This window comes from Rhinatrema bivittatum, chromosome 5 (genome assembly GCF_901001135.1).
Source record: "Rhinatrema bivittatum chromosome 5, aRhiBiv1.1, whole genome shotgun sequence".
Taxonomy (NCBI): Eukaryota; Metazoa; Chordata; class Amphibia; order Gymnophiona; family Rhinatrematidae; genus Rhinatrema; species Rhinatrema bivittatum.
This window is the reverse complement of record NC_042619.1, coordinates 246279354-246423532: the sequence shown is the minus strand read 5'-3', so window position 1 is coordinate 246423532 and position 144179 is coordinate 246279354. Positions and strand designations below refer to the sequence as shown.

General features: G+C 44.4%; 1 protein-coding gene across 1 annotated transcript; it reads left to right on the top strand.

The window, feature by feature from the left end:
* The first annotated feature begins 42460 nt into the window (after positions 1–42460).
* On the top strand, positions 42461–125395 carry MXRA5 (matrix remodeling associated 5). The gene is given in 14 exon segments (XM_029603694.1): positions 42461–42729; positions 42813–43011; positions 57915–58130; positions 66922–67051; positions 75556–75609; positions 75611–75947; positions 77327–77778; positions 77780–78079; positions 78081–78410; positions 78412–78463; positions 78466–78719; positions 78721–82486; positions 92094–92994; positions 122538–125395. Coding segments are annotated over 12 exon segments (8691 nt in total). The 5' UTR covers positions 42461–42729; positions 42813–43011; positions 57915–57924; the 3' UTR covers positions 124447–125395.
* The last annotated feature ends 18784 nt before the right edge of the window (positions 125396–144179 follow it).

Genomic DNA, 144179 nt, shown 5'->3' with positions numbered 1-144179 from the left:
TGCTTATTTGTTTCCCCAGATCATAAAAGTTGAGGTCCTTGATGGTTGCTGACTGAATCCAATTCCCCTTTTCCTCAACTGTTGAAGCAGAGAGCGATGGTGCAATTGTATCAACAGTATGAAGGCTTGATGGTTAAGGGTAGGAACCATCACACCAGCAAGTTATCCCCATGCACTCATTTCTTCGTTTCTGTTCTTTAATCTTTAAGAATCCACAGTGTTTATCCCATGACCCTTTGAATTCTTTCACTGTTTTCTTCTTCACCACCTCCTCTGGAAGGGCATTCCAGGCATCCACCACCTGCTCCATGAAGAAATATTTCCTGACATTGGTTCTGAGTCATCCTCCCTGGAGTTTCATTTCGAGACCTCTTATTCTACTGATTTCTTGCCATCGGAAAAGGTTTGTTTATTTTGCATCATTAAAACCTTTCAAGTATCTGAAGGTCTGTAGCTTATATTCCCTGTACCTCTTCTTTTCAAGTGTATACATATTCATATCCTTCAGCCTCTCCTCATAGGTCTTCTCATACAGACTCCACACCATTTTGGTCACTCTTCCCTGGACCATCTGTCTTTGTCCCTTTTGAGATATGGACTCCAGAACTGAATAGAGTACTCCAAGTGAGGCCTCATCAAGGTCCTCTACAAGGGCATTATCACCTTTCTCTTACTGGTTATTCCTCTCTCTATGCAGCCCAGTATTCTTCTGGCTTTAGCTATCACCTTGTCACATTGCTTTGCTATCTTTAGATTTCCAGACACTATTACCCCAAGATCCCTCTCTTGGTCCGTGCACAGCAGTCTTTCACCCCCCATCACATACAGCTCTTTTGGATTACTTCACCCCAGATGCATGACTCTGCACTTCTTGACATTGAATCCCAGCTGCCAAATCTTCAACCACTCTTCAAGCTTTCTTAAATCACTTTTCATTCTCTCTACTCCTTCAGGTGTGTCCACTCTATTGCAGATCTTAGTATCATCTGGAAATAGATACATTTTACCTTCTATCCCTTCCGCAATGTCGCTCACAAAGATATTGAACAAAACCGGTCCCAACACTGATTCTTGTGGCACTCCGCTTAACACAGTTTTCTTTTTGGAATAATTTTCATTTCCCATTACACTCTGTCTCCTTTCAGTCAATCAGTTTGTAATCCACACCACTACCTTGGCACTCACTCCCAAGCTTCTCATTTTTTTTCACAAGACTCCTATGTGAGAGAATATTAAAAGCTTTGCTGAAATCCAAGTAGATCACATCAAGCACTCTTCCTTGTTCCAATTCTCTAGTCACCCAATCAAAAAAATTAATCAGATTTGTCTGATAGGACCTTCCCCTGGTGAATCCAGGCTGTCTCAGGTTCAGCAACCCATTGGATTGTAGATAGTTCACTATTCTTCCCTTCAGCAGAGTCTCCATTAATTTTCCAACCACCGAGGTGAGGCTAATCGGCCTGTAATTTCCAACCTCCTTTCTGCTACAACTCTTGTGAAGTGGGACCACTACCACTCTTCTCCAATTCCATAGCACCACTCCCATTTCCAGGGATCTATTGAACTGGTTCTGAGGTGTACCATATCCGGCCCCATTGCCTTGTCTGCTATCAGTTTGCCTAGCTTCTCCCATACATTATCTTCTGTAAACACAGTTTCGTCTACTCCATCCCCATCTACATTCTAGTTAACCAGCAACGGTCCTTCTCCAGGGTCTTCTTTGGTGAATGCAATTTGTTTAATATTTCCACCATTTCTTTTTTACTCTCTACACATTGCTCCTTCTCACCTTTCAATTTCACTATACCACTTCTGACCTCCTTCTGTCACTGATACATCTGAAAAATGTTTTGTCTCCTTGCTTTACCTTTTTGGCCATCCTTTTTTCCACTTGACCTTTTGCTTCCCTTATTTCTTTCTTTGTTTCCCTCAATTTTAACAGATATTTTCCCCTGTGTTCCTTTTTTTGGGATCCTTTAAACTTCTTAAGAACATAAGAACATGCCATACTGGGTCAGACCAAGGGTCCATCAAGCCCAGCATCCTGTTTCCAACAGTGGCCAATCCAGGCCATAAGAACCTGGCAAGTACCCAAAAATTAAGTCTTGAATGCTATTCTTTTTATCTTTATTTTTTCAGCCTCTGCCTTAGAGAACCAAATAAGTTTCTCTTTCCTCTTACTCTTGTATATTTTTCTAACATATAGATTTGTTGCTTTTGTAATAGCTCCTTTTAACTTGGTCCACTGTTGTTACTCACCCATTTTCTCCCAGTTTTCCAGTTCTTCCTCCAGGTACGTCCCCATTTTGACAAAGTCAGTATTTTTGAAATTCATAACTCGGGTCTTCATGTGACTTCTTTGTATCCTATTCCCAAAATTGAACCACAGTCTGATGATGAGTGGTGCTCAGGTGCCCTTCCCAAACATTACAGACATTATCACCATTAGTGAGCACCAGATCGAGGATCACATCCTCCCTCGTGGGTTTCATTACCATTTGTTTGAGCAAAGCCCTTTAAAAGCATCCAATATCTCTCTACTTCTTGTAGATTCCACAAAAGGGATGCTCCAATCCACATCCGGCAGATTAAAATCTCCAACAAGCATCACTTCACCCTTCTTTCCCACTTTTTGGATGTCTTCAATGAGTTCTCTGTCCAGTTCTTCCGTATGAATCAGTGGCTTGTAGATCACACCAGTAAAAATGGAAGCACCATCTTCTTGTTTTTTTAGGATGGTCCACAATGCTTCTCTCCTCTACCCCAGTTGCTTGGATATTGTTTTTAAAATAAAGAGCTACTTCTCCCCTATTTCTATCATCTCTGTCCTTTCTTAGCAAGTGTTTATTTCAATTTGGTTTGTTTAGTTGAACCAAACTGAAAAAAAAAACATAGCAAGGAGAATAAAACAGAAAGAAAAACTAAAAAAAGGAAGGGGCCGGGATCCAGCTTCTCCCACTCCCAAAACCCCAAGTACCATAGAAATAAAATGATTAAAATCCCCCTCCCCAGTCCTGATCTTACCCTATTCTAAGGCCACACCATTTTATTGTACAACTGCACATTGTACAGCTATGCAACAAAATGGTGGCAATCTCAGTACCAGCAGGGGCCATTTTGAAAATGGGATCCAGTGGGGCAGAAGTAACTGGAGATCGCTCTTTCCCTATTTTGACTGCTTCTTGTGCTTGTGACCCATGGATGGGGCAAAATTGGGTCAGAGGAGGGTGAGGGGATGCAGGATGGCCCAGGTACTGGGGAGGGAGGTTAATTTTTAAATTTCAACAGCATTTAGGGGTTTCCCCCCCTATTTCCAAACCAAAACAGGAGGAAAACACATTTCGGTGGCATTTAGTTTGGTTTGTTTTCTAATGTTGCATTCTTCATTTTGTTAGAAAATTAATGCATATCTCTAATTTGTTAACAGCTAGACCAAGCTGAACTGAACTTTGTGTGGAGTTAGGCCCTTGGAGAGACATCTGACATTTCCCCATTTTAAAGTTGGTGACTAATCTGAATGGGGGCAAGAGGAGGGCAAAATCACCAACTTCCCTTGGGAAATGCATGGAAAGTGGCAAATTCAACTCAACATATCTCGAGAACAACTGGTCCTATTCTAACAAAACTTGATAAATGAACATAGGAGATAAAGAGCTTTAGTTGACAGCATTATATTTTGGGAGCAGGGACAGGAGCAATTAAATGGAAATGAGGCTATTTAGAACATGCCACTTTCTCTAGTTTAATATTAAAGTATTAGAGTTAATTTTCCCCTGCTGTCCATAAGGGAACAAGCTAAAAGAGAATTCACTGTATCTGGTAACACTCTCATGCGGAGGTGGGATGAGACGGAGGTGAACAAGCAAGGTTTATGCCAGTTATTCAAGTAATTGCATTGGATAGCTACTGCCCTGGTGCTCTGTAATAGCATTGAAATGTATGTGTTCAGATTACCACCAATGGAGAAAATGCTCATTATTGTGTGATATAATTTAAACCACAGAAATATTAATAGTTATTGTTGGATATCTCCTCCTCATCCCCCCTTCTCCCCCCACATATATATAGGGTATGGGTTTCACCTGGGTTTGTCTGAAAATATGGAAAGATAAGGAAAAGTATATATTGGAGATGAGATTGGATTTTTCCTTGGGTTTTTTTTTTAAACAATTTTAACATACCATCAAGCCTTCCACTATCCTCAGCAATTACATCCAATAAAACATAAATGTGCTTTTTCAGTCATACTGTCAGATTTCAAATGCCTTTCTCTTATTTTCTTTTCCCCACTGAATCCTATGAAGAAGGGCCATATAAGTTCTTCTGAGCATAGTGCATTAAGACAGTATACCGGGCAAGACAAGGTTGGCTACTTGACCTCTGTGTGAGCTAACATCACAGTAGAAATTGGCTTACTGGGCTTCCTCTAGAGGTTAGTGACATCATGACAATAACTGCACATGTCCAAAAAGATAATGAGTTTTGTCTACACTGAGGCCAATATTCAGCCAGCCTAGAGAGAAAAAACGTTAACGTATTCAGCCTGAATAAGATTCTTTTCATTTATTCAAGTTTCTTAACCCTATTCCAAACTAATGTTCAAAACGGTTTACAATAATAAAAACATAACATATTAACATCTACAATTTAAATAAATAACACCATAAAACAGAAATATCATCATAAAACAACAAGCAGACACACAGCAATTAAAATAGCATTTACAAACAAAACAAACATAAAATAAATCAAAGCAGCCCAGACCAATTAACTTTAGCCCTGCACTGACTGGTGAAAGGCACGCTGTGCCCAGGAACGCTTCCAGCACTGCCTCTTTTTAGCTGGCTAAATATTGTCTGGGCGATGATTTGCCCAGGCACAATGGTTCTCTTCCAACCTAGCAGATAGGACATTCCAAGTCAAAATGGGCAATCACATATCTGGTACCTTCCTAATCAATATAGGTGTCCCCTAGGGTTCAGCACTATCGGCAACACTATTCAACATTTATATGTTGCCTCTGTGTACATTACTAGAGGAACTAGGAATCAACTTCTTCTTATACGCAGATGACATTCCATTCAGCAAATCATTTGAAAAAACTGCATGGACATTGTTATCATACATGAAGGCAATAGAACAAGAACTATCTGAGCTGAAACTAACACTAAATACAAAAAAACCCCCAGAAATTATGTGGTTAAGGAGAAACTCCTCTATATAGTCAAACCGCCACCTCTAGACCTCGGTAATTTTAACATTACACCCTCAGATCATGTATGGGACCTAGGAATACAGATTGATGAGAACTTCACAATGAAAAAGCACATAAGCAAATTAATTAAAACAGGATACTCCAAGCTGAGAATTTTACACCGGCTGAAACCATTACTAACATTACAGGGCTTCCGCAAACCTAGATTTCTGCAACTCATTATTACTAGGTCTACCTTCAAGGCTACTAAAACCACTACACAAAATGCCTCAGCAAGACTTTTATTAGGGACAAGGACATTTGACCACATCACCCCCTTGCTGATAGCACTGCACTGGCTACCAGTACAATCCAGAATTCATTATAAAGTATTAACACTAATTTTTAATATCATCAACGACATAAACCCCTGCATAATAGGAGTGACACATAACCATACACACCGCAGCGAGCACTAAGATCGCAAAAGAAAGGTCTATTGACTGTGCCAACAATGCAGAGTACTAATAAAACACTAATAAAAGACTGAATGTTTTCCATAGCAGGTCCCAAGCTGTGGAATTCTCTACCAGAGACGTTACGTATAATAACAGAAAGAAAGAGTTTCAGACTTGAACTGAAGACATGGCTCTTCAAAAAGGCATATGATTTAACTTAAAATACCAATATACAGATAACCTCACTATCAAAAATCATAGATAATGTTGGTAGAATGAGCAATAAGTAAAGAGCAATGTAAAGTGTATTATGACAACTTACTAATAAGTAAAGGTTATTGAAATGGAACTCATGTACTACAAATTACCGTCCTAGCCCCTACTTAACATGTATTGAATGTTATGTTGAATGATGACCCAGAATATGAATGTTGCTTTTGTAAACCACTGTGATCTTCTTTTGGAATGCCGGCATATATGAAAAGCCTAAATAAATAAATAGGCAGGGGTTCTGACCCACATTTTCTTAACATAGAATATAATTCGTTTTAGTCATCAAACTTACTTTGTTGACTGTAAATTGTTCTGAAGTTGGTTCAGTGGAGCTCCTAAAGCTCTGCTGAATATCATCATATATATACTGGTTGCTGAAGGCTGACTACTGTGCACAAATGATATCCTAGGGAATTTCCCGGCAGTTGGTGTGGGAACATACATTTTAGTACTGAGGCCACACTATTGAAAGCAAGTTTTAGCCAGCTCTCGCAGAAAGGTAGATTTTCAAAGACACAACAATTTTATAACATGCATGCGTCGCCGCACGCATGTTATAAAATACGATTCCTATAAGCACGTGCGCACCTGATTTTATATCGGCGTGCGCATGTGCGGGCTGCTCATCACTCGCACGCACAAGGGGGGTGATTTCAAAACAATACGCATGGCAAAACGATCAGACTGTTCCCAGTTCCCTCCCAGTCTGCTCAAATTAAGGCGTGGACTGGGAGAAACTTCCATATTGCTCTACCTACTCTGCCTCCCTTTTCCCTTCTCCTCCCCAACTCCCAACATCCCTCTTACCTTTATTTTTTTTTTTGTTTTCAAACTTACTTCATCTGAAGAGATGACGTAAGTTCCGCGTGCCAGCAGCCGGCCGCCGCGCACTTCCCCGGGACACCCCCTGGCCCACTCCTTAAAGGGCCAGGGGCGGATCCCAGCTCCTCGGTGCACCCTGATTAGTCAGCATATAAGGAAGTTCCCACCATCACTTCCTTGCCTTGGCAATTGGGTCGATCACTTAGTGATTTCTAGTTTGCCTATGCATTCCAGTCTCATTCCAGCCTTGTTCCAGTCTCGTTCCCAGTCCTGTTCCAGCGCCCTTCTGTTCCAGCGTCCTTCTGTCTCCTCGTCTCCTCAGGTAGTACATCTCAGACTGTCTTCTCGGTACTGATCTCGGCCTGTTCTTGACTACGTTGACCGCTGCCTGCCTCTGACCTTCTGCTTGTTTACCAACCACATCTGCACGCTGCCTGGAACTGACCTCTGCCTGTTTACTGACCACATCTGCATGCTGCCTGGAACTGACCTCTGCCTGAACTCGACCTCATTTGACTGTCTCCTGGAACCTGACCTCTGCTTTGGCTGACTACTCACGGACTGACTCTTGGTTTTTGACCCCTGCTTTGCCTGATTATCCATGGACTGATTACTGGCTCTGAACCTTGCATTGGCTGACCAAGCTTCCTTGACTCTAGCCTTGATCCTTGCAATACATCCAGAGACTCTATTTTGGCCTTCTCCGGTATCCCAGACTTCTGGCCTGAATATCGACCACGCACCCTTGACCGTGGTGGGCACACCTCTGAACTTTCTATCTAGGAGATCTTACGAGGCCCACCTAAGACCAGGTGGCCCGGGTAACCAAGGGCTCAACCCGAGGGAACCCCGGGTTGCTAGTGGCAAAGCTCCAGCTAGCATCTGTCTCCTCCTGTGCTCCGCCTCCTGGTGGCAGGCGCTCTCTGGGTCCGACCAGGGAGCCTTCCAATCCTGCACTAGGCCAAGGGTCCACATCCTGGTGCAACATGGCCGGGCCGTTTAGAAAATGCGCTTAGCAAGCGCTCGGCCCGGCTACGCGCATATCTGCCGGGATTTGTGTGCACCAGTGTTTGAAAATTCAGCCATAAATGTATTGTATAGCATATTCATTGACATTTTAACATGCATGTAAACATTTTACCAACTCATAGGCTAAAACGTTGTAGCTCAAACATTTACTGCAAAGGCCACAAACTGATTATTTTCAAAAGTGCATTTACTGTAATATCCTCTATGCTTCTTTTACAAATTAGGTTTTAACAATTCACAACCACAAATTCCCAGCAGGCAAATGACTGGAATAGAAAGAGGAGAAACTTGCAAAGCAAGAAAAATAAAGTCTGATGTGTTGGAATGAAACTGTATATGCATTGGCTTGCACTGCTACTCTTCCATGCCACCAGTCTGAATGCTGGTTCCTGGCCATCTATTTTAATCAATTTAGACTGGTTCATGTCTCATCAGTTCAATGCAGTTTAACTCCCTCAGTTCCAATGGAGCTGAGTTCCTACCTTTTCAGAGAAGTAAACATGCTTTTTGCAAGCGGCTATCTTTGCCAATAATTTAAAAATAACATATATACTCTCTGGAGTGAATTTTCAAAGAGATTTTATTTATTTATTTATTTAACAATTTTTATATACCGACAACCGTTTGCACATCGTATCGGTGTACATTTAACTCAAAAATAGTAGGCGGAGCCTTTACATGGAACAGTAACTATAAAAATTAATGTTAAGAGGTATTACAAGAGACAAAGTAAAACAAAACTTTATAATAGTTGTGAACTAATGTACAATATATTTACAAGAGAGTCAAACAGTCATATGGACAAATGGTTTTCATACATCATGTGGAGGGAGTAGAGGGAGGGTAGGCTTGTTGAAAGAGCAATGTTTTTAGTTTCTTTTTGAATTTTGGTGTGGATGTTTCTGTGCAGAGATCTGGAGGGAGAGAGTTCCAAAGAGTGGGGGCGGCGAGGGAGAAGGCTCTGTTCATTGTATAGATGAGCTTGTAGGGTTTGATAGATGGGGAACGGAGTGTTCCTTGGAGGGCAGGACGTGTGGATCTAGTGGAGGTGCGAGGAAGGAGTGGGGGGCAGAGCCAATTGAAGTTTTCATTAGTGATACTTTTGTGAATGAGGGATAGAGTTTTGAACAGGATACGTGATTGGATTGGTAGCCAGTGGAGTTCAATGAGGGTAGGAGTGATGTGATCTCTTTTTCTAGTGTTGGTGAGGATACGTGCAGCAGCGTTCTGTAGGAGTTGTAAAGGTTTGGTGTGGCTGGAGGGGAGGCCGAGGAGGAGAGCATTTTACATGTAAAAATAGCATATACATGCGGGAGTAGCATGTATCCACATACTTGGATATTTTATAAACCTTGAGAGTATGCATGTATTTCAAATTTGGGGTGCACATTTTACCAGGAGAAAAAAAGAGGTGGTCTGGGGGCAGGATTCAGAAGTATGCATGCAAGCTGCTATTTTATAAGAGTTGTCCAAACATTTCTCCACCTGCTAATGGACTTACCTATAACTGAAGCTGGACTTGTCTTTTGTCTGCAGTTTTGGGGCTGGTGCAAGGGTATTAGGCACTCTAGGTGAACCTTCTGCCTTGAACCTGATTCCCCTCTCCCCACCAGTCCAGGCCCTGGCCCCAACCTCATTCATTCAGACTGGCCCCCTGTCTAACACACACATAGGTTCCTTGTCTCATTCACACACTCACCCTTACACAGTCTCCCTCCCTCTCTCTCACTAACACCATTGCTCTCTCATACACACAATCCCTCTCACTCATACACACACACACACACACACAGAGGTGCCATTTATGGCCCACCGAGACTCTACTCCTCTCAGCTGTGAGTGGGATGGGCTCCACTCGTGGCCCCATATAGCTGCTTTTTGCCAGCCCCTAATAGCTGGTGCCCTAGGCAACCACCTAGTTCGCCTATTGGGATGTGCCAGCCCTGGGTAGGAGGGTCTGACTGAGGTGGTGGGGGTTCAAGGTGAACTGCTAGAGGGTCAAGGTGAACTAGAGAAGGACAGTATGAACTGGTGGACGTATCAGCAAACTAGTAAGTCCAAGTATGTGCACAAGTATTTTAAGAACAATATAAGCAAATAGTTTATTAAATACCTGTCTCCACAGGTGTAATTCAGAGTTATTAGGTGGATATGTTATATATTTTTATATGCTTACAATATACGTGAATAGGTTTATATCATGGGTAGAGAAAGAGGGAGGATAATTTTAAAAGAATTGTGCACATATGGGCTTGCATGTACAAGTGTGAAAATGTAATATTGTGCATGTGCAATTATGCACATGATATAAAATACATGGAACTTTTATGTGCACATTGCACGTGAAAGTTGCACAAACATTTGCACGTGATTTTCTCATTTGTGTGTAATATTGAGCATGTGTCATGCATGTATATTGTATACGCACAACGTGCAACTTCTGGTTCTTCCAGGTTTATTCAGCTATGCCACTACCAGCTCAGCAGCCCAGTTTCACTGTCAGGAGCATCACCTGCCTGGCATCTCTAGTAATGGAGCGCGAGAGGGAGTTCAGAAGAACTTAAGGGAAAACACAATACATTCAAAGATACAAAACAGTTGTACCTAGAACAGGGAATATTAGTATCCAGTGGCACAGACTGCTAACATAGAAACATTTTCCAATATTTATAAAACCAATCCCAACCTAACAACATCTTCCTAAAAAAAAACACTCTCCACATACATAACCCATTCACTCTGTCATCCTCATCCAGTACTAAGATCATTTATTTGGGAATTTTCTTTTAATCTGGAGAAAATTATCTGGTTCACACAGATCACGGATCTCACAAGCATCAGCTACTGCTTCATTAGCCATCTTGACTGCAGAGATGTTTATCTAAATGATTAAACCATCACATGAACTTAAACTGGAACTTATGTTAATATTCTGGCTAGAATTTCGAAGGGAGTTTTGAAAACCAATTTTTTAATTTTTCTGAAGTGAAATGAACTGAGATATAGCATGGGAGAATGATTTTCTGTTATCATTTACAAAAAGCTAATTTTATTAATTTTCAAATACAAATATATTTTTTTCACTATGATGCCATGTGCTTCTGTTTCCTAAAGACTAAGAATCCAATTGAGATGTGCATTCATTTGAAACAAATGGGTAAAATGCAACAAATATGTCCATTTTCATTTCATTTGTGGAGCCCTGAAACAAATGGTGGGGTCCTACAAATTTGAAATCGGAGTGGCCTCGGAGGGAATTTTTCTTCCACCCCCCCCCCCCCCCCCCCCCCCCCCCCGCACCTTCCCCTCCCTTCCCCTACCTAACCCACCCCCCCAGCCCTACCTAAACCCCCCTACCTTTGTTGCACAAGTTACGTCTGCCGGGCTGGCCGCCGGCGTGCGATTCCCATGCCTGGGAGCTGTTTCGGAGGCCCTGGGGGGACCGTACCCCACCAGTGGTGAAGACCATCCATCTGCTCACCTCCTCGTCCGACTCCACAGTAGCTTCTGTCTTCAGTACCAAGAGTCAGCTGCTCTCCTCCTCTGTCCTGCCTCGCCACCCGACGAGAGAACCTACGGATCCTCCGCAAGGTGTAACATCCCCTCGTCGGCCCAAGGGTCCACAAGCCTGAGCATAACAGAGCTCCATTCCCATTGTGATCATTGCTGCCTAAAATTGGAAAGCTCATGGGAAAATGATCTATCAATCTCTCCTGGAACGCTAAATTGGAACGAATTGTGGAAAAGCACTTTCAAAATATCTCAGTTTGCTGATCTTACTCACACCTTAATATTTTGCTCTACATAAGATGAGATGGAGGCCAATGAAGTTGCATAGTGCTGATCTATATACATCTAATTTAAGTTGGCATTGTGAGCAATCTGATGGCACTTTGCAACACATGATATTTAGTTGTGTTAAAAAAGGGCTTTTTGGGAACAGATTTGAGAATTTATCACTAAAGTATTATCTCTGAATCAACCCATAATTTTTAGAATAGTTATTCTAAGGATCAGAGCTTTCTCTGCTGAACTTAATATTCATCAAGGTAAGTTGCTTGATATATTATTAGCTCATGCTCTACTAATCATCCTTGGGAATTGTAAAGACAGTAGATTGCTTTATATATTTATTTAGACATTTTATATACCGTCTTTCCATGTATAGATCACAGCGGTTTACAAAGTGAAATTAAAAATTATAACTCAACAAACAAACACTTTTTGGTGGAACTCAATTTGTATGGTACATAAATATGAATTAGTTGTAGCTAATAAATTACAACACAACTTATATTACTATATTTGTAAAAAGTACAAAAAGGGGTCACTAAACCAATAAAGCAGTTACAAGTGTCCAGGTGATTTTCTTTAGAAAGAGACAGTTGCAGGGAGATTTAATTAGATTGGTCCAAAATATATCAGTGATTGCTACAGAAATCTTTCAGGCAATTATTGTTGCGCATCCTGGCCGTGTGGGTGCCGCGACCGGGCCTGCTCACCTCGCGCTGCCCTCGACCAGTGTTGGCCTTGCTGCTAGCTCCCGGTGTTCCCAACGCTCACCGCGGCCTGCCTCGTCTTCCTCCTCACTCCAGGTCTCGCAGCAGAGCTCCTGCCGGGGCTCCGTGTCTTTGGCTGTCTCACCCTGCCCCTAGGTGCGCGTGTGGCCGTCTCTGTATTTCAAAGTGCTCCGTTGGGCTCACAACACTAATCTGGCCGGTCACCCCGGTCGAGCCCAGACTCTCGAGATGCTTTGAAGGCACTATTGGTGGCCTAGAATGATAAAGGACTCCCGTGAATACGTGGACTCCTGTTCAGTTTGCGCACCGCCCATGGGGGCCCACCGAGTCCTGGTTAAGTCTTTCCATTGATTTTATCGTGGATCTGCCTCCTTCAAAAGGAAATACCGTAATCTGGATCATCATTGACCGCTTCTCAAAAATGGCCCACTTTGTCCCATTACCTGGTCTCGCCTTGGCTCCAGAACTAGCTAGACTCTTCTTAACCAATGTATTTCGTTTACATGGACTACCACAAGAAACAGTCTCCAATTGTGGCCTCAATTTGCTGCTAAATATTGGAGGTCTCTTTGTAAAAGTTCAATATTATGTTAAACTTAACATCAGCCTATCATCCGCAACCAAACGGCCAAGCTGAAAGGACTAATCGTTCCTTGTAAAAGTTCCTGCGATCATATGTCAACGACCAGCAAGATAACTGGGCCGACTTTCTGCCATGGGCAGAACTATCCCATAATACCCATATCGCCTCTGCCACAGATGTTTCACGCTTTGCGGTAGTCTTTGGCCACCAATCACGCCTACCCCTACCAGTTCCACTCAGAGTACCCTCACCTGCAGCCCAGCCTACAGCACAAACCATACGAAGGCTCTGGAACCAAGTAAAGGAGTGACTCTGCCAAGCAGCTGATTGGGCCAAACACTTTACAGACATCCATCGTCGGGCCGCAGCGCTGTTCTGGCCTGGCCAGAAAGTCTGGCTCAGTAGGAAGCACATCCAACTACGATTGCCATCTCAACGGCTAGCCCCCAGATTCATCGGTCCATTTCCCATCCTTCGACGCATAGGAGCAGTCACGTACCAGCTACAACTCCAGGCCTCCATGGGAATTCACAACATGTTCCACATGTCGCTACTTAAGCCTTTGGTCCTGTCCAAAGGCCTCCCCCAGCATACAGTGGAACCTGAAAACACCCTGCAGGTCAAGGAAGTCCTGGACGTCCGACGCCGTCGTGGTCATTGGGAGTACCTCCTATCATGGGAGGACTTTGGCCCAGAAGAAAACTCTTGGGAGCCCTCTCACAACATCTTTGACAAAAACCTGTTCCAGGAGTTCCACCAGGACCACTCTGAAAAGCCCAGACTGGTAAGGGGGAGGCCTAGGAGAGGGGGTACTGTTGCACATCCCGGCTGTGTGGGTGCTGCAACCGGGCCTGCTCACCTCATGCTGCCCTCGACCAGTGCCGGCTGCGCCACTGCTGCTAGCTCCCTGCATCCCCAACACTCACTGCGACCTGCCTCGTCTTCCTCCTTGCTCCAGGTCTCGCAGTGGAGCTCCTGCTGGGGCTTCGTTTTTTCGCCCCTAGGTCGCAGCCGACATCTCTGTATTTCAAGGGCCGAGCGCGGGAAACCCGAACAAGATGCAAAGTGATGACATCACCGCTTAACCCTATTTAAAGCGAGGCCCTGTCCCCAGGACCTCGCCTTGATAATCGGGACAACACTGTTGGTGTACTAGTTTGCCTTCTTGTGTTCCAGTGTTCTCTTGTTCCATTGTCGTCTTCTTCCAGCGTCTTCTCATTCTAGCGTCTCCTCGTTCCCAGTGTCTCCATGTGTTCCTGTGTCCTTCTCAGGTAGTACCTCTTCGGACTGACCTCTGCCTGCCTGACCATTCTCCTTTCTGCTGCCTGGAACTGACCACTGCCTGCCTGACCATTCTCTTGTCTGCCACCTGGAACCGACCCTCACTTGCCTTGACTACGCTTGGACTGACTCTGGTATTGACCCCTGCTTTGGCTGACTATTCCTGGACTGATACTCTGGCTCTGATCCTTGAGCTTCACTCAGTCACTCTCTTCTGGCCTACTGTGACTACCAGATCAACTTGCTTGGAAACTAACCGCGGCTTCCACCTGACTAGATCCACAGGCGCTGCCTGCCTCGCCTGGAGAACCTTTCTGAACTGTTAACTACCTGAGGTCTCCGGAGCTTCCAGTTCGGGTCTAGTCCATCCACTCCGCATCAGCCGCGCAGCCTTGCTCGTAGTTGGGCACACCTCTCCACTACCTCTCTGGGGGACCACCTGAGGCCCACCTAAGTCCAGGCAGTCCAGGTACCCAAGGGCCCAACCTGCAGAAACCCAGGAAAAAGATCTAGGCATCATAGTAGATAATACTTTAAAATTGTCAGCTCAGTGTGCTGCAGCAGTCAAAAAAGCAAATAGAATGTTAGGAATTATTAGGAATGGAATGGTTAATAGAACGGAAAATGTCATAATGCCTCTATATCGCTCCATGGTGAGACCACACCTTGAATACTGTGTACAATTCTGGTTGCCGCATCTCAAAAAAGATATAGTTGCGATGGAGAAGGTACAGAGCAGGGCAACCAAAATGATAAAAGGATGGAACAGCTTCCCTATGAGGAAAGGCTGAAGAGATTAGGGTTGTTCAGCTTGGAGAAGAGACGGCTGAGGGGGGATATGATAGAGGTCTTTAAGATCATGAGAGGACTTGAATGAGTAGATGTGACTCGGTTATTTTCACTTTCAAATAATAGAAGGACTAGGGGGCATTCCATGAAGTTAGCAAGTAGCACATTTAAGACTAATCAGAGAAAATTCTTTTTCACTCAACGCACAATAAAGCTCTGGAATTTGTTGCCAGAGGATGTGTTTAGTGCAGTTAGTGTAGCTGGGTTCAAAAAAGGTTTGGATAAGTTCTTGGAGGAGAAGTCCATTAATGGCTATTAATTTTACTTAGGGCTATTAATTGCATCAGTAGCATGGGATCCTCTTAGTGTTTGGGTATTTGCCAGGTTCTTGTGGCCTAGTTTGGCCTCTGTTGGAAACAGGATGCTGGGCTTGATGGACCCTTGGTCTGACCCAGCATGGCAATTTCTTATGTTCATGTTCTTATGTTATTGGTGAAGCTCCAGTTAGCCTTTGTCTCCTTGTGTGCTCTGCCTCTTGGTGGCAGGTGCTTTCTGGGTCCAACCAGAGGGCCGTACCAATCCTGCACCAGGCCAAGGGTCCACCTCCAGCACAACAATTGTTTTACACTTGAAGCAATAAATAAGGTAAGGGCGTTCACTTAGGCCAAAGAGCAATACAATTTATGGCCTCCAGGGGAAGCAATTTCTTACTCAGTGTTACAATTCTACCTGTGGCCAGAGCCGTGGGTAGCCTCTCACCTCTTTCTCCAGCCCTCTCCATGGCCTGGAGGCCACCGACACTCTCGCATTGCGGCATGGAGCCGCCATCGTCACTGCCGTGGGCTGCAGCGTAGAACCGCCACTGCAGCTGCTTCTGTTGTGGCGGGAATCGCTGGAGTCCTCCCTCTGCTCCGCAGCCAGGAGGCTGCAGACACCACCTCTAGTGTCCTCTTTGCGGGCGAAGACTGCCGCTGGTGTTTCTCTGTAGCTGAAGCCGCCTCTGGCTATCCTTCTGGCAGCGGGGAGCTGCCTTCGGCGTCAGAGCCTGTTCTGCGGTCTGCTCCAGCTCCAGCTTCTCTCCATGATGTGGGCGTCGCTCTCCAGGGTCCTGCCCTAGGCGCGAGGCCGTGCCTCTCTTCTCTTTTTAAAGGGCCCACGGTGGAACTCCTACCGGCCCTCCTCCTTGATGCCACCCCTTCTGGGTCCTATTTCAGACATCCACAGAATGTAGGACCTGTCTTGACAACTTTCCAGCTTCCTCGCTGTTCCAGTTGCCAGATCTGCCTGCCAGATGACGCTGATTTCTCCAAGCCAGACCTCTGCCTGCCTGACGATGCTGACTTCTCCAAGCCTGACCTCTGCCTGCCTGATGACTCTGACTTCTCCTAGCCTGTCCTCTGCTTGCCCCTGACCACGCTCGGAGTGATACTTGGTACTGACCTCTACTCTTTGTGGGCACACCTCTCCACCATCTCTCTGGGAGAAACCCAGAGGCCCACCTAAGCCCAGGCAGCCCAGGAATCCAAGGGCCCAACCCATGGAGCCCCCAGGCCGTTTTTGGTGAAGGTCCAGCTTACCTCTGTCTCCTTGTGTGCTCCGCCTCCTGGCGGCGGGCGCCCTCTGGGATCCCTCAGAGGGCCGTACCAATCCTTTACCAGGCCAAGGGTCCACCTCCAGCGCAACACTCAGAGAGTGGTAAAATTCTGAAGTATTCACCAGTGGGAGACAGTATTAAAAACAGAGCATATTTTTGGAGTGAAAATATATTAAAGGCTATGATGGAGCTATTACATAGATTAATTAGATCAGATATAATCAGAAAAAGTGCTGATCCAGCTAATTAAATTACTTGCCATATTTAGGATCAAAAGTAATTTATATTTGTTTAGTGGCAGAATTGGCCACAGATGTACAGAGCTTCCCCCCTCTCTGCCCTACCCCGGAGATTACCACAGAAATGGTTGTTAAGCAATAGAAAGGCTGAACTCCTTAGGCCTCTCCTTTTAGCTTAACTGACTTCATAACCACATATTATCTTTAGCTAAAGAAGTACTGAGAAATAATGTACATCATTTAGTTATTTTGCATATATTTTGCATACCTTTGCTAATAGGAAAAATAATTGTGTTTGTAATTTGAGCAAATTTCAATCAGATGTTGATTTCTAAAATCTTGAATACATCCATCCTATTAAATAAGACCATCTGGCCATGAGTAAATGATTAAGTTGTGATTGCAGAAGATAAAAAATGGGAAAATGCAACAAATGTGTTCATTTTCAGTTCAGTTCATTGCAACCAAAATAACAAAGCACTTAAAAAAAGAAACCAGATCTTTTCAGGTCATCCAGTTCAGTGCCATTAAAGTCTATGGGAGAAGCAATGCAATGCAGTTTAATTTTTGCTTCAAGCCAGGCAAAATGGAACAAGTTTGCGAAAGAAGAAGGAAATAGCAGGACCAATCATGTTGAGAGGAGAAAGCAAGGAATATTTTTGCAATCACTATTATTGTGTCCTAACTGTGATTTAGAGTGGTAGTAGCAGGTGAAACTGTAATATCTCTTTCAGAGGGTTACAGTGTGTATATCATCAGGGTAAGACTAGTGTGTGTGTGTGTGTGTGTCAGTGTCTGCAGGAAAGATATAGAGAGATTGACTCTGTCTTCAGTATGTACAGTGACTGTGACAGGGGGAAACTTTCTTTCTCTGTGTTAAAGAGTCATTAACAGTGCATTAATTCTTGAGTATGTGACTCTTGCGCTAAGTTTGACTTAGTGTACACAGTCAGCAAGTATCAGCAGTTTACTTCCTGTGCTCTGTTTGTAACAAAATTGACTGGTCTGCTTGCTGTCTGTGTGTGTCCACAGGAGCGTGTATAATGTTACACTAAAAGCTCCTATCCACTAATGAAGTGTATTAATAAATTCTAGCATGTCAATGGCATCAAGAGGCAGATGTGGCAATGGGAGAGGAAGAAAGAAGGCTATTCTACCAGTGAAACCTGGGACCAGCACATGCAGCAGTGGTAATGATGAATGACCTAGAAAGGGGAGCAGACACACGCCTACCAAACTCAGAAGAGATGTTTGTAAGAGGGAGATGCCAACTAGAGAGGCCAGGTTGGCTGAGAAGGTGGAACAGCAGCTTCCTGCACCCATTCCCACTGTTGTTATGATGCAGAGGCAGAAGAAGGCAAACTCAGTGAAGAGTTGCAGCAGTTTTTAGTTTTACAATTTTTGTACACCCTAGTGTGGATACACACAGACAGAAGACTAGTTACTTTTGTCACAGAACACAGTGGGTGAACTGATTATGACTATGTACATAAAGAGGTGCATTTTTAAATGAGTTGTGTATATAAATGTAACATACTATCGCAGCAATTTTCAAAAGCCATTTACCCATGTTAAGTGCACTTAATATGCAGAAAATGTCACCTGCTGTAATAAAAAGACACTTTTTCTGTATCTTTTCTGCAGCCACTGACATAGTATCAGCTGCATTGGTAGTCTTACCCTGATGATACATACTCAAACCCTCTCATAGAAATTAAAGACTTTCTACTGCTACAAAGTAGCAAATCCAAATCACAGGGAGGCATAGAGTTAGTGAGAGACTCTAATTTTCTATTGTAAACTACCTTTTTAAATCCTTTTTTCACTTTAAGTTTTGAAGCAAGAAGCTTCAGCCTTCTCTTTCTGAGGAATGACTGAACAATACAATTTCTGTTCACTTTGACTTGCAAAAATGATGGAGTCATGACCTGCAGCTGCCATCTGAGATAGTCTGGTTGAAAAAGTGCTGAAATGTGATTGGTCCTGCTCCTTCCATGTCCCACCCCCAACTGGCTCTGCTCTGTCTAGCTTCAAACCCAGAAATGCATTGCTTTGCTTTTCTCCCTTGATTTTAATGGGACTGACATGAATGAGTTGAAAAGGATTTGAATATCAGGGAGCTGTGCCTATTCAGTTTAACTGACCAAAACCAAACAGCAGCCCAGTTGTTTTATATTTCATATTTTAATCATCTGAATATACATTCCTAAATGTTTATACCACTTTGCCCTTCTCATGGTGCCTTGGAGTATTTTCACCAAAGTTTGTAATGCTTTGCCTCTTTCATGGTGCCATGGGGTGTACATGCCACTATTAGTTCTGCTTTGCCTTTCTCACTGTGCCTTGGAGTGTTCTCATCACTGTTTCTGTCTGATGTTTTGTCCCTTTCGTGGTGCCTTAGACTTCATAACACTATTTATCTGTTTTGCCCTTCTCACAGTGCCCTGTGCTGTGCATGCTACTGTTGATACCACTTTTCCCCATTCTTGATGTCTTGGAGTGGTGTTCCTTCTGCTGCTGATGCCTGTTTGCAAGTTTCATTGAACTTGGATAGAAACCCTAGTGTTAGAGTCCAAATTAGGATGCAGTGTTTCCTCCATTTAATTCAATGGGAAAAATAATTAAACAATATATTTAAATAAATCAATTAACTTTGGAACCTCGATAAACAAATTAATTTAAACTACCAAACAAACCAAAATAATGAACTGAACCAAAATTTTGTTTCTGTGCACATCCAGTAAATAAAATTGATAGTTGTAAAAGCTCATGCGTACCATACTTCTCATTATATTTCTTTGTAGTTTTTAAGATTCAAGTTAAATTTACCTCTTGTCAATAATATAGAACACTATGATATTGATATTTTTAATTGTTCTGCTCCAGAGAAATATATTATTTTCTTTAAATATGGGCAAACTTGCTGGCTTTAGGCACTAATGACAGAGAAGGGCTTCAAAACATCAGTAAGAATATAATCTTGGACAGAAGGTCCTTATCCTAAACCACATCCTGGCTGATTCTAGGCAGTGCAAAGGTATAATGAATGCACATGAGAGAGGCATTTTTAGTGGAAAGAACTAAAAGAGGAGTCATGATATGAGGATGAGAAAAGTAGACTCAGGAGTGAAATACAGAAAGGGAGGTGGATGCATGGCACATCTTCCCCTGGAAGGTAGTGCAGGTAAAAAAGGATCAGAATTTAAGGAAGAATGGAATAAGTAATTACAAAGAATCCTCATTTGTGGGGAACCGAAGGCTTATGATACTGTAGTAGGAAAGGAAAATGACCAGGAAAATGACAGAGAGATGAGGCCTTGCTATCTTTGGCCTGGATTTATCAAAATGTGATAAGTATCACATGCGGTAGTAAAAGGGGTGTGTTTTATGCTAATATACAGTTTATTGCAATTTGCACTAATTACCTATGCAAAGAGCTAAGTTAGTGCAAATTGCGATAACATTTTCAGACTTTGTGATTAGTGCCATACCTTTTGTATTTCCTGCATTCAACCACTGGGGGACCATGATATTTGTGCAAGGTTCTCTCAACCTAGCTTGATGGATTCTCTAGCTCGGTAACATCAAGCTAGGTGGAGAGAACATTGCACAAATCTCATCTTTGGGTGAGTTTCCTCTCTCTGTAGGTCATCAAATCTTCACAAGAGACCACTGTTCTGTTTGTAAGTCTCACGTTGAATGTCAAAGTGGCCCCTAACCCCCTACACTAATACCTAAACCTCACCTCGAGTTACTAGCTGGGCCTCCAATAGGGATACAAATACCTATCTACAGAGAGGACATTATGGCTAGGTGCACACTTGCATGCTCTCTCTCTCTCTCCCAGATGGCTCAGCTGGTGCTCCAGGAGCTTCAACCTACTAAAACAGGCCTTTCAGGAGACATTGTGAAATGCACTAACACCTTACCACCCCATAATGCACAGCTTAACACTACTGAAAAAGGTGTAGTTAAAATCAGCATTAAGTCTGTGCAATAGCATTTCACAGACTGGCAAGCCCACTAACTCCTCCTCTTTTTCAGATTTGCATCACATCATACGATATGGTGCTATCGCATGCGTTAACGGGGCTTTTCGCATGCGATAAGCCCTTAACGCATGCGAAAACGCCTTACCGCATTTTGATAAATGACCCCCTTTGTCTGTTGTCCTACTCTGTTTCTGTGTGCCTATCCTATTGATAACTGTTGACCGGGCTAGAGTCTGTGTATTTTAATGAAAAGCTTTTTATTGACATACAATAAAACAAACAATAAACCAGCATCCATTGGTTTCTTATGCACACCGGGTCGACTGCAGATGTGCAATTTACCAACTTGATTCTGTGTATTTTTAATATGGACAAGATACATTACAATTTTCATTAATTCTCCCTCAGACAATCTTTATTTGCACCCCCTTTGAGTTTCAAACACATAAATTGAAATGTGTTTAAAATTTAAATGGAATGCATTTCAAATTCATTTTGCAGAACATTAAATGAGGAAATTACTGTACTAGACTAAGAATGCTGACCTCATTTCACTTGTCATCCATACCAAATCTGCCATAGTTTCTAGATGTGAAATATCAATACACTTAAATCCAGGAAAGCAGCAGGGGGGGCTGCTATGCTGGTACTAAACTCCCACTGAATTATAATAATGAATTAATATACTTAATACTTTTATATAATGCATTTATAACCTAGTAGTTGATGGCTTTTTTGCACAGTCCTAGTGTGTTTATTAACCAGCCAAATCCTTCACTCCCAATATGATACTATATACTGTTCATTGAATTTATGGATATTAATATTGTGTTTTTAAGTATTGCAATGATAAATCCCATGAGGGGTACTTTACACACAGAGACCATCCTGTTTGAAAATTTTCATTTGCAACTTATAGCCTGGGTTCAGTTTACTTGTGGAAAAACTGGGCCTTCCTAAATGAAATACATGGTCAGGTCTGGCGAGGAGGGGAGATGAGGCCTTCCTCCCTCCTGAAAAATTGTTCTGGGCTGGTATTGACCGAAGCTACTGTGCAAGTCCCCAGGAGATGCAAAAAGAAGTTCAGTTCTCCCAGGGTGCAACTCCGGCAGCCCCGGTAGTTGTAAGCACTTTCCTCAGCTTCTCCCCAGGAAAGCTTCCTGGCGCGAGCACTACGCCATGCCGCATATCATTCTCTCTCTGTCTCCCATCTGGCACAATCATCTCTCTCCCTCCTAGGTCTGAGTCACTTCTCCCCTCCCTCTGCATGCTCTCCATTCACCAGCAGAAGAGCCAGAACCACAGCCAGGCAATTCGGCACCTTTGGCCGAGTGAAAAGATGCACCCTTACTCTGTACACAACGCACGACATCACGAGTTGGGAGATTCTATGGTTTTGTTTTGCTTTTTATTTGGGGACGGGGGGGGGGGGGGGGGAAGTTAAAATTTACAACATAAAGATGTTATTATTTGTAACTTATAAATGGATATATGTGTGATCCTGGACCCAAAAATGTGACCTTTAGCTCTGTATGGATGTGATCTTTAACCTCTGTCTACCTTGTTTAGCAATAGGAGTTGAAAAGAAGTTTGTGCCTTTAAGCCATGAAAATGTCATTCCTTTTCTGCCTCTATTGAATAATAGGAGGGTAACATTTCTACCTTTTGTTCTCTTTCTTTCCTTTGCTCTCAGGTTGTCTGCATCATGAATCATTCTATTGGTTCTTCTTTCCTTTTCTTCTCTGTGTCTCTTCCTACCTTCCATCTGTCTCTCCTCTATGTCCTGACTCTACACCTTTCTCCAGTGACTCTGGCTCTTTCCTGCATCACAACCTCCCTGGCAGCTGATTTCCTTCCTTTCCACTTCTCTTAACATCTCCCCTGTCATCACTCAACCACTCTCCATCTCCTTCTGTCTCTTCTCCCCAGCCCTACTCTGTCTCCCTCCAGGTTCCTTTATCTTTATCCCGCTCCATCCCATCCTTTCTCTCAAGTCCCTACCACCCCCCAGGAATCCCTCTCTTCCCCGCTCAAGGATTCCCCTGGTCCTTTCATTTTAGTGATGAGCAGTCATTGGAAACCAAATAGTAAATTGTAATGAAATGTCCCATGTGGTTTCATTTCATGTTTAAAGAAAAGCAAAAGTGGTAGCTTTTTTTTTTCTTTTTTTAATAAGGCGACCACTGCCAGAAAAAAAAAACAAACTATTAAAAATCACTCTCAACCCCTGAAAGTGGCAGAAAGAATCCTGAACCACTCCTACTCTGCTTGGTCATCTTTAAAAATGGCGTCAATTGGTGCTATATTGTTTTTCAGCCATAGGGGGAGGGGCTCTGTTTGGGTTCTGTTTTATTACATACGCGCGTAACATGAGAAAATCTGCCCCTGTGCGCGCTGAGCCTATTTTGCATAGGTTCGGTGGCGCGCGCAAGCCCCGGGACAAGCGTATGTCCCAGGGCTTCAGAAAAAGGGGCGGGTCCGGGGCGTGGCAGCGATCCCAGGGCGGGTCTGGGGGGTCAGCGGGTGGTCCAGGGGCGAGTCTGGGGGCATGGCAGCAGTTTAGGAGCGTTCCGGAGGTGGGGCCGAATCCCCCGGCACAGCGCACAAGTTACGCCTGCCTTGGGCAGGCGTAACTTTTGAAATAAAGGTAGGGGGGACAATTTAGTTAGGGCTGGGGGGTGGGTTAGATAGGGGAAGGGAGGGGAAGGTGGGGGAGTGGCCGAAAAACGTTCCCTCCGAGGCCGCTCCGATTTCGGAGCAGCTTTGGAGCCTTGGAGGGAATGGGAAAGCCATCGGGGCTCCCCTCGGGCTTGGCACTGTGGACAGAGACAGCTGTGGAGGCGGACGAAGAGTTGTGATGTCGAGGAGTGGATGTGTATCTTTGCCACTGGAAGTACGTGGTCCCCCCAGGAGGAGCCCGTAGGGACTTGGACCACTGGGACTTAGGTGGACCTTGGAGAGGTCAAGAAGCCGGTGCAAGGGCTGACTGGAACTTCACCCCTGGAAGCCCGCGGACCCCCGGGAGGAGCCCGTAGGGACCCAGGCCACTGGGACTTAGGCAGGCCCTTGGAGACGATGGTCAAGAAGGAGTCCGAAGTCAAGTGCCAGAGGGTCGTTGCTTACCAGTCCGAGATCACACACAGAGGGATCACCACTTGCCAGTCCGAAGTCACACACCAGAGAATCACTGCTTGCCAATCCAAAGTCAATACCAGAAATCACCACTAGCCAATCCGAAGTCAGGAACCAGGAACTCAAAGACAAGATAGGAACAAGGAATCAAGACACTGGAACTCACCGAAGCAAGCAGACCTGACGAACAACGAAGTTGCCAAGTCAAGGAATGGTCAGAGGAAGTCTCCTTTTATACTTCCTCTGGCCCTGCAGATAGGAATCAGCTGACAGCAATTAAAGGGAAAAGGTCCCTTTAATTCTAGTGAAGAGGCACGGCCTCGCGCCTAAGATGGCGGCGGCCATCTTGGATCCGGACCACGGAGGAAAGCAGCAGCTGCCGCGAGGGAGGAGCAGGGACGACTCCAAACCCGGTGGCTAACCCAGAGGCCCGCGCCAATGCGCGGGTGCGCCGGGCCCAGACGCAGGGCAATTGGCCGCGACGCTGCCGCCGGCGGCCCGGTCATGAAGAAGAGGTAGGGGGCCGCGCCCGTGGACGGCCGCAGGCGCGGAACACAACAGGGCCTGGGTCTGTATCCCTACATAGGTGAAGATTTTGGTTGAGGGAGAACACTGCCAGGCTGGAAGGTGGCCAATGTAACTCCGATATTTAAAAATGGCTCCAGGGGTGATCCAGGAAACTACAGACCAGTGAGCCTGACTTCAGTGCCAGGAAAAATCATGGAAACTGTTATAAAGAATAAAATCACAAAACATTTAGATAGACATAGTTTAATGGGACACAGCCAGCATGGATTTACCCAAGGGAAGTTTTGCATCACAGATCGCCTACATTTTTTTGAAGGGGTGAATAAATATGTGGACAATGGTGAACCAGTAGTTGTGGTGTATTTGGATTTTCAGAAGGCGTTTGACAAATTCCTAGAGATGTGAATCGTGTGATCGATCGTCTTAACGATCGATTTCGGCTGGGGGGGGGGGGGAGGGAATCGGATCGTCGCGGTTTTGTTTCTTTAAATATCGTGTAAATCGTAAATCGGGGGAGGGCGGGAAAACCGGCACACTAAAACATCCCTAAAACCCACCCCGACCCTTTAAAATAAATCCCCCACCCTCCCGAACCCCCCCAAAATGCCTTAAATTACCTGGGGTCCAGAGGGGGGGTCCCGGTGTGATCTTTTACTCTCGGGCCTCCGGTGCATTGTAGAAATGGCGCCGTATGGCCGGCGCCATTTTGTACGGCAAAACGATTCGAGTGCAGGAGGTCGTTCCCGGACCCCCGCTGGACCTTTGGCAAGTCTTTTGGGGGTCAGGAGGCCCCCCAAGCTGGCCAAAAGTCCCTGGGGGTCCAGCGGGGGTCCGGGAGCGATCTCCTACGCTCTTGACGTCGTTTTGCCGTACAAAATGATTCGATGCAGGAGGTCGTTCCCGGACCCCCGCTGGACTTTTGGCAAGTCTTGTGGGGGTCAGGAGGCCCCCCCAAGCTGGCCAAAAGTCCCTGGGGGTCCAGCGGGGGTCCAGGAGCGATCTCCTACGCTCCTGACGTCGGGGGACAAAAAACAAAATGGCGCCGGCGCCATTTCTACAACGCACCAGAGGCCCGAGAGTAAAAGATCACACCGGGACCCCCCCACTGGACCCCAGGTAATTTAAGGCATTTTGGGGGGGTTCGTGAGGGTGGGGGATTTATTTTAAAGGGTCGGGGTGGGTTTTAGGGTTGTTTTAGTGTGCCGGTTTTCCCGCCCTCCCCCTCCCCCTCCCCCTTCCCCCGATTTACGATTTTTGACGATAAATCGGGGGAATTCCTATTAAATATCGCCTCTAACGATTTTTGACGATTTAAAATATATCAGACGATATTTTAAATCATCAAAAAATGATTCACATCCCTACAAATTCCCTCATGAGAGGCTTCTAAGAAAACTAAAATGTCATGGGATAGGAGGCGATGTCCTTTTGTGGATTGCAAACTGGTTAAAAGATAGGAAACAGAAAATAGGATAATGGTCTGTTTTCACAATGGAAAAAGGTAATCAGTGGAGTGCCTCAGGAATCTGTACTTGGACCAGTGCTTTTTAATATATTTATAAATGATCTGGAAAGGGGTATGATGAGTGAGGTGATCGAATTTGCTGATGACACAAAATTATGCTGAGTAGTTAAATCTCAAGTATATTGTGATAAAATGCAGCAGGACCTCGTGAAACGCTAACATAGGGCTTTCAAATGGCAGATGAAATTTAATGTGGACAAGTGCAAGGTGATGCATAGAGGGCAAAATGACCCTTGGTGCAGTTACACAATGTTAGGTTCTGTCTTAGGAGTTACCACCCAGGAAAGAGATCTAGGCATCAGGGTGGATAATACCTTGAAATTGGTTCAGTGCACTGCAGCAGTCAAAAAAGCAAACAGAATGTTAGGAATTATTAGGAAGGGAATGGCGAATAAAACGTAAAAGTCATAATGCCTCTATATCGCTCCATGGTGAGACTGCACCTTGAATACTGTGTGCAGTTCTGGCCACCGCATCTCAAAAAAGATATAGTTGCACTGGAGAAAGTGCAGAGAAGGGCGACCAAAATGATAAGGGACATGGAACATCTTCCCTATGAGGAAAGGCTAAAGAAGTTAGGACTGTTCAGTTTGGAGAAGAGACGACTGAGGGGGGACATGATAGAAGTCTACAAAATCATGGAAGGACTTGAACAGGTCATTGTAAATTGGTTATTTACTCTCTCAGATAATAGAAGGACTGGGGGCACTCCATGAAGTTACCAAGTAGCTCATTTAAAACAAATCGAAGAAATTCTTTTTCACTCAGCGCATAGTTAAGCTCTGGAATTCATTGCCAGAGGATGTGGTTACAGCAGTTAGTGTAAATGGGTTTAAAAAAGATTTGGATAAGTTCCTACAGGAAAAATCCATAATCTGTTTTTAATTAATAAGCAATAGTAGCCTGAGATCTATTTAATGTTTGCGTAATTGCCAAGTACTTATAACCTGGATTGGCCACTGTTGGAACAGGATGCCGGGTCTGATGGACCCTTGGTCTGACCCAGTCTGGCGATTCTTATGTTCTTATGCTTTCTCTGCTGGAGTGGGGCTACCCTGAAAGTATGGAGAGATTTTTGTCAGGTTTTGTTTAGGAGGAAGTCCTTTTTGCCACCCTCTCCTCAACTAGGAGTGGGGGCTGCATCGGCTCAGTCCTCAGACCTTCCCCACTGAGAGGTCGCAGGGGCAGGAAAAATAAAAGGAACGAGACTGGAGAGCGAGGAGCAGACTTGAAGATCCTCCACAGGATCTTCTCCTCGGTTGGGACAGGCGCAGGCTGAGTAACTGCATGAAGTCTGCTGGAGCTCAGGAAGGACTGTTTCACCCTCTTAAGGGGGTCTTCCCCTCATAGCGTAGGGCAGGGGTCAGGAACCTATGGCTCATGAGCCAGATATGGCTCTTTTGATGGCTGCATCTGGCTCGCAGACAAATCTTTAATAAAAAAGTAAAAATCTAACAAAATCCTCCACCCTCCTGACGCCCCCCCAAGACCTGCCAAAAGTCCCTGGTTGTCCAGCGGGGCTCCAGGAGCGGTCCGGGAGCGATCTCCTGGACTTGGGCTGTCGGCTGCCAGTAATCAAAATGGCGTCGACGGCCCTTTGCCCTTACTATGTCACAGGGGCTACCGCCGCCATTGGTCGACCCCAGTGACATAGTGAGGGCAAAGGGCCATCGGTGCCATTTTGACTACTGGCAGCCGACAGCCCAAGTCCAGGAGATCGCTCCTGGACCCCCGCTGGACCACCAGGGACTTTTGGCAGGTCTTGGGGGGGGGGGGGCATCAGGAGGGTGGGGGTTGTAGTAAATTAATTTTGGAAGTCTTGGGGGGCATCAGGAGGGTGGGGGGTTTTGTTAGATTTTTACTTTTTTATTAAAGATTTGTCTGCGAGCCCTGGACCCCCGCTGGATCACCAGGGACTTTTGGCAGGTCTTGCGGGGGGGGGGGGTTGTAGTAAATTAATTTGGTAGGTCTTTGGGGAGTCAGGAGGGTGGGGGGTTGTAGTTAGTATGGCTCTCACGGAATTACATTTTAAAATATGTGGCGTTCATGGCTCTCTCAGCCAAAAAGGTTCCCGACCCCTGGCGTAGGGTCTCCTAGAGTACAGGACACTGAACCTCTCAGGAATCAGGAGAGTCAGGAATCACCCAGGAACCTGAGTCACTGCCACACTCATTTGTAAGCTCTTCATTTCACATAGACAATGATTCACTTTTGAATAAATCAGTAAACTCTTTATTTGAACACCCAAGAGCCGGGCCCGGTTTCATCTGAACCAGTCAAGCACCATCACAGCAGCATTTCAGCCAGTCAGCTGCGCACTACAGAGGAACGCGCTTCACCGCCTGGGCCAGAAATACCAGTTTTCTTCCCACAGAAAGGATTCACCCCGAGGCCACAAGAAGCAGGGAAGAGGCGGCAAAGGAAGATCATTTTCAGAAGCCCTCTTATACATGTCAAGTATATTTAGACATGTAAAACCGAGTTTTAGGCATGTGAATTACCCCTTTTGGGAGCCAGATTTAGCCAGTGAGTGCTAAATAATATTGCACTCCACCCTGGGCACTCCCTGACCCCGGCCCCTTTATGTGTTTGGCTAAACCTGGGCACACAGCGATTTTGTCTGGGCAGATTTTAACCTGCTGGGGGGTGGGGGTGAAGGGGAATTTTTTTTAACCGGTTGCATTTATGTGGTAAACGTATCGACCCCATAGAGAATAATGTGTAATCGGCCAGAGAACTGTTCTCATTTTACAAATTAGAAAGGCGTAGTTGCTCGAGCCTATTTAACATCAAGGCCTTAGAGTGCAGCATGTGTACGGTAGCCAGTTTCGAGCTGACAGAAAGTCCCAGCAGTCCTTTGCGGATGCAATAACTTGGCAGCGCAGTCCTTCTCCTTTGCAAGTTGCCTAGGTGACTAATGAGAGGCCGCCGGTTGCCAGGGATTGCCAGTAGCTTCAAACCTCCGACACTGTAAGATTACTGCAAGGCCTTATTCTGTACTCGTTAAGAGCTTTCTGAGGTTACAGCAGTTGGATCCAAGAGTTATGAACCTGCATATTTATTCAGGAAGGAAGTGCAATATATCAGTAACATAACTACCATTTCTGTAACTCATAATTATTTTCTCTGTTTAGAGGTTGAAAAGACACACAGGGCTCTAATTACAAAATCGAGCGAAACAGATGGTTGAATGGCTTCCTGATTTCAGTTGTGCACCCATCTGTTTGTACACTTTCTGCTACGTGCAATATTATTACTGTGTTTGTTTAAATAAAAATCAGCATGCATAAAAAAAAAAAAAAAAAAAATTAAGTCGGTACATGGCCAAGATCAGTGTATAGCTTGACTAATTGCTCGGTCGTTTGGTGTATTCCCTTTTACAAACAGAACTCACCCAGTTCCGTGAGGTAGATTCATGTACATGTCAAATTCAGGTTTTTGTAAGCTCATCACATTAAATAGTTGCAGATGTCTGTGAAAATCTGTAGACAATCTCAATGGATGACTTTATATCAGTGGTTCTCAACCCCGTCCTAGAGGTCTTTCCCCCCCTATAGACCTGCTTTCCTGGGTAACCAAAAGTAATCTTAAAAAAAATGTCTTCACAGCAGTGGTAATTCCCCCACCCCCCAAAAACAAAACAAATAAGAGCAGCAGGTCAGGGTCTGTGTTGGCCTCCAGCTGCAATGGAGAGAAGCACGTTGAAGATGGCTGTAGGTTGGCGACCTGGCATGACCTGGCAGAAAATCATGACTGCTTCACGGAAAGGGCGGTGGGGGTGCATGAACAGCCTTGCAGGGGAGGTAGTGTAGAAAAAATAACGAACAATACCAGAATTCAGGGAGGGATGGGATCAGCACAGAGGATGCAGGAATGGTAACTTTCAAATCAGCGCGAAGGCGCACAATGTGCACTCGTGCTGGCGTGCGCCGAGGTTCGCGGTCATTTTATAACCTATGTTCACATGTTAGAAAACAGCCTGGCCGCGCGCACATGTGCACCATAGTTTACCTGGGCGAGCAAATCCCGCTTCTGTACGTGTAAGTCAGGGGAATTTAAAAGGGGCTCGCCCCCCCACGCCATTGCCAGTTTACCAGTTTGTCAACCAGTTCGCCTTGTTAACTGCTGGGTCCTCCAAACCCCCCCCCCCCCCAGTTTGATAGCCTCCACTCCCCCCAGTTACCCCAACTCCTTTAAACCCCTCAGAAATGGCTCGATCCTTTTACTTTCTGACTCACATGTCATCAATAGCAGAAGTAGAGTAACACGGCAGGGGACCTCAGCGTGCGCCAGGGCGCGTACGTATTTACACGTATGTCTCTCTCTTGGCCAGGCCTTGAAACTCGCATGCCCTGCCCCCGACTCCACCCACACCCCACCCCATTTTGGAAACTTTGCACACTTGCGCTCAGTGGGTTTTACGCGTGTATCTGAGTGCTTTTTTAAAACTGGGTCAGCACGCATAAGCCCGACTTATTCATGCATCTCCTGATTGACGCACACTGCGGGCTTTTAAAATTCATCTTTTCGTTGTAAAGACGTGAGGAGAAAGCCAGAGATCAACAGAGGTTTATGCCACTGCAGCAGGAATGAAACTGGGCAGGCTAGATGGGCCTTATCTGCCACCGTTTTCTATATGCCAGTGGTTTTTTTTATACACCCATTTTATGCACATATCTCATGCATTAGTCATCGTAGAAATGCTGAAAACCAAACCTGTATGGGGCTTCTAGGCCTGGCATGAGGCCCACCACTTCCCTTCTGTGCAAAGCAATGGTGTCTCCAAATGGGTGTTTCCGGCAATAGGAACCTGCAACTTTTGTGTTCTACATTTTGGGTAAATGCAAATATGCTTCCTCCAATGCTATAGCTTATTTCCTGGAACCGCTTTTGATTTAACCAACCATATTTACACTCTCTGAGGGAAGAAGGAGAGGCATGAAAATATTTCAGCGTGACACTTCTTTCTAAATTATACTTGTATCATACATTGGGGCCGATGCAAAAAAAAGTGCGCACCTCTCCTGGGGGCACGGTGCAATATTTAAATTAGGGCTCGCGCTGTCAAGGAGGCACTAGGAGCGATTGCGTGCACCTAGCTCCTCCTTGACAGTGTGCGCCCGAGAGAGGTCTGCTGTCGGCGGCTGTCCGCCGGTTAAGAAAAAGGACGCTGAATTTATCAGCGTCTGTTTCCCTAACCAGCACACATCCACGGGTTAGGAAAACGGACGCTGATGAATTCAGCGTCCATTTTCTGAATCTGACTGCCGGCACTCGAGTCTGAGCTGCCCTAAGCTCACTCCCTCTGAGGGAGCTTAGGGCAGGTCAGAAGGAGTGAATAAATCAATATTAAAATGTCGGGCACTTAATATTAATTTATTCACTCCTTTACTTATTGCTGTCATATATCAGTGAAAGGACCAATCCCCTTTCAGGCTGTCCTGACAAATGTCAGTGAAAAGGACCAGGGGGAGGGAGCTTAGGGCAGGCCAGACACGGCTTATGCTGTCAAGGAGAGAGAAAATTTTTTTTCCGAACTATCTTTTGTTCCTCCGATTTAATATCGCCACAATATTAAGTCGGAGGAAGTACAGAAATGCAATATTTTCTGCTTTTCTGTACAACTTTTTGGGGCATTCAGAAATTAACGCTTGCTCCGGGCAGGCATTCATTTCTGAGCACGCAAATATGCGTACAGGCTGCACATTTTTTTTTTTTTTGCATCGGGAGTGAATAACTAATAGCTGCATTCACATGCATTTGTATTAGGGATGTGCAGAGGGCCCGCATATGTTACATTCCGTATTCGTATTCGTCGGAGGGCAGATACGTTGCATTCGGCAAGGGGGGCCCCTGATCCGTTCCATTCTTATTCATTTCCCAGCTAAAATTTAACTACAACACCCCCACCCTCCTGACCCCCCCAAGACTTGCCAAAACTCCCTGGTGGTCCAGCGGGGGTCCGGGAGCCATCTACTGCATTCACACCATCGGCTGCCGGTATTCAAAATGGCGCTGATAGCCTTTGCCTTACTATGTCACAGGGGCTACCGGTGCCATTGGTCGGCCCCTGTGACATGGTAGGAGCACATTACTGGCAGCCGATGGCTTGAGTGCAGGAGATAGCTCCAGGACCCCCGCTGGACCACCAGGGACTTTTGGCATGTCTTGGAGGTGACTCCTGACCCCCACAAGACTTGCCAAAAGTCCCAGGTGGTCCAGCGGGGGTCCAGGAGTGATCTCCTGCACTCGGGCCGTCAGCTGCCAGTAACCAAAATGGCGCTGATAGCCTTTTCCCTTTCTAAGTCACAGGGGCTACCAGTGCCATTGGTCGGCCCCTGTCACATGGTAGGAGCACAAGATGGCACCGGCTGTCCATTGCTCCTACCATGTGACAGGGGCCGACCAATGGCATCGGTAGCCCCTGTGACATAGTAAGGGCAAAGGCTATTGGCACCATTTTGATTACTGCAACCAACGTCCCAAGCGCAGGAGATCACTCCTGGACCCCTGCTGGACCACCAGGGAATTTTGGCAAGTCTTGGGGGGTCAGGAGGGTGGGGGTTTTGTTTAAATTCGCTCCTTCAGATGGCCGAATAATTCGGTGAAGATTCGTTGTATTCGTGGGAATCGCGATATGTTTCGCAAAGCAACGAATACAACGAATATGGCCCTATACGTTGCGGAATGCCAATACATTGCAAACGAATGCACACCCCTAATTTGTATGTGATGAGCGCTATTAATTTCCCGATCCATTGGACGCGCGTTGTGGAGATGCTAATCCCCTTATTGCATTTGGTTGCCCCTACACAACCTGCGTCCAACTGTGGGTTAAACAGTGCATCGGCCCCATTGGATATTCTCCTCTCAATTTACAGACAATTTTACTACAAAAATAAAATCTAATCCTCTAGCAAGAAAATTAATAAATCTGGTTTTAACCAACTGGTTATAAGTGCATCTTTTTTCCTGTTAACTATTGTGCAAATCTCTTGCTTCAGAGCTCTTTGGCTGTATTTATTTTGACTTTTGCAGCTGTGAAGATGGCCTGTCTTTGGCTGCAGTTAAAAAAAAAAAAGTACAAACCAATAGGGATTCATGGCAGGGTTCTCATACTTAGTCTCTGCAAGGGGGAAAATTTGTACAGAACATTTTCAAAGGCAAGCAGGTCTCAATGGCTAGATTAATTTCTCTTCAAGAATGTTTCTTAGTTTTAACAAAAAGTTATAATTAAATAATCCGGAACATGAAAGAAGAGTGACTTTTCTGAGAAATCTGAAATGCAGAAGAATGAATGTGAATGTCATTCCTTTCCAGGGGTGGATAAATCTGCCTTTCAGCTGTACACCTACCTCTCAGCTAAACTGGAGTCTCTTATCTGTCAAGTGAGAGCTATCAAGGAGGCTCGGGAGCTGGTAGGCACAATATCAAAGAAAGATTAACCCTGCAGTAATCAGAAACAAGACTGTAGAGAGATCTCATGAACAATCCCACACATGCCCACATTTACCATATGGTAACATTATTAATGCTCACAGCTAGCCTTATTAATAGCCATGGCACAGAGGCTAAACTTTCTTAACCCCCCCCCCCCCCATGCTGTTAACAGTCTTGTTCATGTACTAGGCAACATATTTGTTTTGAAACAGATATCAGAAAATGTGTCTGTCTTGCTTGTATCCCTTCAATGGCAGAGGTTAAATTAGCTGGAACCCATGAGAAGGCATTCTCTATAGTGGCTGCCATGTGCTTTCCAGAGATTGTGACTAAGGATGGAATACCAGGAGCATGAGATCACTTTGTATGTGGGCAGTGGTGCTTTTTGTTGGAGCTGTTTATATGAAGATCAGTTTTGTACCTGATTTTTATGTTAGGGAATTGGTTGATGTATTGTAATATTATCATAGTGCTTTAACTTTTCGATGTATCAATAATCTATTGATGTTTTTTTAGTTGATATGCTATTTTTGCTGCATTTGGTTTGATATTGGATTTATATATAGTATTAATTTTATTTATTTATGAAGCTTATCTGTGTAATATTTCATTGGATGATATGTATTTGTATGTTGTGTTTATTTATATTCTGTATATTGCTTTGGGTTTGCTGTGGAGGAGCAATCCATAGATTTGAGTAAATAAATACATAAAAGCCAACAAATTGGTAGCAGGTAGCCTGACTGGCCCAGCAGTTTCCAATTGCTCTTTTGGGTTTCCAGCTTAATTGGAACTGGCTCAGAGCTAACAAAATTAGTTCTTTATAAAAAGGTATTCTTAGAACAATGTTTCATTGATAAATGGAGTCCTATACATGATTTATATTATGGGTTGGAAGCAAGAATTACATTTTCCATAACTAATTTTTTGTTTTTATTTTTAAGCAGGGGGACTCCTAGGAGTCTTCTCAGATATAATTCCCTGGGTTTAGTTTATATTTTGACCTCTTTTATTCCCATCTCCAATTTGCCATTCTGTTTTTTTTAATCCAAAGACACTCGCTTTATTTATATTTTGGCATTTCAAAGCATGGCAAGTTTTGCATTCTTTAAGAACATAAGAAGTTGCCATACTGGGTCAGACTGAGAGCCCATCAGTCCCAGCATCCTGTTTCCAACAGTGGCCAATCCAGGTTACAAGTACCTGCCAAGTACGCAAACATTAAATGGACCCCGTGCTACCAATGCCGGTAATAGCAGTGGCTATTCCCTAAAAGGTGAATTTTAAGTCCAAGACGTGACAAAATTAGGGGATGCATAAATATGTTGGACTGGTGTGCGCCGAGCGGATTTTAAAAGCTGGCTGGATATGCGCACAAAAATGAAAAGTTTCCAAAAAGGGGCAGGGCATGGGCATGGTATGGGCGGGGCATGGGCATTCCAGGATTTTAACCTGAAATTGATGCGTAAATACTTAGGTGATCCGACGTGCGCCAGGATACCCTGCCAAGTAACTTTACTTCTGCCATGGATGACATGTACGCAATAAAACAAAAAAAATGTAGACAGATCAGTAGGGTTTTAAGGGTCGTGTCTAACGGGGGGAAGGCTATTAAACTAGAGGGCTTTGGAAGTCCTGTCCCTTCACTGGGTGAACTGGGAAAGAACTGGAAAAAAGGGCAATGGCGTTGGTATGCGTGACTTTTAAAATCCCCTCACTTATGTGGTAGAAGTGGCATTTGCGCACACAGGCACGCGCCCACTTAAAATGTAGCGCACACTCGCATGCGGTCAGGCTGTTTTATAACATGAGCGCATATTCACGTGCATGCTAGAAAATAGCTGCATCCCTGGCACAGGTCGACGAACGCACATACATGTGTGCCCACGCATCACTTTCAAAGTTACCGTTCCTGTCAACTTGAGTAATAACAGTTTATGGACTTCTCCAGGAACTTATCCAAACCTTTTTTAAATCCAACTACTCTAACTGCCACATCCTCCAGCAACTAATTCCAAAACTTAATTGTACGTTGAGTGAAAAAGAATTTTCTCCCAATTCTTTTAAATGTGCTACTTACTTGCTAACTTCCTGGAATGTCCTCTAGTCCTTCAATTATTTGAAAGAGTAAATAACCAATTCACATTTACCCATTCAAGCCCTCTCATGATCATAAAGACCTCTATCATATCCCCCCTCAGCCGTCTCTTCTCCAAGCTGAACAGCCCTAACCTCTTCAGCCTTTCCTCATAGGGAAGCCTTTCCATCCCCTTTATCATTCTGGTTGCCCTTCTCTGTACCTTCTCTAGTACAATTATATCTTTTTTGAGATGCAGTGAGCAGAATTGCACACAGTACTCAAGGTACGGTCTCACCATGGAGCATTACAGAGGCTTTATTTAATATTTAAAAGCTTGTAGTCCATAGCTTACAAAGAATTCTGTTCAGTGCATATATGACATTCTCCATTTTATTCCCCATTCCCTTCATAATAATTCTTAACATTGCTTTTTTGATCACAGTGGCATAGTGAGCCAATGATCTCACTATGATGCCTAGATCTTTTTCCTGGGTGGTAGCTCCTAATATGGAACCTAACATCGTGTAACTGTAGCATGGGTTATTTTTCCCTATATGCATCACCTAGCATTTGTCCAGATTAAATTTCATCAGCCATTTGGATGCCCAATCTTCCAGTCTCACAAGGTCTTCCTGCAATTTATCACAATCCACATGTGATTTAACTTTTCTGAATAATTTTGTATCATCTGCAAATTTGATCACCTCACTCATCATATCCCTTTCCAGATCATTTATAAATATAATGAAAAGCACCGGTCCTGAGGCACTCCACTGTTTATTTTTTTACACTGAGAAAACTGACCATTTAATCCTACACTCTGTTTCCTGAATTTTAACCATAAAAGGACATCGCCTCCTATCCTATAAGTTTTTAGTTTTTTTTAGAAGCCGTTCATGCATTCTGAAAATCCAAATACCGGTTCACCTTTATTCACGTTTATTAACCCCATCAAAAAAATGTAACAGATTTGTGAGGCAAGATTTCCCTTGGGTAAATCCATGTTGGCTGTGTTCCATTAAACTATGCCTTTCTATATGATTTGTGATTCTGTTCTTTAAACTATTTTCCACTATTTTTCTCATCATTGTAGACAGTCCCTGATTTTACAATAAGACTAAACTAAAAAGATCAATTACCATCACTTATTTTCTTTGATAGCCAATTTGAATGCACCCCTTCCGCAGTCCCTGATCCTACACAGTTCATCCAAAACCAGAGGTAACTAGAATCACCAGTAATTATAGATCTTGCTCTTCTCCATGTATCTTACCTTCCCACACATACACTTAATATTAATCCTTTCACAACAACAATATTACTATTACAGTCGATGTACTGAAGTGCATTTACGCTAATGCAAGCATTTAGTGCACATATAGGTGTAGCTAATCAAACTATCCGCAGTCTAGGCAAACCCTGTGGGTAGATTTTATCCATGGGTTTGTCAAAATAATCAAAGCTATAAGGGTAGTTTAGCTCTGATTATTGCTGCATGAAAAGTACCTACCGAAATCTGCATCTGCTTTTTGAGTGGGTACCTTTTTTAGGCACAACTAAGTTGCCATTTTGATTATTCAAAATAACTCACATTTGTGCCTTCATTGACAAATTCCCATCTCAAGAACATCTCCAAAAATAGGTGGATAAAACCACACACATTGCTGGCGTACACAGGTGTACAGGGTGGGTAATAATCATAAATCTGAGGGTAAAACAGCATTTTACCCATAGAAAGGGTTTTCATTATTGCTCTCTAGGGAAGTGCAAGGGAAAAAAATTGTTTTTGTTATTCAGTTCGCTTTTGGGAGAACTGTGGAAATGTGAAAAAAAACGAATCAAGCAATAAAAATAACCAACCCAAAACGACCAAAAAAATGAAATCGAAGCCTCCCACCTACTCTCCCAGAAAAATGTCAGGGCCAGGATCCCTCCCGGCCCCCACTTACCCAGTCTGGTGGGGATCTGTAGGCAAGGACTAGGCCAAAGCCTTGGACTTGAGTGGCCAAGGCTGCAATAGGTTGCCACAGCCTCAGCTTCCTCAAGGCCAAGGTTTCGGCCAGGGCCGAAGCATGAGCCTTGGCCTGATACTGCAGCCCGACCTGAAGGCCAGGTCCCAGCACCAGGGCCTCAGCCCAGACCCAGACCTGATGCCACGACTGGACCCAGAAGCTGGATCCCAATGCCTAGGCCGAAGCCCGAGCCAAGGCCCGATGCCACAACCAGACACGGAGGGCCAGGACCCGACACCAGGGCCTCAGCCTGGACCCAGGCACGACACTGTGAGCAGACCCAAAGGCAAAAACGCCTTAACGTGAGTTAATAAATGACCCTGTATGACTGTGTGAACTCCTTTGGTTGAGGTCCATTAGCATATTCTTTTTAAAGTATGGAGTACTGTTATGATATATAGGAGTTTTTGCTTTTTTTTTTTTTTTTTTAGTACTTTTTGTCAATTTTTGTCCTTTTTATAGGTATTTGAGAGTATGCCATTAAAAAGGCCCCCTTTTTAATGGCATTTTTTTGGGAGTTTTTATTTTGTCTTGGTTGGAGTTTGTGCATTTTTATGTTATTTGGTTTTGTGTTTGTTTAGTTGGGTTGTTGGGCCCTTGCTGTGTTATTCATTTTGATATGTATATTATAATGTTATACTGTTTTGAATCTTGAATTTAGATTAAAAGCTTTTTGGTATATGAGGTATATTTTTGATTGAAGTTTTGTTTAATTTAGTTATTGATTATTTGTAACATTTATTAAATGATTTAAGTACATCCACATTTGTATGTATGTATAGTATTTACAAATGTATTTGTTTAAATCATAGTGTTTGCAATTATGCAGGGTCGTTTTCCAAATCGCGTTAGGGTCTTATTGTGGGCATTAGGGCCCTAACACCCGCGATAACACCATAAAGCTCCCGTGATAAATAATGTATCGCGAGATGTGTATGCAAATTTTGTTTGGGCAGAGTAAATTAAATTGAGGGGTCCTTAGTGTTGCGTGCGATAGAGTAACGCACATTATCATATGTTTTAACGCCGGAAATAACTACACCTTTTTTCATGGTGTTATGCTGTGCGATATGCTCGAAATGGGATTTGTGCTAAAAATAGCAAATCCCATTTCAGGCGGAAGCGGGAGAGAGAGAGGGGGGAGAGGGGAGAGGGGAGGGGAAGAGAGAGAGAGAGAGAGCCTCTGGGGAGGCACACATATTAGTCAACTGTTTATACCACTGTAGGAGGGGTGTTGCAGTATCTTGAAAATTACCCTAACCACACCCCTTTTTTTTTTTTTTAAATCGCAAGCACTATTCTTGCAAAATTTATAGCAAAATTTTAAATCTAGGTCATAGTGATTTATATACCAAATACACTTTTCCTCTACTTTTCAGAGGTGGAAGGCATTAATTAACCCAATTGTTTTGTAAAACCCAAGAGACACTTTGTTAGGGCACTTGCCCTATTAAATACTGATGCCCCAGAACTCAAGGATTAATATATATATACATAGACTTATGGACACAGAGTTTATTCTAACTGAAGTGGTTCATAGTCAGCTATGGGAAATTCTAATTAGACAGGCAGAGCATTTAAAGCACACAAGTGACAACAATTGACTCTCCGAGGAGCAAGAACCGTGTTCTACTTTGGTTAGCCTCTCTACAATATTTACATGAACCAAAAGGAGTCTAAACATTCATTTGCAGCACATATAATATATGCATGTTTACATAGATATCAGACATTGACAGTCATACAGAAATGAAGTTAGCATTAGAGGAAAGTCTTGTAAGACCTGGAATTTCTATATTTCCATATTTAAACTCCTTGGGGAAATTCATTATTTTACAAAAATTACATAGACACAATGCACAATGCAGAGTTTAAAATTTAGGGCAATGATGCTACAAACAGGTTTAGTTTTCAGGATTTCTGCAATTAATATTCGTGATCTTTATGTTGCATTAGCATACTTAGGCCAGGATTCATCATTCAAAGCCCGAAGCTTTCGCACCACTGCGGTGCGCCGGCTGCCGGCTTTCGCACCGAATAGCGCCACCGTGAAAGGTGGTGCTATTTGGTGCGCTACTGCTGACGATAATATTAGAAACATTATCGCCGGCAGCGAAAACACCGCCGACTCCTCCCCTCCCCACCCCTCCTCGCCCCCTAATTTGCATCATATCACATGCGAAAAGGGTTTAGAAAATACTCCCCTTAGGTTTGTATTTAGATGTGTTTGTGATAGCTCATATACTCTAGGAGTATCTATTCCACTACTACATAGTTCTATGTTTAATTGGGTTTCCCTTTTAGATTTATGTTGCACACTCTTATTCTCACTGTTAAATACCTAGTCTTACGAATGTCGGCAAAGAAAAGCCTATAAATAAATAAATAGTCTTTTTGTTTGTGGTTGTCGTCATCTGTAACCCCAGCATTTTGAATCTGCATGGCCAGATGCTAATATCCCTGTAAACCCTGAGCAGACAGATGGTTATTGGTACATACTCATGTACAGGTGAATTTTCAAAGGAGTTGTGCATGTAAACGTAACATCCTATCATTGCTATTTTCAAAAGCCATTTACATGTGTAAAGTGCACTTACGCAGTTAATTATTCTGGACAATTCAATGGCATATATTGTAGCAATTTTCAAAAACCCATTTACATGGATAAAGTGCATTTACATGTGTAAAACCGAGTTTGGGGACGGTAACTTTTAAACAGTCACACGCAAGCACATGTACGTGCATATGCCGGCTCGCGCCAAAGGACGCAGCCATTTTATAACATCTGTGTGTGTATGTGCACATGTTATAAAATAGGCTGAACGCGCACACATGTGCACACAATTTTCAATGGACAGGCACAAATCCCACATCTAGTGCATAAGTCGTGGAAATTTTACATAGGACGCACGCCGACACCATAGGTAGTTTTCCCAGTTCATTCCCAGTTTGCCCAGGTTAGAATTAGGACTTGCAAACCCCCCCAAATTTTATAGCCACCCTTCCCCTCTGTTAGCTCCAACCCTTAAAACCCCGCTGCCTGGCCTGAATGTTTTCATTTTACTACTTAGACGCCCTCCATAGCAGAATTAAATTTGCTTGGCATTTTTTGGCCAGCCCCAACCCGCCCATGCCCCGCACAGACCACATCTACACTCTTCCCCTTTTTAGAAGCTTTTCACTTGTGCGCACAGCAGGAGATACCAAAAGCCGCTGGAGAACAGAACTGGGGCTACCCTCACTGGAAGTCACTGGAGAAGGTGGGCTATACTTGAGTAGAGAAGCCAAGCTGTGCTACAATGTCCTTGGGGAGAGGAGCCAGTAACTCAGGCATTCTTATGGTCCTATGGGGGAGCAATGAGAACTTGAACTGAAGATGGAAGATGGAAGGAAAGAGGTAGGAGCAGTTTAGTAGTGTAGTAGCTTCTTTACTGTCTGTTTTCATATACATTCTGACCCTATCGATCACCACCAGGCTCTAAAAAGCACCTGAAGCAGAGCAGTGCAGCTCACAGATTAACCTTAAACTTCATAACTCACAGTCTGTCACAGCAGGCCCTGGATTTCAGACTCCAGTAGACCAGTCAAGGCAGATGCTTCCATTAGGCAGTTGCCTAGAGTGACAATTTTTTTTTTTTGGGGGGGCCGGCAAAATCCTGCCAGCATGAGGCATAGAGGGGTGCTGTGCCAGGCCTAATACCACTAAAGTAGGGAGCACTGTGCTGGAGCCACTGCCACTGGTAGGAGGGAGCACTGTGCTGGAGCCACTGCCACTGGAAGGAGAGAGCACTGTGCTGGAGCCACTGCCACTGGTAGGAGGGAGCGCTGTGCTAGGTCTAATACCACTAAAATAGGGAGCACTGTGCTGGAGGCACTGCCACTGGTAGGAGGGAGTGCTGTGCCAGGTCTAATACCACTAAAGTAGGGAGCACTGTGCTGGAGGCACTGCCACTGGTAGGAGGGAGTGCTGTGCCAGGTCTAATACCACTAAAGTAGGGAGCACTGTGCTGGAGCCACTGCCACTGGAAGGAGAGAGCACTGTGCTGGATCCACTGCCACTGGTAGGAGGGAGCACTGTGCTGGAGCCACTGCCACTGGTAGGAGAGAGCACTGTGCTGGAGCCACTGCCACTGGTAGGAAGGAGTGCTGTGCCAGGTCTAATACCACTAAAGTAGGGAGCACTGTGCTGGAGCCACTGCCACTGGAAGGAGAGAGCACTATGCTGGAGCTACTGCCACTGGTAGGAGTGAGCACTGTGCTGGAGCCACTGCCACTGGTAGGATTGAGTGCTGTGCTGAAGCCACTGCCACTGGTAGGAGGGAGGGCTGTGCCAGGTCTAATACCACTAAAGTAGGGAGCACTGTGCTGGAGCCACTGCCACTGGTAGGAGGGAGCCTGTGCCAGAACTGCCACCAATAGATAAGTTGGAGATTGGGTACATGACCAAAGGTTCGTCTAGGGTGCCAAATGTTCTTGCACTGGCTCTGGGACCAGTGGCTCATAATCTACCTGCCATATAACCACAGACTCAATCTGAAGACAATTCAGCACTACAGTACTGAGTATGCTCCTGCCACTGCACCAGCAGCCGCTAAAGGTAAGGGCTGCTTGCCAGGATTTGATGCCTGCCTGTTAAAACCTGAGTTTGCAGAGCATAGATACTAGTAAATAAGAATTCTTGCTGGGGAAAGAGATCTAAAGAGAGGGATTTGCCTACTCAGTTTAATATCTCACCAGTCCTGACTGAAGCAGAGCGCCGTCAGTTGCTGCCATTCTAGATCTGAACTTTATTTTCCACAGCCTGCAGCCTATTCAGCTATACTGCCTTTCCCACCCCTGCTTCTTCCTGTTCACAGTGTGGCAGCCCCCCCCCAACCCTCATCCAATAGCCAGAGGTGCAGCAGGAGAAGAAGAAACCCACTAGCTTCAACCAGGCTCCCTCCCCATTCTCCAGCTGTTCCTCCCCACAGAGCCGCCCACCGAGAAAGAGGAGAAGATCAACTACTCCCTCTTACTTTTAAAACACACCACTGACGAAAAGAAGGCGCAGGGAAGAAGGGAATTCAATGCGTTTAAATTTCAGAGTTACTGAACCCAGCAGCTTTGCATTTCTGTATCCTGGAGAACTGTGAAGGCAGAGTAGATGCTGTCAAGACAGCCCATACTGAGCGCAGCTTTCCTCTGCCTGAGTCCCGCTGAAGGAAATGTGGAAGAGTGGAAATCTTTAAAAGGCAGCAGGTAGCCAGGATCAATTGGTGCGATAGATTTCCTTAATTTTTGCCTTTTTTTTTTCTAATTTTCTTTTTTTTTTTTTTCACCAGAACTTTGGATGATTATCTTTGCAGTTTTATGGAACCGATTGCATAAATGGATTTTAGGTGTCTTTGGCACAGCTGGATCATGAATCATTCTACTTCTGCCTCCACACCTGGATGTTATAACGATTAGGATGAGGATGGTGATGATGACAAATAAAGGAATAAGAAATTGATTCTACAATAAAAAAGAGGGATACTTTTGGTAAGTTTTGAAAGCCCCAGTGTTCCCGAATAAAACAACACGGGTCTTGAGATTCCTGAGAACCTGATACTGACACATATGGCAGAAGAATGTATTATAATAAATGAGCTTTTGAAGCTGGGAGGGGTCTTCTGGGATATCTTCTTCATAACTCTTTGCCACACTGTGGCCACTGTGTTTCTTTCATTTACTGCAACTTGTGCTTTCTTTCTCACCTGTGCCTGCTTTTGATGTGAAGGGATATTCAATTTAAAAAAAACAAACAAAAACAACTAGATTTCACGCTCCTATAAATATAGTAGTTGCTATAGGGGTAGTCGTTTACCTTGCTCTGCAGCTTGGTAGAAAAGCTGAAAATTTGCACCATATTGTACTGTGGACAGTAGTAAAAGACTGCATTTTGGTACTGCTTAAATAGAAATAATGTCATCCTTTGTGACCACGGTAACACCAATTGCAAAATAATGAGGCGATTGTATGACCCACTTTCTGTGTTTGATCGGTCTACACCTGAATGTATTTTTCGGAGTTATTCGCTGCCAGTAAAGGTTAGGGAAGCTTTAGCTAATGAGAAGCATGTGTCCCTGGGATAAGTCCACGAGGGGGCAAAGACCGTCCTGCTGTAACCCTGGCTCCCCACAGCCTCATCAGCGAGGCTGGCTGGCTCCCTCAGGGCGGAAGAACGGAGCAAGAAGAAAAATAGGAGGAGAGAAGAAGAGAGAGAGAGAGAAAAAAAAGTCCTGCCTTGCTGCTGCTTCTGAGGCTGCTTAAATCATCAGCTCATTCATGTGTGTTATTTCTGTCAGCTGGAGAGACTTCAGGAAATCCCTGCCAGATAGCTCAGTCTTCCCCTGTACTAAATCACCCTGCCTGGATGACTTAAGCTCATCGACTTGACAATCTCTAAATAATCACAATAAGTGGTGGTTTGTCTGTCTTTGATTTGATGTGGGGAAAAAAATAATGAAGCATTGGAATTTTTATTACAATTTGCAGGCAGTGTCTTTTTTTATTTTTAATTTTTTTTTTATCCTCAAATTGTCTGTTTTCTGTTAAGTCCTCCATTGTCCCTGTGAGTCTGGACCATCTTGTCTCGACCTTGCTACCTTCCTGAATGTGTTGCCTTTGCACCGAGGGGGATGTCTCTTCTCAGGGCAGCGGGCACCCTCCTGTGCTGCAGTCATGAGCGCCTCTGAGAAAGTAATAGCCAGCAAAAAAGAGAGCCTGTGTGGGGATATCGTCCCCTTGATGGCCATGTTCTACCTGAAAATCTAAACGGTGCCTATTGATCTTTAGCCACCAGCAGTGTCACCAGCGCTACCACTTCAGTGCGTGCCATGTGCCCCGGTGGCATAGCCATTAACCTTTCCGTGACGGAGCTATTTTGGCATTGCTATCTTATATCCAGTTATTAAAAAAAATAAAAATTAAATAATGCAGAGAAGATTAAGACAATGTTTATTCTTTCAATGTGCTAGTTGTAATTTGTTTTCTTCGTCATCTCTTCTTTTGCCTCTCTCATTTTCGGTGTATTGTTTGACAGTGCATTTACAATGTAAACGTTTTTTCTCTCAAGGCTGTTCTCGTGTTACTGTTTCCTTCTCATTTTCATCTTTCTTTTGGTTCAGTGTGCTTTCTCTTCTCCCCATGTTCTCTTTTCTCTTTGAAAGTCTAGTTTTCTGTCCATCCTATGACTCCTTTATATTTTCCCTTTCTCTTCATTCCCCTTTCCTACATATCTTAATTTTTCTTTGCTTTCCTGTCTCTCATTTTAGACTCTTTCTTCCCTCCCTCGTTCTTCCTCCCTCGTTCTTCCTCCCTCTCTACTGCTCTCATTTCTTTTCACCTTATTTCTGTTCCTTCCATGCCCCTCTATGCACCTCTTATCGCCAACCTTCCTCCTTTTCTTATCTTTCTTGCTCCTTATAGATCTCTTCCCATCATTTTCTCACTCTCACCTTTTGTCTTTCACCTTTATTTTGTTCTCCTGCCTCCATTTACCTTAATTTCTCCATTTCTCTTCTTCTTCTTTCTGTTTCTTTTCAGCATTTTCATAAATGATATTGTAGAAGGACTATTGGGAAAGATTTATCTTTTTGCGGATGGTATCAAAATCTGCAGCAGTGCAGAAACCCAAGAAGGTGTGGAAACCATAAGGCGGTATGTAGCAAAGTCTGAGAAATGGTCCAATGTCTGACAGTTAAGATTTAGTGCTAAAAAATGCAGATTCATGCATATGGGCTGCAAAAACCTGAGGGAATAGTACAGTATATGCGGTGACATTCTTCTAAGCACAAAATAAGAGTGGGATTTGGGGATAATTGATTCTGATGATCTTAAGGTGGCCAAACAAGTGAATAATGCCACGGTAAAAGCCAGAAAGATGTTTGGGTGCATAGATGCGAGGAATGACCAGCAGAAAAAAGGGTTATTCCTCCTGTATAGGTCCCTGGTGAGACCTCACTGGGAATACTGTGAACAATTCTGGAGACTGCACCCTCAAAAAGATATAAACAGGATGGAGTCAGGCCAGAGGGTGACTACTAAAATGGTCCGTGGTCTTCAATCTAAAACATATGGGGGACAGACTTCAAGATCTAATCATGTATTCCTTAGAGTAAAGGCAGTATAGGGGAGCTATGACAGAGACATTTAATCAGTGGCATACAGAGGGTCTCTGGCACCCGGGGACCAATGCATTTGTGTGCCTCTGCAGTGTCCCGTTCCACCCCCCCCCCCCCCCCAATCCTTCTTTACTAATGCTTAAGGTCACAGAAAATGAGTGGCACTTCTAGACAGAAGAATTGGGGGGAGGGGGCAAGCCAGAATGACATTTCCTCATATCACACCCACCTCCATAGCATGACCCCCCCTAATTTCAAATTGGCTATAAAAAAAAGTCTTGAAAAAAAAGTCCAAAGGATCTTCTGTTTAATTTTAAAAAGCTGGCTAGTTTCACCCTTCTAGTAAATCTACTATTAAAATTATTTGATAGCCTCATTCAACTAATTCTATATGGCTATGAGAGTGAAGTCTGAAATGTATACAGGAAGGGACAGAATATCATAAATCTTGCACTTCCAGTTCTGGAGCACACTGTGCATCCACAGAAATTCCCCCAAACAATGGAGCTTGGATGTTTCCCTTACAGCTCATCATACAAAAAGATATTTTCAAATTCTGGTGTCATCTCACAGTAACAGCAGCACAAACACCTTCCACTGCCAGACACATTGTAAAGTATCACAAAACCCCGCAAAAAAGACACTCAAAATCTATACAGCAAACCTATCATAATGTAACAGTAGTAACATTAAGGACTTAAACAACAAGAACTCTACCTGTGAAAAAGCACAGGTAAATATTACACTGGGTACCAGAACACAAATACACCACCTACTGGGGAAACGAAACAAACCTGATTGCTATAGATCCCTACACAGACACTACACGGTAGCAGAATCTCTCACCTTGGTCACATGCGCAGAGCAGAGACAGACTCTCACCAAATACAGAATAAAGGATCACAAATTAGAACCAGCAATATGCAGACAAAAACTGAAATGGAAACCCCAAGAAGCCAGAATCTGTGTGTAACAATGGAAAAATAGTACCACCATTTTAAAACTATTAAAAAATAGAATAACTTCTATTAATTAAAATCATATACATTTAAAAAAAATTTCCCAAGCACCAATAAAATATTTCAAAACTGCATACATATCAAATAACATCCAATAATTACAACTAATAAGGCTTTTTAAAAATGCCCCTGCTGTCCATACCTGGGAACTCTTGATTTCCAGTCACCCTGAGATTGTTGAGGATTAGGGGGGCATACAAACTTTATTCTCTTTCTCACACATACTTGCATGTCCATTCTCTCTCACACATACACACACACACACACACACATGCTTTTATACACACCCAAAACCTCTCTCTTTCACAGACAGACACACTCTCATGGACAGGCTCTCTTCCCCCCCCCACACACACAAGCTCTTACTCCCCCGGAATCTCTCATACACACTCATGCTCTCACTCTCACTGGCTCCCTCACAAACACACACACACTTACACACACAGGCAAACTCCCAGTCATTCTCAGACACACACACACTGACTCCCAGGCAGGCTCCCATTTATTCTCACAGTGCCCCCCCCCCCCCCCCCACCACCACCACCACCACCTCTAGGCATGTACACATTCATTCTCGCATACACACAGACCCCCAGGCAGGCACTAATTCATTCACACACACACACAGCACAGACAGACCCCAGGAAGGCATCCATTCATTCTCATACACAGACACACCCCCTGGTAAGCAACCATCCATTCACACATGCACACTCACAGGCAGACTACCATTCATACACATGCACAAACTGAAGGCAGGCCCCCTCCTTTTCTTTTGCCAACAGCTTTGAAGCCTCTCTTGTTCCTCTGCTGCTGCTGTCACTGCTGCCGCATGGCTATTGGGGAGGCGCCAATTGCTGCTACTGGCACTGAAGCCCGTTCTGCTGCCTCCTCTGTGCAGGCCCTGCGATATTAAACATTTGTGGGACTTCCATTTCCTCCAAACTGATCTTGTACATTGTGAGATCAGCTAGAGAAAGTGCTATTCTTGCACCTTCTCAAAGATAACATATGCCAATCACTAAAGATTCACATTTATTTTTTTACCATTGCTGTCTGATCTTAGTTTTCTAATCAGTTGGGCACAGGCTCCCCCCCCCCCCCCACATTCCCTTTCCTGGCCTTTTGCCAATTTCTTTTACAGGTTCTCTTTTTTTCAGTTTTTTCTCTCTCCACCTGTCTTCTTCCCTTCCTCCCTCAAGCACACACTCAAACTCTCATTCTCACATGCTGTCTCTCTCTTACATACACGCTCAGGTTCTCATTCTCACATGATCTCTTTCTCACACAAACTCAGGCTCTCATTCTCTCATGCCCCTCTCTCTCTCACACATACACACACAGGCTCTCACTCTCATGCTGTCTCACTCTCTCACATACACATGTACACACAGGCTCTCTCTCATGCTGTCTCATACATACACACTGGCTGTCTCACATGCTGTCTCTCACACACACACACACACACATGCACACAGGTTGTCTCAATCTCTCATGCTGTCTCATACATACACACGCTGTTCACATGCTGTCTCACTCACACACACACACACACATGCACACAGGTTCTCTCAATCTCTCATGCTGTCTCATACATACACACTGGCTCTCTCCAATGCTGTCTCACTCTCACCCACACACATGCTCTCAATCTCATGCTCTCTCACACATACACACACAGGCTCTCACTCTCATGCTGTCTCACTCTCTCACATACACATGTACACACAGGCTCTCTCTCATGCTGTCTCATACATACACACTGGCTGTCTCACATGCTGTCTCACACACACACACACACACACATACACAGGTTGTCTCAATCTCTCATGCTGTCTCATACATACACACGCTGTCTCACATGCTGTCTCACTCACACACATGCACACAGGTTCTCTCAATCTCTCATGCTGTCTCATACGTACACACTGGCTCTCTCCAATGCTGTCTCACTCTCACCCACACACATGCTCTCAATCTCACATGCTATCTCATACATACACACGCTGTCTCACATGCTGTCTCACTCACACACACACACATGCACACAGGTTCTCTCAATCTCTCATGCTGTCTCATACATACACACGCTGTCTCACATGCTGTCTCACTCACACACACACAGGTTCTCTCAATCTCTCATGCTGTCTCATACATACACACTGGCTCTCTCCAATGCTGTCTCACTCTCACCCACACACATGCTCTCAATCTCACATGCTATCTCACACAAACACACAGGCTCTCACTTTCTCATGCTGTCTGTCACTCACACACAGAGGCTCTTTCATGCTCTCTTCCTGAACATACAGGCTCTCACTCCCTCTCACCTCTGGGTCTCCTCTTTGTGGGTTGCCGCAGGATGGACACCGCCGAGGCCCTGATCTTCTTGGGTCACCACAAGGATGGATCCACAGTGGTCCTGCTACTGTGTCTCCTCTTCTCAGGCGCTGCGAGGTGGGATCTGCAGTGGCCCTGCCACAAACGCTGCTGCTCTTCTGCACACTGGTTGATGCTCCTCCTCCTTCCTGCCCGCGCGGCTCCGGCAACGTTTTTCTTCCAGGACTGCACAGGTAGGAAGGAGAAGGAGCACCCAGAGGTTTGGAAGTGATTGATTTTCTTTGGACTGTGATGGGATGAGCTCCACCTTGTCCCCACCGATCTTTCTGCTGTGCGCGGCCTCAAGAAAAGTTGTGCGTGGCCATGCACATGCACAGCTTAGAGGGAACAGTGGCCGGCACATAGCATAGGAACAGCACGCTTCCCTGCTCAGCACCAGTGGGATGAGGTCCACCGGCGGCCGCATGGGCCTCCCTATGTTGGCCATCAGTGCCCACCTATGACCCTGCGCCCGGGGGCATTGGCTCCCCTTGCTCCCAGCTCCCCTCAGGACGCCACTGATTTAAATAACTCTAAGCGATGAATGCACAGGAGGGGAGCCTCTTTCATCAGAAAGGAGGCTCTGGAACAAGCAGTCATGGAATGAGCATGAAAGGGGGTAGACTCGGAAGAAATCTAAGGAGCTATTTCTTTACAGTGGATGTGATGGAGAGCAGGGCAGTGTCTGAATTCAAGAAAGCATGAGACAAGCACAGGGGATCTCTGAGGGAGTGGTAGGGGACTGTAGAGCTGAGCAGTCAGGCCAAATGGCCTTTTTTTATGTTTCCTTCTTTCTCCCTCCTTCTTCACATCTTTCTGTACCCTCCATTTCTGTTCTTTCCATCCCCTGCCCTGTCTCCCAGGTCTGTCTCTCTCCAATTGTCTGTTTCCTTTTCTCCTTTTTGCCTTCTGCCTCTTTCTATCTTACATCTTTTCTCCTCATTTCTACCTTTTGCCCCTCTGTTCTCTCTTTATCCTTATCTCTTTCTTTCATGCAGCATGTCTGGCCTTTCTCCTACTGCTTTGCTTCCAAACTCTGCAGCATGATACCTCTGCCACTTCACCCCAGTGGGGGGAGTCGCATTTTCTCTCTCCCTTGCAGGATCCTGAGGCTTCTCTCTCCTGTGATGTGATATCTCTTTCCTCTATTAACTCCCCACCTCCCAGGATACCGGCGTTAAGAGGAATGGAGAGCTCGGTGGAGCACAATCCTGCCTTACTCTGACTATAGACAATGTGGCTACTGAGCCATCAGTAACGAATTCACAGTAATAATCAAAGTCAGTTGTATGTCAACAAGACCCTGCCCTCTAAATGAAAGCAAACATTCATTGGAAATCCATCAGAAGCAAATTCTTCCCAATTATAGCAATCGTTCAGAAAGGAAAAGGATTGGATTCTAAAGCAGACACGATCGCTTTCTCAGTGAGCCGCATGCTTTACTTCTATATTTAGACCTAAACAACCCAAACAGATCATGTGCTCTTTCTTCAGAGAAGACTATCATTGAGGAAGTATCCGAACATAGTAAAAAGGGAAATGAAGACAGCAGAAAAAGACTTTAGCCCATCCAGTCTGCCTGATTATTCCTGTCCATTCTGCAAGGACAGATCTCAGCTGCCAGTCATGGAGTTTGACTGCTTTTGAGATCTTTTCTTATCGGAACAGCTTTTTTTTTTTTCCATCTTTCTCATTTGTACTTTACCATCTTGGGGAGATGAGCATCTACATTTCCCAATGAATTCACACCCAGCACCTATCCCTTCCCATGCCTAAGCACACAAAGCTTTGGAATAAACTAAGTAATTGTCAGTACTAGCATGTTTGTTACCTGAGCATCCTGCCTCCTAGAGCCTTTCTGTAGCTTTCCAGATTGTCCTGGCTATGTGAGCACCTACATTTTTTATAGCAATTTGTCAAACAGATATAGGTGCTACTTTAATTCTGTCATTGCAGTGTAATCTAAATAGTTACCAATGCCAGTGCAGCTGCTTCATTGTATAGCCCAGTGGTTCTCAACCTTTTTCCCATCGTGACACACCTGACGAACAATGCTCACATGTGTGACACACTGCTCATTACAATTTATGGTGGAAATTAAAAAAAAAAAGGCCCTGTATTATTTTTATTATTAAGAATGACAAAAGAGAAAGATAAGAGTTTCTCTCTGAACAGAAATTATATAAATAGTAAACCTCCCATACCAAAACAGCACCAAGTTCCAGCATTCAAACAGTAACCACCTTACCTAAGAAAAGGCAACACTGAAAATAATTATACTAGGCCTTAAAGCTCCAACACTCCTCCTATTAGGAAAATGGAACAAGCCAGCCCTCACAGCAGAAAACCTCACCTGAATCACATGTGCTGACCCTCGCCTAACAAAGAATAAAGAGACCACAAAGCTTAAACAGAAGCATGCAGATGAAAACTGAACTGGAAACCGCAACAAGCCAGAGAGACTGTATGCAGTGCAACAAAGGAAAAAGAGAAATCACCAGTCTTCATAAAATAAAGCAAGAAATATAAAATCAATAGCAGTAAAGCCATACTAATAAAAAGAAAAGAGTATTTCAAAACAGCTGTTGAATGGAATATCCAATAATTAAAAACTCATATAAAACATTTCTAGACACTAAAATATTTCAAAACATCAGACACAAAGACCCAATAATGAAAAATAATAAAGATATAAAAATGCTCTGCTCACCATACCTGGAAATGTTCGATTTCCAAGTGCCCTGAGATTGTTATGAATTAGTAGGAGGAGGAGGGGTTGCTTGCAACTTTCTCTTCTCAGTCACACACAAGCGCCCTCTCTCATACAGACTCTCCATCACATACATATACACATTCTCTCTCTCATTTACATAGGTTTTCAATTACACATATATACACATGCTCTCTCTTTCACTTATGTAGGTTCTCAATCACACAATTACACACATGCTCTCTCTCTTTCTCTTATACACACAGGCTCTTAATCATACATACACATGCTCTCTCTCACTTATCCAAACAGGTTCTCTATCACACACATTCATACTGTCTCTCTCTCACCAGGCCTGGCACCACGAGTGTGCAAACCGTGCAATGGCATGGGGCAGCACACCCAATGGGGCGGTGTCAGGAGCAGGGAGAGGCCCATGCTGCCACCGGTGGACTCAATCCCACTGGTGGTGGAAGAATGAGATCCGTGGTGCCGCCAGTGGACCCAATCCCACTGGTGGTGGAAGAATGAGATCCATGGTGCCGCCGGTGAACCCGATCCCACCGGCAGTGGAAGAAGAGCATCCATGGAGCTGCCAGTGGATCCAATCTCACCAGTGGTGGAAGAAGAGGAGGCCCGTGGTGCTGCCAGTGGACCTGATCCCATTGGCAGCGGAAGAAAGAGGTCTGTGCTACCAAGAAAAGCAGTGTGGCCCCCGCTGAAATCGAAGGCGTGGTCAGCGCTGCCTTAGTAAGTGGAGAAGCAGCGCGGCTCTGCCAGAATCAGCAGCATTGCCAGCAGGCTGCACTGTTTTTCCACTTACTAAGGCAGCGTTGACCATGCCGTCGATTTTGGCTGGGCCGTGCTGCTGAGGAAGAAGAGGAGCATGCCCTATAGGAAGTAATCCAATGCCCCATGGCCGGAAGTCATTCCCTTGGCCAAGGGGGCTGAAGAAGAAGACTCTGCTGCTGCTGCTGCTGCTTGCTAAGTCAAGGGAAGTGAGTGAGAGAGAGCTTGTATGCTTGTATGTGGGAGAGTGAGTGAGAGAGAGTACAGGGCAGCAAAAAAGTTAGCACTGGCCCTATCTCTCACACACAAAGGATCTCAGTCACACCCAGGCTCTCTTTCACACAAACAGGTTCTTAATCACACACTTACACATAAAGGCTTTCAATCACTCACATGCATGCTGTCTCTCACATTCACACACACACACACACACACACACACACACACACAGACAGGATCTCAAACACCTATGCTCACTCACTCACTCTCTCTCTCCCCCCACCGAAGAACAACTAGTGGCAGTAATAGCCTCCTCCTCTTCCAGCCCTTGCGGCCTCGAGAAAGGCGTCCCATCGGCTGAGAGGGCTGACATTGCTCCTCTTTTTGTTCCAGATCACGCTGCTGTTCTTTGGGCTGATGCTCTTCTTTGGGCCTTGTACCTAGCATGGTCTCTTCTTCCCGCATGTGTGATCACTGCACACCATTTCCTCTTCTGGGCCGTAGGAGGTAGGGAAGATTTGATGACCTTTGGAGTGAGGAAACTCACTGAAAGATGAGATTTGTGCAATGTTCTCTCAACCTAGCTTGATGGACTCCCTACCTGGGTAACATCAAGCTAGGTTGAGAGAACATTGCACAAATCTCATCTTTCAGTGAGTTTCCTCACTCCGAAGGTCATCAAATCTTCACAAGAGACCACTGTTCTGTTCGTACGTCTCACTTTGAATGTCAAAGTGGCCCCTAACCCCCTACACTAATACCTAAACCTCACCTTCAGGCCAATACAGTACAGTGCATGGCATAGAGTCCAACAGGATAAACATCCTGCATGAGACTAAATACAAAATTGAATCTTTATGGGTAGAAATCCCTTGTGTGTCAGGGAAGACTTCAGTGATAGGGGTATACTACCGTCCACCTGGTCAAGATGGTGAGATGGACAGTGAAATGCTAAGAGAAATTAGGGAAGCTAACCAAATTGGTAGTGCAGTAATAATGGGAGACTTCAATTACCCCAATATAGACTGGGTAAATGTATCATCGGGTCACACTAGAGAGATAACGTTCCTGGATGGAATAAATGATAGCTTTATGGAGCAATTGGTTCAGGAATCGACGAGAGAGGGTGCAATTTTAGATCTAATTCTCAGTGGAGCACAGGACTTGGTGAGAGAGGTAACGGTGGTGGGGCCTCTTGGCAATAGTGATCATAATATGATCAAATTTGATTTAATGACTGGAAAAGGAACAGTGTGCAAATCCAAGGCTCTCGTGCTAAACTTTCAAAAGGGAAACTTTGATAAAATGAGAAAAATTGTTAGAAAAAAACTGAAAGGAGCAGCTACAAAAGTAAAAAATGTCCAAGAGGCGTGGTCATTGTTAAAAAATACCATTCTAGAAGCACAGTCCAGATGTATTCCACACATTAAGAAAGGTGGAAAGAAGGCAAAACGATTACCGGCATGGTTAAAAGGGGAGGTGAAAGAAGCTATTTTAGCCAAAAGATCTTCATTCAAAAATTGGAAGAAGGATCCAACAGAAGAAAAAGGATAAAGCATAAACATTGGCAAGTTAAATGTAAGACATTGATAAGACAGGCTAAGAGAGAATTTGAAAAGAAGTTGGCTGTAGAGGCAAAAACTCACAGTAAAAACTTTTTAAATATATCCGAAGCAGAAAGCCTGTGAGGGAGTCAGTTGGACCATTAGATGATCGAGGGGTTAAAGGGGCACTTAGAGAAGATAAGGCCATCGCGGAAAGATAAAATGATTTCTTTGCTTCGGTGTTTACTGAAGAGGATGTTGGGGAGGTACCCGTAATGGAGAAGGTTTTCATGGGTAATGATTCAGATGGACTGAATCAAATCACGGTGAACCTAGAAGATGTGGTAGGCCTGATTGACAAACTGAAGAGTAGTAAATCACCTGGACCGGATGGTATACACCCCAGAGTTCTGAAGGAACTAAAAATGAAATTTCAGACCTATTAGTAAAAATTTGTAACTTATCATTAAAATCATCCATTGTACCTGAAGACTGGAGGATAGCAAATGTAACCCCAATATTTAAAAAGGGCTCCAGGGGCGATCCGGGAAACTACAGACCGGTTAGCCTGACTTCAGTGCCAGGAAAAATAGTGGAAAGTGTTCTAAACATCAAAATCACAGAACATATAGAAAGACATGGTTTAATGGAACAACTTCAGCATGGCTTTACCCAGGGCAAGTCTTGCCTCACAAATCTGCTTCACTTTTTTGAAGGAGTTAATAAACATGTGGATAAAGGTGAACCGGTAGATATAGTATACTTGGATTTTCAGAAGGTGTTTGACAAAGTTCCTCGTGAGAGGCTTCTAGGAAAAGTAAAAAGTCATGGGATAGGTGGTGATGTCCTTTCGTGGATTGCAAACTGGCTAAAAGACAGGAAACAGATAGTAGGATTAAATGGGCAATTTTCTCAGTGGAAGGGAGTGGACAGTGGAGTGCCTCAGGGATCTGTATTGGGACCCTTACTGTTCAATATATTTATAAATGATCTGGAAAGAAATACGAGTGAGATAATCAAATTTGCAGATGACACAAAATTGTTCAGAGTAGTTAAATCACAAGCAGATTGTGATAAATTGCAGGAAGACCTTGTGAGACTGGAAAATTGGGCATCCAAATGGCAGATGAAATTTAATGTGGATAAGTGCAAGGTGATGCATATAGGGAAAAATAACCCATGCTATAATTACACAATGTTGGGTTCCATATTAGGTGCTACAACCCAAGAAAGAGATCTAGGTGTCATAGTGGATAACACATTGAAATCGTCGGTGCAGTGTGCTGCAGCAGTCAAAAAAGCAAACAGAATGTTGGGAATTATTAGAAAAGGAATGATGAATAAAACGGAAAATGTCATAATGCCTCTGTATCGCTCCATGGTGAGACCGCACCTTGAATACTGTGTACAATTCTGGTCACCGCATCTCAAAAAAGATATAATTGCGATGGAGAAGGTACAGAGAAGGGCTATCAAAATGATAAGGGGAATGGAACAACTCCCCTATGAGGAAAGACTAAAGAGGTTAGGACTTTTCAGCTTGGAGAAGAGACGACTGAGGGGGGATATGATAGAGGTGTTTAAAATCATGAGAGGTCTAGAACGGGTAGATGTGATTCGGTTATTTACTCTTTCGGATAGTAGAAAGACTAGGGGGCACTCCATGAAGTTTGCATGGGGCAAATTTAAAACTAATCGGAGAAAGTTCTTTTTTACTCAACGCACAATTAAACTCTGGAATTTGTTGCCAGAGGATGTGGTTAGTGCAGTTAGTATAGCTGTGTTTAAAAAAGGATTGGATAAGTTCTTGGAGGAGAAGTCCATTACCTGCTATTAAGTTCACTTAGAGAATAGCCACTGCCATTAGCAATGGTTACATGGAATAGACTTAGTTTTTGGGTACTTGCCAGGTTCTTATGGCCTGGATTGGCCATTGTTGGAAACAGGATGCTGGGCTTGATGGACCCTTGGTCTGACCCAGTATGGCATTTTCTTATGTTCTTATGTTAATGGAGCGCACTGTTAGCCTGCTATTGGACGCGCATTTTCCCTTACCCCTTATTCAGTAAGGGGAGGAAAACGCGCGTCCAACCTGCAGCACCTAATAGCGCCCTCGACATGCAAATGCATGTTGATGGCCCTATTAGGTATGCGCACGGGATACAGAAAGTAAAATGTGCAGCCAAGCCGCACATTTTACTTTCAGAAATTAGCGCCGACCCAAAGGTTGGCGCTAATCTCTTCCGGCACTGGGAAAGTGCACAGAAAAGCAGTAAAAACTGCTTTTCTGTGCACCCTCCAACTTAATATCATAGTGATATTAAGTTGGAGGTCCCGAAGAGTAAAACAAGTAAAAAAAAACAAAAAAAAACCATTGAATTCGGCCCGCGGCTGTCGGCCAAAAACCGGACGCTCAATTTTGCCGGCGTCCAGTTTCTGAGCCCGTCGCTGTCAGCAGGCTCGAGAACCGATGCCGACAAAATTGAGCGTTGGCTGTCAAACCCGCTGACAGCCGCCGCTCCTGTCAAAAAGGAGGCGCTAGGGACACGCTAGTGTCCCTAGTACCTCCTTTTGCCCGGATCTACCGCCGGGCTTAATTTAAATACTGTATCGCGCGCACCGGCGAGTGGCTGGTGTGCACGCCAGGAGAGCGGGCGAACACCTCTCTCCCGCAGACTTTACTGTATTGGCCCGCTTGAGTTACTAGGTGGGCCTCCCATAGAGATATAAATACCTATCTAGTGTTGGGGCATTATGGCTAGGTTCTCTCTCTCTCTCTCTCTCCCCCCCCCCCCTCCCAGTGGTTATATGTAGGAAATGCTGCACTTATCTCAAAGTGCAAAAAGTTATTGCAATTTGCAGTAACTTAGCTCTTTGCATAGGTATTAGCGCAAATTGCGATAAACTGCCTATTACCATAAACACGCCCCTTTTTCTATCGCATGCAGTATTTAGTGCATTTTGATAAATCCAGGCCTAGGTTTGCTATCTGGACAGTGACTGAATATGGACCTCAACCTGTCCTTTTAGCTAGCCCCAAATTCTTCAGAAATCCATTTAGTACAAGGAATTTCTTTTGAAATTATGGCTTTCATATGATACAGGCAGAAAGTCAAATTTATTGCTTGCAGATTTTTTTTAAAACCACCATCTGCTATTCAAAAGAGCAATAGTTTAAGGAATTCAAGATGATTACAGGTGATGTATTTTTGCATAAATTTACTTTGCTGCTCACTCACAGAATGAACATAAGAATGATCAAAACTGAATGTGTCAAACAACATTTGGCAATAGTTAAGTAGAATTTAAGTAGGACTGTATAAAACAATACATAGCAGGCAAAATGACCAAACTGAGAATACTAAAATAAACCCCAGACAATTAATAACATCCGTGATTTTTTTTTTAGCAAATTGTTTTTAAATTCATAGTATTAATGCTACTTTGAATCATAGTACAGTCAGTAGTACAGTCAGACTGATAGATATTCATTTTGTTTTACTTATTCTTGTCCAATGATTTACCAGAACAGATGTATTGTGCTCGTGATTATGAATCAGTTAAATAAATTATGCATTACACTAATATGTTAAAATGAAGTTTGTTTGTTTTACCACAGGTAGAGCAAAATGAAGAAATCTGCCAGAATACAGGAGAGGGCAAATTTGTGGGCACTATCCGTGGTGCTGATTCTATCTTTGGGCGTTCCTCCAACTACGCTTGCGTGTCCTCACCCTTGTGCCTGCTACGTTCCCACTGAAGTTCACTGCACGTTTCGATCTCTAGTAGCAGTGCCAGGAAGAATTCCTAAACATGTGGAAAGAATCAATCTGGGGTTTGTACTGAATTATGACTTAGCTGTTCTGCATGGCTTTTCTATAATGACATATTGTTGAAGTTATTCAAGGTAAGCAGTGATGTAGCAGCATTATTAAGCAAAAAATTCGAGAGCTTGTTTGCAATTAATATGTGTTTCTGGAGCTAGCACGTGTGCCTTGGTGAACTCTGGTATAACAAAATGACAATGTCATCAAACTCAAAAGTCAGCAAATAAGTTGGATTATCGCAATACATTTGTAAATAGTCCTTCATCAGCTCGATACAAACTGAGCCTCTATATCCTCTTTTTTTAAACGTTCTTTTAAGGGAATAAAGGGTCCCTTGATGTAATCAAGCTTAGCCAGCCCATTGCTGGGTTGACAGTGCTTGTTTTTTGCCATTTTATTGAATCTAACTGAAAACCTTAATGATCAGTAAAAGAAAAGCTCCTTGCACTATAAAGTCTAGTGATAAAACTAGCTACACCCAAATCATCCTGAAAACCTGTTCGGGCTTCTGGAAGGTGAACAGAATGAGTTGCTGTGAAAAGTCGTTATTGAATGGTTACCCAGAATGCAGTGATAAGTAATGGGAATTTTACATTCTTCCTGTGGCTAATGGAGAAAAGGACACAGAAGTCAGAGCACATTTCTGATTCCAGTGAATACCAGCCACCAAAATAACAAGAGCAAACCTATATAGAAAACAAAAAATGAATGTGCATGCAAATAAGTTATGTCCCACAGTTCAGATACTTTTACAAGAACTTGCTACCTGAAACATGCATTTCTAGCTTTATATCCCTGAAAGACTGAGAACGTGTTTTCTCTTAAGTGTTCAGTCTTGATTAACTTAGCAGTTTCCTGTAAGACTGCATAAAAGAGCATAACCATTTAGAAATAAAACCTATATTTACAATATCTAGACTTCAGATGATTGCATGCAGGGTTTTATATTTTTTCCTTTAGAGTTTATGATAAATAGTAATTAGACTGAACAAGCTTCCTAATCTAGAACTGCCCTTCAGCACTAATAGGATTTGATTTTATCCCATAGACTTGGCCCTACCCTCCTCACTTACAAAGTCTCTTCTCCTACAGATTCATACCGTCCTCCTCAAACCTATCCCCATGGTCTCCTCCAATAAACGTCTCATTGTAAGCCTGCCATATGCTTTCATTTACATTCTAATTGCCCAGTGTTTCCCTCTGTCCCTCCTAGCCTTTGGCACTCTCAGTTCCCCCTTTTTGTCCATTCCCACACTTGTCATTTACTTGGTTCTCCACACCCCACTGATCCCCTTTGGCCCTTCTTATAGAGTCCCTTACTCTTACTGTACTTCCATTCTGCCGTTCTACCCATCTATTCGCTTTCCTGATAATACTTCACATCTTTCCACAGTTCCTCCCTATAACACCAGTGAGAAGATTTGTGTTCAGTAATGGCAAGAACAGATAAATCTTGTGTGTGTGTGTGTGTGTGTGGGGGGGGGGGGGGGCCTCAGTTTTCAAAGCCATTTTATCTGGGTAAATATTAATTTACCTGGGTATATTGACCTGGCTGAACATTGTCCTCTCATATCCAGCTGAAAGTGTGTGCGGGCTTCCGTAGTGTCAATACTTTTATCTGGATTAAAAGGGAAAAAATGTTAAGTTTTTTTTCATTTTTTTTTAAATGTATTATTATTTGGGTTCTGGTTTGTTTAATGTCACGTCGTTTGCCAAACTGACAAATAAACATTAAGGGGTGAATTTTAAAAGCCCGGCGCCTGCCAAAGCCAGGAGATATGCACAGAAGTCAGTCCGGTGCGTGCCACGCGGATGTTAAAAGGCACCCACGTACGCACGGATCTCCTGCTATGCACGCACATGTTTTTTTCTGATGGTGTGGGTGTGGTTGGAGTGAGGCCTGGGTGCTCCAGGATTTATGAATGACGTACACAAGCGCACGCCGGGGTCCCGCACTGCTTTAGATGGCATGTAAGTCCTAAAACAAAAAACACTTGGCTAGTCAGCGTGGTTTTAAGGGTAGGGGTTAACAGGATTAAAGGGAGGCTAATTAACTAGGGGGAGTTAGGAAGTCCTATCCTTTACTTGGGCAAACTGGGACTGAACTGGGGAAACTGGTAATTGCATTGGCGTGTGTGTCTACTTAACCCCCTCCCCCCCCCCCCCCCCACTTATGCGGTAGAGGCTGCATTTGCACGCACATGCATGCTTCTATATAACATTGTGCATGCATGTACGTGTGTACAGCCTATTTTATACCATGCATGCATATACGTGAGTATGTTATAAAATGTCTGCGTCTTTTGGTGTAAGCCAGCATACGTGCATACATAGCTGTTTAAACGTTAGAGATGTGCAGAGGTACCGCATACGTTACATTCAGCATTCGTATTCGTCAGGGGGCAGATCTGTTGCATTCGACAAGGGGGGGCCCCCGATCCATTCATGCATTCCATTCTTATTCGTTTCCCGGCTAAAATTTAATTAACTACAACCCCCCACCCTCCTGACCCCCCCCCCCCCAAGACTTGCCAAAACTCCCTGGTGGTTCTGCAGGGGTCCGGGAGCCATCTACTGCACTCACGCCGTCAGCTACTGGTATTCAAAATGGCACCGATAGCCTTTGACCTTACTATGTCCCAGGGGCTACCGGTGCCATTGGTTGGCCCCTGTCACATGGAAGGAGCAATGGATGGCCGGTGCCATCTTGTGCTCCTACCATGTGACAGGGGCCGACCAATGGCACAAGTAACCCCTGTGACATAGTAAGGGCAAAGGCTATCGGCGCCATTTTGAATGCTGGCAGCCGAGTGCAGTAGATGGCTCCTGGACCCCTGCAGGACCACCAGGGAGTTTTGGCAAGTCTTGGGGGGGTCAGGAGGATGGAGTTTTGTTTAAATTCGCTCCTTTAGATGGCCGAATAATTTGGTTAAGATTCATTGTATTCGTGGGAATCGCAATGCGTTTCGTGACGCAACGAATACAACGAATATGGCCCTGTACGTTGCGGATTGCCAATACGTTGCAAACAAATGCATACCCCTATTAAACATTACTGTCTAGATTAATTTAAAAAAAAGAATGAAAGATAGAAAACGGAATGGTGCTTCCTACTCTCTGCCCAACCATACTTACCCCATTCCATGGAGGTCTCAGATGTAGAAATGGGCAGGAATTAGCCCCCCCCCCCCCAGTGAATTCTATCTGTTGCCTCTAGTTTGAAAATGGTTCTGGCTAGCTCTGAAGCCCTTGCCATTTTGTTTTCTGGCTATACAGCATATGGTTGTATAGCAAAATGGCACTGGCCTAAGGTTTCTGTTAACTTTCATCTAGAAGCAGGTTGCTTCTATGCAGATATGTCAAGCCTTCCAAATCAGGGGCAGTTCTATAATGAGGCAGGGTGAGGTGGCCACTTCAGGTGGCAAAATTTCGCGGTGGCAAAATTGCCCCTTGAAACCTTCCAGCCACAGCCGCCTCACTCTTCTTGCAGACAAACTCTGATGGCATGGAGAAGCAACAGAACTGGTGGCGTGGAGCAGCAACATGCTGGCAGGGTTTCCACTCCCAACCAACAAAAGAAAGATCCTGGCATCCCGTGGCAGCACGGAATTGCAACATGCTGGCAGGGTTTCTCCCTGCCAGCAAAAGAGAGGTCCTGGGGTCCCGTGGCTACATGGCTTTATGATGTGCTGGTCTCCCTGCCAGCACAAGATAGGTCCCGATGTCCCGCGGCAGCACGGGTTTGTGACGTGCAAGAAAGGTCCCATGGCGGTGCTGGCTCAGAGTGCAAAATGGTGGAGAGAGAGTGGTAAAGTGCAGTGGCTGCATGCCAGAGTCCCGGGGATCGAGGTAGGGTGTGTGTGACTATGAGAGGGTGGTGGGGTGTGTGTTTATGAGAGGGTAGTGGGGGCAGTATGTGTATGAGAGGATGGTGGCCTGGTGTGTGTGTGTATATGAGAGGATGATGGGGGTGGTGGGTGTGTGTATATTTATGAGAGGGTGGTGTGGGTGGTGTGTGTGTGCGTATATGAGATGGTTGTGGAGGTGGTGGGTGTACGCCTCTGTATGAGAAGTTGGTGTGTGTGTTTGTGTGTGTGTATATGAGAGGGTGGTGGAGGTAGTGTGTGTGTTTGAGGGTATGAGAGGGTGGTGAGGATGGGGTGTGTGTGTGTGTGTGTGTGTGTGGGTATGAGAGGGTGCTGGTATGTGTGATTCTGTATATGAGAGGCTGGTGAGGGTGGTGTTATGCGTGCTGGCCACAGCAGACCCGCGGCCGCGGCCCCCTCACCTTTCTCAGATGAATCCAGTGCCTGGATCTTCATCCCTGGCGGCGGTGGGCCGCTGGCTCCATCCTCGGGCCACCCCTGGTGCCTCAGTCTCAGCTACGGATTCCTGTGCTCCGCGTCGGGCCTCTCCACGTGGCCCGCGGAGAGATGCCGCCGTCCAGCGCCACGACCCTCCCTAGGCGCGCGCGCACATCACTGATCCTTATGAAGGGCCCGCGACGGGAACCTGGCTGCAGCCCCGGATGTTGACATCACCTGAGCTCCGGTACTTAAGCCCGGGCTCAGCTCCCTATGATCGTGCTTTGCAACAGGTCTCCACACTGGTCATATACTAGTTGCCTCCTGGTGATTCTCCTGTGTTCCTGGTTCCTGATCCTCCCAAGTTTCTGTTTCTGTTCTCCTTTGTTCCTGTTCCTGATTCCTAATCTTCCCTCTGATTGCTTTCTTGGACACGACCTCTGCGTTACCTGACCACGTTGTTGACTCTCTCCAAGCCTGGACCTCTGCATTGCCTAACCACACCATTGACTCTCTCCAAGCCCGGACCTCTGCATTGCCTGACTTTGCCGTTGATGCTCTCCAAGCCTGGACCTCTGCATTGCTTAACCACGCCGTTGACTCTCTCCAAGCCCAGACCTCTGCATTGACTGACTACGCCTTTGTCTCTCTCCTCGTCCAGACCTCAGCCTTGCCTTGCCACTGCTTCCTGATTGCCACCGGCCCTGACTCCAGCTTGCTCTACGACGCCTCTTCAGTCTACGTCCTGGACTTGGCCTATTCAGACTTCGGCCAGTTCTTGCTTGGGCGTCCCCTGTCTGACTTTGATTCTATTGGCGCCCGGGTCTCTGGGACTCTGCCTCATCCAATAAAGACTTCTTCATTCCACTGCTGCTGCCTCTGGGCTGACCCCTTGGTCCTTTCATCGACGACATACGGAGGCCCACCTAAGTCCAGCCGGCCCCAGTACCCAAAGGCTTAACCCACGGGGAACGAGGGCTGGTATTGGTGAAGCACCAGTCGGCCTCCATCCTTCAGCCCACTCTGCCTGCCAATGGTGGGGACCCGTAGGATCCCTCCTATGGGTAGCGTCAACCCCACCTCGGCCCAAAGGTCCAGCTCTGGCGCAACAGGTGGTATGTGTGTGTGAGTGTATGAGAGGGTGGTGGGGATGGTGTGTGTGTGTGTGTATGTGTGTGTATGAGAGGCAGGTGAGGGTGGTGTGTGTGTGTGTGTGTGTATGTATGAGAGGGTTGTGTGATGGTGTGTGTGTGTGTGAGAGAGGTGGTGGGAGTGGTGGGGGTGGTGTGTGTGTGTGTGAGTGAATGAAAGAGTAGTGGGGTGGTATGTGGATGTGTGTATGAGAGGCAGGTGAGGGTGGTGGGATGGTATGTGTGTCTGTGTGGGTGTATGAGAGGGTGGTGAGGGTGGTGGGGTGGTGTGTTTGTGTGTATGTATGAGAGGGTGGTGGGATTGTGTGTGTGTGTGTGTGAGACAGGTGGTGGGAGTGGTGGGGGTAGTGTGTGTGTGTGTGTGAGTGAGTGAATGAAAGAGTAGTGGGGTGGTATGTGGATGTGTGTATGAGAGGGTTGTGGGGTGGTGGGTATGTGCATATGAGAGGGTGATGGGGTGGTTTGTGTGTGTGTATGAGAGATTGGTGTGTGTGTGAGTGTGTGTGTGTATATGAGAGGGTGGTGGGGTGGTGTGTGTGCGTTATTGAGAAGGTGGTGTGTGTGTATGTGTGATATGAGAGGGGTGGTGGGGGTAGTGTGTGTGTTTGAGGGTATGAGAGGGTAGTGAGGATGGTGAGTTGTGTGGTGTGTGTATGAGAGGGTGCTGCTGTGTGTGTGTATATGAGAGGCTGGTGGGGGTGAGGTGTGTGTGTGTGTGAGTGTATTGAGAATGTGGTGGGGATGGTGTGTGTGTGTATGAGAGAGTGGTGAGGGTGGTGTGTGTGTGAATGAGAGGGTAGTGGGATGGTATGTGTGTGTGTGTATGAGAGATGGTGGTGTGGTATGTGTTATTGAGAGGGTGGTGTATGTGTGTGTGTATGAATGAGAGGGTGGTATGTGTGTGTGTGGTGTGTGTGTGTGTGTGTGTGTGAATGAGAGGGTAGTGGGGTATGTGTGTGTGTATGTGTGAGAGGGTGGAGGTGTGTACATATGAGAGGGTTTTTGTGTATGTATATGTGTGTGTGTGTGTGTGAGAGAGAGAGAGAATACCTGTATACATGTGTGAGAGAGGTTAAAGTTTGTGTATTCTCATCCAATCTATGACAAATCTATGGAAATCTAAAGTTTGTGTATTCTCATCCAATCTATGACAAATCTATGGAAATCTAAAGTTCTCAGGTATGGAGAGTGGGAGATTTATTTTTTTTTATCCTTATTAGTTTTAATTATTAGATATGATGTATCTGCTGTTTTGATGTATTTTATTAGTATTTGGTAATATTTTAAACATTTTTATACATGTTTTTAATTGGCTGAATTTATCAGCAGATTTGACATTCTTTTTATTGGTATGTTTAATGTGTTATAGTTCTTGATTGTGTTTGCATTGTTTACAGAGTTTGGCTTCTTGTGATTTCCAGTTCAGTTTTTGTCTGCACGTTTCAGTTTATATTTTATGATCTCTTTATTCTGTATTTGATGAGAGTCTCTCTGTGTTCTGCTTGTGTGACTGAGGCTTTAGGTATTCTGCTAGCATGTAGTTTCTGTGTAAGGATTGATTTACAACAACCTGGCTTTAATCTGTTTTCCTAATAGGAGGTGTATTGGTGTTTAGGGCATAGAAATGCATCATATTTTATAGTACCATATTGGAGAAAAATAGTTGATAGATAAGGATGCACCAAGCTAGAAGTTATTAGTAACCTACATAAGAATATTAATGTTAAAATCAAACTTCCTAATTTGTTCCTAACAATCAGGATTAATTTACACACTTAGTTTATTATTTTAAATTGTTACCATACTATGATGGCACATGAGTAATTTGTAATCTATACCACCCATATTTCTCTTTATCGTGCCCTTCTGTAAACCGTTGTGATGGTTATTTAACTTAATGACGGTATGGAAAATTTTTTTAAATAAATAAATAAAATAAATATTTGCAGTATGGCTTTTTCATAGGTTGAGTGCTGGCAGTTATGAAATGGAAGGCTTACTATATTGGAATTGTAGTTCAGTTTATTCCTGGCTTTCTGTGGGCCAAGTCCACACCCAGTGCACTTTACCATGTGGGATCCAGAGTAAACCGCCTTAATTACTATGAGAAAGGTAGTTTATTAAGACTATTAAACTATTGCAGTGTATAATATATATGTTATTGTAAATTATATTTTTACTTCAGAAGATTGTTTTCCACATGTAATCTGCCTTTTTTGGTTGGGGAAGTTACTACATTTTAAAATGGAAAAGAATGCATAAGTTTTAATTATGTGGGGAAGGGGGAATGAAAGGCTGTAAGGTTTGTCTAGGGCCTCTAATACCCTTGTATCAGCCCTAAGAGAGAGTGAGTCACACACACAGACTCCCTCCATTCACCAACCTCTCACACCCCCAGGGGGCAGATCCTGAGGAAGGGTGGGAGGCAGGCAATAGGGAATGGAGGAGTCCTATTTCTAGACCCAGTAGGTGGGGTGGCCAAAGGCCGCCCCGCCCCATTAAACATTTCTCTGGCGCCCCCTATTGCAGACGCTGAAGACTGAGAACAAAAAAATAATGGGCCCAAAAACTGAGAGGTTAGAGCAGTGGGCCGCAAACAAGGGAAGCCAGGGTTCAAATATATTGCCGTTTCTTGTGAGCTTGGGCAAGTCTCTTCACCCTCCATTGCCTTCCCCCTGCCCTGGCCCTCAGTGATTTCACTTGCACATGGGGGGGGGGGGGCATTTTATCCTTCGCCTCAGACAGCAGATTGCCTTGAGCTGCCCCTGTTCCAAATATTTGAATTCCAAATAAGGTACTGTAAAATATGATGCATTTCTATAATATTAATATTCATAAACATGAAATCACGTCTAAATTTGGACACATGGGATATTGTTGACTTACAAATCTTACTGTAGTATAGATACACAGGTTATACATTCAGATGTATTTTTACTATGTCTAAAAGTGCACAAATGTATATAACAGTTACTTTTTTTTTACAGAAGGTTTAATCCTCCTAATCTGGCCAGGTTCTAAACAGTTTCATGTCTGCAATTGGGCTGGGTGATCAGGCATTTACCCTACATTTCCACCCCACCCCCTATATTGTACAGGTTCTCAGTCTCAGCCAAAAGGTCAAGATGGGGACATCCTCCATGCATTTCTTAGATCCTGAATTTGGCTAAGAAGAGCCTGTGAAGTTAATTTAGTCTGTGAGCTGAGAAAGCATGACCGCTGTGAGTCGTAGAACAGGATGAGGAAACTAGCAGGTCTTATTTGTGCAAAGTGACATTTACTTCCAGATACTGGCTTCAGATTACCAGGTCTACATATCTGTGTGTGTTGTTTGTCCCCTTCAGGTTTAATAGCATACGATCTATTGCTGACAACTCTTTCTCGGAGCTTACAAGACTGGAACTGCTCATGATGCATGGCAACGATATCCACGATATACCCAATGGGGCTTTCAGGGATTTAGCCTCTTTGCAGGTAAAATTTATGTGTTCTTTTTGCCAGCCTAATTATAGCTTAAGCATCAGTAGCATGGATATAAAGATAGCTTGAAGGATTATGTCAAAAGTGATTTCAACAGAGGATTTATCCATCTAGGCTCCCATGCAAAGATTACTTTCTAAAACTTTACAACCTGAGAAACCTGGAACAATCTTTCTTATGCACCCCCGTTAATGAACAAAATGATTAATTCAGCTGGCAGCTAGACTGTGATATGTACTGGATAAAACCTGGGCTTTGCAAGCTGTGCGCCAGGAAGGATGTTACATGAAATTTATGTCTTTCACCCAGGGCCGGCGTGTCCATTTGGTGAGCTTCGACGGTCGCCTAGGGCACCGAGCCGGAGGGGGCGCCGAAGAACAGCCACGTGGTGCCGCAAGCAGGGCCTATCCCGCTCCCAGCAAACAGAAATAGAGACTGTGTGCTTGAGAAGCACACAGTATCGCGCCCCCCCCCCCCACCTGTTTTGGTACCGACTGTTTCTATTTCTCTTTGCCGCGAGCGGGGTAGGCCCCGCTTGCGGCACCACGTGGCTGCTGTTCGGCACCCTGAGAAGCACACAGTCGGCGCCGAAACAGATAGGAGGGGCGCGACCGGGGGGTGGGGTGGCAGTGCAAGGGTCGCCTAGGGCGCCCACTGCCCTTGCACCGGCCCTGCCTTTACCTGGAAAAATGTAATATTAAAAAGAATAGAGGGCATATTTTCTAAAAAAAAAATTATATATATATATTTTCCTATAGGAAGAGAATTCATATAACTCTTGAAACTGGGGAAATAGGATCCAAAGACTATGAAAAAATATTTGAAAGCCCTAAATAAAGTTGGGGGAGGGGAGAGAAGGGAATTTGTGCTTCATTTTCTAAAGGTTTCGCCCTATTTTATATTTAAGGAAACAATAATCCAACAAATAAAGCCCTATGTATTTCTATGCTCCTCTACCAGTCTCTTGACATTACTGTTGCAAGCGCAGATGGGTGCTCAAGAGTGTGAGCCCCTGTGCTGCGATGTGACCAACACAACCCCTGGGCCATGGTCCATGCCGCTGGAGGGCAAGCGGGCACGGGCTGGCTGAATCAGGAACACTCTTGACTTGGAACAGGAACCCTTGTACATCTAACATGCTTCAGGAACTGAGAACCAGCAACCCATGCTAATCTCTGGGGTTAGCCCTCCGGCGACTCTGAAAGTCTTTTCGGACTACCGCTTGGAAGTGATTTGAGCACAAGGACAGACGGAGGTAGAGGACTCAAAGATTGCTCTGGAGATGAGGATAAGATGCTGGAGACTTGAACTTGGCTTGAAGACAGAAGCATGGCTTGAAGACTGACATAAAGCTTGAGACAGGAACATGGCTGGACAGAACGAGACAAGGGCTCAGGACTCAGAACAGGTGGATGGATGGAACAAGAACTCTGAAGACCAGGGACAAGACTCAAGAACTCGGAACTCAGAACTTGGACTTGGAACTCAGACTCAGTCTCAGGAACTTGGACTAGGAACCGATTCAGGAACTCAGACTCAGGAACTCAGACTAGGAACTCGGACTTTGGATGAGGGAACTTGGAATTCAGATTCAGGAACTCTGACTAGGAACTTGGAAGAGACTATGAAGACTTGAACCAGTGGTGAAAACTTGGACAGGACTCTGAAGGCTTGAACTGAAGACTTGGATGCAGGAACCAGGAGACCAGGAACAGAAGACTACAAGATACAGGAGACCTTGAAAGACTGGCAACCACAGGACATCCTTGGGAAGGCCTGGAGAAATAGAAGAAGTGGCCTTTTAAAGGCCTGAAGCACTGACATCATAGGAGGGCCAAAGGTCCCTTTAAAAATTGAGTAGGGGCATGTGCGCGCACTTAGGGAGGATAGGAGCAGCAACAGCATTCGGCGGCATTCCAGGCCGAAAAGACCAAAGGTGGTGGCGTCTCTCTGCTGCATAGTGACCAGAGGCATCTTTCCTGCCGTGGAAGCGGCTGCAGGGGCCAGGCAGCGACGGCGGTGTTCAGCCGCATGGAAGGAAGAAGCGGTGCCCGCTAGCATCAGGAATCGATGGTGTCTGGGTGAGTAAGGCCACTCGCGGGGCCCTCCTATGAGTGGTAGCACAACAGTTACCATGATTCCAAAATCTCTTTCATATGTTTTCACCTAAAAGAAAGACATTAGTGTAACATTTATAATTTGTAAAATTTTCTTTTATGAAAGAAACATTGGGAATGATACAAAATGATCTTTTTCTGTCTTCCTTTCTTGATGTAAGAAAGAAGGTGAGGAGTTGGGCAGTAAAAGGAATATGTCATCACATTTTTAGCTGGTCTTTAATACTGTACAGAGTATTTTGGCTATGTTCACACAAGAATCAGGTCTGCCAAATTCCTGAAAAGTGTAAACAGCCAAATTTCTAGAAATATTTGGCCCACAGAATTATTTTTTTTTTACTTAGATTGAGGGAAAAAAACGTAGTTGGACTGACTTGAGCAACGATTGGCTGTGCCTTGTAGAGATTTACTTCTGGGTGGTTTGACTGGTCACTATCCATATTTCACGTATGCTCACAATTCCACCCTAGTGCTACAATTCAAAAAGTTATTCTGCAAGATTTCCAAAATCAGATTAAAGATTATGGCCCCCATAGGCCCAAGGACTGGGGATAGGGGGTTCACCCACAAAAATCAGAGAGCAGCATGGAGAGTCCTAGTTTTTGGTGTCTTCAGATGTTGGCGCCCTAGGCGCGTGCCTGTGTTGCCCATTGCCTAAATCCAATCCGGCCCTATTTCCAATCAGCCACTGAGTGCTTCTGGAATGAACATGTTCTCTTCTCAAGCAGGAGTAAATCCATTTGGCTTCTGTCTGCAGCAGCACAGCTCAATTTAAATCAATGGCTCTGATTTACTAAGCTTTTTTTCAATAGATACAGAATGGGGGAAAAAGACTTAATGGTGAATTTTCAAACTTTACGTGTGTAAAAATGATCATAAACCCGTGTAAGTAGCTCTATTTGTGTGTTCCGTATTTTATAAAAGTTGAAGATATGCATTTTATTTTCACTTTTGCGCACATATATACGCATGTAAAAGAGGGGTGGTCTGAGGGGGCATTCTGGGGTGGGGGTCAACCCGCACGCACATGAGTTGCTATTTTAAAAGACCCTTGCATGTGTACTTTTGCCGACTTAACGCGTATATTGTTGCATCTGCTCCTTATCTGGCGTAAGTGATATTAAACGTCTTTATTGTGGAGCACTGACTGGGTAGGAGGTCTAGATGAGGGAGTTCAGGCTGAAGAACTAGGAGGGTTGCGATGACCTGGAGAAAGATTGGGGAAACTGGTGGACTAACTGGTAAAAGTGGTAATTTCACTCGCGCGCATATTTTACATCTAACATGCTTATGAGTGTAAATCCTGACTTTTGTAAGTCCTACTTTATTTTCCTGCGTAAAGTATATTATGCATGTGTATTTTTATATTAGGTGCATGTATTCATGTCTAAGCCTATATAATCATTGCATGTATTCATGTCTAAGCCTATATAATCCCATATGTGCCGGGGTAAACATTCACATATTTTATAATACCTGCATATCTGCACGGGTTATAAAATATTTGCATAAATCTACATGCAGCCATATATACTCCTAAATGTCACCGCACATAGTTATTTAAAAGTTATCTTCCCTGTAAATCAGGTCCTATGAGAGCTTGTTATAGAAACATAGAAGACGACCAAACGGCCCATCCAGTCTGCCCAGCAAGCTTCGCATTTTTGTTTTTTCTCATACTTATCTGTTTCTCTTGGCTCTTAGTAACCTTTTGGTTCTAATTCCCTTCCACCCCCACCATTATTGTAGAGAGCAGTGTTGGAACTGCATCTAAGTGAAATATCTAGCTTAATTAGTTAGGGGTAGTAACTGCCGCAATAAGCAAGCTACACCCATGCTTATTTGTTTACCCAGACTATGTAATTTAGTAAACCTTGTTGGTTGTTGTCTTCATTCCCCCTGCCATTAAAGCAGAGAGCTATGCTGAATATGCGTGAAGTATCAGTCTTTTTCCCCTGCCGTTGAAGCAGAGAGCTATGCTGGATATGCATTGAAAGTGAAGTATCAGGCTTATTTGGTTTGGGGTAGTAACTGCCGTAACAAGCAAGCTACTCCCCTCTTTTTTGTGAATGCAAATCCTTTTTTCCACATTTCCTCTTGCCGTTGAAGCTTAGAGCAATGTTGGAGTCGCATTAACTGTGTGTATGTTTATTGAATAAGGGTATTATCTCCAGGTAGTAGCCGTCATTCCCGCGAGCCACCCACTCTCTTCATTCACGTCCTCTAGACTTTATGGATCCACAGTGTTTATCCCACGCCCCTTTGAAGTCCTTCACAGTTCTGGTCTTCACCACTTCCTCCAGAAGGGCATTCCAGGCATCCACCACCCTCTCCGTGAAGAAATACTTCCTGACATTGATTCTGAGTCTTCCTCCCTGGAGCTTCAAATTGTGACCTCTGGTTCTGTTGTTTTGTTTCTGATGGAAAAGGTTTGTCGTTGTCTTTGGATCATTAAAACCTTTCAAGTATCTGAAAGTCTGTATCATATCACCTCTGCTCCTCCTTTCCTCCAGGGTATACATATTTAGTTTCTTCATCTGTCCTCATAAGTCATTTGATGAAGACCCTCCACCTTTTTGGTCGCCCTTCTCTGGCCCGCCTCCATCTTGTCTCTGTCTCTTTGGAGATACGGTCTCCAGAACTGAACACAGTACTCCAGGTGAGGCCTCACCAAGGACCTGTACAAGGGGATAATCACTTACCTTTTCTTACTCGATATTCCTCTCTCTATGCAGCCCAGCATTCTTCTGGCTTTAGCTATCGCCTTGTCCCATTGTTTCGCCTACTTCAGATCATTAGACACTATCACCCCAAGGTCTCTCTCCTGCTCCATGCACATCAGCCTTTCTCCCCCCATCGAATACAGTTCATTCAGATTTCCACTCCCCATATGCATGACTCTGCACTTCTTGACATTGAATCTCAGCTGCCATATCTTCGACCACTCTTCCAGCTGGAAGAGTGGAAGATACACCTCCTATGCTAGTCTTGTATAGTTATCTCTTCCCTTTGCCTTCTTTCAGTTCAACCTGTCTTCTCTTCCCTCTGTTTTCTCCATCCTTCCTATAATGCTGTTTCCTGACTGGTGCCCTCTCCCTCGTGTTTGCTCTTCTTTCCTGTTCCCTGCCCCTGTCCCCCTTCTTCATTGTCCTCTCCTTACCTATAATTGTCCCTTAGATGCTTGTTTCTCTCACAGTGGTGTTGCACTATTTCTCTTCACCACTGTGTCATCTAAGCGTTTATCTTACGTCTTTGTATGTTCTTTATAGTTCCCCTCCAAGCTTCCTCCACACCTTCTTCACTACCCCAAAAATTCCATCATTCAGTTTTCCTTTCTTCTTCCCCATGCTTGCCTCCTCTTTCTCTAACACTGTCTTCTGTTACATTTGGCTTCCAGTTATATCCTTCATACCCATTAGTGGTGATTTTGTAAAAATAATAATAATAATAAAAGGGTACTGGACTGGAGCCAGCAGTGGTCCCTACCTCACGCTCTGGCTGCATTGGCAAAAAGAAAGTAATTTGCCACAGGTCAAAAAGATTCCAGGTCAGTGACCTTGCAAAAATTTGGCACTGATCCCCATTGTTCTCCCTACTCGTCTGTACATATTGGCTCACATATCACCATCACACTCCTCACCTTCTGCATGCCCCACATACAACTTTTCCCCATTGCCCCATTCTTCTGCTCATCTCAGTCCAGTGCTCTCTCACACCCCATTTCCCTGTGCACCAAGGTCTCACGTTACAGGCTCACATCAGTACCCAAACTGAGGAACGCCACGACACATAGTTAGATCCAGTTCTAAAATCCCTTCTTCATATGCTTTTTTTTTTTTTTTCTGGAAGGGAAAATAAGGATGTTACTGCTGCCTCAGATGCTGGTGATGGGGGGCCAGGGAGGGGGAGTGATACAGAGGTGGGAGGTGGGAAGATGAGAGCCTCCACCAGTGCCCCCAGTAGGATACCAGGATTCTAAGCACCTTGCAGACCACCCTAGGACTGAAAAATCTCTCCACTTATTCTTGAGCTCCTCCAAATCCCTAAAGGCTACTCTATTTCTGGATTTGAGTCTGGGTCTTTTGCTTGCCAAAATGTCTATGGTCCTGGAGTTCATCGGAAAAAATAGGAGGAAGTATTGGGTTATATCGAAGGCAAGTTTTATCTCCGAAGAATGGAAGTTTATATCTTCTTGGATTAATTCTCCTATCTGTCTTTGGCACATACCCTGACAATAGAGCTGTGATAATATTTATATCTGAGCATCCTGACAACTGGTTAAGACCACAGCTGCTGCCAGGAAACTTCAAGACACATCAGGACTGGGTCCAGAGCCTGTTTGTCTTTGCTGTCTGAGAGTTCTCAGAGCGATAAGCTCTCTCTGTGGCTGCAAACCCTGAATTGCTGCTGCTGCCATGCTGGACATTGTGATCCTGAATGGGAATCACAGGCTCTTGTATATGCAGCCCTGCAAACACGAGACACAGATGCTGAGGGCTATGATAGCAAAGTGTGTTCATTGAGAGGTATGTCCTGGGATCAGAGAGTGAAAAGCTGCATGAGATGGGAAAAATTGGAAATCATTTTCTTGAGAGGATGCATGTAAGAGGTTTCATAGCAGAGATCCACGTGACCTTAGGTATCCTTATATTGTAGAAACTGATGAAAGAATGTTTATATTTCTGTATAACAAAACTTTCAAATCCTATTATTTGAAGCAAATGAGCAATGTGCGGAGGGTCCCATTAAAATAGATGGTTTTTGGATGCCTGAAATACTTGCTCATGCTTCAGCAAAAAATTGGACCTCTTCTTCCTCTATCCTTTTTCCTGAAATTCGAGAAAATGCTTTTTGTACTTCATTCTCGGGGCTAGCATCTTCACAGGTTAGGGCCTTGAACAGTGATCTATCCAAGCTGTACCAGCAGGAAACAGGGAACTGAGCCAGGAAATAAAATACTCCGTTAATCCAGCTGCCTCTGCTGGTCCAGTAGTCTACAGTGGACCATATCAGTACATGTCTAGAGGGAAATACTGGTAATGAGCATGCTAGAACACATCCAATGCCCACTAGTTGGATAAGTCAATGTCTGGCTCCCTGAGCTTGGAAAACACAGGGTATCTATTCATGACATGCAAGCCCTGACTTTCATGTCTACGCACTTGTTATCAGCATACCTGGGAGCTCTCTGGAGACACCTGGAAAATCCCTGGGTACTGGCCTCTCCCCTCCTGTTCTCTGAAGACTGCCTGAGAAGGGGAAGAAGGAGGGGAGGGCCTGCAATAGGGAACAGGGTGGCTCTTCTCTTCTCTGTTTCAACCTTAGCCTCACCCCCCTCCCCTCCTGTTCCCTGCATTCTGCCTGGGAGGGGATGGGAGGGGCTGGAGCAGAAAGCAGAGAAATATTCTCTGCTTAGTGAGATTTGGGGCACTGGGCTGAGGCAGGAGGCCTGTGTGCCCAGTCTAGTGAGGGGTAAAATACTGGAGTCTGGGGGTGGGGGAGAGGAGGCGGGTGCTGGGGTCAGGAAGAGGGGAGAGGAAGATCCAGAGGGAGAAAAGAAAGAGAATGTGTGTATATGAGAGGTTTTTTGTGCGGGGGTAGTGGGAGAGAGAAAGTGATCTAGTGTCTACTCCTACCCCATCCCCCACTAAATTTATGGTGATCACAGCTCAAACGTTTCCAAGTATGGATATCAGTAGTTGGGACTTTGCTCAGTAGCATTTTCTAAAAGATAATGAGGAGAAGAGGCAGTTAAATGAGGGAGGTAATGTGTTCCATGACTAAACTAGGAACAGGGCTTGCAATCTCCATAAACTTCACTACAGAAAATTATATATATATTTATAATTTATAATGATATATATATTTATAATTTTAATGATATATAATTATATGTAGCCCTTTTTTCTCATTGGACCATATCAATAGCTCTGTGCATAACTTTTGCACACATCTGAATTTTCCAAAATAGTGGTAACGTCAAAGTAATTAATTTACCATCGCTGAAATACTTTTACATGAAAGAAATGCATTCTGCAGTTTCTTATTTTTCCTTTCTCCCTTCCCGAGATCTGAAATCCAGTTTTTGAAATGATGTTCTTTGTAAACATTAAAGAAATAACATTTTATCTAATCTCTTTTGTCCAGTGTAAGTCCCCCAAACAAGTTTTTATTTATGTTCTAGGTGACATTTCATTTAATTGTCTAAGAAAAACTCAAAAGGTGAACCCTCCCCTTGCTTTCATTTGACTTAGCTCTGCAAAATGCAAAAGTAGGAATTTTCCTGGGAAAGCTAAGTATCCATTCTAGTTTATTCTTTTAAACTCTTTTGCCGCTGTGTTAGAACTGGAAGAGTAAGTTATCCTTTATTATTCTTTCCAGGTGTTCAAAATGAGCTACAACAAGCTGAAAGTGATTACAGGCCAGACCTTCCCTGGGACTGTCAGGCTTAATAAGACTGCACATAGACCACAACAAGGTGGAATCTATCCATCCCACTGCCTTTAATGGTTTAACTTCCTTAAGACTTCTCCATTTAGAAGGAAACTTGCTCCAGCAGCTTCACCCCAACACGTTTACAACTTTTGTTTTCTTAGATTATTTCAGACTGTCTACCTTGAAACACCTTTATTTGTCTGAAAATGTGATTAAAACTCTGCCTGCTGGAATGATTCGGTCTATGCCAGTACTGGAGAGCCTTTACCTTCACGGGAATCCATGGTCCTGTGACTGCAGCATGAATTGGCTTCTGGAAGAGAACAAGAAGTCGGAAGGTAAAAAGAATAAATAAATAAAAGCGATAAGTATTACAGTACACATATCAGTCCTGGGGAAAACTAGATTCTTTGCAGGAAGCAGCATTAGAATTCTCCACGTTATTGTTCATGAGCTTCTGAGACGACGGACATACCTCTCCTCCTCAGGTATCTCAGGCATTTGCCTCTAAGGGATACATTCAGAATCGGGCAAAAGTCCATCTGTGCTTTTTGCACAAGTCTTTGCTTGCATATTATTTTTTCTTTAGAATTATTTTCCTTACAGAAGCAGCAAGGATATTAAGGGTACATTTTCAGCAGGCCATGTACCTGACAAAGTAATTATGGACTTTTCAGGGTGCATGAAGGCAACCTGAAATTCAAACGCAACCTACCCAGATGGTTTATGTTTGACGATCAGGTGGTTGTGCAGGAAAAAAAAGAACACACTCACTTTATATCATTGCCACATTTATTTTTCTAGGCTCGCTCCATATGAACATTAACTCATATTGAATGTCTGTGTGTGAAGCGGTTTTTGTGGTCTCCCCTTCTAACTTGGAAATGAGTGGATATAGATTTACCATATTTGATGTGGAGGTAGATCCCTGGACAGGCATCAGACCCTAGTTTTGGGAGGAGAGGGCATGAGAGGGGAGTGAAGTTGGAAATTTTGCCATAAGAAAATGCATGGGGTTTGAACCTAGGCTAAGGAGATCATTGTATGTTCTACTGGGTGAAAATAAAATGCACTCGCATAGTTTTCTCCCCTGACCAAGTGGCATCCCCCATCCCCAGAACACCCCTTTTTAATGTGGCTAGAAGTATATCCAGTGTGAAAGCACATTGCACACTTTTAGCTGGCTGAAAATCCATATAGGCAGATTTAGCCCTTGTACCCACATAAAACCCGATTTTCCCAGTGCGCTTCCCTTCTAAGCCTCAGAAAACAGACCCCTGAAGCCTATAAATGTCGTGCAAGAAAACTCAATTGAAGACTTTTGGCACCTTTTCTGGGGGCCAAGGCTTCGAGCCTTGCTCTTAGCTTGCTCGACCTTAAGCTTATTACCAATTAATGTATCTGCCATGCATATTGGTGTGTGCAGTAAACCAAAATATTGGTGTTAGAAGAAAGCATGGCACGTGTTCTAGTTTTTCAGGAGTCACAAATCTCTGGTGTACTGATAAAAAAAAAAAAATACAGAAGTCAGTTTTGAGGGTCACCAGTAGTAGAAATGCAAACACATACTCACATAAAAAAGACCCCAAACCCTTTTCTTCATCACTGAAAACAATCGAACTGTTTTCACTATTAATATTGGCTTGTTTTCTTTTATTTAAATCAGAATTCCAGCCAGATTTGACCTTCAGCTAAATGTTTTTCTTTTTCTTTCAAGGTGTTGTGAAGTGTAAAAAGGACAAAGCCTATGAAGGCGGACAGCTGTGTCCAATATGCTCCAGCCCCAAGCACCTGTACAAACAAGAACTTCAGACCCTAAATGATGTTTCCTGTACCAAGCCTATCATTCAGTCGCCTTTCAGACAAAACAGCAGCAGCACCCAGATGGAAGATGAGAGTGAGCAGCATCCAGAAAAGGCATTTCAGATGCTGAAGGGAAAAGTCTCTCTGAATATGACCGATGAACATGGAAACACAGTAAACATCAGCTGTGACATCCAACAGCTAGCAGATTCCATAAAAGTTCAGTGGAATCAGATACACCCTGAAGACATAGATGTCAATGCTACATTAGCACTGGATTTTGAATGCCCAATGAGTCGTGACAATTACGAAAAGCTCTGGAAACTTTTAGCTTATTATAGTGAAGTGCCTGTCTATTTACAAAGGGGACTTAAAGCACCACACAGATTCTAAAGTGAGCTATCAATACAAGCAGGATCTGAACCATGATGCTTATTATTATACTGGTGTTACGGCTCAGATACTAGCCGAGCCTACATGGGTGATGCAGCCACTGATAACCATTCGATTGAATAGACAGCAGAGCACAGCTAAGCAGGTAGCATTGTCCTTCTTGACTCAGTTTTCTCAAATAATTCAGACGAAGGATGCAGTATATCACAGAAACAGCTGGGTAATGATAGAACAAAATGAGAAAATAAAAGTGGCTCAAAGTGTTGTTGAAGGCACAGGTGTGTCAGCTGAGCTGCAATGTGAAGGCATCAGAGAGTCCCTCCATAGAATGGGTATTTCCTGATGGATCTAAATTGCAAGCACCCTATAACAGCCAAGACAGTAGGTTTTCTATCTCTGCCAGTGGTCAGTTAGTAATTAGAGCAGCAGAGCATTCTGACTCTGGTGTATACTATTGCATTGCTAAAGTAAAACATGATATAGACAGCGTGGCCTTCAGAGTTTCAGTCCAACCACCAATCATTCAGTCATCTGATGGTGGCATCCAGACCATTAAGAAAAATTCTGGGGAGCCAATAGTGCTCCCCTGCAATTCAATTGCAGTACCCTGATGCACAGATAAACTGGATTCTTCCAAACAATCATTACTTAATTGATTTATTAATACAACAAGAGAATATTTGCTAGAAAATGGAACTTTGTTAGTTCAAAACAGCCAAGTGAGTGACAGTGGGCATTACAGATGTGTAGCTATTAATCAGCAGGGGACAGATCATTTTGTTGTCCAGGTAACAGTAAACAATAGAAAGGTTACCCGTAAACATTCGAAAAAGATAAAAATCAAAACACGGCCCGTTATTAAATCTTCTCCAAAAATAAAGCAGGATATTGTTGAAGATGAAGGGGCATCAGGCGATGGAAGAAATACATGATGTCCCAAGTAATATCATCAGCAGAAGGGACAGAGAAGTATCTGTTAAACAAAGACATGATCATCTCTCTGGAACTAAAGGTAAAAAAAACAGAAAAGACAGACGAAGAATGAAAGCACTGAAGGATTTACAAGGGTCACAAGGCAGTAATATTGCAGAAGGTCGAAGGAAGTTTGAATCAAGGAGGAGAATAAATACAGGAAATAAACAAATTGACCCACAACAATGGGCTAACATTTTGGCAAAGGTTCGTGGACAAAAAGTTCACAAAACGACAATGGAGCCTCTCTCACTGAATACAGAAATACCTGTAGAGCACTCAGAGAGACAAAAACCCACAACTCCATCTGCCTTGACCATGCCCTCATTGAAGCCTACTGCAGAATCACAAGAAAATGTTGAAGAGTCATCTGCAAATGGTCCATTAGGTGAAGATGAAATAGTCTATGTTACTGCTTTAAACAGTATTACCACAGTGGATTTGGATTATAACCATGTCAAGACATCAATTGAGCCAAATGAAATCATTAACAAATCTAATAAAATGAATGAATCCGATGAAGATGAGCTTTTAGAAACACCTAGAGAACTATTCACAGCACAAACCCCTTTTCTATGGATTACCTCAAGCACTCCTGCTCCACTGATTTCACCTAACAAACATTATAGTGATGGACTAGATTATTCACAGATGGCAAAAGAAAGTGCTCATTCTCTTAGTCAAGAATCTCAATCTGGAGAAATTACTACTACAATGTCTGTTTTATATTCAGTTGAAAAGGAAGGCACAAGAGAAACATATGCTTTTGAAAAAACACCTGTTTCTAATGAGCTGCAGGTGCCTTCAGATGCCACTCTTCTAGAAGGCCATCACATGGCTGTAGATAAACATACTGAGAGTAGCACACATATACAGCCTAATAAAATGTATGCACAAACCACAAATTTCATACCTTCTCAAAGCGATGCCATAAAAAATGTTGACTTTGGGATAGCTACTAATACTACTTCTATAATCTCATTAGCTGAAAATCATGTTACCACAGACAACAGTGCAATATATCAGCTACCACAGGTACTTACTGAAGAGACAGAAAATGAAAATAATGCAAATGAATACACTTCCATATTAGTTAATGGGAATATCCATGAAGAACATCAGGCCATCACAGAAATGGATCTCATAGAAAGAAAAACTACAGTTCATATCCATGAACATTCTAAGGGAGTAGAACATCAAATTATACCAGTTTCAGAAACAGACTCTGCATTTGGACTGCCAAGGTCCATCACTCCACTTAAAAAGAAAGAAATGGCAACTTCTGCTTTATTTGTTGGGCTAATTACAACAACAATGCCTACAACTCCCTATTCAGAGACCACCTCCAGTTTAGTGACTGCTCGTCCCAATCAGCACCCCAGAAGAAGACCTCATGGGAAGAGGAGGTACAGACCAAACAGACTGCGCCATCGACAAAAGCACATTCATCCTACTGTTTTATCCACGGCAGAGGCACATGCCATTCACAAAACTCTAACATCAGCATCTGAAACAGAAAATAGCATTAAAAGTTCACTTGTACCCAGTGTTTCAGAAAACAATAAGCCCAATATTAATATACAGCCTGAAAATGATGACTATAAAAAGACAATTACACTAGCAGCCACAGTTGTAAATACTTTACAGATGTCTACAGAGGACAAACAAGAAGGAACCGCTTCATTATGGAGTTCTGCTATAGCTTTACCTGAAATCACAGCAAGTGCAACCCTTGCTGCTACCACTACTGAATCAGTGACATTGCCCAAGACTGAATCTATAAGAACTCCTGAAGCTTTTGATGAATATATTATTAAAGAAAATTCTCTTCTTATTGGAAGAGAAGAATTGTCTCCAACACCTGATAACAAATCTGCTTCACCAATACTTAATGAAGTTGTCCATGTTTCTGAAGAAAGTTTCACGCAAATTAATTATGAAGTCATGGAAGATAATTCATATAAACATAGTACCATGTCCCGTGAAAAATCCATTGGCATGATTGCACCTTCAAGTCTAGATGACAAGGTGACTACTGAATCCATCTCTACATTTCAAGATCATTCCATTGTTACTGACTCAGAAGGAGCACCTCATATACTCACCACAGTAGTACCACCAATTTCTCTAACTGTGCTACAGTCAAGCAATCCTACTAGCACTGTAAGACCATCAATTCTGGAGAAAATGAAAAACCCTAATGTAGCTTTAGAAACTAGAAAGAAGCCTCCAGTTACTGAAGAACCTCAGGAGAGAAAAACAAGCATTTTATCCACTACTTATAGGACACCAGAAACAAAGAAATTAATAAGCATTCCTTTACCACCACAGAGCAATACTCAGTTAATTCCTGGAGAAAAGAAGGGAAACAGCCACTATGCATTTGATCCAAATCATACTGCCAAAGATGGACTACCAAAACAATCAACATCTGCAGTTATGCCAATTACCTTTGTGCCTATTCAAAACCCCGAAAACAGTACTTCCTTAGGCTCTACAACTACTGTAGATTCTTCTTTTCATCGTTCTGACAAGGATGACAAAGAACACATAGGTTTGAATCAAGTGGAGTCTACAAAATTTAATAAAGAAACTGGAGCAGGTGATCCAGAAACCCGATTCAGTTCAAGACAGAATGAATTTGCTACCTCTTATTTTAACAAGGATAAAATTCATGTGCAACCAAAACAGGAACAGATCAAAGTTACATACAATGAAAAGTCAAACAATAGCCTATCACTGATGCCCAACATTCATCACCAGCCTAGAATAATTCCAGGATTTAATCAGCAGCCTGTTGTAGTCCCTCCTCCGTTTATTCCAGTGAGAACCACATTAAAACCACTGCATTTAGTAACGCATGCTCCACGGCGCTATTTTATCACACATAAGCATTCACATTTTACCAATAGGCCAGAGATAACAGCATATGCAGTACATAGTAATCAAACAAGGAAAACACATGCTCCTCAGACTGTAAGAACCATAACCACAACTACTGTCCTTCCATTATATAAACCTAATCCAATACTTCCCAGTAGATTTAACCTTCAGGGACATGGCAGAGCAAATGTAAACTCCAGACCCTTTGGAAATAATTATGTGATTGATAATAAAAGCACAGTTGGAAGAAATCCATACCAAGGAATCCCATATTACTCAAATCCTAGAATCCCATTTGTATTCAACAGAACTAGAGCATTCCCACGATTAGGGGTCACTTCTAAACCCCTGACATCTACCCTCTCAACCCAGATCATTGAGAATGAGAGGAATGTCATGTTAGGTTCACCCATTAAAGTAGCAACATCAAAGAGTGTTTTAACAGCCACCATTGCTCCAGGACCATGGATAACCGGAAATACAAGTACCCCATTATTACCAGTTATGACTCATTTGATGATCACAACTCCAACGCATTTACCTCAAAGCATCATACCAAAACCTGCCTCTACTATCCAGCCTCATAGAAGTAGTAATTATGATTATCAGAGAATTCCATTTGTACCAAAAGCTAGAGAACCTAAGCTAAATATTCCTACTTCAGTTCAGCCTGTTACTAGATTTCCAGTACTACTAAGAGAAAGACCTAAAATTATCACAAGAGGCTATCAGACTTTAACCATCCCAGCTGAAATGGATGCAGTTCTTCCATGTGACATAGTAGGGGAACCTAAGCCTTTTCTTACGTGGACAAAGGTTTCTACAGGTAAGATATTTTATCATTTTCTTATTTAAAATACAATATATTATCTAAAATGGAGAAAAATGAAGTAACACGCAGCTAAACCTAGATATATTCCTGGGGACTATGTGTAGAGTCAAATTGTATCACTGAAGTTCAGAATCACAGATGATCAGGCAGAGTGGAATAAGATAAAGGATTTTACTTGAATTTGTCCTGACTTGAGGTGGGGTGACTTGTCAAGTTTAACCTTTTATTTGAGAACTATAATCATAGTTACTGAAACTTCCCAAGTTCATCTGACCCAGATTGTTTTATTTGAATTATTACTTAAGTGTGATCATAGATGTTTTGCATTAATATACCTTAGCAGCTTAAAAACAACCTTTGAACTTTGAAAATATTAGGAAGCAAATTTCACTCTTATTTTAATGCCTACTGACACGCATCAGTAGAGCTAGGTTGATCCAACTTTTCTGATTTATGATCAAAAATTACAATTTACCAAAATCATATATGTGAATGAGTATAAAAGTGTGTGTGCCTGTATGTGAGAGAGGGGAAAGCAAAAAAAAAAGACATAGTAACATAGTACTGACGGCAGAAAAAGACCATAGGGTCCATCTAGTCTGCCCAGCAAGTTTCCTGTGATAGCAACTGCCACGCAGTACAGGTTACTTGCAGGAGGATAACTTTAAAACATGCACGAGCACTCCTATATACTCAGCTAAATGGATGTCTGTGCGCATGCATACAGTATTTTAAATCGTGCATGCAAATAACGCACACTATATAAAATCCGCATAAATCTACCCAAGAACATGTTCGCATATCAAAAAATATGTGCATGCATTTTAAACATAACTGGATAAGTTTTGACTTATCCAGCTAAGTGGTAGCAAAATGTTTGGCAAAGTAATGCTGTGGTGACTTATCTAGCTTTGTAGCACTATTTAAGACTTACCTGGCTATCTTACTTATCTGGCTCAGTAGCGCTTCTTAAGACTTATCCAGCTAAGTGGTGCCTTGCTGCCACTTAGCCAGATAAATCAAAATTTATCGGGAATAAGTGGTGGACATCTGCTATGCACGCATATTTAATAACTTATACGAGGAAATGTAACATATCTTTTTCTTAATACTTGTCTGCTTTTATGTGTGTAAATTATCTAATTTTATAATTTCGAAAGAAATTACCTGTTAAACCAATTAGTTCACCAGTTTGCCCAGTCTGTCTCTAAGTCATGAAGACCCTCCCCAGTTCCTTAGCCTGCACTACTCTCAGTTTTGCTAGACCCCAACCCCCTGCCAGTCAGTATATGCCTATAAAGAATTACATGCTGACTTACATCTGATAATTAGCAGGTGTAAATATGCGCAGATAACAGCCACATGCATGTCGCATTCACAGGTTTTGAAATAACATCTTCTACAAGTAAATGTTGGCCATGCCATGGAACGTCCTTGGCCACGCCATGGAACGTCCTTGGCCTCCTCCTAGCCCACTCCTTTTTGATATGAGCAAATGTATTTGTGCACCATTACATGTGCGTGTATGTTTGAGATTTAAAAAATAGCAGTTGCACAAATTTGCGCTATTTGTATGCACATGTGCTCATTTTTAAAATTCACCTTTTTTTATTATTATTTTATTTATTATTTATCTATTTTTACAAGACATATTAAAAAAGAAACATCTTGCCATAGAAAAAAATAGAATCGACAATAAGAAATAATATTACAAGCAAAATTAGTAAGCATTGCCAAATTCAATGCAAGTCCACAAGAGACACAATTTCAAGATGATGTATCAAACATAGGTAAAATGTAATAACGACGAGAGCTATTGTTGGTTTCTTTACTGTCTGAATTCTGGCATTTAAGTGACCAACGGAGAATGAGGAGACTGCTCTGATCGTTTCTTATCAGCCAAAAAAAGAGATAATTGAGCAGGTTGAAAAAAAGACGAGGCAACCTTATATTTCATAAAGCATTTACATGGAAATTTCAAGAACATTGCACCCACTTGCAAGACTCTAGGTTTCAAAATATAAAAACGCTGTCGCATTTTTTTGGCTCTGCTTTGCCACATCAGGAAATATTCTCACTTTATAATTTAGAAAAGGATCAGGTCTATGCCTAAAGAACAAACGTAATACCCAGTCTCTATCAGCTCAAACAAAAAGGAAACTATCAAAGTAGCAGGAAAAAGCCCCTCAGTATCAGACTTTTCCAACATGGCAGAAAGATTATCCAGTCCCAGTCATTGCATGGAAGCTTGTTGATCCAATTTAGCAGTGTCTCGTCTGAATCCAGGTATTTAATATGCCTTAGAAGAGGGGAAAGAGCTTGTTCCGAGATCTTTAATCTCTCCAAGAAATATCTTTTATCAAAGGATTCTTAGGAAAATTAATAAATCCCAAGGGCCAGATTTTAGTAGCTACGTGCGGGCATAGATTTGTGTGCGCAACCCGGCGCACACAAATCTATGCCCGATTTTATAACATGCACGCGCAGGTCATAAAATCCGGGGTCATCGCGCGCCGAGCCCTGAGGCCGCTCCAATTTCGGAGCGGCCTCAGAGGGAATGGGGAAAGCCATCGGAGCTTGTGCTCATTGCTGGGCCTATGAAAAGCCATCGGGGTTTGTGCTTGTCGCCAGGCCTATGCAAATTAGGCTCGGCACGCGCAGGAGCGGGTTTAAAACAGTTACGTGCGTAACCCTTTTAAAATCTGCCCCTAAGTTTCTGCCCCTCATAAGATTTTCCGAAATCGGAACGGCCTCGGAGGGAACTTTCCTTCTGCCCCCCCCCCCCCACCCCCCACCTTCCTGTCTCTTCCCCTACCTAACCCGCCTCCCAGCCCTACTTAAATCACCCCCCACCTTTATTTTATAAGTTGCGCCTGCCTCTGGGCAGGCGTAGGTTGCGTGCGCCAAGCAACTGCCGGTGCGTGATCCCCCGGCATGGCCGCTGTGCCAGAGACCTCTGTCCCACCCCTGCCCCACCCTTGGACCGCACCGCCCACTCCCCGCTCCTTTTATCAAGCCCCGGGACATATGTGGGTCCCGGGGCTTGTGCTCATTGCCAGGCCTATGCAAATTATGCTCAGCGCACGCAGGAGCGGATTTAAAACAGTTACACGCGTAACCCTTTTAAAATCCGCCCCTAAGTTCTGCCCCTCATAAGCTTTTCCAAGTTCTCCATGTTATTAGACATAAAAGTATTCTCTTTAATAGTAGCCATTTGCAAAGCTTTCACAGAGTTCACTTCTCTTTTATTAGCTTCGACAGATTTCTCGATCGATAGTTTAGAAGCTTCCAACACAGAAACTCTAGATTGAATATCGGCTATTTTTGCCACCAAAGGGTTAATCTGGGTTGAAATCATCTTGCCCAAGCCTTCAATGGCCTCCCATATTGCCTCAAGGGTAGGTCTTACTAATGTAAAATATGTCAAATAAAATGGATGGATGCACACTCCCAGGTCCAGTGCCACATAATTTTACTTCTGCTATGGAGGAATAGGGATGTGAATCGTTTTTTTGACGATTTAAAACAATCGTCAGATATATTTTAAATCGTCAAAAATCGTTAGAGCCACGATACAATAGCAATTCCCCTGATTTATTGTCAAAAATTCGTAAATCGGGGGGAGGGGGGAGGGCGGGAAAACCGGCACACCAAAACAACCCTAAAACCCACCCCGACCCTTTAAAACGAATCCCCCACCCTCCCGAACCCCCCCCCAAAAATGTTTTTTTTTTTTGTAATTGATAGTTTATTAAAGTTTTTAAACATTATTACAATGTATAAAATCAAAGAACAAATTTTGACTACAAGAAATTAATGAATTCATTATATTAACAAAATATAATGAATTGTTACGGCGGTTACTACCCCAAACCAAATAAGCCTGATACTTCACTTTCAATATATATCCAGCATAGCTCTCTGCTTCAACGGCAGGGGAGAAGAAAAACTGATACTTCACGCATAGCTCTCTGCTTCAACGGCAGGGGAGAAGAAAAACTGATACTTCACGCATATCCAGCATAGCTCTCTGCTTCAACGGCAGGGGAGAAGAAAAAAGGATTCGCACTCACAAAGCGGGGAGTAGCTGGCTTGTTACGGCGGTTACTACCCCAAACCAAATAAGTCTGATACTTCACGTTCAATGCATATCCTGCTTCAACCGCAGGGGAGAAGAAAAACTGATACTTCACGCATATCCAGCATAGCTCTCTACTTCAACGGCAGGGGAGAAGAAAAACTGATACTACACGCATATCCAGCATAGCTCCCTGCTTCAACGGCAGGGGAGAAGAAAAACAACCAATAAGGGCTGAATAACACAGTCTGGGTAAAACAAATAAACATGGGTGTAGCTTGCTTATTGCGGCGGTTACTACCCCTACTACCCCTAACTAATCAAGCTTGATATTTTACTTGGTTGCAGCTCCATCACTGCTCTCTACATTAATGGTGGGGGTGGAAGGGAAATAGAACCAAAGAGCTAAGAGAAACAGATAAGTATGAGAAAAAAATGTGAAGCTTGCTGGGCAGACTGGATGGGCCGTTTGGTCTTCTTCTGCCGTCATTTCTATGTTTCTATGTTTCTATGTTTCTATAATAATCCAAACCAAAATTCCTAGTCCACATCAGGGGAGGATAAATTCAAATAATAAACTAAGGAAAATGTAAATTCAATCTTTACATCACTGGAAATTTTTCTATTTTTTGCAGCTTCTTTATCTTATCTCAACCACTTTCCCTATCTGAAAGAAATATTTCTAAATGGGAGGGATCCTGAAAAACAAATTTATTCTTCTGGTGAACCACAATACACTTGCATGGGAATTTTAAGAAGAATGTAGCTCCCAGAGTTATTACTCTGGATTTTAAATTTAAAAAACTGTTTCCTCCTTGTTTGTGTAGTGCGGGACACATCTGGGAAGAGTTGAACTTTTTGTCCACAAAAAAGAAACTCCTTATTTTTAAAATATTTCTGCATAATTAGTATTTTGTCACTTTCTCTAACAAATGTGACAATCAAAGTTGATCTTATAGGAATATCATCCAAAGAAGATTCAAGAAAAGCAGTCAAATTAGGAGATTGCTGCTGGACAATGTCCATCTCTTCCTCTCCCTCCGGCTTTCTAAGCTTAGTATTAATCACATAATAAATTTTTGAAATGCTTTTGTCATCTATCGATGTAATCGCTAGATTTTCCACCAAATATTTCTTAAGTAATTCACTGGGAGATAGAAGTCTAGTCATTGGAAAATTCAAAAACCTTATATTCCTTACTCTATTCTCATTCTCCAGATTTTCAATCTGCCGGTGAATACTTATGCTATCTTTGATAAAGGCATTATTAGCAGACTGAAGTGATGTTATTTGCTTCCTCTACTTGCTTCAGCCTGTTATCACATAAATCTAAGGCATTCTTTGTTTCAACAGATGACTTATTACTTTGAGCCATAAAACCCATCATAACCTTCTGCATTTCATTAATGGCCCTCCATACATCAACCAATGTTATGTTTTGGGGGACCATAGGATCCGAAACTAAACACTGTAGTTCGGAACCTCCTATAGCCCCCAATTCATTCTCCCCAACTCCTCCTACAGGGGGGGAGTTACTACTATTAATTGAAATCATATCTGTTTGTTTTGCAATTGGCTGAGATGGAGTCAGTATTTCTGCTGCTGGTTGAGATCCAAGCTGCTGGCTGGGACTTACTGATGCTCCAGAGGAAAAAGAAATGTCTGGAATTGAATTGCGGGCTGATTGACTTACCCGCCTTGTCAAGTGAAAATCCATAGGACCCTTAACCTGCTGAACTGCTGGGGATGACGTCAAGATCTTCGTTTTCCTTTTTCTACCCATATAACTTCAAGAAAAACAATATAAGAAAATTTTTCCAAGGGGCGCGCCCTTTTGGCGCGCAACTTTGGCAGCGCGCCGCACCTGTGTTGAATTTATACCGGCGTTCAGCCCGGGTCGTGATGTCACTTCTGGGGGTGTGGCTTAGGTACGTTCGTGATGGTAGGCTCAACGATGGCAAAAAGAGCAGCGATTCGATCCCTTATGCCTCCCTCTCTTTCGAGAGCGATTCCAGCCATGGACTCCTCCAATTCAGGCCGCACCTGTGTTGAATTTATACCGGCGTTCAGCCCGGGTCGTGATGTCACTTCCGGGGGCGTGGCTTAGGTCCGTTCGCGATGGTAGGCTCAATGATGGCAAAAAGAGCAGCGATTCGATCCCTTATGCCTCCCTCTCTTTCGAGAGCGATTCCAGCCAGGGACTCCTCCAATTCAGGCCGCACCTGTGTTGAATTTATACCAGCGTTCAGCCCGGGTCGTGATGTCACTTCTGGGGGCGTGGCTTAGGTCCGTTCGCGATGGTAGGCTCAATGATGGCAAAAAGAGCAGCGATTCGATCCCTTATGCCTCCCTCTCTTTCGAGAGCGATTCCAGCGTAAGTGGGTGGATTTTAATAGGCCTACACAGCCACGCCATTACCAGTTTTCCCAGTTCATTCCCAGTTTGCCCAGGTAAGGGATAGAACTTCCAGATCCTCTAGTTTAATACCCTTCCTTCCCCCCTGTTAGCCCTGGCCTTTAAAACCCTGCTGATCCACCTCTAAGTTTCTGTTTTACAACTTATGCAATCCATAGCAGAAGTAAAGTTACAGAGCAGGGGACCCTGGTGCATGCCTGTGCGGATAAGTATTTATGTGCAAATTTCAAGTTAAAATCCAGAAACGCCCATGCACCGTCTAGAACACACCCATGGTCTGCCCCTTTTGGGGAACTTTTCATTTGTGCACATAGCAGCAATTACGTGCATACTCAGGCGGCTTTTAAAATCCGCTCAGCGCATGCCGGCCCAACTTGTGCAAATATCTCCCGGTTTTGGTGCGTGCCAGGCTTTTAAAATTCACCTTTATACCCGTATACTTATGGGGCAGAAACATGCAGTATTTTATAAAGTATTTTACCTAGCATTTCTAAATGCTGCTTCCTACCGTTGGCATCTCTCTCTCTCATGCAGCAGGGGTGGTTCTATAATAAGGCAGGGTGAGGCAGCCACCTCAGGTGGCAAAATTTTGAGGCAGCACAAATTTCCCTTCAAAACTCTCCATCCACAGCCGCCTCACCCTGCCTTCAGGCTTATCAACGAGCAGCTCTGTCAACAAGCTTCTGCCGGCAGCCGAAGGGAGGCAGTGAGCAGGCCAAACCTGCTGTCAGCTGCTGGGCCATTGTTGCATTGCCGCTGCGGGACAAGTCGATGAGCAGCCTCTCACCTTCTGCCGGCAGCACACTGGCTTAGTTGCTCCCCGGCCAGTAGTCAGAGCCGCTGCCAACGCGGCCTGCCCCTTCAGGGTGGAGTGCCACTGCAGGACAAGCCCACGAGCGTCCTCTCACCTTCTGCCGGCGAGATGCCGGCTTTGTTGCTCCCCGGCCTGCGGTCAGAGCCGTGCTGACGTGGCCTGCCCCTTCAGGGTGGAGTGCCGCTGCAGGACAAGCCCACGAGCGTCCTCTCACCTTCTGCCGGCGAGATGCCGGCTTTGTTGCTCCCCGGCCTGCGGTCAGAGCCGTGCTGACGTGGCCTGCCCCTTCGCAGCCAGAGTTCCACTGCCACAGCTGGCCACAATTGCTCCTGCCGCTCCTGCTGTCATCCTCGTTGTGGCAGGCCTGACGCTAACTTCTTAGCGGCAAGCCTGGCACCATCACTGACTCCTATTCATGGTCTGGATCTTGGGGCCCTGCCTGGGTCCCCCTGATCACCAATGTAAGTAAAAACTATTTTTTAAAATGTATTCAGAGGGGAGAAGAGAGAGATAGAGAAAACACCTGAGTTAATGAATGTGTGTTTTTGACTGAGAGTGAGTGTGTGTGTGTGTGTGTGTGTGTGTGTGTGTCAGTGAATGCTGTGAAAATGCATGAGTCAATGAGCATGTGCAACTGTGAGCATGTAGGTGAGCATGACAGCACATGAGTGTTGGTGAACAGGTCAGTGTGAGGATGAGAGAAAGCATGAGTCCGTATGTCAGTATGAAAGAGAGAGTATATGTGAAAGTCGGTGAGCATGTATGTTTATGGGCGTGAGAGCATGTGTGCGAGCAGTCAGTGTGTGTGAACATGTCAGTGAGTCAGCATGCGTGAGTGTCAGGGACCGTTTGTGATTGGGCATATGAGACAGTGTGTATGAGAATGAACATGTGTATTACAGAGTGTCTATGTATGAAAGAGAGAAAGACGTTTGTGCACCTCAGGCAGCAGATTGCCTTGAGCTGCCCCTGCATGCAAGAGAGGAAGAGAGAGCGAGAGGATGCAGAGAGAAGTAGTGTTTAGAAGTGCTGGGCTCCTGGTGCTGCTCTCCTGTTGGCTGGGTCAGGGCAGATATGAAAGATAAGAGCGAGGAAAGGAGGATGGAAGTTAACGAGGATGCACTTGGTGGCGTGAATGAAGCTGGCTTTTTTTCAGCAAGGGTGGGGGATGGGGCGCCAATGTCAGTTTTTGCACAGGGCTCTAATTGGCCTAGAGCCGGCCCTATTTGCATGTCTTTCTTGCTGCACCACATTGGTAAACAAACATCAGCCATTATTATATAGCATGCTCTGCCTCTAAAGTTTTCAGATTTTCATTAAAAAGGTTATAAAACAGTCAAAAGGATAACAAGAAATGCAAAGCATAACTCAACAGAGGGCAATGGATAATAATTGGATAACAAGATTTACTTTTTATAGGTTTTCAGATTCTGACGTTATGGACTCTGACAGTGTCCCTTTAAGAGAACAGTAAGAATAACAGCATCGTTATCCATTTCATTGCTCCCTTTTCTACTGAGGTTTTGACTTCTGCTGATTTATGTGGAATTCTTAATATTATTGCTGCAAAGAAATCTTGGAAGCATTTCTATTTTTGCAATCGTTATATGATTCTCTAACTGGGCCAGATGCACTTGGAAAGTTTTTCATTGTGGTGTGTGTTTATGGAAATAATGCTAAGTATGTCAAGCCTACTGAATGCTATAGATTATGAGAATGCAAATCTGGTCCTCGAGTGCCACAAGCCAGTTAGGTTTTCAAGATACCCATGCTGAGTATTCACTGCCTCCTCCATTGCATGCATATTCATTGGCCATCTCCTGACAGTCCAACTGGCTTGCAGCACGTGAGGACCGGAGTTGCCTACCCCTGCTATAGATGGTATTACATATGAAATAAAAGAGGCTTCTGATTTGGAATTTCATCTGGATTGCAAGTGAATTTTAACCCCGCTTTTTCAATAATGAAATAATGGGAGCAGGAGCACCCCCTAGATTTACATTTCAGCACAGCAACCCAACAAGTATCTGATATAATAGAAACAGGCATATTTAAAATTGAAGTTATAAACCAAATTGGTTTTAGCTATTCAGGCCCACAACAAAAATCTTGTTGGGCGTCATTCTGTGTAATCAGAATGTGATGTGAAACCAGTTTTTTGAAATTTTGTACTGTACTGCTTCCTCTGCTTACTATCAAAATGCATCTATAAGGATTGCAGTGACTGTGACGTGTTTCAGGCAAAGTGTAACTCGCCAGCAAATGAAAGAAGATATGTTTTACATTCTTTACAGGTGCGTTAATAACAGCCAGCACAAGGATACCAAGGTTTGAAGTGTTGAAGAATGGTTCCCTTACTATTCGAAATGCTCAGCTTCAGGACCGTGGACAGTATTTGTGTACTGCACAGAACCAGTATGGTGTTGATAAAATGCTCATTACTTTAACAGTGGTAGCACATCAGCCAAAAATTGTAACTTCTCATCACAAAGACGTTACAGTTTACCTGGGCGAAACCATGACAATGGAATGCCAGGCCACTGGTACACCAGCTCCTCACATTTCCTGGATTTTCCCAGACAGGAAAGTTATGCGAACTGGATCGCCAGTGGAGTCGAGGATAATGATTTCTGAAAATGGAACTTTAACCATCAAAGAGACTACATTTTCTGACAGAGGAATTTTTAAATGTGTGGCTAGCAACGTGGCAGGGGCTGACAGTCTTGCAATCAGGCTCCACATTGCCGCCTTACCTCCTATAATTCAGCAGGAGAAGCTGGAGAACATCTCTCTCTCGCCGGGGCACAGTGTATATGTTCACTGCACCACAAAAGCTGCTCCCATCCCAAGCATCCGCTGGATACTCTTTGATGGCACACAGATCAGGCCATCGCAGTTCGTCAATGGCAATATGTTCGTTTTCCCTAACGGAACTCTTTACATTCGCAACATCTCACCAAGAGATAGCGGACGCTATGAATGTGTAGCAGTTAACATAGTGGGCAACGCCAGGAGGACAGTCAACATTGATGTAACAAAGCATTCATCCAATGCCAAGATTACCGGAAGCTCACCCCAGAAAACAGATGTAACTTATGGCAGCACCCTGCGCCTGGACTGCAGTGCTGCTGGTGACCCATGGCCGAGGATATTGTGGAGATTACCTTCAAAACGGCTAGTTGACTCTCTCTACAGGTAATAGATCAAATATACGATTACAGTACCTTTTATATTACAAAATACCACATACTACATTTTCTAAAATGTAATGAAGTCCAGCTAGGCAGATTAAGGGTAGGGATACTAAAAGGCCTGATTTACTAAGAGTTTTTCCTCAGGCCTTTGTCTATGAGGATACAGTTTTGTAAATCAGGTCCTAGGTTATCAAAGAAATTTGTAGTGTATTTGATGATAAAACCAGGGATAAGAGCTCTTAGTTAAGGCATAAATCCCTTGGTAACACAGACGTTAAACCCAATTCTGGGCTTTGCAGGCACTGAGAAAAAAAAAATCCTGTTTTGCAAATGTGTGGGATTTAGAATTAAACAAACTCAAGTCAACTACCTATTTAAATAAAAACCTTTCTGGAAGTTATCCCCAGCGCTGCATAGATGTTAAACTCCATGGAAGTCTGCTTAGATCAAAAGCATAAAAGCAAACAAAGCAAAGCGTTACGCTTCAAGAAACCAGGAGGAATTCCAGTTCCTGGCCCAAAAAACTGTTCAAAAAAAGAAATAAAATTGCACAAGTCAAAATATACAAGAATGCCACTCCAGAAAATAATGGGGTAGATTTTAAAAGGAGCATGTGCGCGCGGTTTCCGGCACGCACACATGGATGCGCTGATTTTATAACATGCGTGCGCCGGCGCGTGCATGTTATAAAATCTGAGGGCCGTTGCATGTGCAGGCAGCATGCGCAGGGGGGTGAAGTTTAGTAAATTACATGCAGTAACTCAATTGGGCCTTCCCCAGTTCCCTCCCAGTCCACTCCAATTAAGGAGTGGACTGTTAAAAAAGTTAAAAAACAAAAAAATGGAGATAGTAAGGGTTAGGTTAGTGGTCAGGGTGGAGAGGGGAAGAGGTAGGAAGGGTAGGATTAGGGATAAGAAAGCTCCCTCCCAGTCCACTCCTTAATTGGAGTGGACTGGGAGGGAGCTTTTTTTTTTGTTTTTTAACTTATTGCTCCATTGGAGTAGTAGCAACTTCTGCACGCCGGCTGACTATTGGCATGCGCTTCCCCAGGACAGCGGTCAGACCACGCCCCCGGGCCCCCTCTACCCCCCCTTTTTCAGGGCCCAGCACTTGTGCGTGTATCGGGACTTACGTGCAAGGCTGGGCCCTTTTGAAAACGCTCCAGCCACGTGCCTAAGCCCCAATTTTTACTCGCTTGGCCCTTTGAAAATTCTCCCGAATTATGGTAACTTTGATACCGGCACGTGGATGCACGTGGATGCACGTATGCCGGCTTGCTCCAAAGGATGCAGCAACATGCGCGCGTATATGCACTCATGATATAAAATAGGCTGTACGAGTGTACATGTGCACGCAAATTCCACCTCTACTGCGTAAGTGGGGGGGATTTCAGTAGACACGAGCACCAATGCAATTACCAATTAATTCAGTTCGTTCCCAGTTCGCCAAGTTAAGGGATCAGACTTCCTAACCCCCCCCCCCCCCATTAATTAGCCTCTGCTTTACCCTATTAGCCCCAACCCTTAAAACCCTGCTCACCTCTTTAGATTTTTTTTTCTGACTTACACGTCGTACATAACAGAAGTAAAGTTACGCAGTAGGGGACCCCGTGCACGCTTGTGTGCATAGGTAGGTATTTACGTGCTGGATTCATTGAGAAACCCTGGAATGCCCATGCCCTGCCCAGACCACGACCATGCTGGGCCCCTTTTTTTTTTGTAAAAATATTTCTGTGCGTGTACCGGGAGATGTGTACGTGTATGCATGCACTTTTTAAAATCTGCCTGACTTGTCCGCATGTCTCCCGTCTTTGACTCCCATCAAGCTTTTAAAATTCACCCCTTAATTCATTAAAATCCTCAGGGCTGACGGGCCCAAGATAGCCCATAATGCTTGAATGTGGTTTTATGCTAAACTTTCTCTTGGCACTGTTAAAATTTAGCACAATAAAAATGTATTTTTCAGTGGAATGACTGGCACTTGTAAGTGTTGTTTAACACCTTTCTGGTGAAGGAGTATAGATCACATCCAAGGATAATTTAACTTGTATAAGAATATGTACAGTGTTTAGTAGAATTGGCCATGTTTCTTAATTGGATGATGCCCATCAGCATGAGTACCTTAACACTTGCTGTCCAAGTGGGTAATCGAAACAAGAAATACTCAGGGGGTCAGAACTAAGGATGTGAATCATTTTTTGACGATTTAAAATATCGTCCGATATTTTTTAAATCGTCAAAAATCATTAAAGAGTGTGATTCAATAGAAATTTCCCCGATCTATCATGAAAAAATCATTAATCAGGATAGTGTCCACTAAAGAGAGTTATTTGGGGGGAGGGTGGGAAAACCGGCACACCAAAACAACCCCTAAACCCACCCTGACCCTTTAAAACTAATCCCTTACCTTCCCCCACCCTCCCAAACCCCCTCAAAACTTTTTACATGTACCTGGTGGTCCAGTGGAAGCCCCGGGACCGATTGCCCGCTCTCGGGCCGTCGGCTGCCACTCATAAAAATGGCGCCGATGGCCCGATAAAAAAAACCAAACCCACCCGACCCTTTAAAAGCACCCCCTTAGCTTCCCCCACCCTCCCAATTCCCCCCAAAACATTTTAAAATTACCTGGTGGTCCAGTGGTGGTCCCGGGAGCGATCTCCCGTTCTCGGGCCGTCGGCTGCCCTAATAAAAATGGCGCCGATGGCCCTTTGCCCTTACCATGTGACAGGGTATCCGTGCCATTGGCCGGCCCCTGTCACATGGTAGGAGCACTGGATGGCCGGCGCTATGGCCCGCGCCATCTTTAAAAATGGTGCCGGACATCCAGTGCTCCTACCATGTGACAGGGGCTGGTCAATGGCACGGATACCCTGTCACATGGTAAGGGCAAAGGGCCATCGGCGCCATTTTTATTAGCGCAGCCGACGGCCTGAGAACGGGAGGTCACTCCCGGGACTTCTGCTAGATCACCAGGTATTTGTAAAAAGTTTTGGGGGGGTTCGGGAGGGTGGGGGAAACTAAGGGGTCAATTTTAAAGGGCCAGGGTGGGGGTTTTTTTTATCAGCTTGGGCCTCACTAAAAAAAATTAGCGATGGGAATCGGAACCGATTCCCATTCACATCTCTACCGATCAGATTTTTTTCTCCTTCCAGCCGAACCCGATCATTAAAACAATTGGGCACACGATTCACATCCCTAGTCAGAACAAGGTTCATCTTGATAGTAGTGTTCAACGGAAGCTTTGTAATGCTGCACCACTGCAAACTTAAGGAACTGGCATGGAGGGTAATTTGCATAGAAGTCAACCAGATTATGTAGAATTTTCAATAGCATTAGTAGTGTGAGGGCAATTTAGCCAAAGCTCACTAGGCGCAAGATTTATAGGAATATTTGCCTCTCGGATAAACTCCTTGAAAAATGGGGCCATTTTTTGCTGATACAGATTTATGAAATTCTGTGTTGCCTCTAACCAGTCAATTACTTGGTTGTAATGAGAGAAACTTTCTTTAAGAAAGTGACTTTAGATTTTGAACAACTAAAGGAATCTACTGATTGCTCTATGTTTGTTTCCTCTTTGATAGATATATTTTATGGATTTATGTTGGAATTTTTGTTGGCTTCTCTAAAAGCCATGGCCAGTTTGCAAAACATTTCTAAATATCAAAAAATAGCCTCAGTCTGGCCAATTTAATCTGACAGTCATTGATGCCATACTCTTTATGACAGCCCTAATTAGGATAAATTTGCATATTCTAAAAAGTGTTGCTCTTCTAGCAGCAGCTACAATGGGCAATTACTGTATCTGGTATCAGATAGTCGTAACCATTTTTCTGAGTGCAGAAAAAGTAAGAACATAAGAACATAAGAAAATGCCATACTGGGTCAGACCAAGGGTCCATCAAGCCCAGCATCCTGTTTCCAACAGTGGCCAATCCAGGCCATAAGAACCTGGCAAGTACCCAAAAACTAAGTCTATTCCATGTAACCATTGCTAATGGCAGTGGCTATTCTCTAAGTGAACTTAATAGCAGGTAATGGACTTCTCCTCCAAGAACTTATCCAATCCTTTTTTAAACACAGCTACACTAACTGCACTAACCACATTAGCTGGCAACAAATTCCAGAGTTTAATTGTGCGTTGAGTAAAAAAGAACTTTCTTCGATTAGTTTTAAATGTGCATTTTTTTCCCCAAAAACAATGCTGCCTACTTTTTAAACAAACAGGATCTATTTTCAGGAGTTTTGCATTAGACACAGAAAGGAAAAATCCTGTTCTAAAATCCTGAGTGTCCTAAAATAGTGAATTTCTTCTTTGCTTTGAGGCCGATATTCAAAAAAAAGTTGAGCCCTCAAATTTAGGAATTTATTTTCAGCTGAAAATTCCCCTCAGCTTAGGAGCTATAATTTAGGGTCCTAAATTTAGGCCTGCTAATCATTTATTTATTTATTTATTTATTTAACGTTTCTTTTATACCGATGACCGTTCGCACATCGCATCGGTTTACAGTGAACACAAAACCATTGGGCGGGGCCCTTACATAAAACAGATAATATACTGAACTAGGAAACATATAATTGAAATTAGGGGGGAGCCCTAATCATTGGTCTAGATTTAGGACCCTAAAACGAGCGCGCGTGTGCCCATAAAAGTGTGTATAAGCGCGCGAGCGGGGATACGCTGGAATTTTTCGTTAAGCACGCACTTGCGCATGTGTGTTTTAAAATGCACCCGCCACATGTAAGTATGCTCCTAATCTGAAGAGGTTACTCAAGCACAGCTAGCGTGCGTGTCTTCCATAGGACCTTTCGGCTTTTACGCACGTACGTTTGCGGATTTTAAAATATGCTCGCATGAGCCACTTTCCCAATTAGTCCATCAGTTTTTATTCCCATACCGCTCTGTTCAGACCTCTCTGGTTCTTCATCCTGCACACCGCCCAGTTGACCTGGCCTCCTCACCCTGCCCTATAAACCCTAAAACTTGAGATCTCCAGACTTGCTGCCCATCAGGAGCAGCAGTAAAGCTACGCGGATATCTCGCATACGCGTGCTGCAGTTTTCAGGTTTAAAATACGGAGTTATGTGCGTGTTGGCCCCAATCTGGAACGCCCGTGTCCTGGCCCTTTTCCACCCCCCTTATTCCTCACGCGTGCATGAGGACATAAGTGCGTAATTTTCAGCTTTTTAAAACCTGCGTTACTGCTGAGAATTAGTACTAAGCACCTACATTTTTCACCACTCTATATCCACCTCCATAGCCTCTGATATTTTAAGTCCCTAAATTTAGGGTCCTTGTTTACTAAGTTCCCTAAATTTGAACACGCAGCCCTAGTGAATTTTCAAAAGGGTCAATTTAGGGACCTAACTCCCCAAATTAGGCACCTAAACTCTTTGAAAATTAATGAGGTCCATATTCACAGATTAGCCAACTAGGTACGTAAGCCAGCTAAAGTTAGCCAGCTAACTTAGCCAGCATATTCAGCAGTGCTAAGAGATTAAACATTTTGCCACAGATAAGTTTACTAAGTTTAAATGTTCCCCTCATGAAGGTTTATTGGGCCACAACATCAGCTGATGTCAGGGTTGGGAATACAAAGGTGAATTTTAAAAGGCCAATGCATGCCAAAATTAGGGAAATAGCAAATATGTCGGGCCGGTGTGCACTGAGTGGATTTTAAAAGCCGGCCGGATATGCGTGTACTTGACGCTGCTTGCACAAATTAAAAGTTCAGAAAAAGGGGCAGGGCTTGGTTGGGGCATGGGTGTTCCTGGATTCAAACTTGAAATTTGCGTGTAAATACTTACATGCACTGGCACGCGCCAGGGTGCCCTGCTGCAAAACTTTACTTTTGCTATGGATGGCGTCTAAGTTGCAAAACTTAAAATTCTAAGCAGATCAGTGGGGAGGCTATTAAACTAGGGGGATTTGGAAGTCCTATCCCTTACCTAGGTGAACTGGGAATGAAATGGGAAAACTGGTAATGGCGTCGGCACGCGTGTATTTTTAAAATACCCCCACATACGCAGTAGAAGCGGCATTGGTGCACATTGGCATGCATCCACTTAAAATTGAGTGCACAAGTGCGTGTGCTCAGGCTATTTTATACCATGCGCGCATATAGGACATATGTTAGAAAATGGCCTCATCCCTGGGCGTGGGCCGACTAATTCCTGCACCTGTGTGCCCCCGCGCCGGTTTAAAAGTTACTGTCACAATATGGTGACTATCTTATTTTTGGACATAGGTGCTAGACACACTGCTTGTGTTATGGAAGTGCTATACACCATTTTAAGTCATGGTTGCACTAGCTATTGAACATTGTTGAGACCTTGATATTAACTGGATTCTGTTATTTTAGGAATTCCTATTTTATTTGCTGCACTAGAAATACAAAACAACAGAATACGCCTTTCCTCCTGTTTTGGGATTAATAATTGATGCTTTTGAGTTTATATGCATTACATTTGCCAAGACCCGCTCTATCTGATATCCCATTATTATGAGGCTTAAAGGTGCTTCATTTAAGTAAGAAATAATTTTCTACATTTTTCACATTGCTTGCCCCTCTCCTTATGTAACCCCCCGGGTGAGTCGGATCCTTTCACTGGCATCCGGGGGCACATAGGAAAGAGAGGATGGACCCTACCTGCACTCTTGTTCTCTACCTCTACGGATGGCATCACAGATCTGATGTCCAGGGCTCCCTGATGGGGGGAGGCTTAACCTGAAGGCCCTTTTGCATTAAACTCTGCACCAGCTCTTGTTTTCAGTCTCTGCGCACAGATTTAATTGTCTCCACAGTCTTTAGCAGCACAAATCACACTGGACAGCAAGGGGGTTTCCAACTCATTTACTGGTAATTGATTAATTAAACGAAGATTTCTTTTTACAGCCCTTTGGTTCAAAGAAAAGTGATGAACAATAGTGAAGAAGAAGATCAATTTGTGACCTAACTGTTGTAGTAAAGTCTCTGAATTCCTCTTAGAAGCCCCTCGTTTGACACTTAAGCTCCTCTTCCTTTACAGCTATTGTCGGGCTGATACAGTACGGTGCGCTCAGGCCGAGCGCACTGTTAGCCCCCATGTGGACGCGTGTTTTCGATGTGCTATTATTACCCCTTATACAGTAAGGGGTAATAGCGCGAGGAAAAACGCGTGTCCAACCCCCCAAAAATTAATAGCGCCTGCAACATGCAAATGTATGTTCATGAGCCTTTTAGTTATTCCCACACCATACAGAAAGTAAAATGTGCAGCCAAGCTGCACATTTTAATTTCAGCCGGCACTAGGAAAGTGTACAGAAAAGCAGAAAAAACTGCTTTTCTGTACGCCCTCCAACTTAATATCATAACGATATTAAGTCGGAGGCCCATCCCCCCCCCCCCCAAAAAAAAAATCGTAAAAAAAAAAAATCAGCTCGCGGGTCGGAAGACGGACGCTCAATTTTGCCGGCATCTGTTTTTCGAACCCATGGCTGTCAAACCCGCTGACAGCCACCGCTTCTGTCAATAAGGAGGCGCTAGGGACGCGCTAGTGTCGCTAGCACCTCCTTATTACCACGGGCCCTCATTTAAATACAAAATCACGTGCCAGGAGAGTGGCCTGGGCGCGCGTCGGGAGAGTGGGTGCTTGCCTCGGAGCGCCGGCTCTCCCGCACATTTTACTGTGTCGGCCTGTTTACTGCAAGTAGTGCAAATCTTTCCTCCACTCCCAGCTTTTCACAGGACTCTTCCCACCATTGAATGGTCAGAATACAGTCAATCCCAATGGTACATTAGAACACGAGTCCCCATTCTCAAACGTTTCCTGAAGTCCTTTTTCCTTCAGCGTTCTTTCTCCCTGTCTGTGGGCACTCTCCTCTCAAGCAAAACCCAGCTGGAATCCACAGCAACAATGTTTTAAAAAAAAACCTTCACATATTTCCTTCCTCTGCAAATGGCAAAGATACAGGCTTCCCAGATACTCTTCCAGTCTTCAGGTTCCTTCGGAGTGAAAGACAAATCTTTTCAGATAGAATGGATACTGAGCCCCTGGTACCAAAGGCACTCAGCTGTAGGTGGGAACAAAAATAGATTGTTACTCAAAGAAGGGAAAAAGGACAAGAAAGACAGGAAGAGTGAAAAAACGCCTGTGCCTCAAACTGAGGAGATAGTCTCTTAAACAGGATACTTAAAGTTGAGACTCCTCTGCGTCGGGTCACCAGACAAATCCATGCCCTGAAGAAGTGACAGAGGTCTGCCAGCATCGTCCCTATCACTTGAGCTAACCTTACACAGGGACGCCCCAATCCTCTATGAAAGGGTACCAAGGCTTTCTCAGGGAAGAGTGTCCAAAATAGGATTACAAGAGCAAAATAACACTAAACTGCGTCAAACTGGTAGGCAGATCCTCAACGGAAAACCAGTCTCCACTCCCTTCAATAGTTAGGAAAAATTAAGGGCAGAAGACAGGCAGCTCCTGTCCTATTGAAAGGCAAACTAAAAATACACGAGGATTGATGGTGCTTGAAGATGATAAACAGCTAGGACACACCATCTGTTGCTCCATCATGGGGGGAGTAAAACCCAAACCACTGTGCACTGAATATTTATTTATTTATTTATTTAATATACTACTTATCAAAGTTTCTAAGTGGTTTACAATATAAAATTCATAATAAAAGATAAACAAAAAACAATAAAAACAGAATGGCAATCATCAAGACAATAATCTAGAAAAACTGCTTATCATCTCAAACACTCATAATAAAACGATTAGCATGCCCACTAGTAACTTTTGCTTAGAGAACAGTAGAAAGCACAAGATGATCTGGAAAACTGGAATCAGCGCAACAATTTGAATTTAAGAATAATTGGGCTGCCAGAAAAAGTGGAAGGGGCTGATGCAGTAAGCTTTTTTTCAACCTGGCTGCCGGCATTGGTTAAGGCTGATTTCAAAGGGAGTAGAGTTAAACTAGGCCGCACATATCATGAGCTGGCTCCGATGCCCAAAGGAAACGAAAGGCCTAGAGCAGTTACAGTCTGAGTACACAATTTATGGACAAATGCTGGCTCATGGAGGCAGGGTGACAGCATAAAGAATTGCGCTACCAGCGAGCCCATATATTCTTGTTTCAGGACTTTTCCAAGGAGGTTCCGAGGCGCTGCATAGCGTTTGCACAGGTTAAGTGGAAGCTGAAGATCAAAGGCCTGAAATATGCCCTGCTCTACCCAGTGTGGCTGAGGGTGATTCATGGCAGCAAGCCAGTGATTTGCAAATGTATGCAAGTGGTGCAGATCCTCTTGCAGAAGCTGCATAGGGCAGAAGACAGACCCCAGCGTGGATTAGGGCCTTTTTTTCTCTCCCCCTTGCATTCCTTATTTCTTTTTCTTTTTTCTGAGAAGTCTTGGGAGAGAGGGAGTTTCTACTTGATGTTCCTCCATTCCAGTTAAGCATTTTTCATGATGGAGGTTTGGCTGTTGTCTTTGCTTTTTTTTTATATATTCTAGTTGTTTGGGGTGAGGGGGTGTGGGGAGGAAGGGACACAAGGGAGGGATGGTGAACGTTTCTGGGGCAGATTGGGGGGTGGGGGGATGGGAGGGACAGATATTTTTTCTTGGTAATAACGTTTTAGAGATTTGTAATCTTGGGTCTTGGATGGCGGCAGACCTGTGCAGTGTAGATGTTGACGGCTCAGTCTGAAAGCGTTGATTGGACTACTCAAGTTATCACTGTTTATGAAAGAGCCAAAGACCTCTGGGGGAAGCTTTTCAAAGTGGACTGTGCTTTCCTTGTGACACGGGTCTCTTTTATGGAACAAACTGTGGGACTACTGGCCTCCCGATATGTTGTCATGATGGGCTTGGGAGAGGTGGGTTGGTTGGGCATAGGGGAGCGAGATTTGGGGTTGATCTGGGAGAAGAAGGCTGGTCTCAGGGTATCCCCCACTTGTCCTGGTTCTCATTTGTTGGGATGGGGGTTTGTTTGGGGGGGTTTTCTGGGTTGGGTCATCTAGGATTGTCCCAGTTTGGGTGCTTGGATGTATTTGTTGGGGTTGGGATGGGGATTGGGGGGAAATGAGATTGGTAAATTGAGGATTTGTAAAGATTCTTTTGAAAGTGATGGTATTAAAATTGCCAGATGCAGGCAATGGTTTTCTCTTGCTATTGCTCTGGAATGGTATTTTATTTTTGCTTTGTGATCATGGTTAGTTCTTCCCTTAATATAGTCTCCTTAAATGTTTGGAGAATTGCCAATCAAAAGAAGGCAAATTCTGGATTATTTGAATAAAAAGGGGGCTCATAAAGCTTTCCTTCAGGAAACACATTCTAAATTGGCTAAGGACTGGGTGAGGCACATTGACTATGCCTCATTTAATTCCAAAAGTTGAGGTATCTATATCCTTATACATAGATCTGTACCATTTAGGGTACATAAGGTCCAATCATCTGGGGATGGTAGACATGTGTTAATGGAATGTTCTTTACAAGGGGAACATTTTGTGCTGACTAATGTCTATAGGCCGCATGTAAGGCAGCAAGAGTTTTATGCTAGTTTTGGTAAGGTGATTGAGGCCTTCTTGACTTATCCTGCTGGAATTGTTGGTCGGTGGACCCCTGAGCCGAGATGAGGTTGGCGCCACCCACAGGAGGAAACCTCCTGCAAGTCCTCGTCATCAGGAGGTGGGTACAGTCGGTGCAGAGACCCAACAGGACTTTCACCAATACCAGCCCATGTTCCCCCAGAGGTTGGGTACCGGGGTCGGCTGGACTTAAGCACACGTCTATGGTCGGTGACAAAGCCAACGAAGACAGCAGACAAAATGGAATCGGGCATACCAGAGGTCGGGGCCGGTGGTGAGCAACAGAGTCCAGAAGGAGGCCAGAAGTCAGGACAGGCAGCAAGCAAACAGTAACTGATGAACAGGCAGGAGGTCGAGGCAGGCAGCAGGTGGAGCAAAATGCAGAGAACATATCAAGGTCAGAACCAGAGAAGCAGTCTTTGGGGTCAGAGAGGGCGGAGCATGGACAAGGCAGGAGCGGGCCTCCTGCCCCAAAAGGTGAGGGAAGCCGGCTGCAGAGGTTTGTGGCCGGCGAGCGCAACAGTAATTGGTGGAGATTGGAATGTCTGCCTGAATCCCAGGGTGGACAGATGGGCAGGTAGGCAGATACATTGCAAGATATGATGACGCGCTTGGGGTTACTGGATGTTTGGAGGGAGCAAAACCTTTCTGGCAAAGATTTTACTTATTACTGTCCCCGGTTCCAATCATATAGGGGTCGATTTTCAAACCTGCATGCGTGCGTCCATGTGTGCATGGTTCCTGGCACACGCTCATGGACGCGGCTATTTTTTAACATGTGCACGTCAGCGCACGCATTTTATAAAATATGATTTCCGCACACACATGCGGGTGATCAATCGCGCATGTGGGGGGGGGGGGAATTTTAGAAAAATACGCATGGCGACGCTATCGGCACTTCCCTATACCCTTACCTAACCTTCCTATCTTTTCCCCTCTCTTCCCCGACCCCTAACCCCTACCTACCTACCCTAGAATTTTTGTTTTTTTAACTTACCCGCTCCTCCAAGCTGGTGTAAGTTACATGCGCCGGCTGACTGCTGGCGTGTGCTTCCCCGGGACAAGGCCTAATGGCTGCTGTCCCGGCTGGCCGCCTCCCCGCCCCCCTGCCCAGCCTCTTTTCGATGGCCCAGCACTTCTGTGTATACCGGGGGTTACTTGCATGGCCAGGCCCTTTTGAAATAGCGCTTGGCACGCACAGGGCCCAACCATGCGTGTAACCCCTGGATTTTACGTACTCAGGGCTTTTAAAATTCAGGCGATAGCCACATAGATTTTTTTCACTGTTCTCACGTATTAATGGGTAAGGTGGGTCTTGCAGACATTTTGCCTCAAATGCTATCTGACCACAATCCAGTTTGGTGGCTGATCCAGCTGGCTTCACAGTCTGCGCAAGATAAAAGCTGGAGGCTGAATACTGGCTATCTGTTGTGTCATAAGCCTTTTTGTGATATGATCCACCAGCTGTGGCTGAGTTCTTTGAGATATACAATTCGGATGATTATTCCCCAGTATTGTTATGGGAAACTTTGAAAACTGTATTACGGGGTCATATTATCAGTTTTACTTCGGATCACAAGAAAGGCTCTGGCGTGAACAATCTCTTCAGCAAAAATTAGGTGAATTAGAAAGAGCACATAAACGTACTGGCTCATATTGCATATTTTGGGCTTTGGAAAAGTGCAGGGCAGATCTTAGAGAGTTACAATTGGAGGATGTAGAAAGAGTCATGCAATATTCCAGACAGCATTACTATGAATACGGAGATAAGGCAGGGGCCATTCTGATGTGTCTGCTGAGGAGGAGGAATCAACATACCTTGATAATTAAGATGAAGCGAGCAGATGGCACGTTGATTTATACAGATGAGGGCATTAATTCATGGTTTAAAGACTTTTTTTCGCTCTGTATTCAGTGGAGGGTTAGGCCTCCGATGCGGTGATAGCTGGTTATCTGGACGGGCTAGATATACCAACTCTGTCTCAAGTGAAGGACAAATTGGCGATACCTGTTTCTACGCTAGAGCTGCAGGAAGCGATTTCATGGTTCCTGCCTAAGAAAAGTCCTGGACCGGATGACTATCCTATAGATTTTTATAAATGTTTCTTATCAGATATGCTTGACCCCTTGAAATACCTATGTGATTATTTGCAGTGGCATCCGGAACAAGCGGGAACATTGACAGATGCAATTACTATCTTGCTGCCTAAGCCTGGGTATGATGCTTCTGAATCAGAAGCGAATAGGCTCATTTCCCTGTGGAATGTGGATATGAAACTTTTGGCTAAGGTTCTGCAGCTTTGGCTGGAAAACTGCATCGGTCCCTGAAAGGGCATGATCAGTCGGGCTTTGTTAAGGGGTTTTCTTTGGTAGATAATATCAGATGGCTATTTGATTTAATGGCGTTGGCTAAGCATGATAAGATTGCTGGACTGGTGATCAGTCTAGAATCCGAGAAGGCCTTTGATAGGCTGCTTTGGCCTTTTTTATTTACTGCTCTTTGCAAATATGGGGTTCCTGGTCAATTTTGCGATTGGATCCGAGCACTGTATGATCACCCAAGGGCTAGGATTATCACAAATGGGTATATATCAGACTTCTTCCTGACTGAGAAAGGCACTTGGCAAGGTTGCCCGTTATCTCCACTACTTTTTGACCTGGCCATAGAGTTTCTGGCAATTCGACTGCGGGCTGAAAGGGAGATAAAGGGCATACCAGTGGGAGAGAAATCCCACCTTATAGACTTATATGCGGATGATGTGTTAATCTTTCTGTCTAATCCCAAAAGGTCAGGGCCGTGGCTGTTAGCAGTATTGGTGGCTTTTGGGGAAGCTGCTGGATATAAAGCTAATTATCACAAATCAGAGATCTTTCCTATTAGTGTTAGTAAGGTGGAAGACATTCCTGATTGTGTTGCTCCCTTCAAAAAAGCGTTGTTACTTATTGGAATAATAAGTTGTGGAGACTAGCCATTTATGAACACTTGACAGCTTGAAATCCCAAGGACATAATTCCGCTAAGAACTATGCTAAATATATAGCTCTCTGGAGGGACTACCTTATGTTTTTGCCAACTAAAGCCCGAAATGCTATTTTGGAGCTATGATGAACAGTTTGGAACTGAAATGACCAGTCATTGGATTTGGATGGACGGTTTTCCACTCCTTAGCCCCATGAACAGTATTGGTTCGGAATAAGGAAAGGAAGGGAAGGGAAGGGAGGGGAGGGGAGGGTGGGCAATGGGGAGCTTTACGATGCCAGTTTCGTTGTATCAGCTATGTTGTTCTTAGCAATGTGATAAAAATGAAAAATAAAGTATAAAAGTATATAAGAACATAAGAAATTGCCATGCTGGGTCAGACCAAGGGTCCATCAAGCCCAGCATCCTGTTTCCAACAGAGGCCAAACCAGGCCACAAGAACCTGGCAATTACCCAAACACTAAGAAGATCCCATGCTACTGATGCAATTAATAGCAGCGGCTATTCCCTAAGTATAATTGATTAATAGCCATTAATGGACTTCTCCTCCAAGAACTTATCCAAACCTTTTTTGAACCCAGCTACACTAACTGCATTAACCACATTTGGGTATTTTTGTGCCCAGTAATTTGGGGAATCTTTATTGGCTCAATTACACACCAAGTTTTACTAAGATTCAGCAAGATCAGCGGGACTGGCAGGGCTACTATATTTCTTGGGGTGGGGGTGGGGGGGGGGGATCAATGTTATTAAGATGAATATACTACCTAGGCTACTTTATTTATTTCAACATGTGCCTTGCTTTCTTCCTAAACAGTTTTATGGAATGGTGAATAGCATGCTTCTGGAGTATTTGTGCGATGGTAAACCTGCAAGAGTTAAGCTGCATACTTTATGTAGGCCTATGGAATGGAGAGGTATGACTTTTCCAGATTTATAAGCCTATTTCTGGGCCACCCGCTTACGGGAAATCTTTTCATGGTTATATAGAGATAGATTGTCTCCTTAGTTAGCCATTGAAAGGAATATGGCAGGCGAGACTTATCGTCTCTCACTGCTCACGTCTAGTTCATTGTTCCCTGGGGGAAGGAAGGAGGGCATGTAGAATTTGCCCTACCATTGCCTGTACAGTTAAATCTTGGAGAGCACTATGCAGAGAGTTGGGCATTAGTGCAAAGGGTCCCCTGGCATTCTCAACCCTGTGGAAGAATCCAACATTGTCACTCTATACATATAGCCACAAGGCAAAACTATGGTGGGAGGCAGAACTGCAATGTTTAAATTATTTGTATGAAGAGGATAGGGTTAGGTCCTTTGAGGAGCTTCAAGAAGAGTTTGAAATTTCTGCCCAGTCTTAGTCCTACTATGCTCACTTGCTTGAGATGTTGAACAGAAAACAGAGAGAGGGTTGGCAGTGGACTAGGCCTTCATCAGTAGAGTTAGCCTTTGCTGCGGGACTTGCTAGAAGGAAAGTGTGATCCACACTGAATAGGGCAATCGTGCAGGCCAACCTGAATCATAACCCCATTCTGAAGGCCGAAGAGCAGTGGGCAGAAGATCTGGGGCTCCATATAGAATCCAAGATATGGAGGCTTATTTGGCATAAAGCGCATAAGTCTTCTTTGTGTGCCCAAAGGGCTGAATTGTTGGTCACATTAATAATGCGCATGTTCTTTTGCAAGTTTAATGCTTCAGCCTCACCTTTGTATTGGCACGGCTGCAGGCAAAATGGTTCATATATGCATGTTTGGTGAGGTCGCCGGTATATATCTGCCTTTTGGCAGACAGTAGGAAATATAAACGATCAAATAGTGAGAGGTTCAGTGGTTTTTGTCCCCTGGGCTGTGTCTTTTGGGGCTATAGGTATCCAAAGACTTGCCAAGTTTCAGAAACTGTTGATACAGCAGTTGTTGCATGTGGCACGCTTATCCATTGCATTGAAATGGAAATCTGCGCCTACTTTGGAACACTGGTGGATTCAGGTCCACTTGGTTGCTTTACTGGAAAACTTAACATTTATGTTGAAAGATAAAGCGTTGTTATATAACAAGATTTGGGACACTTACTGGAAATTCTATCATTCTATGTAACTTGAAATGGACAATCTTTGGGTATTGTATTTTGTTTGCAGCTGATGGAGACTTGTGTATGATAAAGAGGCCTTGCCTGTATTCTGGCTTTATTTAAATAAAAACTTAACAAAAAAAATTATTTTCTGCTTTCACCCCTTTAGGAAAGAAGTAAACCAATCATGCACAGTGCTAGTAATGCCAGTCTCTCTAAGACGAATTAGTAGAAGGTCAAGGTCCCCTGTGTCAAAGGCAACAGATGGATTGAGAACTAGAAAAAATTAGTTTCCACTACCAAAACCCCTATGGAAGATGTCAAATAAAGAAAGAAGTAGGGTTTTATTATTGTGTCCTGAACAAAACCCATATTGATGTAGGTCTTCGAGAGAATGATCATCTAGGAAATGGTGGAACTGTTTCAGTACCACCTTTTCTATGATTTTTTATAGAAACAGAAGATTAGATATAGGTCGATAGTTGTTAAGATCACCAACATCAAGATTGTCTTTTTTCAAAATAGGTTTAACTATAGAAGTCTTTAAAGGTAATGGGACATGATTTCAACTAAAGAGAGATTTGCTATTTTGAAACAAAGACTATATGGTCCATTCTTAAATATTTTAAGATGTCATTAGAGCACTGTAGCATGGGACAGAAGTTAGTGTTAAGTTTTATGATGATATCAGAGACTCCTTTAGTGGAGACCTCATCAAAAGAATCCCACATGATAGGAAAGTCATCATTATTACTTACTGAATGGCCATGAGGAAAGGCTAAAGAGGTTAGGGTTGTTCAGCTTGGAGAAGAGATGGCTGAAGGAGGATATGATAGAGGTCTACAAAATCATGAAAGGACTTGAATGGATAAATGTGAAATGGTTATTTACTCTTTCAGATAATACAAGGACTAGGGGGGGGGGGGGGGGGCGGCACTCCATGAAGTGAGCAAGTAGCACATTTAAAACAAATTGGAGAAAATTCTTTTTCACTCAATGCACAATCAAGCTCTGCTATTCATTGCCAGAGGATGTGGTTAAGGCAACTAGTATAGCTAGGTTTAAAAAAGGTTTGGATAAATTCCTGGAGAAGTCCATAAACTGATATTAATCAATAGGGGATAGCCACTGCTTGATGCTGGCATTATAGCATAAGATCTATTTAATGTTTGGTTACTTGCCAGGTACTTGTGACTTGGATTGGCCACTGTTGGAGACAAGATACTGGGCCTGATGGACCCTTGGTCTGACCCAGTATGGCATATCTTATATTCTTATGTATATTCTCTCCATGTTCTTATGTTGAATAGTCACTGCATTGACAGTTGTATCATATTCAGGCAGGCAGTGGCCTCAGGAACAGTTGAGGAACATCACAAGGCTTAACTAACTTAATGCTGGTGCAATTAATTATTTACAGTGCTTCACAGTTACATAAATCAAAATAATAGCTCACCTTGTGTCAGGCACAAATATCAAGTAGACATACTAGTTATAGGTGAACTGTGAAGTCCTACCAGCTCCCCTGGGACCTCTTCAAGCTCTCTAGGCCTAGGCTCTTACGGCAGGGTGAAGGGAACTTCCCTTCACCCAGAATCCCTTGCAGCCTTCTGACTTAAGGCCTCTTGGGTTAAAAGCATGAAATGGGCTCCTTAAGGTAGAATGAGGGAGTTGTCGGTACACTCCTTCACAACAGAATAGAATAGTTTACTAAAGTTATGTATCGACATTTTATTTATTTCATTTTGTATTTCATTTGGGTATGTTTTATTTTTCATTTCATTTGTTTTATTTTCTTTCTTTTTGTTTGTTTTAAAAGGAAAATCTAAGCAAAATTTAAAAATGGAGAGAAAAAACAAAAGGAAAAAAACCTGGTCCCACTGGAGAAGAAAAAACCTCTGATAGGCCTCCCTTCTGATTTCACCCCTCTTCCCCCACTGCCTTGAATCCACTTACATAATTTCCTCTCTTCATATCTTTGATCACTCCTGCCCCTCCAGTGGTACGTTTAGATGATAGCTGGCAGATTGAGGTGGGCACCATTGTTAATTATTTCTTCCATATAAAGTGGCACTGGCTTGGTTGTAGGCCTGGCCAGAACCACTTTATGTCAAGGGCCATAATGCAGCACATAATTGTATAGGATCAGGGGTATATACTTTCAATAGCAATATATTTAGGAGTGGGTGCAAACAGCTTGAAGGGTTTCCAACTAGGCCTGAGAGTGCCTTCCAAGCAACGCTTCTTGGCAGTGTGATCCATGATCCAGAGAAATGCCAAGGTCTAAACATGATTACATGAGGATTTGTTTAAGCTCAAGGCGGATGCAGGGTCGTGCTGAGTGGCAAGAAAATAGTGTCGCTAGTGATAGAAATAGGACATAGACAGATTTCCTTGTGGAAATCTCCCTGATGGCCATGTCATAAGCTTACCTCCAGCCCTATCCCACCTGGCTCGCAGCTGGTCCAGCCACCTCCTGTTTTTCCAGCGCAGCTCCCAAGCCTTCTTCTTGATATCCTCAATCTATACAGAGAAATAAGAATACAAATTTGAGTGCGCATTGTAGCAATTACTGTGTCCTCGTAGCAGGGCTTGCTTTTGATGAAATTGGGTTCAGGAGGGGCTTCAGATTTTATCTATTTATTTATTTATTTATTTACTTCCTTTTTTACTTGCCAGTTTTTCTAGCCCGTAACTTCCCAGTCTTGTCCAGCACAGGGTACAATAAAACATTCATAAAATTCAATACATACAAAACACATAAAACAATATAATAATCATTAAAAGAAAAAGCTTAGGTGCAGGTAAGAATAGAGAGGAGTTGGCACTCCAAGGACTGTTTTTTTTAAGGGGCTCAAAGAGATTTGAGTATACAGATCTAGGCTCACTTTTGCGGCGCCTATCGGTATCCAGCCAGATGTAGTTGGTTAGTGCTAAATATTAGGGATGTGAATCGTTTTAGGACGATTAAAATTATCGTCCGATAATTTTAATATCGTCTTAAACCGTTATGGAACACAATACAATACAGATTCTAACGATTTATCGTTATAAATCGTTAGAATCGTGAGCCGGCACCCTAAAACCCCCTAAAACCCACCCCCGACCCTTTAAATTAAATCCCCCACCCTCCCGAACCCCCCCCCCCCAATAACTTAAATAACCTGCGGGTCCAGCGGCGGTCCGGAACGGCAGCGGTCCGGAACGGGCTCCTGCTCCTGAATCTTGTCGTCTTCAGCCGGCGCCATTTTCCAAAATGGCGCCGAAAAATGGCGGCGGCCATAGACGAAAAAGATTGGACGGCAGGAGGTCCTTCCGGACCCCCGCTGGACTTTTGGCAAGTCTCGTGGGGGTCAGGAGGCCCCCCACAAGCTGGCCAAAAGTTCCTGGAGGTCCAGCGGGGGTCAGGGAGCGATTTCCCGCCGCGAATCGTTTTCGTACGGAAAATGGCGCCGGCAGGAGATCGACTGCAGGAGGTCGTTCAGCGAGGGTTCCGGCGCCTCGCTGAACGACCTCCTGCAGTCGATCTCCTGCCGGCGCCATTTTCCGTACGAAAACGATTCGCGGCGGGAAATCGCTCCCTGACCCCCGCTGGACCTCCAGGAACTTTTGGCCAGCTTGTGGGGGGCCTCCTGACCCCCACGAGACTTGCCAAAAGTCCAGCGGGGGTCCGGAAGGACCTCCTGCCGTCCAATCTTTTTCATCTATGGCCACTGCCATTTTTCGGCGCCATTTTGGAAAATGGCGCCGGCTGAAGACGACAAGATTCAGGAGCAGGAGCCCGTTCCGGACCGCTGCCGTTCCGGACCGCCGCTGGACCCGCAGGTTATTTAAGTTATTTGGGGGGGGGTTCGGGAGGGTGGGGGATTTAATTTAAAGGGTCGGGGGTGGGTTTTAGGGGGTTTTAATGTGCCGGTTTTTCGATTTTTTCGATTTTTCGATTTTTAACGATTTTTTAACGATTTTTCACGATATTTTACCCCCCCCAAACGGCAACAATACGATTCCCTCCCCCTCCCAGCCGAAATCGATCGTTAAGACGATCGAGGACACGATTCACATCCCTACTAAATATTGCACTAAGCCATCTAAATTCTGAAACCCACCCCAGCATCCCCCAAACCCGCTCTCTTTTGTTCTGGTTAAATTTGATCAGTCTGTGACACTGACAGGTCAAATTTATCTGGCAAGTGAAGCTGTATTTTCAAACTAGAATTTATACTCAGCTAAACCTTTATGGATAGATTTTAAAAGGGCGGTGTGCCCATAAACGCACACTATTTTATAACCTGTGTGTGTAGGTTATAAAATACTCATCATGTACTCCACTTTGCTATAGCTCCTTGTTAAGTGCAAGAGTCTGGTGAACACTGGGGGTGGGAGAGGGAGAGGGAGAGGGAGAGAGAGAGAGAGAGAGAGAGAGAGAGACACTGAGACACTGAGACACTGACTCTCTCTTTATAAGGCTCAGTCTGATACTCTTATTTATGGACCATTCTAAGAGAGCACTTTGAATCAGAGTGAGTTTACGGAAAGGTGGGTTGGGGTTACGGGAGGTGGTGTTACAGACACATTCAGAGGTATCCATTGTAAAATAGACATAATTAAAGACTTTTATACCTTATAAATAATGAAAATTCTAATAAGAGGAATTCATTTGAACACTGCAGACAGCGTCTGCTAGCTGCATTGTACAAATCAACTCCTTTTCATCACTTCTAAGGTCAAAAATTCTTTAATGATCTCAATTTTACAATGGATACCTCTGAATGTGTCTGTAACAACACCCCCCTAATCTAACCCACCTCCCAAAAACTCACCCCGAATCATAATGCCCCCTTACAATGGTCCATATATAGAGAATTAGCCTGAGCCCTATAAAGAGTCATTCTCGCTCTCTCTCCCCCTAAAGAGGCATGCATCGGCTGAGGAAAGTTAGAGGCTACATGTATCAGTGCTGGAATTCTCTGCCTACTTTTTCTGGGTGCACGTATTAATGAGGTACTTGCACCCTTCCTCGGCTATTTAAAATTCATGTAGCTCCCACACAGCCCTTTTACTCGTGTATGTGGCCATTTTTGCCCGCACAAGGCTTTTAAAATCTACCTTTTAGTTTTAGCCGGGTAAATTTTTTGAATATCGACCTCTAGCTAATTAGCGGTTCTTTAAGGGGCAGATTTTAAAACCTGTGTGCGGGCGCGGCCGCGTGCATGTTATAAAATCCAGGGTCGGCGCGCGCAAGGGGGTGCACAATTGTGCAACTTGCGCACGCCAAGCCATGCAGCCTGCCTCCGTTCCCTCCGAGGCCGCTCTGAAATCAGAGCGACCTCGGAGGGAACTTTCCTTCCCCCCCCCCCCCCCCCCCCCCCCCCCGCACCTTCCCCTCCCTTCCCCTACCTAACCCGCCCCCCAGCCCTACCTAGAACCCCCTCTTACCTTTGTTGAAAAAGTTACGCACACCGGCCGCCGGCCAGCCCGCAATCCCGGGCACACGGCAAATGGCCACTGTGCCTGGAGACTCAGGCCTTGCCCCGCCCCCTATGCAAAATAGCTTGGCACGCGCAGGGGCAGCTTTTTTCAGGTTACAGGCGTAGCCTTTGAAAATCTGCCCCTAAGGGTGCTAAAATTAGGTAAAATTGTGTTAATTCATGGGCATCTTTACCTCACCTCCTTTTTTAATTCAAGGCTGCTGCTAGTCCTAAACTCTGCAATTCTAATTGAATTTGAGCCCTCACAGTTCCTGTACCCCAGCACTGCTTTTGTGAGTATAGTAACCCTATGAGCTACAATTTATTATGGGCAGACCAGCTGTGAGCCACATGCTCTAGTAATATCAGTTGCAGCAGCCACAGGAACAGCTGTGAATAGGCTCATGCTCCTATCCAACCCGATCATTCTAAGAGCCTTCTACATCCTCCAAACAAGTCTGCCAGCTATTCCCTCCAACCAACCAGCCTTTCTTCCCTAGCCTGATAGCCAGTTTCCCCCAGCCAGCTAATCTTTACTGTTCCCCCCCCCCCCCCCACCCCCAACCAGTGAGTTCCTCTCATCTCTCCAAACAGCCTTCCAGTAAGTTCCACACCAGTCAACCAGTCTGTCACTCCCAGTCTACAAATCAGCCTGTTCTCCACAGCCAACCATTCCTCTGTCCCTCTCAACCCAGTCAGTCCCCTCCCATCTCCCTACGCCACTCCATTCTATGCCAGCACCACCCCTGGCGCAGCCGATGCCTCTGGGTATCACATGGCTCTCAGTAAGTTTAAGCTACACACTGTCTAGTGCTGGTCTCGCAAGACTGAGACCCTGTGAGTCTCACAGCCGGAAGGCATCAACTGTTCTGAAGCAGCACCAGGGGAGACTGCGAGCACTGGAGGAAGGTGGGTGACAGAGGGGAACTACCTGCAAGCTCCTTCCAAGCCATCATTCTTCAAAATGTTTCCATAGTGATTTCTGCAGGAGACACGAAATCAGTCAAGTTCTATAACATCACAGATGGATTCATTATTTAGTAAAGGTAATTTAGAATTAACTGGGGGGGGGGGGGGGCAGGTATTAGACCTACTATAGAATCTTTCCCCATCTCGGCAGGAAAAGAAGACGGTAACCTGTCTACTGTGATAACTTACCTGGAGGATGGGGGGTCTGTACAACCTGAAATACACAGAGACTGATTCCCTAATGACCCTGGCAGTAGGACAAGTTGTCTTTATCGTCACGGCTTCCCAGTGTTCCGATCCATCCAGGCAGTACCTGCTCAGTGCATGGTGTGACCTGCAGTCTCACCACAGGGTTTGCACCACTACCACCACCACTACCAGTAGCCTTACAGCAGGTAGTACCACCTCCCGTACACGGGGGTCCTTGGAAGATCTTGGCTTTTCACTGACTAAGGGCAGGTAACTCCTGCTCAGCTGAGGCGCCAGAGGCATTCTTTCAGAGCTCGGAGAACATTGATCCTAGTGATTAGGCAATAGTAAGGAAATTGCCCATGGGGCCAGTTGTAGACAAATCTTCTGCAGAATAAATGTGTGCTTTCCCTTTTTCCTATCCTCGGGGAACAACAGGGAAAGGCAAACCACAGGTGGAAAAAAAAAACCCCACATCCAGCAGGAGCTAAAACTAACAAACAAAAAAAGTGCCTACACAATCCCATCTAGCTTGGATCTCCCTTTGTAAAAAGCCATTCCCCTTTAACCTCTTCCCGGCCCTCTTAAGATTCTTTGCTAATATTTAAGTGTTTGCACTCATGCCATACAAAGTAGGTATGTGCAATCATTCTTATACACAGTGAAAAATGCAATAAAACAAATGCTCTTTGCTTCATTTTGTTTAAAAGTGAAACAAAAAACCCCCTCAGCAATTCTTATTATGTTTTTAATTAATGTTTGTTTTGGAAAGTCAAGAAAAATAAACAGAGCTCGGAAAACAACACAATTAACCCCTCCTGGGCCTTCCACCACATTCCTCCTCTCAGCCCCCCCCCTCCCCCCCCCCCCCCCCCCCAAATATCTCTTACCCCCTTCCTGTGGTCTGAGAAGTAGAAAAGGGCAGGAGCAATCTTTAGTCATACAGCCATAAAACAAAATGATGGGGGTAAGGAGTCAGACATCTCATCTCTGCTTTATGAGGCATTCATCATCATAGTGAAGAACATAAAAGGAACAGTTTACTCTCCTACTCATCATGGCAGTATGGTCTTCTCTATTAGTTACTATCTTTACCTTTTTAAAGCAGGCCCACCAACTCAACTTGTGTAAGTTAAAAATGTTTATTACAGCAGTACTGACTCTTAAATGGATGGTGTGCCACAATGACATCACAAGCTAAATTCTATGAGGATAACTTTCAAACAACTGCGTGTGGCAGCATCTACGCGTGCATGTGGCTGTGAGCACATTTGCAATAGTATTTTATAATATGTGTATGTATATGATATGTATGCGTTTAATAAAATATGCCTAATTCTATCATGCAACGTATGCACATAGGCAGGCTTACGTATGAATACATGCACCACCTTGAAACCAGGTATATGAATGGATTGAGCACGCCTACTATAGCCACCTATTTTACATTTATACGCATGTGTATTTTACACGCGAAAGTAAACTAGGGCACACTAATGTAAGTCCCGATTGACACGCTTAAATCGGCCAATTTTTAAAACATGCACGCATCACGGAAATTAACCAGTTTACTGATTTCTCCACCAGTTCACCCAGTCCTTCTCCAGATCTTCGAGGCACTCCTGATTCCTCAGTCTGAACTCCCCCCAGTTCACCCAGACCTCCCACCCTGTTAATACTACACAATAAGGGGTACATTTTAAAAAAGAGCGTGCGCGCGTAGACGCGAACAAAAGTACGCCAGATTTTATAAGATACGCGCGGGGCACATTTGTGCAACTTGCACGTGCCGAGCCCTGCGCGCGCTGCCCGTTCCCTCCGAGGCCGAAATCGAAGTGGCCTCAAAGGGAACTTTCCTTCCACACCCCCCCCCCCCACACACACCTTCCCCTCCCTTCCCCTATCTAACCCACCCTCCCGGCCCTATCTAAACCCTTCCCCTACCTTTATTCCAAAAGATACTACTGCCTGCGGGCAGTAGTAACTTACGCACGCCTGCTGTCTTCTGGCGCAACAGGCCCCGACACAGGCCGCTGTGTCGGGGCACTCGGCCATGCCCCCGGACCGCCCACACGCCCCCGAACACGCCCCCTGACCGCCCCTTTTTGCAAGCCCTGGGACTTACACGCGTCCTGGGGCTTGCGCGCGCCGCCGAGCCTATGCAAAACAGGCTCGGCGCGCGCAGGGGTTTTTTTTAAGGGTTACGCGCTTAAGTTAAGCGCGTAACCCTTTTAAAATCCAGCCCTAAACGCGTTCAATATTACTCATGCCAGATAATTAGGAGCTGTAAGAATGCACGAAGCAGTTGGAAAATGTACACGTGTGTCTTTTAAAATAATGATTTACATACATAACTGTTGGCTCCCACCCTGGAACACTCCTAGACTGCCTCTTTTTTTTACATACATATATGTGCGCATGAAAGTAAACATACATGCATATTTTCGACTTTTATAACATACAGAATATTTATTTTATTTATTTATTTATTTATAACTTTTATATACCGGAGTTCAATCAACAGAGTTAATTACCACTTCGGTTTACATTACAACCAGCAAAAAATAACAGAGACAAAGTCTTGTTTTACAATGAACAGGGTAGAATTAACCTGGAAATAACTCAATAAACAGGGTAGAAATACTCTGGAAAAAAGAACATATTCTGTACAATGTAATATGGGTGGAGCAAGTGTTGAGAATTGGGTCTGTATAACTTGCGGGAGACCGGGAAGCTAAATAGGGGTGGACTATGAAGGCCTAAGTCCGAATAGTGTCCTTAAGGTGCGGTTAAAACCAAGGCTGAGGTGAGAGGTTATGGGAAGGCTTGTTCAAACAACAAAGTCTTCAGTCTCTTCTTGAAGGAGATTGGACATTGTTCCAGCCTCAGATCAGGAGGGAGCCGGTTCCATTGCGTGGGGCCTGAGGCGGATATAGCTCTCTTACTGAAGGAGGTCTTGATGGTGGGTGTTTTAAGAGTTCCTCTCTGGGCGAGTCTGATTGGTCTCGATACTTTAGGGAATGAGGGGCGGGGGGCCGAAATGGGGCGTGGGCCTGCGCTAGCCGGCAGTGATCGCACCGTCACGGTGCGATCGCTGCCGGTTTAGCATCCAATAGCGCCACCATAGAAGATGTAGCTATTGGGCGCGAACTCGGACGCGAAAAGGACCTTACCTTTTCGTTGTCTGCGGCATCTTCGTGGAGTCGGCCCCTGTGACGCCCCGACTCCTCCTCTTCTGGGGCTGACTCCGCCCCCATTTTGGTATCGCGTGCGATCCGTGTAGAAAATAAGGCCCATAGTCTTTTATCTCCAACCTGCTCCTTCTTTACCTCTCCTTTCTGTCTCCTCATGCAGTATCAGGGTGACATCTCTACTCCAAATTTTCAGTAGATATACCTGGGTTCTGGATGGGGTCCATCTCCTCTCCTCTCTCCTCACTCCCCCATCCCTTTCTTCTTCTCAGGATGGCTGAAAGTCATGCTCTCCTTGGATCCTGATAATCTTAGGTCCATCTTGTGTGACGTGAACCTCTCCCAGTTGATAGCAGAATAAAAATTAAATCAGCTTAAAGACTTTAAAATGGATTCGGGGAGGGGGGGGGGAGTGGAAAGAAACTGCCATCCAATTCAAATGCTCCATGGAAGCAAGAAGTTAATTAATATAAAAATTAGAGAACAGCATGGGACATGCTGCCTCTGTAAAAGCAAAAAGGGAATCCACAAGGTGAAATGATGACAAGGCATTAAGTGCCAGAGGAGTTTACCATTAACCAAGTTCAGCTTGGGAGCTTGCGGGGGGGGGGGGGGGGGGGGCTGAAAACCCACAAAATTATCACTCAGTCTTCCTCCAGACCATTTGCTATATCCTTCCACTCAACTCTAGTAGGGGACTAACAGGATCCCTACATTTATAAAATAATATATATGTGATTTCATGCTAATTACATGTATCTATGCTATGTTTTCACTTTGAAAATTTACTCATGGAATTGTCTTCCATATAAATATCTCAAAATATATGACATTATTTGTCAGCAACATTACTTTAAAATATGCGTGTATTATTTTGTTATAGTCCATTTCATTGGTCATATATGTGTATACAAAATTAAAACCTTATTTTCAAATTAGTTTCCACAAATTCATAAACTGGGAGCAGTAGTCCGATGAGATTATCTGCACATTGGTAGAGAGTTAGATAAAAATAAAAATAAAACATAAATAAGATACTGCTTAGGTTTAAATAATAGTGAATGTGAATAGCTTTACGTGTAAGTGACTTTGAGAGTAAATATAGCTGAAATATTTCCATGGTTACAGTATTAAATTTGAAAATATTAACCCACTTATTAACTCAAAATATTAACCCAGCTGCAAGCCAATTATAACCCGCTGAGTGTGAGTAATTAGGATCAGCGGAATATAAGTGCTCTTAAACAAATGAATAAATACACACAAATTTAAATTCTAGCATCCTGGAAATAGATCTAAAATCATTTTTTTCAAGCTTGGCTTAATTTTTTGGTTTCAAATTTAGGGGAAGATTTACTAAACCACTTTATTTTCCCCAGAAGAAAAATACCATGGGATTACCTAAACTTTGGTAAAGAATACCACAGGTTTGTGAATCCAGCGGTACTTTTCCTGCCGGAAAATACTGACAAGCAAACTACTGCAGCATGGGTGGTACCGTGTAATAATAGCGGCCCCACATCCTGGAGCTGCCATCTTTTAAAAAGCCCGAGAAGCCTCAGACTCCCCCATCTACTGTGTACAAACTCCAGTGGTCTAATGAGACCTCCCTCGCCCACCCCCATCGCTGCTGCACTCAGATGTAGACAAAGGGGTAGATTTTAAAAGGTGCATGTGCGCTTGCTTCCTGGCGCACGCATGGAAGCACGCGCACATGGGGGTTTAAAAATGTTACCCCCTTGGGTACGCGAGATTGGGCCTCTCCCAGTTCCCTCCCAGTCTGCTCCAATTAATGAGCGGACTGGGAAGGAACATCCCTACCCCCCTACCTAACCTCCCTTCCCCTTCCCCTCTCCTCCCCACCCTCTAAACCTAACCTACCTTACCTTTTTTTTAATTTTGTAAGTTGCTGCTCCTCCGGAGCAGAAGCAACTTGCTCGTGATGGGCGACTGCCAGGGTGCACTTCCATGGCACAGCGGCAAATGGCCACTGTACCGGCCGCCTCCAGCCCCGCCCTCCTCCCCGCCCCTTTCCTTGGACCCGGCACTTCTGCGTGTAATGGGGCCAGGCCCCTTTGAAAATGCGAGCGTGGCCCATTTAAAATTTACCCAAAAATGTGAAAAATCAAAATGAATGTTTTAAGGCGTGAAGCCTATCCCCCTCTCACAGTGCCAAACCCTGCACCCCTTTGTATCGAAAAAAGTTACCTTTCCTCCCCCCTTCTGCCCAACCCTCCTCAGTACTTAAAGTCCCTGGTGGTCCAGTGGAATCAAGAACATCCTCTGCGGCTCCAGGTTTGGTTGCATCATTTTCATAATTGGAACCAGCCGGCCTCACGCTTACATTTGACCATGACATGGTTCGGGAGGGCAACGAAGGAGAAGGAAGTCTGAGGGGGGGACGAAGGGGGTAACATTTTTATACAAAGGAGGCAGGGTTTGGCACTGGGGGGGGGGGGGTCAGTGTTGGCATCTTAGAAAAATTATTTTGATTTTTTTACATTTCAGCCTCTTGCAGGTGCAGTGGGGGGGGGGGGGCTAGGTTGAATTACTTCGCCTCCAGGAGTTTTTAGTCAATGGATAGGAGGGGAGACTGGGACCACTCAGTTCCTTCAAAAAACACCCCAGAGAATCAGGATGTGCATTAGCAACTCGCTGCTCCTGGAAGGAAGTTGGCTACATCTCCTGAACTGTAGATAATTTTCCAGTGCTTACCATAAGCTGCATTATTTGATAATCATATTCATGAGCCAATTTGCATGCATTTGCCTGTAAATCAGCTCATTTAAGTACCCTTATTGTGCGTTGGCGGGGGGGGGGGGGGGGTTGTGAGTGGATAACATGCAGAATATGTAAATCTGTGCATTATCTCTCTGTAATAACACATATAACATGTGGAAAACACTGTTCATTATGTGGTAATTATGGATGTGCATCTCCCAATTTTTCATTTTGGTTTGTTTTTCCACTTTGGGATTTATTTTGTTTTTCAGTTCACATTAATGGTTTTTCAGCTCAGTTCATTTGCCAAACCAAACTAAACATTAAACACTAAAAAAAACCCACACTAAAACCCCAACAACAACAAAAATTGAAACGATTAAAAGAAAAAGGCCCGGAAACCCTTTCCGCCCCTAAAGCATGAACCTGCTGCCCGGACCTCCTTGGGCCTCTCTGACCTCCATTCCCAGCCCTAAACCAATCCAGCGCAGCCAGGGCCTGCTAAGGCCTCTTTTCCCATTTAAAGGTTCTGAGGCTGGGGAGCTCCCACCCTGGTCCCCACTTACCCCTTTTCCAGGTCTTGCATGATAAAGGGCAAAAGGGATACCACTTGATGGTCCTCTCTGGTCCTTTAAAAGTGGTGCTGTCCATCTGGAGGATGGTGCTGAAGTGAAGTCACTTCAGCAACTTCCTCTCCTGCAGCTGGTGCCATTATGGTTTATGGCGCCTGAAGGATGGCGCTGAAGTCATGTCACTTTGGCACTACCCTCTAGTCAGATGGTACAATTTTAAAGGATCGGGACCTGGGTAGTAGCGAGTGGTCATCATGCTAGCCCTTTATCACAAAGAACCCGGGAAGGGGGTAAGTGAGGGCCAAGCTGGGAGCTTCCCAGCCCCATCAAATTTAAACAGAGAGGCCGGGCAGGCCCCAAATGAGCCAGATGGATTAGATTAGTGTTTTGGGCAGGAAGTGGGGATCAGAGAAGACCGGGGAGGCCCAGCTGTGCAGACCCATGCCCTGGGTTCACATTTTGATGGGTGGGTTTTCCAAGGCTGTGGGAGGCCCTTTTTTTTTTAAAGCCATGAAAATTTTGGGGAATTTTTGTAGGAGGCCATTTTTGGTTTGTTCCTTTTTGAATGAACAAAAACCGGCCTAATTTGTTGCATTTTTTTGCATTTGTTTCAAAGAAATGCACATCTGTAATGGTAAAGCTTTACCATAGCTTAGCAAATTACTCCCTTAAATTGTTTATGACTGCATAGTGCATACATAATTTTAGCATACATTTTAAAATTAAAACTATTGGAAGTTTCAGTGATATATTTTCTTGACTTATTTTTAACACTGAAGTATAATATTTAATATTTTATCTTATATAGTCTTTTTTTTTCTTTCCAAATAGTTTTGAATCCAGGATCAAGGTCTATACAAATGGCACTTTGACCATCCATTCAGTCACAGATAAAGATGCTGGAGACTATTTGTGTGTGGCACGGAATAAGATTGGTGATGACTATGTGGTACTCAAAGTTAATGTGATGATGAAGCCAGCCAAGATAGAACACAAGAATGAAGTTTCCCACAAAGTTTTTTATGGTAAGGACCTGAAAGTAGACTGTATTGCCACGGGTCTTCCAAATCCTGAGATTTCCTGGAGCCTTCCTGATGGCAGTATGATCAATACTCTAATGCAATCAGATGACAGTGGAACACGAACAAGGAGATATGTTGTGTTCAACAATGGAACACTCTATTTTAATGAGGTAGGAATGAGAGAAGAAGGAGACTACACCTGCTATGCAGTAAACCAAATAGGACAAGATGAGATGCGAGTGAGTGTCAAAGTAGTGGCAGAGCCTGCTGCTATTAGGAATAAAATGTATACTGTTATTAATGTTCCTTATGGTGATGTTATTACTGTAGCATGTGAGGCCAAAGGGGAACCAACTCCCTTGATCTCGTGGTTTTCTCCAACAAATAGGCCTATACCTTCCTTGTCTGACAAGTATCAAGTGTACAAAGATGGTACCCTTCTCATCCAAAAAGCCCAAAGGTCCGACAGTGGGAATTATACTTGTGTAGCACGGAACAGTGCTGGAGAAGATAAAAAGATTGTCCAGATCCATGTCAATGTTCAACCTCCTAAAATTAATGGAAATCCTAGTACAGTAACAACCATTAAAGAAACAGCCGTAATAGGTAGTCGAAAGCTCATCAATTGTAAAGCTGAAGGTATCCCTACCCCACGTGTCCTATGGGCTTTCCCAGAAGGAGTAATACTACCTGCGCCATACTATGGAAATAGAATTACAGTCCATCGCAATGGCACACTTGACATCAGCACTCTAAGAAAAACAGACTCAGTGCAGTTGGTGTGTATTGGACGCAATGAAGGAGGAGAGGCCAGGTTAATTGTGCAACTTACTGTTATGGAACATATGGAGAAACCTACCTTCAGAAACATGTTTAATGAAAAAGTTTCCATCGTGGCAGGGCATACCATCAGTTTAAATTGTTCTGCAGATGGGAAGCCAGAGCCAGAAATTGTTTGGATACTTCCAAATGGAACCCAAATCGAAAGTGGCCACCATTTTCACAGAATTTATCACAGAAAAGATGGCACTTTGCACATCAGAAGCCTTTCTGCAGCAGAATCTGGGACTTACCGTTGTACAGCTCGGAACCGAGCTGGCTATGCAGAGAGACCAATCTCCCTGAAGATTGGTCTTAAACCAGAAATCAATAACCTTTATAATAACTTGGTGAGTATTATCAATGGAGAGACCTTGCAACTTCAATGTATCACACAGGGAAATCTACGACCACACATCTCTTGGACATTACCTAATGGGATGGTTTTAGACAGGCCACAAGCATTAGGTCGTATTTCTCTTTTCGAGAATGGTTCACTCATTGTACGTGAAGCATCTGTTTATGATAGAGGGACCTATCTATGTAAAGTATCAACGGAGTACGGTTCTTCAATGATGAATGTTCCAGTCATAGTAATAGCCTATCCTCCACGTATCACCAATGGGCCAGCACCTGTCATCTATGCTAGATCTGGAAATGCAGCTCAGTTGAATTGTATGACTATTGGAATCCCTAAAGCAGAAGTAACTTGGGAGCTTCCAGATAAATCACACCTGACTGCAGCAGCTCAATCTCGTCTGTATGGGAACAAATTCCTTCATCCTCAGGGGACATTAGTTATCCAACACCCTTCACCAAGGGATGCAGGTTTCTATAAGTGCACTGCTAAAAATATATTAGGCAGTGATTCAAAATCAACATATATACATGTATTGTAAAATAATAAAACTCTATGTAAGGACAAAATGCCCAAAGAACTGCCAAGCATGTGTAGCACATACTGTACTGTTTATTAATGAAACCAATTGTACCATGACTAAGGGAAAACGTACTGTATCTTACACTTACAAAAGCCATGCATTACAGGTTTCAAAGAATACTATTGCATTCTTGCAATAGACAAACATTCAAACATCTTCAAAATGGGCCACATAACTTTAGAAACTGTTTACAGATGTTAAGTAAATGTTCCTGTTGGTATCCCTGATCTTTACCGCCGATTTGACAAGCACCTTACTACCAAAGAAGTATTTGCTGCATTGATAAAAGCGTTTAGTTGTTTCCTTGAAGTACATTGTTTAGTTTATCCCCTCCAATATTTTCACGTAATCAATCCCTATAGATTATAATTACTAACCTGCCTGGTATATTCCTTCTGTCTACATGCCTTCAGCTCAAAGTCAGGATTTTACCACATACAGCATAGCTCCAGTCAGCCATGAAAGATCCTTTAAAAACCTCTAAAGATGGCCCAAATGAAAACATACATGTATATTTTATATATATTTTTAATCCGACTATGAGACTCAAAAGATAATGTTTTTGTCTCATTTTACAAATTATTGGTCTTTAAAAGACTTTGCTACATTTCTGTGTTTATAACGATAAGGTCAGTGTACATTTTATAATAAATAATATTTTCCAAACAATACTTTCAGAGTATGGCTGATTTACTTTGAGGAAAAGCTATCTGGTAAGTACTACATACATTCTAGAGCAGAAATTCAACGTATGTATGCTAATGTAATTGATGAATAACAGTTCCATATGATAATATAACTGCTAGAATGGAACAGAGAACCGTAATCACTGATCATGACATCTGAAGCATATTCCACAGGCCACAATATCTCTGTAAGTGTAAAGTCTTCTGCAGGACATGGTTCTTAAATATAATTTATTAATTTACTTTCCATATTTGATCAATCGCAAATCTTACATAAAAAGTGATTCTAATGCTTACTCCTTAACAGTCTGCTGAATTTATCTGGGGTTTGCCTATAGCAGGGGTGGGCAATTCCAGTCCTCGAGGGCTGCAAACCGGTTGGGTTTTCAGGATATCCCTAATGAATATGCATGAAAAAGATTTACATATGACTGAGGCAGAGTGCATGCAAATCTCTCTCGTGCATATTCATTAGGGATATCCTGAAAACCCGACCGGTTTGCGGCTCTCGAGGACTGGAATTGCCCATCCCTGGCCTATAGCTTCACGGAACTTTTCAGGTCTGTTTCTCCACCTACCTTGCTGTTTCTGCAAACTGCTTCTGCTGGCCCGGCCCACCAGTGATGTCACCCAGCGGGGGGCGGGGGTGGGGGGAGGGTTGAAGAACTGGCATAGACGCTGACAATGTTGCACCCAAGTGGGGAGGGGGGAGGGGGGGGCGGGAGCGTCAAAGGAGTTGGGCCTCGTAGTTTGCCCAGTTGTTTGCTGCTGAGGAGTCAGAATGGATCTAGCTGAGTCCAGTCATTTGGTTTTGTATGGTTAATGCTGGTTTTAGTGACTTGTCTTTACTTAAAGGTGAATTTTAAAAGCCCGGCGCGCACTAAAGCCGGCAGATACACGCACAAGTCAGGCCGGCATGCGCCGAGAGGATTTTAAAAGCCACCCGGATACGTGCGTATTTGCCGCAGCGCGCACAAATGAAAAGTTCAAAAAAAAAAGGGGGCAAGGCGTGGGCATTCTTGGATTTTAACTTGAAATTAGCATGTAAATACTTTCACGCACAGGCATGCCCCAGAGTCCCCTGCCGCGTAACTTTACTTCTGCTATGGATGGCATGTAAGTTATAAAATAAAGATAAATAGATAGGCGGGGCTTTAAGGGTCGGGGCTGACAGGAGAGAAGGGTGGCATCAAACTAGGTGGGTTTGGAATTCCTATTACTTACCTGGGCGAACTGGGAATGAACTGGGAAAACTGGTAATGGCGTCAACGCGCAAATTTTAAAATGACCCCCCCTACTTATGTGGTAGAAGTGGCATCTGCATGCATAGGCATGTGTCCACTTAAAATTGCCTGCACATGTGTACACGGTCAGGCCATTTTATAACGTATGCATATACGCGCATATGTTATAAAATGGCTATGTCCCTGAGCAAGGGGCCGACAAACGCACCCATGCACCAGTTTGAAAGTTACCATCTTACTGGCAGATTTTAAAAGCCCTATTTGCACCAAAGCCCGGAGATATGCATGTCTCGGGCTGGCACGTGCTGCGCAGATTTTAAGAAGCACCCACATCCTTGTGGATCTCCCAGTATGCACACAAACAAAAAAGTTCAAAAAAAGGGGCGGGGTATGGGTATGGGCATGTCAGGGGAAGACCAAGTGAAGTGTGAGTAAATACGCGCACAAGCGTGTGCCGGTGGTCCCCAACGTGTAAATTTACTTCTGTTATTGCTGGTGTGCAAGTAAAAAAATAGAAAATCAGGGCTAGTCAGTGGGGTTTTAAGGGTTGGGTCTAATATGGGAGAAGGAAGCCCTTAAAACTAGGGGGTTAGGAAGTCTTATCCCTACATTGGGCGAACTAGGAACTAACTGGGAAAAGATTATGTAGCCTTGGCGGGCACCACTTATAACATTCCCCCACTTACGTACGCACATACAGCTGATTTTATAACACACGTGCATATGTGCGCACGGTCAGGCTATTTTATAATGTATGCATATACGTGCATATGTTATAAAATGTCTATGTCCCTGAGTGAGGGGCCGATGAATACACCCACGCGCCAGTTTGAAAGTTACCATCTTACTGTGCACGTATGTTATAAAATGGCTGTATCCATTGACGTGAGCCAACATACACATGCACATTTTTTCCTGCGTGTGGGTCTTAAAATTCACCAATTAGTGAATGGGTTTGTAATTCCTCTGCTGTTTTTATTTTTTTTGTTGTATTTTTTTCTAGATATAATTTTGTTGGTATGTTATTTTATTTGGGTCATATTTATTTTTGTATTAACTATACCAGCCAGTAAAGCCTATTGAAGTCGAGCACTATACTCCAAAGCAGATACTGAGGTAAGAGTGAATACGATACCCTCTTTAAGTAGATTCAGAGCAAAGGAGTTTTTCAAGGCTAATTTAATTAATCTAACTTTAGAAAAAAATTTTTTATCATGCATGTAATTTTTGAAGTTGGGTTACAGATTGAAATCATCTTGGGAAGGGACAGATATGCCACTAAATATAGATCCAGGAAACAGCCTTGACAGTCACCATGTGTATTAGACATTCCTTTGCAATGCAAAAACGTGGAGAATGTAATGGAGCCAGATGTTTCTAAAGTTCCTCTGGCCAATGCTCAATCAATAAGATAAAAATTAACTACAATATTTGGTTTGTCAGAAAGTAAAATATAGATATTTTATGTATTACAGAAACCTGTTTGAAAGCAGGTGATAACTTAATTGTTGCTTAGATATGTCCTATAGATTTTACAATATTCCTGCATTCTTGGGAAAAATTAAAAGGAGGATATGTTGTAATCCTTATTTGTGTAGCAGTGTTATAAAAAAGGAGCTCAGTATTAATCAGCCACATGGAACAGAGTATCTTTTAGTTCAAACTGGGCATAATAATAAATTAGATATTTTGGTGTTTTACTGTGCACCAAAAGGTAATAAGCAAACATTTACTGAACTGACTCAATAGATCTTGAATATTCATTTAGAATGTCCAAGTCTTCTAATTTTGGAAGACTTTAACATTCATATTGATACTACCTTATCTGGGCCAGCAGCTGGGGTTTATTCTGCACTGTTATCAAATGGGTTTAATCAATTTGTTGCTGATCCAACATGTAAAAAGCCATACCCTTCATCTTGTATATTTGCCTAGAACCATAGATATATGTTAGAATGTGACAGATCAGATCATTGTCAGGTTGTTTTTAACATATTGTAGGAATCATGTAGCATCTAATGATGGGAAGAAACAAGGAAAAATTTAACAGCTCCTAAGTTTTTAGATATCCTAGATCAGTTTGTTTTCTAGGGTGTTATGCTCAGGCTTGTGGACCCTTGGGCCGATGGAAGGGATAGTATACATTGGAGGAAGATCCGTAGGTTCTCCCATCAGGTGGCGAGGCAGGAACAGAAGAGGTGACCAACTGACCTTCGGTACTGGAGACAGATGCAACTGTGAAGGCAGATGAAGAGTCGTGACATCAGGGAACGGAGGTGTGTCTTCGCCACTGGAAGTCCGCGGTTCCCCCAGGAGGAACCCTTAGGCACCCGGACCACTAGGACTTAGGTGGAGCTTTGAGAGGTCAAGGAACAGACGTACAGTGCAAGGGCTGTCTGGAGCTTCACCCCTAGAAGCCCGCGGTCCCCCCAGGAGGAGCCCACAGGGACCCGGGCCGCTGGGACTTAGGTGGGCTCTTGAAGACGATGGTCAGGAAGAGGTCCAAGGTCAAATGCCAGAGGGTCGTCGCTTACCAGTCCAAGGTCACACACCGAGGGATCACCACTTGCCAGTCTGAAGTCACACACCAGAGAATCACCGCTTGCCAGTCCGAAGTCAAACACCAGAGAATCACCGCTAGCCGATCCAAAGTCCGGAACCAGGAATACCAAGACGAAACTGGAACAAGGAGTCAAGACACTGGAACTCACCGAAGCAAGCAGACTCAAACAACTCTCACAGGAGACGCTGCCAAGTCGAGGAATGGTCAGAGGAAGTCTCCTTTTATACTTCCTCTGGCCCTGTGGATAGGAATCAGCTGCAGGCAATTAAAGGGACGAGGTCCCTTTAAATCTAGTGAAGAGGCGCGGTCTCGCGCCTAAGGATGGCGGTGGCCATCTTGGATCCGGGCCGCAGAGGAGAGCTGCAACGGCCGCGAGGGAGGAGCAGGGATGGCTCCGATCCCGGCGGCCAGCCCGAAGGCCCACGCCGCCACGTGGGGGTGCCGAGCTCAGCGCGGGGCAGTTGGCCCCGATGCTGCCGCTGGCCTGGTCGGCAGAAGAGGTAGGGGACCACGCCCGTGGATGGCCGCGGGCGCGGAACACAACATAGGGATGTGCAAAAGAAAAATATTAATTTTGGTTCATTTATTTCTTTTGTTGGGACCCAAATTTGTTTCATTAGTTTCAAAATGAAAAAAATATATTTTTGCATGTATCAGGGGTTATGCGCGTGGCCAGGCCATTTCTAAAATGCGCTCGGTGCGCGCACGAATCAGCCGCGCGTGTAACCCCCGGATTTTATGCATGTGGGCCTCTTAAAATTCGGGTGTAAGATGTAAAGTCTGGGCATTGCAGAAAGGCTGAATGTCACCAAGACCTCAAAGGTATAGCATGAGGGGCATAGCAGCAGGGCAGAGTGGCATGGGATTCTGTTCAAGCAAACTTGCCAACTATCAGAATCAGTACAAGAGAATGAACTGTGATAAGCATCATTTTCTGGAAATACATTTTGGAGTAGATTTCCTGCTGGAAATTGATCTAGATTCTGGGTGAAATGTTGATTTTCGAGTGAATTGGGCTTTCTGAAGGAGCCTGTTATCATATGCAGGACATTTAATGGTTTCTCTAATAATTGTGAGAGTTGCTCTCTTTAAAAACTGATTCCCATGTTTTGTAGATGAAGTATGGCTGTTCTATTTTCTGATTTTATGGTTTTACATGAGTTCCATCTTACTATAAATACTCTAACCTCTTATGACATTTAGTAAATGGTTTCTCTTGAACATCTTTTCTCTTGTGCCTATATTTCTTCTTTCTGAATGAGGGCTTTTTGGATAAACCACTCCAGTATAATCAACCATCAAACAGGGCAGGAGCACAAGGCTGAGATTGTGGAGGGGTTGGAGAAGAGGAAAAAGTATAGAACAGGTACCATGCCATGGTAGTGAAACCTGTATCTTTTTTTGACTTTTCAAATATTTCTTCTGGGTACAAAACACCCCAGTATAACAAACCAAGAAAGCAAGTATGGGGAGAACTAGGGGTGTGCATTCGTTTTGAACTTAAATGGAAAACGCAACTTTTTTTTTTTTTTAACTTAAAAAAATGATGAGGCGTAAACGATCGGATTTCCAACTTATTCAACATAGCTATGTTGAATACGTTGGAAATCGCGATTGTTGATCTAAATAAAAATTTAAACCCCTCACCCTCCTTAATCCCCCCCCCCCCAAGATTTACCAAAACTCCCCAAGCTGGCCAAAAGTTCCGTGAGGGTCCGGGAGCGGACGCGTGGGGAATCACGTGACGTCCGCGTCACTTCGACGTGACGCCCGTGTCACGTGGTCCATCGCGGTTCCGCTCCCAGACCCCTCGTTGGACCCAAACGGCACTTTTGGCCAGCTTGGAGGGGCCTCCTGACCCCCCCAAGCTGGCCAAAAGTGCCTTTTGAGCCCAACAAGGGGTCCCAGAGCGAACCCAAGGGGAATCACGTCACGCCACGTCACGCCGACGTCATGCCGACGTCACGTGATTCCCCTCGGGTTCGCTCCCGGAACCCTCGTTGGGCCCAAAAGGCACTTTTGGCCAGCTTGGGGGGGGGTCAGGAGGCCCCCCCAAGCTGGCCAAAAGTTCCTTTTGGGCCCAACGAGGGGTCCCGGAGCGAACCCGAGGGGAATCACGTGACGCCGCGTCACGCCGACATGACGCCGACGTCACGTGCTCCTTGCAAAGGAGTTCAGGAATGGCGTCCTGACCCCGCTGGACCACCAGGGAGTTTTGGTAAGTCTTGGGGGGGGGGGGGCGGGATTAAGGCGGGTGAGGGGTTTAAATTTTTATTTGCACATATGGACATAGACTCAACTTATGGAATTCTCCATATGTCCATATTGACCGCAAATGGGACCCCCTTTCGACTTATGGACTTATGAACTTAAACTTTTGGTCTGCACATCCCTAGGGAGAACACACACCAATATTCCAGAATGGTACCAGCAACAGTGAGGTAAACTCTTGATGGCATCTTGAATGGCAAACTGGCACCAAAAGTGGCATCAGTATCCTATGGAACCATGAAGGGGGAATGAAGCAAACAAATTGGCAGAAAAAACTCAAGGCACTGATAAAGGGTCCATGTAGCACAAATAATGGCTTCAAGATATCACACAACATATGAGGTGCAAAGCAAACACACAGATTGGTAAGGACAACTCAAGGTGTAAGGTCTGGATATGACAGCAAGGCACAGTACAAAGAGAACTCCAAGGTTTAAGGTCTGAGCATGGAAGCAAGGCTGAGTGGCAGAAAAACCCCCAAGGGGTGGCATAGAGGGATATAACAGCGAGGCAGAATAGCATGGGAGATTCCAGTCATTCTGTTGAAGCATACTGCCTAATGTCAGATTCAGTACAAGAAAATGACTAATAATAATCATTTTTTTTAAAATAAACTTTTATTTAATTCCCTGATGGAACTTTATCTAGCTGCTGAGTGGAATTTCAATTTTCTAGTGAAATGGGCTTTCTAAATGAAATTGATATCACATTCAGTACACGAAAATAGTTTCACAAATGAATGTGGTAGTTTTATAGTAAAGGGGTTTTTTTTTCAGAAAATGTTTCGCATATTCTGAATCTGAACTCTGGCTGTTCCATTTCCTGATGTTCTGATTTTGCATGAGTTCTATCTGCAAATATCCCAGTATAACAAAGAATCAACAAACAACACAGAGGCACTAAAATTCCCATGCTTATACATATTGGGGTAGATTTTATAATTCTACGTGCGCGCATACTTTTTTCGCGCACCAGACGCGAACAAAAGTACTCCGGATTTTATAAGATACGCGCATAGCCAATAAAATCCGGCGTATTTTTGTTCGCGTCTGGTGCGCGAAAAAAGTATGCGCACATGTAGAATTATAAAATCTACCCTAATATGTTACGCCTGCTTGAAGCAGGCGTAACTTTGCGCGCGCTGGGCCGGCTGCCACGTGCCGTGTTCCAGTCCGGTGGCTGGTCTGGAGGCCGCAGCCATGCCCCCGGAACACCCCCGGGCCGAAACCACGCCCGCGGCACCGCCTCCAGATGAAGCGCCGACCGCATCATGCCCCCGACACCCCCCCAATGATGCGCCATCTGCGTCATGCCTCCCGACGCGCCCACCCCACCTGGGGCTTTGCGCGCGCCGGAAGCCTATGCAATACAGGTTCGGCGCGTGCAGGGGGGTTTTTAAAGGGTTACGCACGTACCCCTTTTAAAATCCGGCCCATTAGGCAGACATAGTAGATAGGTGGAGCAGTAATACCAAGACATCTATGGTGGTTTAAGGGACATGGCAGGCAGGTAGAATGGTAAATCAGTCCCCTCTGATGATATAAGGGTCATGGCAAGTAGGCATAAGGCAGGAACTTCAAGTTCCCTATAGTGGCACAAGGGGTATGGCAGTTGGGTATCAGACAGTAGAAAGACATGACAATAACTACAGAAGGAATGCACATTATGCACAACACATGTCAGACATTTTCAGTCTTCAAGATCAGTGTCCCTAGAACTGCAGAGCCGTGAAGAGTTAGTTTCACTGCAATACATTGTTTCACTGCAATACATTGTCTCCTTAAAACATGCCCTGCCAAAGTTGACAAGGCATACATGATTCACTGGGCTGCTGCTATTAACTATACTGTAACAATTTCTAACTGACTGTATTGAATCTGATATTCTCCATAGACTTTAATGGCCTTAGAAATAAAGGGGGGGGGGGGGGGACGCCAAATAAATAAATAAATAAAATAAATAAATAGTTTAGTAGAGAACTGGTACATTATTGCAGGACAAGCAATCATTAAAACTGCTTCTGAAAAAAATGAGAATTCTTACTCTGTAGAAATCATCCCCATGGTATACAACAGGCCTGAAAATTCTCAAACAGAAAAGCAGGTGGCTGGAATGCTATTGGTGCTGTTCAATAAGGGGCAGATTTTCAAATGGGTACACGCGTAACCCCCAAAAAGCTGCCCCTTCCACCCCCTGCGTGTGCCGAGCCTATGTTGCATAGGCTCGGTGGTGTGCACAAGCCCCGGGACGCGTGTAAGTCATGGGGCTTTCCTGGGGGGCGTGTTGGGGGCGTGTTGAGGGCATGTCGCGGCCGGCGTGTCATCGAGGGCGTTCCGGGGCGGGGCCGTGGGCGTGGTTCCGGCCCATGGGCATTCCGGGGGCGTGGACGCGGCCTCCAGACCAGTCCCAGGACCGGAACATGGCGCGCTGGCAGGCGTAACTTTTGAAATAAAGGTAGGGGGAGGAATTAGTGAGGGCTGGGGGGACGGGTTAGTTAGGGGAAGGAAAGGGAAGGTGGGGGGTGCCAGAAAGAAAGTTCCCTCTGAGGCTGCTCCGATTTCGGAGCAGCCTCAGAGGGAACGGAGGCAGGCTGCACGGTTCGACGTGCGTAGGCTGCCGATTTTGCACAGCCTTGCGTGCACCGACCCTGGATTTTAAAAGATACACGCGGCTACGCGCGTATCTTTTAAAATCCGGCATACTTTTGTTTGCGCCGGTTGCGCGAACAGAAGTACGCGCACGCGTACTTTTTAAAAATCTGCCCCTAAAGGAAGATGACACAATAATACATGGAAAACATTTACAGAATTACAATCTGATGACTTAAAAGGAAAAAATGTGCTTAGCAAAAATGATTCTGGATGCAGTGAAGTGCCCAAGGACACCTTTTAATATTGTAAATATGTTGCAGGTTAGGTCTGTCCCCTCAAACTGCGAAGCTGAGAGAGTGTGAGTCCATCCCTTATTGCAAAAACGTTTTTCAGAATATTTTATATTAAAGATTAATAAAATAAGGGAAAAACTGGCTAAATGCTCTGAGGGAGAACAAGTCAAAAAACCCTCTATAAATGAAATACCTAAAACATCTAAAAAGACAACAGGTAATGGCGCTGTCCCAGCCTACCCCCGTCCTGCCCTTCCCCGCCCAGACCATGCCACTGGCCCACCCCTTTCGCAGGGCCCGACAAACAGGTGGACGCGGCAATTTTATAGCATACACGCCTATATGTGCGTATGTTATAAAATCGTCTATATACATGTACATGTGCACACGATTTTATATTGACACATGCATGTGTATGCAAATGTCGCCTCTTGCGCATAAGTGGGAGGAATTAGGTAGGTATGCGCACCGATGCACTAGCCCTTTTCCCCAGTTCGCTCCCAGTTTGCCCTGTAAAGGAGATGACTTCCTAATCCACCTAGCTAACTTGCCTCTTTTTTACCCTATTACCCCCGACCCTTAAAACCCTGCTGACTAGCCTAGTTTATGTTGTTACATGACTTACACACCGTCCATAGCAGAAGTAAATTTACGCTGCAGGCAGGGTACTTCGGTGCTCGCTTGTGCATGTAACTATTTATGCGTTGACTTCATGATGCAGTCCCGGCCCACCCATGTCCTACCCATGCCCCACCCAGACCACGCCCATGTCCCTCCCTTTTGAGAAAATTTTATGTGCGTACCGGGAGATATGGGCGTACTCGCGCGGTTTTTAATATCCATGCAACGCGCACCGGGCCGAGCCACACACATATCTTCCGACGTTGGCGCACATAGGGCTTTTAAAATCAACCAGATTGTCAACTTTTATGTCCTAACATAAAATACTACCTGTATTAATTCAAGGAATAGATCTCTGGTACACAGATACTATTTCTAAACAGATTTAAGAGAATTCCTCTTCTTAGTAAATCAGTGTTCTCAATATTCCTCTATATTTTCCAGGATAAATGGATCTTTTTCTGCTGGTTCTAGAAAACCAGTCAAATTGGAGATCCAAACATCATTTTCTATTTTAAGTATACTCTAACAATTAAAGAGAAGAAGCAGATACAAAGATTAATATAAAGGAGGGAAGAAAAGAACTAGATTGATTTTGACTCCTCAGTTCAGGGTACTATGGGGTAAATTTTCAAAACTTCATGCATGTAAAATGAGAATATATGCATGTAAGTAGCATGTGCTTGCATATTCCGTATCTTATAAAAGTAAAAGATACACATGTATTTTCACTTTCAGACATACAAATATGCATGTAAAAAAAGGGTGGCCTGGGGCACTTGGGGATGAGACCAAATTTGCGCGTGATTTGGCTATTTTAAACAACATGCATATAGATTTGCCAACGTGCAATTTTACACTTTCTATTAATCTGGAGTAAGAGATATTATGTTTATTGTGTACTCATGACCGAGTGGGAGGTTTGGGATGAGTTCAGGCTGAAGAACCAGCAGGGCCATGATGACCTGGAGAAAGACTGGGCAAACTGGTGGATCAATTGGTAAGCTGGTTAATTTCATTTACACACGTCTATTTTAAAATTGGCCAACTTAGGAGAATAAATCAGAATTTATGCAGATAAGCCCGACTTTACTTTCGCATGTAAAATATGCTTGTGTAAATTTTTAAAATAGGAACAAAAAGTATGTGCGTTCAATGCATTGATAAACGTGGTTTCAATGCATTGCGTGTATTGACACGCAAGCATATGTTTCGGGTAGAGATGTGCATATTTTATAAAACACATGTGTATCATATGCGGAGGCTATAAAATACTTATGAACATCTGCTCATGGCCATATATGTGCATATATGTCATAGCACACATTTGTTTGGAAGTTATCATCCATGATGGTAACTTTCAAACCGGCATGCATGAGCGTATTTATGCACAGCCGTCGGCCTACGCCCAGGTACACGGTCATTTTATAACATATGCGCGCATATGCACACATTATAATATAGCCTGGCCACACACACACGTGTGCCAAATTTTAAGTAGGCGTGCACATGTAAACACAAATCCCGCTTCTACTGCATAAATCAAGGAATTTTAAAAGGAGCACACGCCAACACCATTCCCAGTTTTACCAGTTCACCCAGTTGAGACTAGTCTTTCAATCCCCCCCCCCCCAGTTTGATAGACTTCACTCCCCCAGTTAGCTCCAATCCTTAAAACCCCACAGATCTTTCTAGTTTTGTTTAAATTTTAACTTACACGGCATTCATAACATAAGTAAAGTTACACGGCAGGGGGGTCTCTGCACGCACCAGGTCACGTCAGTATTTATGCACGCATCTTAGGTTCACGCCCCAAATGCCCATGCCCCACCCAGATGACTCCCCGCCCCTTTTTGAAAACTTTCTAGATGTGCGCGCTGCAAGAGATATACTCGTATCTCGGCACCTTTTAAAATACGCTCAGTGCACGCAAGCCCAACTTCTTTGCCTATCCCCTAATTAATGTGCATGTTGGGCTTTTAAAATTCACCTCTATGTATACTAGGGATGTGCAGAGCAAAATTTTATGTTCATATTTTTTATGTCCGAAAGGGGGTCCCACTTGCAGCCAATATGGACATAAAAAAAATCCAATGAGTTGGGTATATGTACATATGTGCAAAAAAAAAAAATTTAAACCCCCTCACCCTCCTTAATCCCCCCCCCCAGACTTACCACAACTCCCTGGTGATCGAGCGAGGAGTGAGGACGTCATTTCTGCAATCCTTGGCGAGAAGCATGTGACGTCGGTGGCACGTCGAGTGACGCGGCGTCACGTGATTCCCGGCTCGTTCGCGCCGGACGGCTCGTTCGGCCCAAAAAGAACTTTTGGCCAGCTTGGGGGGGCCTCCTGACCCCCCCAAGCTGGCCAAAAGTTCTTTTTGGGCCGAACGAGCCGTCCGGCGCGAACGAGCCGGGAATCACGTGACGCCGACGTCACGTGATTCCCGGCAAGTTCGCGCCGGACGGCTCGTTCGGCCCAAAAAGAACTTTTGGCCAGCTTGGGGGGGCCTCCTGACCCCCTCAAGCTGGCCAAAAGTTCTTTTTGGGCCGAACGAGCCGTCCGGCGCGAACTTGCCGGGAATCACGTGACGTCGCGTCTGAGTGACGCGGCGCCACGTGATTCCCGGCTCGTTCGCGCCGGACGGCTCGTTCGGCCCAAAAAGAACTTTTGGCCAGCTTGGGGGGGTCAGGAGGCCCCCCCAAGCTGGCCAAAAGTTCTTTTTGGGCCGAACGAGCCGTCCGGCGCGAACGAGCCGGGAATCACGTGACGCCGGCGTCACTCGACGTGCCGCCGATGTCACATGCTTCTCGCCAAGGATTGCAGAAATGGCGTCCTCACTCCTCGCTCCATCACCAGGGAGTTGTGGTAAGTCGGGGGGGGGATTAAGGAGGGTGAGGGGGTTTATATTTTTATTTTGGCTCAACAATCGCGATTTCCCACATATCGAACATATCTATGTTCGATATGTGGGAAATCCGATCGTTTATGTCGAATCAATTTTTTAAGTAAAAAAAAAATATGAGTTGCGTTTTACTAATGCGGTCAATCCGAATGCACACCCCTAATGTATACAGTCATAGCTTGGGAAGTTCCTGTACTGTTATAGACCCATAGTTTAACTCTGAAAAAAAATGAAAATTTGGTCCAACCTCAAAATTCGGTACTGTTGGCTTCCAAAGTAAATTCTGGATCTCTAAACCAAGCCAAATTTCAGCAATTAGAGAACAGTGGAATCAAAACCAAGAGGAAGGTGATCAGTGTGACCAAGCTCTTCCAAGGCCTATCACAAATAGATCTGAACTAAACTTGTCCACATGTATGATTTAAATATGAAGCAGATGGTCGTTCATGTACACTATCAATTCTATGTACAGTGGCTCATTTTGCCAACAGCCAGCATTCATGTACAAAGGAACAAATACATACAGTACATAATTTCACTTGAGATGCAATTCACCCAGATTGTGGCATCTGATATATTTCTGGCAGAAAGATATTCAGCAGTCTGAACCTAAAAAGTATTTTGCCAAAAGCCATGGAGGGGATGCAATGCAGATTTTTTGTTTTTTGGGTGTACATGACCTTTAAGAAGGTCTACGTTGGGACCTGCATAATACATAGCAGTCTCATTTTATTCTCACTTGCCCTTAACATTCCTCTTTATGATGTGTTTCCCTGCCACCCCCTTCCCTTCGCCTCCCTCCTCCCCCAGGATGATATGCATATCTAGCAACACATTGGTGATACCCAAACACCAAAGCTGGCAGGAAGAAAAATCATGATGCTAAAAACAGATGTTCTCTTTTTATACAAAAACATACTCTTGTATTACTTTAGTAACAATAATGAAGCAACAGTTTTGATTTATAAAACACACAGCTTCTCTTCTTTTCATACGAAGAGAGGGTAATTTTCAATTTTCAAAAGGCCCGGCGGCTCGCGTAAAACCACAGGACGTGTGTAAGTCCTGGGGCTTTACTAAAGGGGCGGGGGCGGGGCAGTCCGGGGGCGTGGGCAGGACAGGGTGGGGCCAGATGCCTGCAACACAGCGGCCATTGCCGCTGTGTCCAGGGATCGTGTGCCGACAGTTGGCCGGCAGGCGCAAAAGATAAAACAAAAATTTTGGGGGCAGTTAGAGTAGGGCTGGGGGGAGAAAGTTTAGGGGAAGGGTGAGAAAGTCAGGTTAGGGGGAAGGGAACGGAGGAAGGCAGCGTGGCTCGGTGCGCGCAAGGTGTACAATTGTGTACCCCCTTGCGCGCGCCGACCCCGGATTTTATAAAATCAGGCGTACATGTGCGCATATAGGCTGCGCGCGCATGTTATAAAATCTACCCCACAAGCACATGCACACAAAGTTATGCCTGTAGTTTATAAACTGTGTGGCAAGAACAGTGGTTATTTGCCCAGGCTTTTATCAGAGATTATGTGTTTATTTTATTTGTTTTAATCTGTATTGCTTTTTTTATTTTATTAATATATTTTCCATTAGTTTCCTTATTTTCTTAGTCCAGTTGTATTATATTTGAGTTATTTTACTTGGGTTATACATCGCTTTGAGTCTTCAGTGTGTGGCGATTTCTAAAGGAAAAATAAATAAATAAATGAAATACATTGTACCTGCCGAATGTAACGCAAACAACAGACTAACAAAAACAAATGACAATTTAATGTATTCATGTACATATTATATAGTTAAGAACATAAGAACATAAGAAAATGCCATACTGGGTCAGACCAAGGGTACATCAAGCCCAGCATCCTGTTTCCAACAGTAACCAATCCAGGCCATAAGAACCTGGCAAGTACCCAAAAACTAAGTCCATTCCATATAACCATTGCTAATGGCAGTGGCTATTCTCTAAGTGAACTTAATAGCAGGTAATGGACTTCTCCTCCAAGAACTTATCCAATCCTTTTTTAAACACAGCTATACTAACTGCACTAACCACATTCGCTGGCAACAAATTCCAGAGTTTAATTGTGCGTTGAGTAAAAAAGAACTTTCTCCGATTAGTTTTAAATGTGCCCCATGCTAACTTCATGGAGTGCCCCCTAGTCTTTCTACTATCCGAAAGAGTAAATAACCGATTCACATCTACCCGTTCTAGACCTCTCATGATTTTAAACACCTCTATCATATGCCCCCTCAGTCGTCTCTTCTCCAAGCTGAAAAGTCCTAACCTCTTTAGTCTTTCCTCATAGGGGAGCTGTTCCATCCCCTTTATCATTTTGGTTGCCCTTCTCTGTACCTTCTCCATCACAATTATATCTTTTTTGAGATGCGGCGACCAGAATTGTACACAGTATTCAAGGTGCGGTCTCACCATGGAGCGATACAGAGGCATTATGACATTTTCCGTTTTATTCACCATTCCCTTTCTAATAATTCCCAACATTCTGTTTGCTTTTTTGACTGCCGCAGCGCACTGCACCGACGATTTCAGTGTGTTATCCACTATGACACCTAGATCTCTTTCTTGGGTTGTAGCACCTAATATGGAACCCAACATTGTGTAATTATAACACGGGTTATTTTTCCCTATATGCATCACCTTGCACTTATCCACATTAAATTTCATCTGCCATTTGGATGCCCAATTTTCCAGTCTCACAAGGTCTTCCTGCAATTTATCACAATCTGCTTGTGATTTAACTACTCTGAACAATTTTGTGTCATCTGCAAATTTGATTATCTCACTCGTCGTATTTCTTTCCAAATCATTTATAAATATATTGAACAGTAAGGGTCCCAATACAGATCCCTGAGGCACTCCACTGTCCACTCCCTTCCACTGAGAAAATTGCCCATTTAATCCTACTGTCTGTTTCCTGTCTTTTAGCCAGTTTGCAATCCACGAAAGGACATCGCCACCTATCCCATGACTTTTTACTTTTCCTAGAAGCCTCTCATGAGGAACTTTGTCAAACGCCTTCTGAAAATCCAAGTATACTATATCTACCGGTTCACCCTTATCCACATGTTTATTAACTCCTTCAAAAAAGTGAAGCAGATTTGTGAGGCAAGACTTGCCCTGGGTAAAGCCATGCTGACTTTGTTCCATTAAACCATGTCTTTCTATATGTTCTAGGGATGTGAATCGTTTTTCAACGATTAAAATTATCGTCCGATAATGTTTATATCGTCTTAAATCGTTATAGAACATGATACAATAGAAATTCTAACGATTTATCGTTAAAAATCGTTAAATCGTGTTAGTGCGCACTAAATCGAGTTAGTGCGCACTAACTCCCCGTTAGTGCGCACTAACTCGATTTAGTGCGCACTAACTGAAAATGATACAAATAAACACTTTCCAGGTCACTGAAGGTCAGTTAGGAATGAATATGTGTTCCTATTGGCTGGCTGCCCTCTTATCTATTGATGTTACCAAGGTTACCACTGAGGTGATGGTTGGGGGGATGGGAAATGGAACTGGAAACTAACGAACACCAACAGAAAATGAAACAAAGTGTTCACACTTCCCAGGTAAGTAAAGGTCACTTAGGAATGAATATGTATGTATGTATTCCTATTGGCTGGCTGTGCTCTTATCTATTGATGTTACCAAGGCTAACACTGAGGTAATGGCTGGAGGGATGTGAAATGGAAACAGTTGGAAGCTTGACAAAAAAAGTAATGTAATCATCAGCACTCACGTGACTAGAACTTGTTTGTTTATTATTTTTGTTAGCAGGCACCTGAAATGCTAGTGCATGTTGAATTTGCCAATCACTGTGCATTTTAGAAAGGTGGTCCTGGCTGGAACTGTACACAGTTCAAATATATGTAATTGATTGTTGGTAAGTGTATTTTTTAAGTAGCCACACTGGCACAAGTATGTTTACTTTTCCTCCTACTTAACTCACTAGCTCAGCTTTGTAAGAAGGGCTTCTCTGCTTGTGTGTTGTTTTTGTTTGGTGTGAGGAGAGCAGAAACATCAGATCTTTATTCAATCTACTACAGTCATCTCTTACAGTGCCCTATCCCTATTAATACCAGGAGTGTTGTGATCTTCCTGCACACAGTGCCCTAACCCTGATACCAGTCTGAGACAGCTCCCTCCCTGCATTACTAGTGAGAGGCTGGCTTCACAGACAGGGGGGAGCTGCCGGACCCTCACTCCTGACTTCCCCCATGTCCCAGCTAGTGAATGGTGTGTGGGTGAGGGGGGGGGGGAGGAGGATGGTGAAGTCTGAGACAGCTCCCTCCCTGCATTACTAGTGAGAGGCTGGCTTCACAGACAGGGGGGAGCTGCCTGACCCTCACTCCTGACTTCCCCCATGTCCCAGCTAGTGAATGGTGTGTGGGTGAGGGGGGGGGGGAGGATGGTGAAGTCTGAGACAGCTCCCTCCCTGCATTACTAGTGAGAGGCTGGCTTCACAGACAGGGGGGAGCTGCCGGACCCTCACTCCTGACTTCCCCCATGTCCCAGCTAGTGAATGGTGTGTGGGTGAGGGGGGGGGGGGAGGATGGTGAAGTCTGAGACAGCTCCCTCCCTGCATAACTAGTGAGAGGCTGGCTTCACAGACAGGGGGGAGCTGCCTGACCCTCACGCCTGACTTCCCCCATGTCCCAGCTAGTGAATGGTGTGTGGGTGAGGGGTGGGGGGGAGGATGGTGAAGTCTGAGACAGCTCCCTCCCTGCATTACTAGTGAGAGGCTGGCTTCACAGACAGGGGGGAGCTGCCTGACCCTCACTCCTGACTTCCCCCATGTCCCAGCTAGTGAATGGTGTGTGGGTGAGGGGGGGGGGGGGGAGGAGGATGGTGAAGTCTGAGACAGCTCCCTCCCTGCATTACTAGTGAGAGGCTGGCTTCACAGACAGGGGGGAGCTGCCTGACCCTCACTCCTGACTTCCCCCATGTCCCAGCTAGTGAATGGTGTGTGGGTGAGGGGGGGGGGAGGATGGTGAAGTCTGAGACAGCTCCCTCCCTGCATTACTAGTGAGAGGCTGGCTTCACAGTCAGGGGGGAGCTGCCTGACCCTCACTCCTGACTTCCCCCATGTCCCAGCTAGTGAATGGTGTGTGGGTGAGGGGGGGGGGGGAGGATGGTGAAGTCTGAGACAGCTCCCTCCCTGCATTACTAGTGAGAGGCTGGCTTCACAGACAGGGGGGGAGCTGCCTGACCCTCACTCCTGACTTCCCCCATGTCCCAGCTAGTGAATGGTGTGTGGGTGAGGGGGGGGGAGGATGGTGAAGTCTGAGACAGCTCCCTCCCTGCATTACTAGTGAGAGGCTGGCTTCACAGACAGGGGGGAGCTGCCTGACCCTCACTCCTGACTTCCCCCATGTCCCAGCTAGTGAATGGTGTGTGGGTGAGGGGGGGGGGGGAGGATGGTGAAGTCTGAGACAGCTCCCTCCCTGCATTACTAGTGAGAGGCTGGCTTCACAGACAGGGGGGAGCTGCCTGACCCTCACTCCTGACTTCCCCCATGTCCCAGCTAGTGAATGGTGTGTGGGTGAGGGGGGGGGGGAGGATGGTGAAGTCTGAGACAGCTCCCTCCCTGCATTACTAGTGAGAGGCTGGCTTCACAGACAGGGGGGAGCTGCCTGACCCTCACTCCTGACTTCCCCCATGTCCCAGCTAGTGAATGGTGTGTGGGTGAGGGGGGGGGGGAGGATGGTGAAGTCTGAGACAGCTCCCTCCCTGCATTACTAGTGAGAGGCTGGCTTCACAGACAGGGGGGAGCTGCCTGACCCTCACTCCTGACTTCCCCCATGTCCCAGCTAGTGAATGGTGTGTGGGTGAGGGGGGGGGGGGGAGGATGGTGAAGTCTGAGACAGCTCCCTCCCTGCATTACTAGTGAGAGGCTGGCTTCACAGACAGGGGGGAGCTGCCTGACCCTCACTCCTGACTTCCCCCATGTCCCAGCTAGTGAATGGTGTGTGGGTGAGGGGGGGGGGGGAGGATGGTGAAGTCTGAGACAGCTCCCTCCCTGCATTACTAGTGAGAGGCTGGCTTCACAGACAGGGGGGAGCTGCCTGACCCTCACTCCTGACTTCCCCCATGTCCCAGCTAGTGAATGGTGTGTGGGTGAGGGGGGGGGGAGGATGGTGAAGTCTGAGACAGCTCCCTCCCTGCATTACTAGTGAGAGGCTGGCTTCACAGACAGGGGGGAGCTGACTGACCCTCACTCCTGACTTCCCCCATGTCCCAGCTAGTGAATGGTGTGTGGGTGAGGGGGGGGGGGAGGATGGTGAAGTCTGAGACAGCTCCCTTCCTGCATTACTAGTGAGAGGCTGGCTTCACAGACAGGGGGGGAGCTGCCTGACCCTCACTCAAGCAGAGAAGCCCTTCTTACAAAGCTGAGCTAGTGAGTTAAGTAGGAGGAAAAGTAAACATACTTGTGCCAGTGTGGCTACTTAAAAAATACACTTACCAACAATCAATTACATATATTTGAACTGTGTACAGTT